This window comes from Rhipicephalus microplus, chromosome 3, assembly GCF_043290135.1.
Source record: "Rhipicephalus microplus isolate Deutch F79 chromosome 3, USDA_Rmic, whole genome shotgun sequence".
Taxonomy (NCBI): Eukaryota; Metazoa; Arthropoda; class Arachnida; order Ixodida; family Ixodidae; genus Rhipicephalus; species Rhipicephalus microplus.
In genome coordinates, this window is record NC_134702.1 from 187,397,443 (window position 1) to 187,528,635 (window position 131,193).

General features: G+C 46.3%; 2 protein-coding genes across 4 annotated transcripts; one reads left to right on the plus strand and one right to left on the minus strand.

Annotated features, from left to right (window-relative positions):
* Nucleotides 1-22,976: 22,976 nt before the first annotated feature.
* Nucleotides 22,977-116,489, plus strand: LOC142761628 (uncharacterized). Of its 3 annotated transcripts, XM_075890635.1 has the most exons (7): nucleotides 23,884-23,984; nucleotides 56,877-56,951; nucleotides 57,614-57,819; nucleotides 61,267-61,402; nucleotides 73,422-73,499; nucleotides 73,584-73,806; nucleotides 109,894-116,489. In XM_075890635.1, exons 1-7 carry the CDS (start codon nucleotides 23,886-23,888, stop codon nucleotides 110,712-110,714), a joined length of 1,638 nt encoding a protein of 545 aa, XP_075746750.1. In that variant the 5' UTR covers nucleotides 23,884-23,885; the 3' UTR covers nucleotides 110,715-116,489. The 3 variants fall into 3 exon arrangements, with proteins under 3 accessions (XP_075746749.1, XP_075746748.1, XP_075746750.1); XM_075890634.1 differs by lacking the exons at nucleotides 23,884-23,984; nucleotides 57,614-57,819 and adding an exon at nucleotides 22,977-23,233; XM_075890633.1 differs by lacking the exon at nucleotides 57,614-57,819 and having other exon boundaries at nucleotides 23,091-23,984.
* On the minus strand, nucleotides 111,350-111,745 carry LOC119168577 (uncharacterized). The gene has a single exon (XM_037419973.2). The coding sequence runs from the start codon at nucleotides 111,743-111,745 to the stop codon at nucleotides 111,350-111,352; it is 396 nt and encodes a 131-aa protein (XP_037275870.2).
* Nucleotides 116,490-131,193: the final 14,704 nt, after the last annotated feature.

The following is a 131,193-nucleotide window of genomic DNA, read 5'->3' on the forward strand; positions in this document are numbered from 1 at the left end:
AATAGTAAAAAAAAATGGCGGGTGGATTGCTCTAAATCGCGCAAAACTTGGTGCAGTGAAGCGTGGGCTCATTGCCACTCGTACTCCTTGTTGACCAACGCGTCTAGCTTTGAAATACACAGCTTCCTCCTCGGTAGTAGGCAGCCAGACTATGCTCCATACTAGAGCAGAGGTTGTAAGCAATGTCTCCATTAATGGGTGTGGCTTAGCTTCTGCCATGCGTGGCTTGACCAGGTAGTGCGATACTAGTCGTTGTACAATGCGATGTTTGCGTCTATATTTTTTTTTCTAGCCTATATTTATTTCTCTCTTTTTAGGTGTCTTTCTTTTTCTGCATTTCTTTCACCATTTTTCTTTTTCTCATTTTTTGTGTGATGTGCTTTACTTTCTCGCTCCACCTTTTCCTCCTCATCATCAGGTTTCTCTTTTTCATGCTTACTTCATCCCACACCCTTGCTACACTATACAAGGCCATGCTATGCTAGCGTGTCTGGATAGCCCAGTGATTAGGATGCTTGCCCTCAGGTCAAGGCACGTGGGTTTAAATCGCACCACATGGCCTTTTTTTTTTCGGCAAGAGTTCTCTCTATCTTGTTATCTTTCTTTCTATCTCAGTGCTTGTTGCTCTCTTGCTTTGTAGCTGTCTCTCCCTCACTCTGGACTCGTTCTCAGGGTTATTGCAGGCCACGCTGTAGTGATGAGTAGCAAAGTATGCCCAAGTTTTGTGGCATATACAAGGGGGTGCCCAAAAGAAACCAAACTAATAGGTGGATAGCAAAATGGCGCATCATCTTTTGCGGTGCTTCTGGTTTGAGGCCTACCTCTTTGTCGCTGCAAGGTGCCTGCTGAGCAGTGTAGTCTGTGGGAAACTCATGCAATCGTTCGACACATGTGTGTTGCCGCTTGTCCAGCGATTGTGTTTTGAATTCTTTTACGAATGAATACACTATATTGCATGCAACAAAGTGAGAAGTGGAAGTGGGCACTAAACACGAAAACAGTGAGAGGTGGGTTTAGAGCTTTATTATGCTTTAAAACAAGCAGTAATGTTTTGCGGAATCACCTCAAATCATTATTTTCGAGCGAAAATGGTGGCCACCTCAAAATCACTTACACTTATGAGTGCATGCTGCCAAATTCAGTATATGTATGTTGACAGCGTAAGTATATGCATACTCTGCCCGATCAAGTATGCCAATGCAGTATCTTTGCATTGCCTATTCTTTGTCAAATTTATTAAATAGCTGAGGGTGTAAAAAGCCCACAGCACGAAACGACCACTCACTGAACCGTATCAAAAGACATAAAATGATTAAAAGTCTCTTTTGAAACAACAAGTTGCATGGTATGGCGTCTCTATTATGTCAGACTTGCAAGCGTGAAGTGCCAATAGGCTGTTATACTCAGACTAGCCTTAATGGCTATGTTACACGAATGTATGTTGAGTGCGGAGATTTCACATGCATTGAAACATTGTTTCAGTGTGTGTGAGAACAATATCTCATGTAAAGGGAGATTGACCCCCGTATTCAGAAACACTCCTTGACTTGAACTTGACATGCCACCGTCTTCGATAAGGCACAAACTCATTTCGAACATGCTGCTTTAAGCGGTGCCAAGGTAGGACAGACGCGTTTTCAGCATGCTGAATTGAAGATGGTGGCAAGTCCGGTTCAAATCGAGGAGCAACTCTGAATATGGGGGTGAGAGTCGTAAAAATAGCCAAAAAACTGCGAGCGCATTCAATTTTTAGAGTAAGAAACAGTCTACGAGTGCCATTCACTATATTGAATCGAGATGGAATCTTTGCAGCGCAAGAGTAAATAAATTTTATGGGTGAGCAACACGAAAACAAATGCACGGATGTTTCGTGATGTGCAGAAAATCTGTATGTGACAAAACGGGAGCGAGAATACCGGTTGCTGCAAAGCATTATGAATGTGTTTGGAGGTGCATGCCGCTTAAATATTAAGATTGCTACTCACAGCATCGCAACTATCTTGTAGTGACTGCATTGGTAATTCAACTAAGTTGCATAGCACTCCAATGCTGTGTATTATGTATTACACAGCAACTTGTGAGAAAAGAGCACCACGAGTGCTAGGTCGATCACGCGGAAAGCAACGGCACTGGCAATAATGCCCGTAGGCTGGCACGACATCTTGAACCAAAAGAGATGCAGACGGTGCCTTAGTTTACAATTCTTTGCGCGGACCTCTATTTTGCTTTCCAGAGCTTTTCTTGTACTGAGTTTTGCCACGGAGAGTGCATAGAGTGAACGTTCTTGAGTCAGTAAGGCGAGTGCCGCCTTCTAAGAAAGTTGAGACTGTTTGCTACAGAGGTTCTGTATTGACAGCTGCTTCGTGTGATCGGTGTTTTTTGCAATAGATGATTTCCTTGAACAGTCTGCAGTGGCGAAATTTGGCCTTTTGCTCAGGGAAGATGCTGCAGAAGCTCTTTAGTTGTTGAGAACAGCTTAAAAAGACAATGCTGTGATGAAAACTGAAGTGTGTGAGTGGTTTTCCTGTTTCAAAAATTGTGACAAAATGTGGAAGGAGTGTGTGCAGTCGTCAATGAAGTTAGACGACGGACCATTGAAGAAATTGTGGAGCTATTGGGAGTAACTTGGAGTTCAGAGCACCGAATCCTGACTGAAGATTTGGCTATGAAAGGGTGGCTGCCGAACTCATGCCACAACTGCGGAGTGCTGAACAAAAACACGTTTGCTTCTAAGTGTGCTATGTTTTGCAAGAAGAGTCTGCAAATCATTCAACCACTATTTTCATGAATTGTCACAGGGAATGTAAGTCGTTGCTTTGCTTACAACCCTAAATCAAAGCAAAAATCAAGCCAGTGGAAGACTTCACCTCGCCTCAAGAAAGGTTGTCAGGTGAAATCAAGCAACTAAACACATGCTGATGTGTTTTTTCTTATGTGCAAAGTATCCTTCATTCAGAATTTTTTCTGCAGGGTTGTTAGTTTACCAAGCATTGCTGTTGGAGGTGCTGAAAAGATTGTACAACAGTGCACAAAAGAAGTGGCTTGATTAGTAGCAGTCGGGTGACTGGTTTTTCTATCACAACAATGAATCTGCTCACACTGCCTTTTCAACAGTTCTGGACCAAAAATGGTATGTCCTTCTTTCACACAAACCTTTCCCTATGTGTTTTTTGTTTGTTTACAAGAGTGAAAAGAGACGTGAAAGTGTTTTGCTTAGGCAAAGAAAACAACGAAGGTGCTGTCAAGCATCACAAAAGACGAATTTGAAGAGTGTTTTGAAAACTGGAACAAAAAATGGCTAAGTGTATTTGTGTAAGTGGAGAACACTTGAAAGGTGACTGAATTTTTCTGCTTGAAAATGTGAATAAACAAGTTCTAAAAAGTTGCTTCCTGTTTTTGGGAACCCTACCCGCCAGGTCGTGGGTAGGGCTCACGAGTCAACCAGTATATAATAACGATAGTTCTAGAGCATGGTCACTAAATTAATTTACACTGAGCTGAGCTAGCAGCTTCACTCTTTAAAAAAATGTTGGAACCCTTTTACTCGTCTAGTGATCCCAATCTTGCACCAAATTGGATTTGCTGTGCCAGAATCTGTGGTTTGGCGACGTCTATCGCCGGCAAATGCTCTGCCGGTGCGTCACATGTGCAGCTGCAAAAATGGACCAAGAATTGTTCTGCTGAGTAAGCAGTGCGCATGCAAGGCACCGACAGCTTTTTTTTATAGCTGCTGTTTTACGGGTGCGTGGATAGTGAAAGTGTCAAATCGAGTTGTGCCAAATAGTGGCCAACATTTTATAGAATTGGATATTGATAAATACGAAAAAGGTGTCAAAAACTGAACAAAGAATTGTAATGATGTCCTTGAGAATGTTATGTGGTGAGTGGCAGCAACTGAAAAATTGCAAGTTGTCAGGCACAATATTGTCGTGAGAGGAAACGAGACAGGAACTCGAAGTGGACGACTGTTTACTAAGCCACAGTAGCCATTCACTTCTTCGCTCTCCTTCTCTACCACCAACACAGCGTGGCATTACCCTTTCCTCAAATAAAAAAAAAAGAAGCAGCATCGCATGAATGCCACCGCTTCGAAAAACAAAGAAAGGTAGTAAAAATGGTGTCCATTAAGAAGAAAAAAAAGGACATGAAAAAAAAAGCGAGAAAGAAATGTACAATTGTCTTGAAGGCAAGTGCCACATCAGAAAGTTCTTGACTTGCAGTCAACGTGACTCGTCAGCCTTCATCCTGGAGGTGTGAACCACATCCGCGCAGCGTGGTCTACGAGAATTGTGCGATGTGTCTGCTGGGACAACTTCGTAGTTAACTTCCCCGAGGCGATGAAGAACTTGGTAGGGTCCGAAGTACCGACATAACAATTTTTCCGAGCGTCCACGTTGACGTATGGGAATCCAAACCCAGACTAGGTCACCAGGTTCATATATTACTGCTCTGTGGTGGGTGTTGTACCATCGAGCATCTTGATTTTGCCGCGATAAAATGCGAAAGCGCGCCAGCTGCCGGGCGTCTTCGGCACGCTGAACGAATACATCTGTGTCCGGGGTAATCATGTCCGACAGAGTTGGTTGCAACATGGTGTCAAGCATTGTGGTGACGTCGCGGCCGTAATCCAGACGAAAAGGAGCAAAGCCGGGGGTTTCCTGCAGAGCCGTATTGTAGGCAAATGTTACATACGGAAGGATTTCATCCCAATTCTTCTAATCCTTGGCGACATACATCAAAAGCATATCTATAATAATTTTGTTAAGGCATTCGGTTAACCCGTTAGTCTCCGGTTGGTACGAAGTTGCTGTTCGGTGCGTTGTGCCGCTCAGCAACAGGATCTCTCGGAGCAACTGTGCCGTAAAAGTAGCACCATGATCTGTGATGAGGACAGCGGGAGCACCTTGGCGGAGAACGACGTTCTTGATAAAAAAGTCAGCCGCATCGGAAGTAATTGCTCGCTGGGCAGCTTGTGTTTCGCAGTATCTGGTCAAGTAGTCGGTGGCAAACACAATCCAGCGGTTACCAGCCGTAGACTTCGAAAATAGGCCAAGTAAATCCATCCCGACCTTTTCAAAAGGTGCGTGAGGGGGTCGCAAAGGCTGAAGCAGACCGGCTGGTTTTGTCATTCGATTTTTGCGGCGCTGGCAGGCTGTGCATGTCTTGACGTTCTGCCGGATAGTTTTCGTAAGTTTCCACCAGTAGTATTTGTCCTTGATCCGTGCCAGAGTAAGTGCGAAGCCAGGATGCCCTGACGATGGCTCGTCGTGACAAGCACGCAAAATATCATTGTGGAGAGCAGCAGGAACGATGAGGAGGTAAACAGTTTTCGTTGAATGAAAGTTGCGTTTGTATGGATGTCTTGGTGCAGACAGAAAAATGACAAATCACGCGCAAACTGGCGAGAGGGGTTGTGGGTGACGTCCCTCAAGGTATTCGATCAGTGGTTGTAGTTCTAAGTCTCCGTGTTGCTGCTCAGTCACGTTTAATGATGTGAGAATAGCAAGGCAGCTGAAGTTTTTATCCTTGTCTTCTGCAGCGGTCTCAACGGGTGCGAAGGAAAGACAGTCAGCGTCGATGTGTTTCTGGCCAGACATGTGAACCATCGTTATAACGAACTCCTGCAACCGAAGGCTCCATCTTGCGAGACAGCCCGAAGTATCTTTCAGATTCGCTAGCTAGCAGAGAGAGTGGTGGTCACTGACGATTCAGAAGGGGCGTCTGTACAAGTAGGGCCTGAATTTCGTTATGGCCCATACAACCGCCAGACATTCTTTTTGAGTCGTCGAGTAGTTCTTCTCCGCAGGTGGCAACGTGCGGCTAGCGTAGGCGATGACGCGTTCCACGTCATCTTGATATTGCACAAGAATATCTCCGAGGCCAAGGTTATTCGCGTCAGTGCCGACTTCTGTGTCTGCTTCGGTGTCGGAAGTGACCAAGGATCGGCGGCGTTTGTAGGCGTTGTTGTAGGTCACGGAAAGCGTCGGATTGTTTGGGACCCCAGACGAAGGCGACGTTGTCTTTGACGAGTTGTTGTAGAGGGTCGGCGATTTTCAAAATATTCAGCACGAAGCGGCAATAATAAGCACAAAGGCCCAGAAAGCGGCGTATATCATGCTTTGTTCTCGGTATCGGGAACAAAGCAACTGCCATAGCCTTCTTAGGATTGGGGCGAACACCACTGCTGCTGATAATATGGCCAAGGAATTCGAGTTCGTCATATCCAAAATAGCACTTTTCCTGTTTCAGAGAGAGGCCGGCAGTGCGAATAGCCAGAAGAACCGCCTCAAGCCGCTCAATGTGCTGTTAAAAAGTCGTAGAAAAAATGACTACATCGTCTAAATACGCTAAACAAGAGTGCCACTTCAGGTCCCATAAAACTGTGTTCATCATTCGTTGGAATGTGGCTAGAGCGGAGCACAGGCCAAAAGGGAGAACTTTAAATTTATAGAAACCATCAGATGTAATAAACGCTGTTTTTTCTTGGCCACGTTCATCTACTTCAATCTGCGAATATCCGCTACGGAGATCCATGAAAGAGAAGTAACGGGCGTGTCGCAGGCGATCCAAGGAGTCATCAATGTGATGAAGAGGATATACATCTTTTTTCGTTATCTTGTTCAGTTTGCGGTAGTTGACGCAGAATTGTACTGAACCATCTTTCTTTTTAACAAGAACAACTGGTGACCCCAAGGACTAGTCGATGGTTGAATTACGTCGTCTTCGAGCATTTATTTCACTTGAAGACGGATGGCATCCTGCTCCTTCTGCAACTCGCAGTAAGCATGTTGGCACAGGGGTTGGACGTTGGGCTCGGTGATAATTCTGTGTTTCATTAGAGGGGTTTGTCGGACTTTCGATGCAGTGGCAAAACAGTCACTAAAGGATGAGAGGAGACTGAGGAGCCTTGCCCTCTCAGAGTCTTTTTACTGGCGATTGACGTTGAGGCGACTTGTCACGTAAGCATCGCAGCTGTTCTCAGTCAAGATCGTCATATTCAAAGGGAAGGCGTCCAAATCATCCAATGCCTCCAAGTAGGCTATGGTTGTGCGTTCGGCAAAATGCCTGTATTCCCCACTGAAGTTCGTAACTAAAAGCGTAGTCTGGCCATACTGGAGTAGAATGAGACTTCGAGCAATGGCGACTTCCCGATCAAGCAATAACGTCAGGTTACTTTAGGCGATGCCCCTAATTGACTGCTCCCATGGACACTCAACAAGCACGAAGATACTGCTGCGAGGTGGCAACGTGACGCAATCATCAACTGCGCGTAAGGTCACGCCACGATGTTTGTTCTTGATGTCGGAATTTGGAGAAACACAGCAAAACTGATGAACAAATCATGTGAATTAATTATCGCTCCATACTCTTGCAGAAAATCCATGCCCAAAATGAATGGCCGTGAACAATTGGGCAGTACAAGGAATGACGCTACAAAAGCTGACGTACAAATCTCAAGCCTGGCAGTGCACCTTCCTATGGGGGATACGAGGTGTCCTCCAGTGGTGATTAGTTGAGGGCCGTCCCACATTGTCAGCACCTTGTGTAGACGAGTGGCCAATGAAGCACTCATCACCGAGTAATCGGCTCCCGTGTCGACAAGCGCAGTCACCGGATAATAGTCGATGGAAACGGTAATGGCAGCGGACATTCTGTTGGCGGTTTCAGAAACAGGCTTTAATGGTATGTCGTAAGGCAGCGGTGGAGGGTATTTGTCAGTTCGCGTGACAGTGGCCTCACCTGCAGAGGTCGCCGTTTTCAGTTTCCCTGGCGTGGGCTTGCACCACTGACACCAGGGGACCCAAAGGCGGGTTGGGCGCGGTGAGTTGATGCGGACAGACGGGGTGATGGTGACCGTGACTCTCGTTGCGGCGGGATAGGAGCGTCATGGCTACCTTCCAAGTAATCCGCAATCTTTTGCGGGCGCTCACCATAGCGTGGACAACGGGCATCTCAGTAGAATCCGCATTGGCCTATTCGTCGGTAGTAACAGTCGCGGTACATGTGTTCCAACTTCGCCACAATAGTAGCACAAAGGACGATTGTCGGGTGCACGCGCCAGACGGTGGACTTCCGCGGGCCGTGACGAAAATCGGCCTGAGAAGGCAGGCGAAGGGCTTAACTTGGAAAGCGTCTGGGGGTCCTAGCAGGTGGATGAGCAAAATATGACGTCGACCACACAGAGACGCGTAGGGTATCCGTGTAGGAAAGGGTGGGAGGTCCGACTTGCTACGATGGTGAGGAATGAACGAACTGCCTGATTTCATTACGAATGACGTCCGCAAGAGCAGCGCTACTGGGAGGGGACGCTGCATAAGATTTCCGAAGTTCTTCGCGTACAACCTGCCGTATGAGTTCTGTGAGGACCTCCCGGTTATCACCTCCTGGTACAAGTGAACACGCAGCGGACATGGCCGTCTGACACTCATGCTGGGGCAACGGCTGCCGAAGCATGCGCTCCATAATTGTGGCTTCACGTATGAACTTCGACACAGTCGTAAAAGGGTTGCACACAAGGCCCGCAAAAAGTTGCTCCTTTACGCCTCACATTAGCAGGCGCACCTTCTTGTCTTCTGGCATGTGGGGGTCAGCCCGTCGAAACAATCGCGACATATCTTCAACAAACATGGCAACGCTCTTATTTGGCATTTGAAACCGCGAAGAAAGTGCCTGCTCCGCTCTCTCTTTTCCTTCGGGATTACTGAACGCCTCGCCAAGCTGCCGAAGAAATTCCTAGCTGCCAACCTGTGAATGAAGTTTTATGGTTGTCATACCACACTCTTGCCGCGTTTATGAGGAAGGTGTACAGGTTCTTCAACTCAACTTACGGAGATTGTCTTAGTCGTTGATGGCAGCGATCCGGTCGAAATGGTCAAGCCACTGGTCAAGCCATGTTTCGACATCCTCACCGGCGTCGCCATGGAATGGGTTCGGTGTGCGAGGAGTGTTGATGAGTACGCTAACGAATGGGTCATACTCGGTTTGGGTTGTGGATGTCGTAAACATTGTCCTCACGAAACTTGCCAAGGGGCCGTACTGTGGTGGTAGTCCTTGAAGGCGGCGGCTGCTTCGATGAATATCAGCAGACCCTGGTGCACTGGCAGTGGTTGCTTCTGGTTCAGGACCAGCAGGCATAAGATGTTGCAGTACAGTACCCAGCACGTCCACCAGTCTGTCGCGAAAGGAAACGAGACAGGAACTCAAAGTGGCCGACTGTTTACTAAGCCACAGCAGTCATTCGCTTCTTCGCTCTCCTCTTCTACCACCAACACAGCGAAGCAATATTATTGAGAATTAACAGAATGATACTGATCGAAAGAATAGGAGCCCAGAATGTTAATGGAAGTAATTGTAATTTAAATGTGAAAAAACTACAGTGGATGAAACGATAACTTGACACCAACAGAAACCAAAGCTGCGAGCTACAAATGGCGGTGGTGCAAGTAAAAGCTGGAAAAAAGTTGCGGTATTTGTAAACGGCTTACGTAATGGCTGCAGTTACATCTGCAATGTATTAATGTAAATAAAAAATATATCTGCGTCAAGTGAACAAGTGTATACGTTTGTTTTAGAGTTGTTTTCTGAAGGTTTATTGCTTGACACTGAATAACTGCATGCGCCTGGAAACTTAATTGTCTCTGGTAGCTTTGCGTGCTTAAAATAAATACATTTTTCTTGCTGTAGGAAGACTGAATTTGTGGCGTTCTGTAACTCGAGAATAGCAAGTAACAATGGCCACTACACTGATCGAGTGAAAGCTCTACTTATTCAAAAAGGTGAAAGTGGAGAACTACGTCACGGGAACGCGCCATTTAGTTAATTTCTCATAGCGTAATGGTCACATTCGTATGGAATTGTACTATGAAGCACCGTTTATTGTGGGCAGTCAAGAAAGCCATACTGCATGTCATATGTGCGTCGGCTAGATTTGGCTGGGGGTTCGGAGGGTGCAAAGCCGTACAGTTACGTACGTCGTGGCGTGTGGGGAGAGCTAGCGCTGTCGTAGCTTTGGTAGTGCAAGTGTATCCTTTGCTTGTGAGGGCCAGTGCCCCTATTGCACCCCCTTGGCAAGGCCCCTGCCCTCTTTGCCTTCCGTACATATTACTCGGCCCTTTCCCAACGGCGCTGCTGAGGCGTCATGCCTAAGGTCCCTAGATGAAACAAGGTAGCGTCACTCATTGATCTCGAGCCGTCCTCCTCACTCTCTCGATTACTCCTCTTTTTCTCTGCCATCCGCGTCTGTAATTGGTGCATTACTTGCACGCGATCTTGCAAATGGCTGGTGGTGTTATTTATTATTATGCAAAAGGTTCAAAACGAGTATGGTGGCTAGAAAACGAGTACGCATGCGCATATGGCTCCAGCCGGATTCTCGCCGTGACCGAAAACAAAATCGTAGCCAGAACATAAACTGAAGAGGAGGAGCGTTTCGGTGTGAGCTAAGTCGACCAAAATTGTTTCGCCATGCTCGTTCAATGCAACATCTGCGTTTTTCAGCAATGCTGCGTTGCCGTAAACAACAGAAAATGGTTTCGCTCTCTTCAACTTACCTCGTGCTTTCCGAGATGAAGCGCACCATGAAGTGCAACTATGAACCATTTCACGCGAATGCTTTCGTGCAACTCCGTCAACGTATGTCGACGCGGATCTGCGAAGCGAGTTCACTTGTCGGTTTTTATTGAAACGCCAGGCGCGCGTCTAATGCGTGTCTAGTGCATGCCGGTTGGTACAAATACATGTGGGTATACACGTATACAGAGCAGCTGTAGGTTGTAATCAACGCACCTTCATAAACATTTCACTCTTGACCAGTTCCCGCTTGAGCCGAAACGCGCTGCTTCGAGACACCTCACCAGTAGAACTCTCACTTTTCAGGAAGTTCCCAGCACCGCATCAGAATCACTTGGCATCACGATTGTCCAAATGGGCACATTAAAAAAAAAACGTCATCGCAGTGCTGCTGGACGAGTGTTCGTACCAGTCTGGTCGTAGTTTTTTTCTTGCGTGTGCACAAGCCTGTTGTAATGAATCGTCACAACGTCACGCCCTGTGGCCACTTACAGGATCCAGCAAGAAGCACGTTCACTGTGTCACAGCACGAACAAAACACAATCGGAGAAGTGGACTAGTTAGAACTGGACGAAATACCGCGGCCGTGGAACTAAAATGTACTACGCGAGACTTTTTTTTTTTTTTTTTTTATTGGCGCTAGTATGCCCTACGGCATCAGTTAAATAAAAAGGAGAAGTTTTGTTTCCTGTATGAAGGCCAGGAGTTGTCGATGCAGTGGACCGTGCGTCCAGCGCGTCAAGTCAGGTGGTCGGCCGGGGTGGTGGTGAAGGCCGCGTAGGTGGCGAGTGCGAGCCTGGTGAAGGCCCGGGCAGGTTCCCAATAGGTGATCAAGCGTTGCCTCTGTGGCTGGGGCAACGCAGAATGGGCACGTCGTTGGGGGAGGCTGTGCACCAGATGTCCATGTAGCCCGGATTGCAGGAGTCAAGGCGGCGCCCACACGAATCCTCCTGAGCGCAACCTCCTCTCGGCGAGTTAAGCCGCCGGGAAGGTCGGATCCACGCGGAGGAATGAGAGCACGCGTGGAGCGCCGGAGGGTTTCTTTGTGCACGAGCAAGCTGTCCTTCGGGGACAAACGAAGTAGAGGCAGCGGGTGTTGAACAGTCGCTGGATGGCAAGCGGCATCTGCTTCCACTTGAGCCGGTGCAGACCGGCGGGTCCACAGAACGCGGACAGGACAGGCACATGAGTGAATCAGTCGGTGTATATCGGAGGCTATATCGATGGAGCTGGTCACTTTTCGCAGCTCTCGAACTGCCTGCGTGGAGTCCGTATATACAAGCAATTTATCGTGTGACAAAGAATCCATTTTGGATATCATAACTGTTAACCCGTCCCGTATAGCAGTGAGCTCCGCTAATACGGATGGGAACGGTGCCTCTGTTACGTAAGAGCAGATATGTTGGATTTCAGGTTGCACGGGGCATACGAGACTGGTGTGCAGAACGCAATTATCGATAGCTGCGTCTACGTATACCGCTAGTGAGTTCTCGGTGGTAGTGACGATGCCCTCCTGCGCCGCTTGTCGGGTGGATTGTCGCAGGCGGGTCAGTGGTCGGTTGTCACTGGCCTGTGCCTTGAGCCATGGTGGAACTTCTGCCACGGGTGCGTCAGGCTGTGGCAGCGTTGAATCATAGTAGTGAGCTAGAGCTGCCGCCGCAGGAACAGCTTGACTCTTTAGGTAGCGAGCGACTCGACGCTGGTGTACAATTTCGTCGATGGTGTTGAGCTGCGCTTCCGCCTGGAGGGTCGTGATAGGTGTCATACGGGGAAGGCATGTAATCGCCCTCATGGAATCTCGGTTGGCGGTTTCGAGCAAGTCCCAGTCTCTCAAAGTCAGTCGTTGAAACTGAGCTTGATAAACGAGCCGAGGTTGTAGGATTGATCGCACCAAGATACGGGCCATTCGAGAACAGGCACCCCCCGTCTTTTGAGAGATGCGACGAATGAGATGGAGGGTATTAGCACTCTTCCGGCGAGCAGAGCGAACCCACGCATTCGCAGAGCCAGATGCGTCCAGTTCGACCCCGAGCACACGTATAGTGGATACAGGGGTGAGGGTATGGCCATTTAGGCTCAAACATATCGGCGTCTGCAGGAGGCGACGGCGACCTCGTCTGTTGGTGATAGACATGAATGCAGTCTTCGTGGCAGATAGTGTCAGTCCTATGCGCGCACACCAGTCCGACGCCTTGTCGAGAGCACTCTGGAGTGCCTCCTGCTGGCGTTGAAGGTCTGGATGTAGTGTCCACATAGTCAAATCATCGGCATACAGGAGGAAGAAGGCATCTGGAATGCGTGCTAGTTGCCACGCGAGGGGCAACAGGGCAATATTGAAGAGTATCGGGGCTAGAACCGAGCCCTGCGGTACACCCCGCTTCATTACAAAGTGTCCGGTTCGTTCCTTGCCTACTCTGATGCAGAAGGTACGGTGTGCCAGAAAAGACTCCACAAAGTCGCAGACGCGAGGCGGAAGTTGAAGCCATTGCATTATGTGATTGATCGCAGAGTGGCTGACGTTGTCGTAGGCCTTATGAACGTCCATGGCGAGAAGGGTTCGAATGCTGCTTGATCTTCTTCCCACAAGCACCATGGACGTCAAATGATCTAGGCCATCTTCCGTGCCCAGGTGCGGTCGAAAGCCAATCTGGGCCGGATGGTACCAGGCGTGCTTTTCCAGCCACCAGGAGATGCGCGACGCCAACATGCGTTCAAGAAGCTTGCACAACGTACACGTTAGAGCAATCGGCCGAAGATTAGAGAGGCTGTTCGGGTGCTTTCCCGGCTTAGGTATTGGCACAACTTCGGCATGCTTCCACGATTCAGGCAGCCCTCCGGTCGTCCAGACTGCGTTAAGCGTGTCCAGCAGCCACTGCAGTGCAGGGCCATCCATGTTCTTGAACACTTCATAGGAGATCCCATCTGGTCCTGGTGCCTTGCGTACTTTTGCCTGGTCAATTGCTGCCTGGAGCTCCGCCATCGTGTATGGCGCTTGCATGCCTTCGATGTCCGACGGACTGGGAGTCACGCCAACCTCCGGAGGCAGGTTACACGGACAGTCGAATTGTGGTGGGGCCAGGTTGTAGGCCGGGAAGAAAGCCTTAACTATTCCTGGAGCGAACTGGCTTGGCGTGCATCCAGAAGACAGACACGCACTGGCCGCTGGGTCCGGCGTACGGGTGCCTAGTTCCATACTCCGGAACGTTCGCCATATTGAGGCGGTTGAAGACGATGGACCGAGTGACGCACACCAGTCCATCCACCGTTCGCGGGCGAGACGCTTCTCGCAGCGACGCGCCGCAGCGGTGAGTCTGTTGAGGTTATCACGAAGCTCAGCGGCTGCCGGATCTCGGTTTAAGGCCAGCTCTGCACGACGGCGTGCTGCCCACAGACGCAGAAGATGTAAATTTGGATGTGGTCGGTTCTCCTCCACCCAGCTTGACTGCGTGGCGGCTTGTACAGCTCTGGTTAACACCTGCAATGGATCAGACGATGTATCAGCAATCGAGTCGTTCAGTTCATTGCGGAATAAGTCCCAGTTGGTTGTGTAGCATCGACGTCGGAGGCGGCGCTGGTTATACGCGGCCAAACCAATTTTCAACGGATGGTGATCACTCCCCCAGCAGTCTGGTTCTAGGTCCCACGAAACGTCACACATGCCCAACCACCACGAGAGATCGGGCGCATAAGGTGGAGCACAGGGATGATCCCACCGACGTGTAGAAGTAGCCGGGGCATTCAGAAGGACAAAGTGCGCGTCTGTAAATGTGTCTAGCACGATGTTGCCTCTAGCACTGGAAGAAGGGTAGCCCCACGACTGATGAGGTGCATTGAAGTCTCCCCCAACTAGTACTGGGCACCCAGGATAGGTTTGACGCAGGTGAGCCAGCCACCCCAAACGCAGTCGAGGAGCGCTGCCACTATACGGACGCACGTAAACTGAAACCACAATCACGTCAGTACGCGGAAGTCTAACGAGCACTGCCACCACTTCTTGCCACTGGTTACACCACTGCAGCAGGGGAACCTGCGTTTGAGGATATGTAGTCACAACATACACTGCAGCCTTGCCTGGAGGTCCCAACGCATTGGTGCAGCGTCGATCAGGGATGGTTGGGGAATCATACGCAGTGAATCCAGGGATGCGTGGAAGCGAATTCGTTTCTTGTAGAAGCAGGCACCAAGCGGGGAGCTTCCCCAGCGCAAGGCGATAGCGAAGCTCACCAACTTTATTTGCAAGTCCCCGGCAGTTCCACTGCAGGACACAGTGGTGGCGCGTTGCTTTCAAAGGAGTGGTCATTGCGGTGGAAGGTTGGCGAGCACCACCTTTGAAAGCTCTTGCAGTTGCCGGGCAACAAAGTGGAGGAGCTCTGCCGGAGTCATCTTGACTGGTGCTGACGCGCTTGCGCAGGATAATTCAGGCACAGAAGCAGCGTACGGCACGTCTGTACCGCGCATCGCAGTTGGTCCAGCGGGTCGAGCGAGATGGGTTCTGCGTTGAGCGAGGCGCTTGACTTCCATTTGGAGCTGCTGTATCTGTTGGTCAAGCTTCGCCAGATCGTCTGTACCCGTAACGCTCAATTTAGGCGTATTCGCAGGCTGCTGAACACGTTTTTTGCCCCGCTTGACGGCGTCGCTGTACGTGGGGACTTCATAGCAAGCATTTTCAGGTTCTACCAACGCTGGTGTGTCCTCTTCGGAGGGGGACAACAGTTCAAACCGGTTGCTAGTCGGAATGTCGGCGTCCCTTTCTTCTTGTGTCACCGAACGCTGGCGGCGCTTGCGTTGGCGACGGGCTTTGAGAGCCTTCTGTTTAACTGGACAATCTTTGGACGTTATTTCATGATCGTCCGTTTGGCAGAGCCCACATTTGTACGTGCGCGTCTCGACGGACTCCATGGAGGTGTCTGCGGGTTGGGGACAAGAGTCTCGCATGTGACCGGTACGAAAACACCGATAGCAGTGTACCACACCGGGCTTGTACACATGAAATTTCAGGATGCATCCATAGTACGTAATGCGGCTTGGTGGCGTTCGAGGCCCTTGGAGAGTGACAAGGCACGTGCGTCCACGGCCCATATAACGAGCTGTTACAATCTTGTGTGTGGAGCAGGTCAAAGCAGTGATAAGGCCCTCCGGCGATTCCCCTGGGTCAACCCCAGAGACCACATACCGACGCAAGTCCGAGCCGGAACTCAAGTACGCTTGCACCTGTACAGTACAATCAGCTGTGACTGGCAGAGTTTGCAGGTGGGTGAGGCGGTCAACGTCTGCTAGCGAACGCACCCATACGGATACGCTGTTGGTGGGATGGTGAATGGAGAAACCTTGAAACGCGGTGGTTTTGAGGCAGGTGTCGAAGGCTGACTGAAGGAGGCGATTTGACAATTTTGATACGTCGAAGCACTCACGAGGTTTTACGACGACTTTGTACTTAGACTCGGTGCCAGGCGAGGCGACAGCTGCCGGAGAGGGGCACTCCCGCTTGCTTACCGGTGTGGCTGAAGCAGACAAATCATCTATTCCCATTTGTGAGTCAGCCACGCGTTTCGCACTGCGTTTCGGAGCGGATGATGGTTGTGATGGCTGCGTCATAAGCTCCGCTGCAGCCATCGTTACTGGTTCACATGAAGAACACGGGAGCGTTGCCGCTGCCAGATGCAACCGGCGAGACGCCGGAACTGTCCTGGCGAGCGTCCCACGCACAATGTTGAAGTGAACGGCACCAAGGGTGGTTAGTCCAGGTCGTCGATGGTGTCCGGAAGAAGAGTGCTTGGGGGCGACCCCACGGCCTCGTCCAGGGCGTCCGGCAGGTCTGTCCTTAGCCGGTGGGGCCAGAGAGCTGGGCGTCGTTGCGTTGAGCCAGGGCGCAGAGAGTGGGGGAACGCCGGTGGGGCGATGGTCGCGCGAGCCGATGCTTCAGCCGATATTCACGGAGCCGTCGAAACGCGTCCGCTCTCGTCGGCAGCTCAGCTGCGTCTCCACTACGCGAGACGACATGGCTAAAGTGAGCTGGAAAATTCTAGCTCACTTTAACATGGCTAGTGGTGTAAAGCATGACCTACTACACTCCTGACCTGTTCAGATAGCGGGGTTCCTATGGGAGCGCGTGTCCCCGCTCTCGTTCAACCGCTCACCATTGGTGGCGCTACCTATAACCTGTTCGTCTGTTTCTTTACGGTTGTTTTGTAGGCGCTGGTATAAGAATGCCTGCATTCTGTAGTGAACTGGCGGCATATATGTGACTATTTCTTCCCATACATTGCTGGTTAAGCAAGGTGTTCAGAGCGCTTGAGTATTTATAGCACACTGGTTGACAAACGTGGGAACCCGTAGATTTACACGATGTAGGGCAGCCTATGCGTGGTAGCGTGCATTTTATTGCAAAAAAATTCTGAATGTCTTTTAGTATTATTATTTCTGAATAATTCTAAATTTTGGATCATAAATACGCACTACGAGTGCTTTGTTGGTCAAAATTTGACCACAAAGAGTGAAGATGACGTCAGCGAGCAGGTGCTGACTAGCGCCACGCCGCTCGTAGGTGACGGCCCTAGCGGCAGAAGGTATGAACTAGAACGTGGGCGCTGGAAGAGGTGCTCTCTGGGCAGGTCAGGAGTGTAGTAGGTCATGGTGTAAAGTATAGAACTGCACAACGTTGCCGGTTGAGTAACGCACATCCCGCTTGCTCTTGTGTTGTGCCGTTTAAGTTCATAAAGGTAACTGTTTAGTCTACGTCTTATTTCGTTCAATTTTGTTTCATTTACATCTATTCACCGTAGCAACGGAACCCAAACATTCGCTTTTGGATGAAAGTTTTAAACCTTCTAGGGGGCGCTTCAGGAACATAGGCGAAGAGGAAAGGGAAAGATGTCGCTACCTTGGAAACTTGTTTCATCTAGGGTAGGGTGGCTAGAAGGGGCCCTATCTAGGGCCGTGTCGCCTGTAGGCAGACAGAAATTAGGTGCCTTCTTCCTTTTCCTCATGAACCACTAACAACAACAACCTTAGTCATGCCACGCCGAGTATGTGCACGTGGTGTCATCTGCTAGCAGAAGCTTGTTGCGGCTAAGGAGAACATGGAGAAACTTGGTTGGATGGACAGATTAAATGGATTGATGTGGTTGTACTCTTTAGATCAGGCGGCGTCTAACGCCACCTTGCCGTAATACTTAGTGAACCAACAACTAGATTTATCTTTTTTTTTCCTTTAATTAGGAAAGTATAGGACTGGTAGTATGCAGTGAATGGTTTAATTTTCACTCGCGCCTTTACTTTAGCCATCAGTCAGATAGCCTCCTTTTAGTTAATTCACCCGCTTAATGTCGATTTTGCGCTCCCTGTCTCTAAACCACAGTGCTTTGAAAAACTGCGCAATCATCCTGAACTATAGAGTGGAGCCCTTTACAGAACATTATCAAGTGTTTGGCAGTTTTCTCCTCCTCCCGGCATGTACTGCATGCAATCATGCCATGTCTACCCCTTCGTATTTGGCCCGATATGTCTTGGTTTGCAATAATGGACCGTCCTGGCCTCAAACAGTTGAAAACTACCCCGAGTATTATCATAGATCCTTTCCTTCGCAATTTTCTGCTTAAAAGTTCGATAGATATCTAGTGCGGACTTCTTAATCATGCCAATTCTCCAAATGTCAGTCTTCGTTTCCTTCGCCTTCTTCTTAACCGATAGTTCTTTTTGCTTTGACCCCCTACTGTTTTCTAACTATTTAACCGTCAATTTCTGGTTCGCTTCCTCTATTTTGTATCGACATTCTTCATGTACAAGTAGCTGAAAACCTTCCTAGCGCAACGCTCCTCCTCAATTTCTCTCAATCGCTTCTCAAACTTTATCTTGCTGCTAGCTTCCCTGCCATCGAATGATGTCCATCCCATATCACCTTGTACTCCCGGCGCTGCCAGCGCCACCAAACCCCAGAAGTCGCTCGGCGCTGCCTGACCGGTCGGCTAACGCCGACGCGGGGAGTTTTGCAACCTGAAAAACAGTTATGCACTGGCTCGGCACTCGGAGTTTGCATAAGTGATCCACAATAAGCGCGAAATCACGCGCTAAAAACAAGACAATCAAGCTTTCCGGAAACCATTATGATCTTCTGCAAAACTGGTACGATAAAACTGAGTCTGTTGAGTTACTTGTACACGAGTTTTAAACAATCGAGCGCATGTGGACTGATATGAGAATCGGTAGTCTATCGCAGAGGCTGCCGACAGAACGAGCTAGCGTACGCTTCGTGGTTTTCATACTTCTCCTCTCTTTGTAGTTCACAAGGAGCCACTTATGATGTAGAGCGGCATAAAGTGCTGCTTTTAAAATTTACAATAATGAATGAGCAGCTAGGCGGATTCGTGCTGTTTCCAATTGCACGTCGTTTTTTTTTTTTTTTTGCGACTGGGTAAGCAGGATTCTGAAACAGGAAATTTTCCGACACTATTTTGACACGCCTGCGTGTTCACTCGTGCACCACGCCGCATCGCAGGTGTGCATACACCGATAAAGGTTCAGCACTGCATTTAATGAGCTACAAGCGAGCAATTACTCTTTCGCCTTTCGCAGGCTACGACGCGTGCGCTCCATATGCAGACGCTCTTTGATGGATTGATGGATGGATAGATGGATGAATGAATGTGGCTGTACCCTTTGGATCGGGCGGTGGCTAGCGCCACCAAGCCGTAATACTTAATGAACCAAAAACTAGATTTGCTTTTTTTTCCTTAAATAGTTAGGTTGAGGATTCGTACTTTGCAGCGAAGGGTTGAATTTTCACTCGTGCCTTGACTTTATTCACCAATCAGATAACCTTCTTCTAGTTAATTCTACCCGCTTAAAGTCTATTTTGCCCTCCCTGTCCCTAAAACCCAGTGCTTTGAAAAACTCTGCGCCGTCATCCTGAACTATAGGGTGAAGCCCTTTACATACCACTATCAAGTGTTTGGCAGTTTCTTCTTCCTCTCCACACGCACTTCATACCGTGTCTACCCCTTCGTATTTGGCCCGATATGTCTTGGTTCGCAATACTCCCGTCCTGACCTCAAACAGTAGAGAACTACCCCGAGTATTATCATAGATCCTTTCCTCGGCAATTTCCTGCTTAAAAATTCGATCGATCTCTAGTGCGGACTTCTTAATCATGCCAATTTTCCACATATCTCAGCTTTCTTCGCCTTCTTCTTAACCTATAATTCTTTTTGGTTTGGCCCCTGCTGTTTTCCAAGTATTTACCGGTCAATTTTCTGGTTTGCTTCCTCCATTTTGTATCGACATTTTTCATGTACAAGTAGCTGAATACTTTCCTAGCCCAACGCTCCTCCCCCATTTCCCTCAATCGCTTCTCAAATTTTATCCTGCTGCTAGCTTCCCTGCCCTCAAATGATGGCCATCCCATATCACCTTGTACTCCCTGATTTGGTGTATTCCCGTGAGCTCCTAAAGCAAGCCTACATATTCCACGTTGCTTAATTTCTAATCTTGCTTGAACTTCTGATTTCATGCGCAAGACCGCATTGCCGAACGTCAGACCAGGAACCATGACCCTTTTCCATATTCCTCTCACAACATCATACCTACTGTAATTCCTCAGTGTCCTGTTTTTCATTACCGCTGCATTCCTGTTACCTTTAGTCGTCACGTATATTTCGTGTTCCCTTAGGTACTGGGCCCCATTGATTATCCATACGCCCAGACATTTGTATTTATCTGTTATCTCTAGCGTGACCTCCTGTATTCTAAGCTCACTACCTTCGTTCTCATTAAAAATCATGACTGCTGATTTTTCCTTTCTGAATTTGAAACCTAACCTATCTCCCTCATTACAGCAGATGTCCACCAATATCTGCTAATCTTTCTTGTTGTCAGCCATTAGCACTATATCATCTGCGTACATCAATACTGATAGTGCCTGTTCAATGAGGTTTCCTCGTTTGACGAAAGAGAGATTGATGCCCAGTTTACTTCTCTCTAATTTGGCCTCTAATCCTTGTAGGTACATCATGAATAATAAGAGTGACAGGGGACACCCCCGCCTAAGCCCCCGTTTTAGCTCTGCAGGCTTGGATACCTGTTTTTCCCACTTTATAATTATACCTTGTTACCTTTATAGATGTTCTTTAAAAGATTAGTGACCACATCTTCCACGCCTAGACTGTCCAGTATTCCCCACAATTCCTCTTGAACCACGCTATCGTACGCTCCCTTGATATCCGAAAATGCTATCCACAGAGGCCTGTGTTCCTTTTCTGCTATTTCGATGCACTGCGTCTGTGAGAACAGATTGTCTTCCAACCTCCTTTGTTTCTGAAACCCATTCTGCAGTTCCTCCAGTACCCCCTCATCTTCTATCTATGCCTGCAGTCTTTCCTTTATAATCTGCATCGCCAGCCTGTAGACCACTGATCACTGTTAAAGGACGGTACTTGTTTATGTCAGCTTTGTCCGCCTTTCCTTTATAGATCATGCTCATCCTGCTAAGTTTCCATCCATCGGGAACTTCTCTATCGTATATTATTTTGCTCACTGCCTCTCTCAAAGCCTGCTTAGACTTCGGACCTAATGTCTTTATCAGCATAATTGGAATGCCATCTGGGCCTGTTGATGTACTACTAGGAACCCTTTTCTCAGACCTTTCCCACTCTTGTTGCGAAAATGGAACCATTGCGCCACTTGATTTGTCCATGTCGATTGTGGTGCATAAAGCTCTTATTTGTTGAAATTTTTCTGTCACCCTTGTTCATATGTATTCAATAGCTTCGCCCCCTTCTAGCCTAGCATCTTGAGCTGTAGTTATAAACCTCTGCTCTAGGCTCGTCTCATTTCTTAGGGAGTTTAGATGGTTCCAAAATTTCGCAGCTGCCTTTCTATCTTTTTTATGTACTTCTGCCAGCCACTGAGCTTCTTTTCTTCTAATCTATTCATTGATCAGAAGGGATGCATTCCTTCTACAGCTCAGACAGATTTCCCTTTTTTTTTTCAACATCATCTGTCGGTTCACTCCGCTGCTTAGCATGTGTGTGTTCCCTAGAGGCTTCCTGATGTTTTGCTATGGCCCTCTTAACTTCCTCATCCCACCAGCTTTTGGGTTTGTGACTGTAGCGCCGCCGCTACTGTCATCCGCCCGAGTAACATAACTTGAGAATTACCGAATATCGCCATTTATTATATCCCCGGCGAAGAGACTTTTGCCGCGCTCGTAAACATAAAGTGGCTACCGTACAAATTTGGTAACCGTTACCGGGTACCAAATCTAAATTTTTATAAACACAGCTCTGCTCAAGCACTTTCGCCACTGTGCACGTTCTGTGATGAACTTTAAACATTAGATCATTTCTTTTTGACCGGCGGGTGGTTTAACACAGTACGAAAAACCATTTTAGAAATACCTTTACGTGGTATTGGTATGGATTTATCTGTGCCTGTCATTTTGCCTTTTGTAGCTTCCATTTCTGGGTTCGCTAATGCGACAGTATGCGAGGCCATCCGGGACTATATTGACGAAACTAATAGGTTGACTAATTAATTTGTTTCATAATGTTTACGAGTCTACAAAATTATATACGTATAAAATCAGATTATTGTTCTATTTTAGGAATAATTTCGTTTCTTCATTTAAATCATTATATGCATTAGATCTTAGCACCACGATTTCCTAGGTCATCGGTAATCTTTCTATTATATCTCTATTATTATCGTTTCTTCATTTAAATCATTATATGCATTAGATCTTAGCACCACGATTTCCTAGGTCATCGGTAATCTTTCTATTATATCTCCATTATTCTTATTATGAACAGTAATTTTTAAAACCACTCAATTCTTGGCCGGTCTACCATAGTGGGTATGCGCCATGGACAATAGGTGAACAAGAACAAGTGGCGCGACCGCATCGTTCATCTAAGGAGCTTAGTTCATTCCACTGCCCCCATATTAACTCTATGACTTCTAGTATACCATATTCTAGTCTTTACTTTCGTGATTTTCCAGCCCAGTTTTTCCTCTAGAGTGCTACGCGGTTGTTGTAGAATTTGTGTTTGCGTGCTGCTGACTTGTGCTTGCCGTACATTCTCAAGGTGGACTTGTGCATCACTCCTGAGCGCAATCTTCCGTTTTCCTTAGAAGTGTGGCAGCTTGGGCTAGTTGGTATAGCATGACGATAGTTATAGCGCGAGAACAAAACTACGACACAGAGTCCTTGTCTCCGTGTCGTCGTTTTGTTCTCGCGTTATGACTATCGTCATTCTGTTTTTTCACCCCACAGACCCATGCATGTGGTGCGAGGCCCTCGGACGTTCCACTGTCCGTTTCGCCGAAGCAATCGAACTTCCCGCGCGAGCGACCCGTCAGTTGATGAGTGGCTATGAAAGAGGAAAAGGAAGAGAAAAGTGAGCCCCGTTATTGTCTGCTTCATGAGCGACACCGCCACAGTAGCTCACAAGGGATGGGGGTGAGGAGGGATAAAAAGGATAGGAGTAAAGATGTGGGAAAGCCGAAGAAGGAGAAGAGAAGAAGAGACGTGTGGTGGTAAGCCACAGCGAGCGAGGACAAACCGAGGGGATAGAAGAGATAGGAAAGATGGAGCACGGTCACTGGAGTCCGAGGACGGGGCGCACCTGCGAGAGCTCCTTTCGGCGTCGGTGGATGGCGTAGAACAAGTCCAGTAAGTCAGAGCTGCACTGTCGTCGGAGGTGGAAGGTCGTCGGCGGCAGGAGATGACGTAGGGCGAGTCCAGTCGGCCAGAGCCACGTTGACGCGGGAGATCGCAAGCGCGCGGAGCGCGCGAGCGCACGACCGGTCAGCCCGAAATCCAGCAAGCGAGTCCTCGAGCGACCCGTCAGGTCGCACGTAGGGTTCACTAGTCAATTGGTTCAGTTAACTCTACACGGCGCCACTGTACCAACTGCGCCGTGGCCGTCCCTTTGGCGTGTACGTTGTTACCATGGTTGTGGCCATCAACCGCCTTAGCTAGAACAATTCTATCACTGTGGACTAAAGTCAGTGTTTATAGTATCTATTACGTTGGCTTGAGTCACTCTAGCTTCGGCACGAAATGGGCGGTTCAGGCGGAAGAAGCCATCCCGCCGCACGGAAAGCGTAGCAAGCGATGTCTCGTTAGCGCTGTTTGCCGAGCCCGGTGTGCTGCCGGGCGACGTGTAAGACTATTCTGAACAATGGGAAAACGGAAAGGGAAAGTTTGTGCTGTGGTCGGGTGCAGGAACTGTGATGGATACATTAGGCTTTGGAAGACGTTGGTGTGCGAAACACACGCGCCGTTGTTGCATCAACACTGCCCGTGCCCGAGGCCGTTTTCCATGCACCGGATTCCTCAAGGCGAGAAAAACAAGGTTACCCGGCAGTGCTGGCTGGATAATCTACAGAGAGCGAACTTCGATCCAAACACAGCGTCAAGAGTAAGTTACCGATTATTCACGTAACAAATAATGCGAGTGGCCTGAGAATAGCGTCGCCTAAGCTTTTGCCGCGGTGCGCTATGTGGGACCAGCGCTGGATTGGTGACGCGCCTAAAACGAGCACCTGGCGGCGAGTCGCGACACAACTCGGCTGCTCGCGCACAGACGACCGTCCGCAGTGTACCACTCTGAGAGCACGCGCGTGTGCCGCTGCCGCGCTTCATTTTGGAACGAATAGCTCGAAAAGCCATTGCGCCATTAATACTGCTATGTGGTTTAGAAAAATAACTTTGTCCAAAGGCAGCTCTCGCATAAAAATCACTAAAAAACGGAGAGAAGCCCTGGAAAGCGGACTGCGTCTATGCATAAAGTATCGAAGAGACAGTGCTGTGCTGTGATGGCAGTACCCTCGTCCTCAATTTCTGGTTGCGTGCTGGGTTTCGGGCGAATGTAAGTACTGGCTGACATGCCCTCATTAATAAGTCCGTGCTGCGATGATACCATGCTGCCAACATTTGCAGTGAAACAAAACGAAAGTAGAGTAAGTGGTAGCTGCATAATTTTTTTTTGGCATCGTTTGTACGCCCTGTCCGCAGTATGCAGGCACGGGTATGTTGATCAAGCAAACCACTATGGCAGCATAGCACGTGTAATGTCACGCTACTATTCTTGAGTGTGCGGAATAGATTAGCGACCGCGGCAACCGCACTTTGATGGGGCGAAATATAAAAAGAACACCCGTGAACCAGATACATGTGTGCATTAGAGAACCCCAAGTGCTCACAATCTTGATATGCACACTACAGCGTACCTCAAAATTGTATCTTGTTTGGCAGATGAAAGCCTAGCAATTATCGATGGTGAATGGACACCTTCATTTTAGGCCGACACATGCCAGCAAAAAAAACGAAACTGTGTTGTTAGGCGAACTAAACGAGTGAAAATTGAAAACATTTGATACTTTTCTAGCAAGCCATATATTCTGATGTTACTTAGCTACGGCAGCCTGTGAGAAAAACTCACTGCATCGGCTGACTCCAGAAAGCTAAGCTTCAAGTTGTTCACTGCTTTGTTCGTAACAAGAACCTTATCTTTTGCACAAATTAAGTTGAACAGAGGCATCTCTGCGTCGGGTGTTCACCGCGCGAGTATCTTTTAGGTGAACGTGGCTCCACACAAGTCTTGTAGACAAGGCAGCTTTTCTTTACAGGCAACTGTTTACAAAGAAAAAAAAGAAGAAAACCTACTTGCCTATCGTATCATTCACTTCACTTGGTGGCATCGGAGCTTGGTGGTGGTGGTCAGATAGATGGACGCATAAGAACTTTGTTAGTCCTGAGGTGCACGACTCAATGCTCAGTGGGTCAGATGAAGAAAAAAAAAGTTTACATCGGCCGTCTGTTGCATAGTACGCTCATTTTATTTCCTGCAAAATGCCATTCAATCTCGACTTTTTGGCCCTGGTTTCCACTGGTGGCTGCCTTCACTACCGAATAAATATAGCAGACACGCGCCGTTCGGTTTAGAAACGAGCCCGACAGCACTAGACAGGATAGCGAGAGCAGAATTTTGCTCGCCTGACGGCTTGGATGCAATACCGTCTCCTCTTTCTGCATCCTCTCATTCCTCTATACGTCCTCCGTCTTTTTATGTATGGTTGCACTAGAATATGCCAAAGTATCGTCAGTGCCCTTTGGTTTCGTTACGGCGATGCGCGTACGCACCACCTCTACCTGCGTCACTCTCGTCTGCGAGAGCAGCTGAGATGTGCGCGCTCTCACTGCCAGGGTGATCGTGGAAACTCCAGCGCTGGTTCCCTATTAGGAGGAGTAGTGTCATAGGTGTCTCTACACGGGTGCCCCCCTCCACCACTGGAAAAAGTTAGGGGGGTGGTGCCACCCCCATTTTCGGCAGTGGTCATTGCCGGCTGCACACTGAGAAACCGTCAACTGAGGTGGAATTTGACTTTTATGCAGCAATCACTGAATTACATAATGAAATAATTTGTCCTACATTTTTGCAGTGGAGGTTTTCTTCCGTATCTGATGACCAGGCTCTGTCGGTACAGGTCGCCCATGTGATGCTTTTCAGTGAAGCAGTGCAGGGAAGGCTGTCTCTGAGTAGGGACTCTGTAATATTGGAAGATTCTGTCATGCTCTATTCTGCTCAGTGTGGGCTCATTTTACATAATTGACATTGTGAATGCGGGCAGAAACTAGTAAACATTTTATCGGCCAATTAAACTCTCTTCTTGTTTCAGGAAATTCATTTTATTTCATCAGAAAGGAATCGCATCACCGCTGCTCTGTAGTCAATTTCCTGTGAATCAGTTAGTGTGCAGAAAGTTTAAGTGTTTTAGTTGGGCAGTGTTGGGGGAGCTTAAAAAGGTTTATACACATTTGTTTCCTGCTTCACCTTGCTTATCATATCCCCTTCAGCAGCGGTGTTTACAATTGTACACATCCAACTTGGGAGGTGTGTCATCCGCTGCGTGTTTCTTCAAATGGCTTGAAACGCAGTGTGCACATTTCTACAGCCTTGCTGAGTCATCAGCCAGCAGTCATTTAACTTTATTGTGCTGTGTATTGCTGCAAAAGATCACTTTCCTGCAGACTATACCACGTTCAATGACCGTTCGATGTGCTGCGTTCCAGGACTGACGTCAAGACTTTTTTTTCGTTGTTCGAAATGAGTACAAACCAAAAAACAAACTGTGCATTCATCTTGGGCCTGCTTTTGATTCTTTTTATGCAGCAGAGATTCAAGCTGACTGACTGCAGGATAAATAGATCTTTATTTACACATTAATTGCGGAAAGTCACTCGACACCATGCATTCCTTCATTTTCTTTCTTGGAATATAATACTAAGTACCTTGAAATCATGCCATGCAAATTTGATGCATGTGCAGACAGTGGATCATAATTCGCGTCCGAAGGTTATTAGTATCTTGCAGCGATTGCGGCAAACTTGGAACAAGGCAAGGAATAATGTACACAAGTACACCAGTAAACTTGGCTTTCAAGCTCGTCCTGCAATTTGATCCACCGTACCAGGGGAATGGTCGTGGTCCACGGTTTTCCGGACTAGAGATATCGATTTCACAGCCGGGCTAGTTGGTCTTGTGTCATCTCTAATTGAAGCAGAATAAAACTCTGAAAGCAAAGAAGCACACTTGGGAACTGCTGTTTTTTCCCTCCCCTTCTCCTTTATAGTAAGAATGAGTTTGTTTATTACATATATGAATCCATCTTGCTAGCTCCTATAAGTAGCTGCTGCCAATATGATCAGCGGACAGCCTTCTCGAATTGTGTTCCGAATGTGACACTTTCACACTGTAATGAAAAATGTTTAGGTATTGTTCAGCATAATAATGCTCTGTTTAGTGTACACAAATCAATTTAACAGTGCGAGATTTCACAGTTTTATGAGATCATGTGACAAGCCCGTGATATTATTACACAACAAAAGCTTTTGATGAATTGCCAGAAACCAATGCTCACAAAAATGCCATATTGAGTTTAGTGAATTCTCTTATTTTTTATGTAGTCGTGCCAGGGGAAGATCCAGCCACCCATTTCAGGGGGGCAGTTGCCTGAATTACCACCGGAAAGGGGGGCGAGGTCATTACTCCTTTGTTTTTACTAGCACAAAAACCCTGTAATTGCATGAATATCGTTAATGTGTGCTCACAGTGGTCCCACTCTTTTGTCCTAACTGGGGATGGCAAATAAACGACAAACACTGAGGAGAGAGTGAGGGGTGCTGACAAGCTCTGGCAGGGCGATCACTCCTACCACCCTCCCTCCGGATCTGCCACCGAGTCGCGCATGAGTCGTCATTGCATGATAGATCATTTATGGATCGTTTCTTGCATTAAGTTGCGAGCAGGTGCTATGTGTATGACCCATAAAATTTTGACAAATCATAAAAAGCTGGAGGTCAAGTGAAAAGAAACAATGCGGGGTAGTATAATGTTATAATCAACCACATTTTTTCAAAGGAAGTCTGTGCTTACATCATTTGCATAGATATTTAGAGGGGCAGGAGGGCCCTCCTAGCAATTTATTTATTTGTGAAACCCTCCGGGTGCATTTGGACGTTGTAGAGGGGAGGAGGTAGAACTATAGTTGAACAGCAAAATAAATACATGATTATGCCAAGACATTATCGTGAAGATAAACATAATGGTAAATATTACAGACAAGGAGTACAATTTATTAAAAGAAAAGTGAACTCAAGCTGCGAAGAATACAGTAAGCTGCCAATAATAGTTCCGCCATTCAGTACAATTCATGATTGCAAATTTATTATTGCATTCTTAAAACAAATCTAGTCGGTGACGGTTACTAATGATGCAAGTAGATTATTTCGATCTATTGAGGTCTTGGTAAGGAATGATTGAGAACATGCTAAGGTGTTGTGACGAGGTACGTTGACCTTATGCACATGATCATGGCGAGCTGAATGGTACGGTGCCGGGTGAATACAAAGTGAGCAAAGGAAAGTATTGTAGTAATAGATTTTATGAAATAATAAAATGCATGATTTATTTCTACAAATATAGAGTATTGGAATATGGAGCATACTCTTCATTTATGAAACACCATCAGTGTGATGATAATTACCTAGGATGAAACAAACAGCACATTTTCGCATCCATTACGTTTCATTAATGTGACTTGATGAGGATTCCAGATGGATGAGGCGTATTCCAGTGCGGGGCGACTGTAGATCATATATAGCAGTCATTTTGATTGCACAGGTGCAAGCAAAAAATTTCTTTTCAAATATTCTTATGAGCAGTTAGCTTTCGATGTTATGTATTGTATGTGCTGTTTCCAAGAGAGTTCGTTGGGAATATGAATGCCTAGATAACGGTAGCTGCTAACAGATTGAAGGGGGCAGTTATTTAGTGCGTAGACAAGGCACATTGTGTTAGAATGAAAAATGCACATCGATTTACATTTATTAATGTTGAGCTCTATGCAACCTGGAGGTGCCACTTAAATATTGCCACAGGCATGGAACGAGGTTTAGCCATGCCAATGCGAGTATGTGCCATGGTGTGAAAAAAAGAAGAGGACGGTTGGTGTGCTCGTGCTCTAACGTTCGGTTCGGCTCGACGTCCAGTGCTGCCCCTGTGAACAGACGTTGTGGTCGTTCTGTAATCACGTGACAATACGTTGTTCAAGTCGGGTTGAAGGGTTGCTATGTCAGAGGCATCATTAATTTTACGATATACAACGCAGTTGTCTGCCAATAAACAAAGTGTTTAGGAAATGTTATTGGGTATATCATTATTATTTATTAAAAATAAAAGAGGAGCTAGAATAGACTTTTGAGAAACACCTAATTCAACGGGAGCTGAATCAGATGTGAAGCCATTGGCAAAAACAAATTGAGAACGGGAAGAAAAAAAATTTTGCATCCAGGCAAGTACTCTCGGGTCAATGTTTAGTGTGCTTAGTTTGACTAGAAGCAATGCATGTTTAACCCTGTCAAACGCTTTTCGAAATTCAAGAAAATACAGTCAATAAAAAAATTGTCTAAGTCATTAGTAAAAAATACAAGCTGAGTCTCCCAGGAAGGTAATTTGTAAAAGCCCTGTTGAGACTTGTAGAAAACATTGTTTTCTTCCAGAAACGAAACAAGGTTAGATAATATAATGTGCTCCAATATTTTACATGGTATCGAGGTTAACGATATGGGCCAGTAGTTATATGGGTCATGAGTATCACCAGACCTGGAATTCTGAATAATTTTTGCTGTTTTCTAGTCAGAAGGTAAAGATAAAGTTGTGTATGATTGTGAAAAAATGCTCTCCAAGACAATTGAGGAATATTCACTGATATTTTTCAGAAATATCGCCATGATTTCAGCGATTCTGCACAAAGACATAAGCTTGAAGCTGTGTATTATTTTTGTTATGCCGGTGGAGTTGAAAATTATCGGATTCATGTGTAAAAAGCTGCAGTGCGGTAGCCATGCTGGTTCGACGTCATGTCGTGTTGGTCAGAAAGCTTTTATAAACGCATTGTTTAAAATAGTAGCACAGTAGTGGGTATGGGATGACCGGTAGATGAACTGAGGGACATTATTTTTGATTTGGTAGGTTTTATTACATTCCAAAAGTTTTTAGAATGATTGATAAGCATTTTCAGAAAATGGAATTAAAAATAAAAACTTAGTATTCTTTAGAGCTAGTGTATAGGTCAAGGCAGCTTCTTTGTAAGCCATCCATGTAGCCTTGCTTTGTAACCACTTAGCTGTATGAAAGAGACATTTTTTTGGTTTGACAGTCGTTTAAAGAAATTAATATACCATGGCGCATTGTTATTCGAGAGAACACACCTCGTCGGAATAAACTGGTTGACAAGATTGTGAATTTTTTCTTTAAACATATTCCAGTTACCATTGAGTGAGCATTTAGCAACATGAAGAAGAAAATTATAAAGGAAAACGTTAAATTCATGGTTGATAGTGGTGAAATTGGCTTTTTTGTAAGGGTTTGAGACTGTAACGGGACGGGAATATTGAAAGGCTAATGGTAAAGTGTAAGACGTCATGATCACTCAGGCTGGGTGAGTGTGCAACCTGGGATATGATATCTGTTGATGACGTTAAAACGAGATATAGAAGGGATGATGCGGTGTTCCTTATCTGTGTCGACGAAGTAACACCTTGAAGTTGGCTAAAGTTAGTTGTGATGAGTGAAGAAAACGATGAAAACGACGGAAGTGCGGGGCAAGGCGCGTGGGATTTTGAGCCAGCTGTGCGCGTGAGGTCAGCCAATCAGCTGATGACTTGTGGTGGCCCATAGAGGTGGCGTACCACGATTGGGCCACGTGTGACCATTACGTGGCGGTAAGCTTTGTGGCTGGGGATGAGCCGAAGCAGCGGCAAACGGGAGACAGCGAACCGAAGCGTCGGACGCAGGCGATCCAGGTTCCAGTCAGGGAACGCGGCCGTCCACGCTACTGCCGTCCAACTACCAGCTGGAGTGACGTTGCCGGCACGAGTACTGCATCTTGGGGCGCGGCCTGGCCTGCTGTTCTTTTCCTTGTCGAGGGAATCGCGGATCTCGGCGAGGCGTCTCCGTAGTCAGACGTTCGGCACAGCAACGTACGTGGCCTGGCTAATGGTCACGGTTGCGTTGAGCATCGCGTCTCGACGCAAGCTGTTCGCTGGACGGGCTGACCATTGACACGCATGGAGCATCGCGTCTCCGATGCGGGTTGACTGCTCCGTAGTCGTACCCACGCCGTCAAATGCCGTCGTCACCAGAGCGTCGCACATCAAGACGCAACCCGCTTCTGATCGACTGTCACCGCCTCCTGCCCTGTACCTCGGCGTTTGTCGGGGCCCGCATCTCATTGTGAGGTTTTGGAACTCTGCGCCTTGAGCTCGCGTTCATTTGTTTTATCGCTTAATCAGACAGTTTTGTTACTTATTCGGCTTCACGGTTTTTCTGGTTCTGTGTTCTATGTTTTTCCTTCGTGTTCTGTCATAAACGTCGTGTGTGTTCTTACCGCGTCGTCTCAAAGTCCATTTCTCCTAACACGGCACGGAAAACAAGCGTGACGAACTTAAGCCCTGATAAAGAATATTTGCATTACAATAAATGGCAAGCATGCCAGGATTAAGGTCTTCTTTTAAATATATTTAAGACCCTCACCTTGTTTGTGTGCCGTGTTTGAGGAATGGACCTGGAAAAGTAACCACCGTTCACTGTAGAACATAGTACGAATTCGGCCGAGGAAAAATAATTGGTTGTAAAGCGGTTAGGTGCAAGCTAATGAGAGGGCCAGGAGTATCGAGGTAGTTGTGTGATCGTGAGGGTAGCGAGGTTTTGGTGCGGGAGGGCTTGACACACTAATGTAATAGCGAAATGGGCACGATGGTAGATCCCGTTTCGGACAAACTAGAAACATCCATGCGCCCTGGCTTTAGCACAGTTGGTGAAACAGGAGCCTTAGGTCGTGTGAAAGATCACGCTAAGCTTGCGGTGAACGTGGCTTGACGGATGACGGCTACGGAAGTCTTAAGAACATTGTAAGTGAACAGCGCTTGACATTGTGAGTTGGCGTTTGGCGTAGGCGCCTTGCAGTTTCGGAAGACGTTAGGCTTGAGGGCTCGAAAGCGCTGCTTAGTTTCATGCTACGCTTCCAGGAGAATATCAAGTAAGCTAGACTTGATAAACTCAGCTTCTGTGAAGACTGAGTGAAGGCAGCCTATACTAGAAGACTGAGTTGCTGTTGTTTAAGAACTCATGAGTGTATACCAGGAAGTTCTAGACTGTTTAGTACATAAGAGAATGAAATCTTGTGCAGTGATTGGTTTTTGTTGCCCGTATGCATGTTTAATTTAAAAAGTTATCATTCTTCTGGACTGTATCATTGTAAAGACAAATCGGCGTTTCCATTAGTGTCATCTCCAGATATTGTTGGAAGTTGCATGTTTTTCTGTCCCCCATCACTTCGTTGTGTGAGAAAAGTTGTTTTGTGGAAACAACTTTCTTGTGTGGGGGGTTATTGTGATGAGTGAAGAAAACGATGACAACGACGGAAGTGCGGGGCAAGGCGCGTGGGATTTTGAGCCAGCTGTGCGCGTGAGGTCAGCCAATCAGCTGATGACCTGTGGTGGCCCATAGAGGTGGCGTACCACGATTGGGCCACGTGCGACCATTACGTGGCGGTAAGCTTTGTGGCTGGCGATGAGCCGAAGCAGCGGCAAACGGGAGACAGCGAACCGAAGCGTCGGACGCAGGCGATCCAGGTTCCAGTCAGGGAACGCGGCCGTCCACGCTACTGCCGTCCAACTACCAGCTGGAGTGACGTTGCCGGCACGAGTACTGCATCTTGGGGCGCAGCCTGGCCTGCTCTTCTCTTCCTTGCCGAGGGCATCGCGGATCTCGGCGAGGCGTCTCCGTGGTCAGACGTTCGGCATAGCAACGTACGTGGCCTGGCTAATGGTCACGGTTGCGCCAAGCATCGCGTCTCGACGCAAGCTGTTCGCTGGACGGGCTGACCATTTACACGCATGGAGCATCGCGTCTCCGATGCGGGTTGACTGCTCTGTAGTTGTACCCACGCCGTCAAATGCCGTCGTCACCAGAGCGTCGCACATCGAGACGCAACCCGCTTCTTATCGACTGTCACCGCCTCCTGCCCTGCACCTCGGCGTTCGTCGGGGCCCGCATCTCATTGTGAGGTTTTGGAACTCTGCGCCTTGAACTCGCGTTCATTTGTTTTATCGCTCGATCAGACAGTTTTGTTACTTATTCGGCTTCACGGTTTTTCTGGTTCTGTGTTCTATGTTTTTCCTTCGTGTTCTGTCATAAACGTCGTGTGTGTTCTTACCGCGTCGTCTCAAAGTCCATTTCTCCTAACACGGCACGGAAAACAAGCGTGACGAACTTAAGCCCTGATAAAGAATATTTTCATTACATCAGTGCATATGCCGATAAAACGTTTCAATTGTGCGAAAGTTGGATTTAATGAAGGACACGTGCCCAACCAGAAAATATTCGTAAAATTTAGGTCTCCCATAAATAGAATTGGTGCATTCGGGAAATAAGGTACATTCGACGCATTTGGGAAATGCAGGTTACACAAATGCAATGAGTATAATTCCTGTACTACGCCTCTGATACCAGACATTCTTAAAAGAAAAACCTGCAGCAAAGCAAGTCAGCAATGATAGTCACATAATAGTAATAATAATAACAGTGCACTAGAAACACCGTTTGGCTAGGAGCAAACAGAATAAATTATACAATACACAAGCCTCAATATGTGCAAGAAAGTGTAGTATTAGTTCTAGAAATGCAAACCTGCAATTACAGCTATCTACATTTAAAAATGCAAATATTAGTGAACGCCTTTGAGATGTTTACATAATTTTATTGAATCATGCAAATATACACTACTCAGCTGGCCATCATCAATATTATTGTATTCATGCACAAAGTTGTGGAGGTAATACATAAAAAGTGGCGCTTGCAATACTAATACATGCATGATACGTGTATATGTAGCTGTCTCAGCATATGCTATGCAGAACTCCGAGTGTACTTTTTCTATAATATTATTAAACACTGGTATTGAAGTTTTATCCATGCATATGAAAAGTCACATCAAGTTTAATGCAAATCAAGTTCTGCTATCTCTCTCCATCTTTTTCTCACACACACACATGCGCGCACACACACACACACATGCACGTACGCACACACAAAGTTTTTCTAATGGGCTAAACGTACTTGGGAAGAGAAGAGTCACAACTTAGCGGTTCTCTTAGTTTTATTTCCAACGGTTTCGGCCGGTCCACCAGTCGAAACCGTTGGAAATAAAACTAAGACAACCGCTAAGTTGTGTCTCCTCTCTCTCTCTCTCTCTCTCTCTCTCTCTCTATATATATATATATATATATATATAATCTCCAGCTGTTCTTATTCTTTGTTCTCCTTGTCTTCCGTTAAACGAGCGCGCGCCAATGCATGCAGTGCTGATCTTGGTTCCTTACAATATATATATATATATATATATATATATATATATATATATATATATATATATATATATATATATATATATATATATATATATATATATATATTGATACGTGTGTGGAACTGTCGCCCTGACACAGCTGAATTGGCGCCCAAATGAAGAAGACAACGTGGTTGTTGTGGGTTGGACTCTCGAGCTTCTCCCGTTGGCCTGCATGACTGTGCGCTCTTCAAGCCGTTAGCAAGACCAGCTCTCGGTGAATAAATCTTCCCCGTAACACCTTTTCGTGGAAGGTGCGGTGTCTTCACACAACCTGGCTCTGGAACTCCGCAATGGACGCCAGCTTTGTCCAGCCGCAATGCCTCAAACCTGCACTCTGGCCTCGCCATCCGCGCCGGCTCCATCACCTGTGATTACCCCCCATCTTCTCGACCCTGGCACGTTTTCCGGGACAGACAGCACGGAAGTCGAAGAATGGCTCGCATTATTCGAGCGCCTCAGCAAGCACTACAGATGGGACGAAACGCTTATGCTGGCAAATGTTCTATTCTACTTGCGGGGTATGGCACGCGCCTGGTATGAGACGCATGAAGAAGAATTAACAAGCTGGGACACATGCAAGCAAAAGCTTCGCGATTTGTTCAGTCGGTCAGTTGCTCGTCAGATGGCAGCCAGGCAGGAACTCGTGCGCGTGTTCAATCATTGATGGAGTCGTACGTCACGTACATCCAAGACGTACTGGCACTGTGCCGGAAGAATGACAAAAAAATGTCCGAGGCGGACAAGATCAGCAACGTGTTGAAAGGCATTGCTGATGATGCTTTCAACATACTAGTGTGCAAGAAATGCATCACTGTCGACTCCATCATATCTGAATACCGACGATTTGAACAAGCTAAGCAGGCGAACAACCCACCACATCACGAGACTACCGAACACTGCTGCGACTTCGTCTTGCGGGGATTCTGCAGTGCCCCGTTCACTTGTGCCTCCTGCCAATATCGCAAGGATTGTTCGCCAGGAGCTGGAAGCCATGGCACCCGCTTTCTATCAGCCACCTGCGCAAGACAACTGGGCAACAGTCTCGCTTATTCAAGCCATCGTACGTCAGGAGTTTGCTAACCTGGGCATCCAGGTTCCCCAGCCCGCCAGACTTATGCCGCAGCCCATGAGTGCTCCCGTCCACAACGCTGACCACCACTCTGCTCCACTTGTCGCTGCGGCAGCTTGATTTCTCGGTTTCCACCACGCTACCAAAATCCATCTGAGTGGCGCATGCACGATGATCGACCCATCTGCTTTTCTTGCTCTCGAGTTGGGCACATCTCCCGCCATTGCCGCAACAGGTGGTATTTCGGGCCAAGCTTTCCTAATGTCGACCGTCGTCAGGACCGTGGACACTATTCGCAACCGGTTTTTCCGGATGACCATACTCAGGAGCCTTCAGCTCACCGTTCATCTCCACGTTCCGAACCGTCCTACTCTGATGTCGTCGCCGAAAGAAACTGGTCTAGCCGCTCGCCGTCATCTCAGGGTCGGCCGTCACGCTCCCCTTGACGCCGCCGCTCTCCGTCACCGGCTTATTCTGGCCATTCCCCGGGAAACTGACGAGTGCAGCTCCTGGAGGTGGCGCTGCGTTGACAACTTGGAACGAAAACCCTCAACCGGCTACAAATTCTAGACACAATTTACTTCGGGTGTTCGTTGACGGCCACACCGTTACTGCTCTAATTGACACTGGTGCCCAAGTATCTGTTATGAGTTCTACACTTCGATCTCGCTTGAAAAAAGTTCTCATACCGGCTATGTTCTCTACTGTTCAAGTTGCCAACGGAAGTCGAACATCGGTGCTTAGTATGTGCACTGCTTGCGTTACCGTTGCTGGCCACCACACTTCCGTTCTCTTTGCAGTTCTCGATGCTTGCCCACACGACGTCATCCTTGGAATTGACTTCTTAACCGCCCACTCTGCCCTCATCAATTGTTCTACCGGTATCTTACGGCTTGAATTGCCTTCGTGCTCTGATTTCACTCCTCCAAGTCGCACTCTGCTACGATCCGTGGGGTCTCTACGGCTACCGCCCCAGGCTACTATGTACATTCCTCTGTCGCCCTTCTCGTCCGTTCCTGATGGAGACTATCTGGTGGCTCCCCTCATTGATTTGACCCTTACGCACCACATCGCACTACCACATACTATAGCGGTTGTTGCTAATAACACGGTGCTACTTCCAGTTCTGAACTTTTCTACGTCGACCCAAGTTCTTCCCCAAGGCATCACTTTAGCCGATCTTTCCACCCTTGATGAATGTTCGATTTGTTCTTTTACCCCTGACACTAAGACCATGGCGGAACCTGTCATCACGTCGCAATATAAGGCGTTCCTCGACAAAATGATATCCAGCGCCCTCTTACCTTCCCAAGTTACAGCGCTCCGGGGTGTTCTATTGTCTTACCTGGATATCTTTGAGGTCGACGACCGTCCTCTGGGCCGCACAAGTGCCGTAACCCACCGCATTGACACTGGCGACGCCAGTCCACTCCACAAACGCCCTTATCGCGTGTCACATGCTGAGCGCCAAGTTATACAGACGGAGGTGGAGAAAATGCTGAGTAAAGACGTCATTGAGCCTTCATAGAGTCCTTGGGCATTCCCTGTGGTCTTAGTTAAAGAAGGACAACACCTGGCGCTTTTGCGTCGACTATCGCCACCTGAATCGGATCACCAAGAAGGACGTTTATCCTTTACCCCGAATCGATGATGCGCTCGGCTGCCTCCACGATGCCAACTATTTCTCGTCCCTTGACCTTCCATCCGAATACTGGCAAATTTCAATCGACGATTGCGACCGCGAGAAGACAGCATTCATCACACCCGACAGCCTTTACCAATTCAGGGTCATGCCTTTTGGGTTGTGCAATTCCCCGGCTACTTTTGAACGTATGATGGACTCTCTTCTTCGTGGTTTCGAATGGTCGACCTGCCTTTGCTATCTGGATGATGTAATCGTTTTCTCATCCTGCTTCGAAAGCCACCTGTCTCGTCTCTTGGCAATTCTTGACGTTTTTGGTTGCGCTGGTCTCCAACTGAATTTGTCGAAATGCTTATTTGGACGCCGGCAGATTAACCTACTCGGCCATTTTGTTGACGCTACTGGTGTTCAACAGGACCCTGACAAAGCCCGTGCAGTCCGAGAATTCCCGGTTCCGCGTTCCACACAAGAAGTACGCAGTTTTATTGGGCTTTGCTCATGCTTCCGTCGCTTTGTCTTCAACTTCGCGGATATTGCTAGGCCCCTCACAGATCTCCTCAAAAAGAATGTGGCCTTTTCTTGGGGAAGGGACCAAGAACATTCCTTCGGGTCTCTAATTACCGTCCTCACATCACCGCCTGTGTTGGCTCACTTTGATCCAGCGGCTCGAACAGAGCTTCGCACCGATGCAAGCTGCCATGGCATTGATGCTAACTCGCTCAGATACAGAATGGCACCAACCGTGTGATAGCCGACGCTAGCCACCTTTTGTCGCAAGCGGAACAAAATTATTCCATCACTGAGCGGGAATGCTTGGCCCTCGTTTGGGCTATTGCGAAATTCTGTTCGTACTTATATGGATGTTCGTTAGCAGTCATCACGGACCATCATGCGTTTTGCTGGCTGTCAACGCTTAAGGACCCTACAGGAAGACTCGGCCGATGGGTACTTCGATTACAGGAGTACACGTTCTCGGTTGTTTACAAATCGGGAAAGCTGCACAGCGATGCTGACTGCTTATCCCGGCACCCGGTTGATCCACCTAGCTCCACTGATTTGGAATCCGATGCCTGCGTTTTAGCCATCACTGACTTTCTAAACGTGGCCGACGAACAGCGCCGGGATCCATCGCTGCTCACCATCATTAACCGCCTTCAATTACGTTATGCTGACCCTTCTCTCAGCAGATACCTGCTTCAAGACAACGTTTTGTACCGCCGCAACTTACACCTCGACGGCGCGGAACTTTTACTCGTCGTACCGCATCACCTGCAAAAAGATGTTCTGCGACAATTCCATAGCGCTACAACTTCTGTACATCTAGGAGTCTCCAGAACTTACGACCACATTCGACAATGAGTATTCTGGAAGGGTCTCTACCACTCTGTTCGCCGTTACGTAGCATCTTGCGACCTCTGCCAGCGCCGAACGAAGCCTACGACTCCCCGTGCTGGTCTTTTTCAACCTATTGAAGTTCCAGCCGAGCCATTTTATCGAGTGGGGTTGGACTTGCTAGGTCCCTTTCCTACTTCTACAACTGGAAATAAATGGATTGCGGTGGCTACAGACTATGCCACTCGGTATGCAATCGCTCGAGTACTACCAACCAGCTGCGCAACCGACGTTGCCGACTTCCCGCTGTACGACATTATTCTCCAGCATGGCGCTCCGTCTCACCTGCTCACAGACCTTGGTCGCTACTTTATATCTCGTGTAGTCGATGATCTACTCCGATCTTGTGCTACCCGTCACAACTTCACCACATCTTACCACCCTCAGACTAACGGCCTTACGGAGCGCCTAAACCGCACATTGACAGACATGCTTTCCATGTACGTATCTACTGACCACACTAATTGGGACATAGCTCTTTCTTTCGTAACCTTCGCCTATAACTCGTCGCGTCATGAAACAGCAGGCTACTCCCCTTTTTATCTACTCTTCGGACGTCATCCTTTACTGCCCTTTGACACACTGCTTTCATCAGACCACCCATCCTCCACTTCGTACGCTCAGGATGCGATCACCCGTGCCCTCACGGCACGTGCGGTAGCGCGCGCTCAGTTATTGTCGTCGCAGACAGCACAGAAGTCCCTTTATGACCGTCGACATAGAGATGTCGTTTTTTCTGTGGGAGCTCTTGTTCTCGTGTGGCTCCCATCTCGACGTGTTGGCCTCTGCGAGAAACTACTGTCGCGATACGCTGGGCCCTACGGAGTCATTCGTCAAGTCACACCTGTGACCTACGAGATTGCCGCTACCACAAACTCATCAGCTGCTGCACCCACAATGCAAGTAGTCCACGTTTTTCGTCCCAAGCCCTACAACGCCGACTCGCTCATTTAACAGGCACCGAGACGGTGCCTTACGGGCCGGGGTGGTTATACGTCTATGGAACTGTCACCCTGACACAGCTGAATTGGCACCCAAATGAAGAAGACGACAACGTGGTTGTTGTGGGTTGGACTCTCGAGCTTGTATCGTTGGCCTGCATGACTGTGCGCTCTTTAAGCCGTTAGAAAGACCAGTTCTCGGTGAATAAATCTTCCCCGTAACAATATATATATATATATATATATATATATATATATATATATATATATATATATATATGGTGGGGGTGATATTCAATGGATCCGGTGGAAAATGCAGTATAAAAAGAGGTCGACAAACGTGCGAAAAAACACTACTTTTACTAACGTTTCGGCAGGTGGGCCTGCCTTCGTCGGAGTGAATCACTCCGAGTGAATCACGCGGAGTGAATCACTCCGACGAAGGCAGGCCCACCTGCCGAAACGTTAGTAAAACTAGAGTTCTTTCGCACGTTTGTCGACCTCTTTTTATACTGTATATATATATATATATATATATATATATATGTGACGCTATGATGTATTGGCGACGTGGCCTGACTCATACGCCATGTTTATTCTATTCTGCACTTCTTCCTTCTCTGCCTCTACCAACCATCACTTCGTACCTCACACCATTCCCCCTCCCCCCGAAAGAAAGCGTAGATTATGAACAATAAAAAGTAAACAAGGAGAGGTTAAAAAGTCCCAAATGTCGAAATTCACAATTGGTTCTATGCTCCAGGGGAGTTCCCTAAACTTTCCAAGACTTCAGGGGAGAGTGCAGCAGTCCGGATAACGCAGGAGTTCTGGTGAGCGAGGCTGGTGGTTGCGTCCTGGATAACACAAGAATGCTTTGGACGTGGAGACTGATGAAATAGCTGGCATTATTGCGAAGAGTGGACGCTGTTTGAAAGCGTTGCAGTAGATCGGTCTTCGGCGTCGCTGTCTTTGCTGCGTGCGTGCTCGTTGTCGTAAACTAATGGGATGGTGTCTGAATCCTTGCGTGGTGGAACTGGTGACTTCTTGTCTTTTTAGGTGTTTCCTGAGGGGTAGGAGCTGTAATCTTAGGCGCAGTCTTGATCTTTTGTGCCAAATGCGTTTCTGGCGCCGATCCCTTATGCGAAGATGCTTCGATTCTTGAATTTGTTTTAAGACGCTTGCTTTGCGTCGTCGTCCTTGTTGGTGTGTCCGTTGTAGTTCCTGGAGTTTGTGGAGTTGCCTTTGCTGAAATTGCTCATCTTTTTGCGAAAGTTGGTCAGATGGGCATCTTTCAGGAACATTTGTATGCTTTTCTTTGCATGGTGATTTGATCAGTAAATAGTCGATACTTGTTAGGGTGTCGCGATTCGTGTCAGGCAATGGAGATAGTGTGCCAGAATTAAAGAAAAAAATCTGCTGAGGCTCTTGCAACGACATTCTTAATGGACGTTCCTGGCACAGGGAAGTGCTTGAAAGTTGATCCTTCCGAGCCTCCTGTGTTGATTGGGCTCTCAGGTGGCTGGGAACTCGACGGCGACACTGCGAAAGGATTGGTTTGGCCAGATTTTACTTGGGGCTGTTTCTCTGTGTCCGCACCTTGGGAGATAAGCTGTTCTGATGCATGAATGAGGACGGTTGGCCCTAGGCTTGGCTGAAGATATTCGGAGTTCCGCAGCTCTATTTCAACCGTAGTGGGCGAGTGAGGTGGGAGGTGAGCGTTGTGAGCGATGGAAGAGCGAAGTGGTGTAAAACCAGGATGCGGGCCAAGTCTGCGAGACGGGGAGTAAGCTGCTCCAATGCGTGGAGACTGATTTTCACTCTTTGAGTCATCTTGGTGTTGTTTGGTATTTTCCCCATGTGTCAGCTGGTCTACCATGAACAAGGCGTCCTTATGACACGAATAGTGACCGTTAGGAGCCTTTGAAGAGCTGCGTCGTAGAAAACCAGGTGGTGGACCATGTATGCGAGACGAAGCATGAAAGGCATCAGTAGGGTGAGCGACGTCTCGTGTCGTATGTTGGTGCCACGACTTTGGAAATGCCGACTTTCGTGCACAAGGGAGCTGCGCTTGACGGTTGGGTTTTTCCCAATATACGCATGGCCTTCTGTAAGTAAACGCATGTGCCACTTCGTCTTGAGGCACTTGTCGATTCGCGCTGGACTTTCGAATGCTTGAGGACTGCTTAGGAAATTTACGATAGTGTGCAGTTGTCTCTAGATGGTTGGCAATGAGTAAGTCTTGGTCATAGCCATTAAAACGGGTAATCATCTCCTCTTTGATTTTTTTGCCATGACTCGTCGTTCTCGAATATGTGAATTAGGTAAAATTTGAATGCCTCACCGGTGACGTAGTCGCTGAAGTTCGTAACCATCTCCCGTTCCGACCATGATGCAGCGGTGGCATGGAGCTCGAACAGGTTGAACCAGACCTGTACGGGTCCATCGTCCGCTGATCCGGTGTACTTAGGGATGTCAAGGTCGTCTGATGCTGCTGTCATGATGCTTGGTGGTCTTGGTGGTCCGCGTTCTTCTGTGGTCCGCGTTCGGTCACTACATCTCGCTGAGGTCTTCGATGATGATGGCCGGGCGATGAAGTGGTTGAGAGGTCTTCATCCTGCCGACTTGTGTGACGCTATGATGTATTGGCGACGTGGCCTGACTCATACGCCATGTTTATTCTATTCTGCACTTCTTTCTTCTCTGCCTCTACCAACGTCACACACACACACACACACACATATATATATATATATATATATATATATATATATATATATATATATATATATATATATATATATATATATATAGGTTGTTCTATGCCAAGTGTCCCAGACGTGGTACTCATAGGTCAGAGATTTCGATAATAAAATTTATGCTTTTTTCGTATACCTCTTGAAGTATTGCAGCTGAACGTTCTTGCTTTAAAAAATTTCCAAGACCATGGGGCCCTGTCAAAGTTCGCATGCTTGTAGTAAACTTTGCTTAATAGAAAAATGCATAGAAAATCTATTTTTGCGTGTTGAGCTTCGAAACAGTGCACATATGCTGCTATGAAGGAACTGCATAGCTGTGCCATTGAACAGCTCTGAAATGAAAGAAAACTGCTAGCCTGCCTAGTATGAATGAATTCATGGGAGCACTTTGCGCGGAACACATGGGGACGCTTGTTCGTGTGTATCCTTTCTTTGTCCCCATGTGTTCTCCCCAAAGTACTTCCATAAGTTTGGAGTTTTTGCGTTTAACTGCCGGCTATTTAAATAATGCATTGCAGTGGTGCGAAAAATGGGGAATGGTTCTAAACGCTGATAAAACCATGCTACTCCCAATAACGCATGAAAAAACACTCCTGCCTTTTATTTACCGGCTTGGTTCTTTGCCACTTAGGCAAGTCGATAGCTATATATACTTGGGTGTTACAATAACCACTTCCTTATCATGGAATAAACTTTGAATATTATTTCCTCCTCTGCATACAGAAAGCTCTGCTTTCTAAAACATAAGCTTCATAATGCCCCAAATAATGTTAAATCACTGCCCTATTATTCTTTAATAAGATGTAAATTAGAATACGCCAGTGCAGTATGGGACCCATACGCTCAAACCACGGCCACTGGATGAAAGAGCGCACGGGTACAGCCTGCCACGTGCTCCAAAACGGACGTGACAGGCCTAGTTCCTGAACCACTGCTGCGGCGCCACCAAGAGGGGGAGTTTTCGCGAGCGCTCATAGAATCACATGCACGGCACGCTTGCGGTAGTTACGATTGCGCGCGTGCATCTTTGTGTGACCCACGAAATCTTCTTTGAATATCTGCCTGGCATGTGCGCACCAAGTACTTACCGACCTTGCTTTTAAATACCTGCAGCCCTTGCAAATTTTCGGTATTGTCTTACTCGATATGAAACATTGCACACCGATAAGTTTTCGCGAAAGTTAGAATTGTGAGCACATTTTACTCGGATCCTACAAGATCACAACTAATAGATCTGGAAAAGCTACACTTTTATAGTGTATCTAAATTAATTATAGTAACTGTGAGTTTGTCGCTTCAAAAAACGTTGCTTCAAATTTGATAACATTTGGAATATTTAACCTCAGCAACTCCAGTTGCCGCTGTTCTTTTAACACAAAATAAGGTAGACTTCTCACTTCCTCCAAACACGTCTATAGTATTCATACAATGCAGTATCAGATGCAACAGCCACGAAATATACTTAGCTTGTGTGCGATTTCATAACAGTGAACTTGAGCCTCTTTGAAATTTTAGTGACTGTAACTTCAATGCTGCGATTGAGGGAACAGTTCTCAAGTTAATAGTATTAAAACTGCGAGACGAAAAGAGCGATGAAATACTGCAAAATGCGAGCACAACTGCTTGTGTTCCTGTGTTTTGAATGTTTTTGTCTCTTTCCGTCTCGACTTTCTTATGATAATGCAACTAATTCAACATTGAACACATAATCGGAACAAGATGCGTGACAATATTTTATTTATTCTCCATTTAGGGCTGATCCTGGCATTCTTAACGTTTTTTTACTTCTTTACAGTTTTGCATAATAAAACGACTTGACAATTGCTTCAGCTAGTGCGCCCAACTTTTGGCTTCTGTGTCTATCGACAATAAAACCATCTATTCGGTCTTTTCATGTTAGATTCTCCACGGGCACGGGCGAATCCCGATAGCACTCCAGCGCGCTTGTCTTCTGGCAGTCTCCGTCATGCGGTTTTTGTCGTCCATTACTGTTTATTTGTTCTACTATGTATTGTCAACAAATTGGCACCTGTGCTCGCTCAAACGAAGGCACGTCACGTGTACTCAACTGCCCTACATCATCCATGGTTTTGCGATGTGTGAACATGATAAAAACGTGGTTATCACTTGACCCAGTCGTGTATATGTATATATATATCATCCGCCTGACTACGTCCACTGCATGCTCCGCCAGTCAACTCGGTCCTGTGCTTGCTGCTGCCAATTTGTACCCGCAAACTTCTTAATCTCATCTGCCCACCTAACCTTCTGTCTCCCCCTAACCCGCTTGCCTTCTCTAGGGATCCAGTTAGTTACCCTTAATGACCAGCGGTTATGTTGTCTACGTGCTACATGCCCGGCCCATGTCCATTTCCTTTTCTTGATTTCAACTATGATATCCTCAACCCCGGTTCGCTCCCCATTTAACTATGCTCTCTTCTTGTCTCTTAAGGTTAAACCTACCATTTTCCTTTCCATTGCTCGGTACATTGTCCTCAATTTGTGCTGCATCCTCTTTGTAAGTCTCAAGGTTTCTGCTCCTTAGCTAAGTACTGGCAAGATGCAGCTGTTATATACGTTTCCATTTATACTTAGTGCACACCCAGGCATCGCGCAAAATGTAGAAGTGCTTGGCAAGGTACAATACAGTGACCAAAGAATGTGACGGTCTCGAATTCGCCTAGACTTGAAGAAGAGTCGACAAAAACTGATATACAAGAAGCCAATCAGTGAGCTAGCACTGAGAGGTAAAGTACAGGAATTCAGAGTCTCGCTGCAGAACAGATACCCTGCTCTCATCGAGGAAAATGGCCTTATAGTTGACACAATGAATTTGACAAGTATCATTACGGAGTGTGCAGTGGAAGTTGGAGGTACTGTAGTTAGACAGGACACTGGCGAGCTGACCCAGGAAACAAAGAATCTCGTTAAAAAGTGTCAAAGCATGAAAGCCTCAAGTACAACAGACAAAATAGAGTTGGTAGAGCTTTAGAAGTTGGTTAATAAGTGTAAGGTATCCGATAGAGGCATAACATGGAGAGAATTGAACACGCTCTGAAAAACGGAAGAAGCGTCAAAGTAGTGAAGAGATGAAGAGAGAACCTAGGGTAGGCAAAAACCAGATGCATGCACTAAGGAACAAGGAAGGCAAAGTAACTACCAACGTCGAAAAGATAGTAAAACCAGCGGAGGAGTTTTACAGAGATCCGTACAGTAGCCAGCACAAGCACGACCTTAATATAAGAACTAGCAGTAACCCAGATTACACCCCACCAGTAATCATAGAAGTCAGAAAAGCCTTGGAGAGCATCCAAAGAGGCAAAGCTGCTGGTGAAGATCAGGTAACATCAGATCTGCTGAAAGATGGAGGACAGATTGTGTTAGAAACACCAGCGACCCTGTTTATGAGGTGTCTCCCGACGAAAAAAGTACTAGAATCTTGGAAGAATGCTAACATCATAATAATACATAAGAAAGGAGATGACAAGGGCTTGAATAATTACAGGCCGATCAGCTTGCTCTCCATAGTATACAAGCTATTTACAAAGGTAATTGCTAACAAAGTAAAGAAAACATTAGAATTCAATCAACCAAAGAAACAAGCAGGATTTCGAACAGGCTACTCAACAATCGACCACATTCATACTATCAATCAGGTAATAAAGAAATGCCCAGGATATAGCCAACCACTATACATAGCCTTCATAGATTACAAGAAGACGTTTGATTCAGTAGAAATATCAGCAGTCATGCAGATACTGTGGAATCAGGGTGTCGACAAAGCACATATAAATATTCTGGAAAAAATCTACAGAGGATCAACTGCCACCATAGTGCTTCATAAACAAAGCAACAGAATACGAATCAAGAAGGGTGTAAGGCAGGGGGATACAATCTCCCCAATGCTATTTACCGCGTGCTTACAGGAGGTTTTTAGAGGCCTAGAATGGGAACATTTAGGCATAAGAGTAACGGAGAGTACCTTAGTAACCTGCACTTCACCGATGACATTGCATTGCTAAGTAACTCGGGAGATGAATCGCAACTCATTATTACGGAGTTAGACAAGGAGAGCAGAAATGTAGGCCACGTGATTCAGGTACATGCATTGTGGATTTTTCTTTCAGCCTCAAAGCAACAAGCTGGTTCTGGGGAAAAAAACAATAAAAATGTCAGGTGCTCGGCACGCACAGGAAAAATCAATTGGCTTTAACTAGATAGCGCCTCGTAGTCTACTAAATATGAGATATGTCATCGCTGCGACAAATGAGATAAAAAAAAAAACTGATTAGAACAACTCTAAATACCAGCTAATTTGCTGCGGCTGCTGCCCCCGAGGTAGCCGGCATCACTCATTTCCCCATCCCCCACGTCCTCGCCCTGTCGGGCTGCAGCAGCCGCAACTGAACTTACGGCTGACATGCGCTCTCCCATAGAGGGCCGTGCGTTGCGGCAGGCCGTACCGTGTGCTTTTTCATCCAGCAGCCGTGCTCAAACTAACATCCACTAACAAACTAATATACACTCATACTAACATAAACTCAAACTAACATACATTCAAACTAACTAACCTGGAAAGAATACAGTGGAAGAATACAGAGGTTCATTTTGAACAAGTTCTCACGAGTCGACTGTCCTTTTGATATAATGAAAGCCAGTAGAATTTCCCTTCTTAGTGCACGTCGAAAACAGATAAGGATTGACCTTCTTTCTTTTCTGCTGAACCACAAACTTGCAATTTACCCATCGCCATACCTCACATCGTTATCAACCAGACCCACAAGGCATCATCACATCAAATCTCTAACACCTTATTTCTGCAGGACAGATGCTTATAAGTACTTAAATTTTCCATGTACGGTCTAAGATTCGAACGAAATAACTAAGGCGTCCTCATAGCATCTATTTCTCCTTCACTCCAAATAGCCTTGTCTTGCAAGTCCAGGTTTCCAATCTTTTATTACAGCGTTTTTTCTTTTATTTTTTCTTGTATGCCTGTCTTTATTGTTCTTATTTATTATTTTTTTGGCTTGAACAGTGAAAATTATTGTGTTTATTATTTTGTATTTATTATGGATTTATTTTTACGGGAATTACACAACATATGAAGTATGGATTTGTAGTTTTCTTTTGTTCGGTACATCTGTTACTACGAAATAATTTTCTATGTCGCTCTTTGTGTTTACTATGAGTGTATGAAACACCCACCCCAAACAATTTTTATGCCACTTATTGTATCATCTATGTTCTCTTGAACAGCCCAACTGCTTGGACCTAAGGGTCTGCAGTGTGTAATAAATAAAATGTATTTTCAAAAACAACGAACTTCTTCAATGTTATGATTTTTTCAGGTAGCTTAAACTCTCCTTAAGCAATGTAAAGTGCATTTAAATACAGAAATGTTTGGGGTTGTAACATGCAGAAAATCATTCCCTAAGAAATTGTGAGAACAGAAAATATGCCATTTATCAAATGTCAGCTGCAAGGGCGACCATGTGCTTTGTGGCAAAATGGTGACACAAAGGAATCAAATGTGCAATCTGGGGGCAAACGTCAAAAATTTTCTTCTCTCAACAAAAAATGCCAGGCTTGTATGAATGCACAGCACAGTCATAGCAAAAGCTAGAGGAGCGGTCTTTCTGTGCTTTTTCTAAACGCTCTTTGGGTAATTGCTACAAGCACACTTGCTGGATACCCACTATGCCATAAATAGTCATAATTTTTGTGTAGGAGGCCAGCATTCCCTATACTACAGTGGCTAGAATACTAGAAGTGTGATCACCGCCAAGTGGCTGCAATGGGAGGTAGTGACGCCGCTTTGCGATGTTTCCGCTTGGTCGCGCGCGCTGTTGTATACACGTCAGGCTCTTAGGCTGCGCACGTTCAACGCTGTAACTCGCCTATCAAACGTGATTCTTTTGCCTGTTTAAGCTGTTCTTCCATGCTGACTTTGCTGTTCGGACAGCCTTCTCGTGTCTACATTATGTCTTTTGCGGAGTGTGTGCCATGAGCAGACGTCAGAGCCACTGTTTTGTGCCCAGATGCTCAACTGGGTACAAATCGTGCAAGCAGAAGCTTTAATTGTTTGGAGTCCTAAAAGACGACTATTTGTTCCAGCAGTGGCAGCGTAATATACCAAGAGCAAATAAGCCTTTGGAAAAGAACGCTGCCGTTTGCGAGCTCTACTTCAATCAGCAGTTCATCTCGCGCAACTTCAAGCACGTTATTAACGGTGAGGTAGTGCGTTTGGGCAGAGCTAGGCTTGTTTTATTGCCGCATGCCGTCCCAACGATCTTTCCAAATGCTCCTTTCTACCTCTCGAAACGTGTGGCGCAAAAAAGAAACCCCCAAGGAGAGATCACACCCACCACTTGTGATTCCTCAGAAAAGACGTCGAAAGGACGACAACCGGGAGCCGCAAGAGGAGCCGCAGGATGAGCCGGAGCCACCCGACCTTCCAGCTGTGCCCGTTTATGACTACAAGCACGTTCCATTTCCTTTAAATCGATGGAGAAGGCACGTATTCAATGAGGAACCGCTAAATGTCACCTACAGCTTGTGCACGCTCGGACATGAGCCTTCTACACGCAGAGAAACTTGTTAAATTTTGTGCTAGTGGAAGTGCCATAACACATGAAGTATTTGTGTGTGGTGTGAAGATTTCGATGAATGGGCCACATGAACCAGCTTCTCTTCTGGAGACTGTTGATGCCATGCCAGTGTGTTCAGGGGCAAGCTTGTTGTGCGAGTTTCCTTTTGCATCATCTGGTAAGAACTTGAAGGTCTGGAATGGGAAGCTCTACCATCACAAGTGTAAAGGTACCTCAAGTCAAGATGAAGGACGCTGCATGAGTTGGAAGTACTTGAGAAAGCTGCTTGTCAATCAGAGATACCAGAAAAAGAAAACAGCAGGCAAACTGACCCATGCAACAAAGCTTAAAGCTAAAGCTCAAACAGTACGCCGCCTTGGAAACAAGGTGAAGACTCTCGACCAGACCATTGCACAGCTAAAACTAGAGAATGAAGAAATTGAAGAAAGCGCGCTCTTCAATTTCTTCAAGCAAAACAGACAAGCTCCCATCCAAACAGAAAAATGCTATTATGCAGTGTTTTGAAGCTGCAAGGTGCAAGTCCCGAAATGGCATGCGCTACAACCCGGAGTGGATGTTGGAGTGTGTCATCATGCACATGAAGAGCCCACGACTTTATGCGCATGTGCGTAAAAAGAAAATTCTTGTGCTACCCAGTCGTACATGCCTCAGAGCATTCATGAAGAAGTACGACACGTGCTTTGGTTTTAATAAATGTGTCTTCTCGGGCATTTCTAAGAAGACTGCTAATATGGGAGACTTTGAACGTCATGGTGGACTATCGTTGACGAAACTAAACTTGCAGAAAACTTTGGTGTTCAGCGGGGAAGTGGAAAAGTTGATAGATTTGTAGACCTTGGTTCTTTCACTCCCGAGGCTGACAAAAGTGTTCCATGTGATCATGGTCTTGTGATAATGTTTCAACCTTTGTCAGGTTCATGGCTTCAAATCTTGGGTGTATTTGCATCTAAAGGCAATGTGAAAGCCGCACTGCTTTCTAAAATCATTTTAGAAGCAGTTATCCTGGCAGAGAATGCTGGCCTCAGGGTAGACTATGTGACATCGGATAGAGCATCTTGGAACCGTGCAATGTGGCATCGATTTGGCATATCTGGTTCGGCATCAGCTATCAAGCCTTCAGCACATCATCCAACTGACGTCACGAGGCGGCTTTTCTTTCTGTCTGACTTTCCGCATTTAGTAAAGTGCACCAGGAACGGCTTCATCAAAAATGGCTATAAAACACCAGATGGGCATGTTGATGTTAGGCCAATCAGGATAGCTCACGACCTGGACAACATTGAAAGCTATGCCGAAGATTACAGAACTGCACTTGAATCCCAACAACTTCGAAAAAATGAAAGTTAATTATGCATTTCATCTCTTCAGCCTTGAGGTTGCATGCAGGCTTTTCTTATACAAAGAAGCAATCTCAAAGTCATGTTCATATAGAGAAGCGACAAAACAATTTGTTCGCTTCATGGAAAAGCTAATTGTTGTGATGACATCCAGAGTGCCTTCAACGGCACTGAGAAAAAATTCTGAACAGGAAAGAGTACTGCAGGGTGTTCTAGCATACTTAGACCGTTGGGAAGCCTACACCGGACCTACGAGGGCAGGCTTTTTGTCTGCTAGCACTGCAGAAGGTCTAAGAGTAACTCTGCAAGGCACTTTGGAACTTTTAACATACCTGTCGAAGGAAGTGCAGTACAAATATTTGTTGACTTCACGCCTCAGCCAAGATCCAATCGAAAAGCTATTTGGGATAATTCGTCAGTTATTTGGATGCAACGATCATCCCACATCGACCCAGTTCCTTACTGCCGCGAATTCCCTTAGCTTTTACAATTTGGTAAAAGCACCAGACACGGGCAACTGTGCAGATGGCACACTTACGTCATTAGTTGGAACTGATAAAGTGGCCAACCATGTCGACAATTTACTGGACACTGGAAACCTGGACGAAGCTTCAAGTGTACTACAGGCATCGACTGTCCTTTCTGACCATGTGTATCCTGTGCAAGTCAGGGACGCAAGACTGGTGTACTATTTGGCTGGCTATGTGGCGCAGAGGAAAGTTATGGCAACGAAATGCCGGGACTGTTTTGAGCTGCAGCTCACATTCCTTGAGAATGCAGATAAGGACCTTGCGTCATCCAAAGCATTCTGTGATGTTGGAGGGCTCTTGTACCCGTCACCTGAGCTATTTTCATTTGTGGAGGCACTGGAAGACACATTTACATTGTGGTTCAGTTATAATAAGCTCCAAAGGGACACTATAGTTGAACTTCTTAATTCATTGCAGACTGTACCATAAGTAGGGTGTGACTCACACAAGCAAAATCTGACGAGCAACATAATCAAGTTTTATGTTCTCACACGGCTTCACTTCTTCACGAAATCTCTAAACAAACAGAGAAGTTCTGCAAGAGAAAGATCAAAGCACCTCAAGCTTCGAAGAAGGATGTGATGTGCATCACACTTTAGTGTGCTAGCTTTGTTCCCTACTATGATGCCCCCAACTTCAAATAAAATTTGTAAGAAAAGTAAAACGCTGTCCGATTTTCTGTGCCGTTGTTAATAAAAAAAATATTTCCACTGTGAATACGCAAGAATAATTAAGTCCTTAAAAACTATCTCATGCAAAATGTTAAGTATTACAATATAAAAGAAATTGATATTAATGTCACAGTAGCATATTGTGCTTCTTGAGCTTGCTTATAACCTTGCGAAATGGCAATCCCCCAAAATGTTAATCGGTTACATTTCTTAGCACCAAGGAACTATCGCTAGCAGTGGAAAGCTTAGCTGGCCGCGATGTTTGCGACTGATGTAAAGCTTCACTTATGATGCTATGGGTATGGTCACACCATACGGTGATGATGTTTGATAATATCTGCCGCGAAGTTCACTTATATATGATGTGCTTACGCCCTGCAATATAGTATAGGTACATAAAATTTACACTACAAACAAAGCCATATCAGCCACAAATCAGCCTTGACATGGCAGCTTCACTGCAGCGAGCTGCCGAGCGAGCTACGTGTAAGCTACAACCAGCGTCGCCTAGACAGCGCCGATCGAGGCATCGGTGGAGAGCGTCAGCGCAGGCGGCGCGGTCTTCACACTTCCCCTGTTCTAGCCACTGTACCTATACATAACGCTTCGGAGAATCGTGGTACCCACTACACACTTGTTGGAAATTTTATGTAATGTTTTTATGCAGTGGCTGACAATAATGAAGGAATATGCGTGAAGTGGGTATGCACCACAATTAGTATGTGATCAAGAACAAGTTTTCTAATGGGCTGGAACATTGGGTGACTCACCCATTATGCAATTGTCATTCTGTGGCACCTGGTTGTTCCTTTATTATTCTAAAATGCTTTATTACTCATATTGATGCAATTACTTTCCCAACATCAAGCCTGCTAAGGCCAGTTTTAAAATGAGATTCAAGCACCGGCGTAGCTCAGTGGTAGAATACTGGGATGGCATGCAACAGACCCGGACTAGAATCCCATTATGTCTTTGGTGTTTTTTATTTACTGAGTTTTTTTTTCTTGTCTCTTGCGATACTGGTTACGGACACCGGCAGCGGCGGACAGCTGCGGCACCGCGCGTGACTCCTGTTTTGATCTTATAAGAGATTTCCCTGTAAAAGTGATTTGATTGGACTTTATTCATTACTAAGCAATGAAGAGATTATTACGTTGTATCATGACGATTTTTACTTGGACAACATCAGTACGAAAAGTACTATCAACATTGCGACAAATCACATAGTTTCTCTGCTTCCACAATTTTAGGGGGAAGCTTCCAGATTGTTGCCCTTAACAATTTTGTTAGTAGATACAATTTTTTTCGAATATTATTAGCGTTAAGGTTTCTTAGAGAGAGCTTGAGTTAGCTGAACATATAAATAGCAAACTATGAAAATTTTTGTTGTCTTTGTATACACCAAGCTGGCAGTTCAACACAAAAATTTTTGAACATTTAAATAGCACAACGAGCAATAATTGATTTCACATGCATGTTCCTATTAGTCACAGTTTATCATGACTGAATGAACTTGAGAGGGCGTCACGATCAAAAAATTTTTTTTGTGGAAAAATGTTTATCTATAACACACAAGGTACACAGTAAAACCTGCGATGTGCGAGCACCACGTCTTGGATACTTTGCTTTGAATGACTCCTAAATATAGCCAAACGAGTGGTTGCTGTATAAGCATGAGAGAAGTGGCACTTTGAGAAAATGTTATTTCTTTAGTCAACGTTTTGGTCAAAGCCTGACCTCTTGATAAAGGTCATGTTCTGACCAAAAGGTTAACTGAACAAACAAAATCTTTTTGAAGTACCACCTTTCATGTGTTTGTGTGTGTGTATGTGTATGTGTGTATATATATGCGCGCACACACACACACACACACACACACACACACACACACACACACACACACACACACACAGTGCTTCAAGAAATGTGTCCATCATTGTTAAAAAAATCAGAAAAAGACGCTATTTGCTTGCTGTCTTCGCAAATGCTTTTTACGTAGTAACGGACATCTGAAGAGGGTTTAAGTGATCATTTGGAACAGTAATTAGACAAATTAATATAATTAACTTTTCAATTAGCAGAGTTAGGCAGTTAAGACAAATAGGAGAATTTAAGTCCTTTATGTAAGGAACCTATTGCAGCTTCGAGATTTTCAAAAAGCAGCTTCTAATACTAATTGTAAAGTAATGAAACTCATCCCAAGTCTGCTGCAAAACCGAAATGCGAAAGAGCACAACTGCCATTTTTTTCAAGGATGTCCAGAATGAGCGAGTGCCGTTATGGCAACCCTTAACCAGCTTTGTTGTGTGGGTGTGTGGGCTGAGTTTGCAATAATAGCATGCATGACGCACATCCGTGAATGAACGGAGAAGAATTGCACTAGGAAGGAAAGGTGGGCTAGTTGGTAATTCATGATTGATCAGCGAACCGGTAGCGCGGGAAGAACACAGACACAAAGCAAAGAGGAGACACACAGCACGAGCGCTCGTGCTATGTGCCGCCTCTGCTTCATGTCTGTGTTCTTCCCGCGCTACCAGTTCACTGATCAATCAAGAACTGCACTTCTGCAATCTCTGTTTTAAACAGTGACGTCATTGTGGTCGTCTGCTTGTTGTGCTCATCTGTACTTTAGTTTCAGTTTCGCCACAAAATTAAGGAGAACTTTATTACTTTTTAATAACTACTAGAGGCCAGTTTTTTAAAATTAGCTGCCAAAATTAGCTCAGAATGCGAATTGCATAACGGGTGGGTCACCCAATGCTCCAGCCCATTAGAAAACTTGTTTTTGATCACCTATTAATTATGGCCCATACCCACTTCATGCATATTCCTTCATCATTGTCAGCCACTGCATAAAGTAGCAGCCTCTGCTAATTTAAAAAAGTTAATCAAATGAACTTTCCTAATCACCATTCTAAATGATGTCTTCGACCCTCCCAAGATGCCTGTTGCTACAAAAAAAGCATCTGTGACGACAGCGAGCAAATAAGGCCTTTTCCTAATTAAAAAAAATACTGGCCATATTTCTTGAAATACCCTGTATATATACTATGTGCCTTATAAATGCAGGCCATCTTGCTGGAAAGGAAAAAATAAACATGTTTTTGTACGCTGGCCTGTCATTTCTCAATGCATAGAAAGCGCGGATCTGCAAAAATACTTTTCTGTCTCCCTCTTTTTGTACATAAGATATTTCTAAGGGTATATCAAGTGTACCTAATCACTTTTCGACCATCTCTAGTAGGTATGTTAAAAAAAAAAAAACATGCAGATATATGTGAATATGAGAAGTAGTTTAGGCATTATATTGTGAAAAAAAATTTTGTTTTGCCTAAAAGTCACTTTAAACTTTGGCCACTCAAGTGAAACTGTGTTGTGCTAAATATTTCATATAATATTACTGGTTTCAGAAATTACTGCAAATCAATTTTTTCCTTAATCTCAAGGCGCTACACATTCATGACTTCGACAGTATATTCCTTTTCGTTTTACTTTACTTCTGTTTCCCTACATGTTTAGCGTTTTTTTGTAAAAAGCACATTTTTTCAGTAATATATCTATATTTCTGCTTTAAAAGTTACTACATTAAACAATTACAATACTGTGGGAGCAAATAAAGCAAGAATACGGCTAAAATATTGTGACAAAGTGGGGATAAATAGCACTTTGACTCATATTGCGGCTTAATTTTCGTAATCTAGTAGTCCAAGGAAAAATATGACTTATATATTGTTGCATGGCATGCTTTCTTGGTAACGCATGCAGAAAGTTTCATGAGAGTAATTTTTATTTTAAGAAAAAAAATAATTGTCCATTTGAGCAACCACAAGGTAGTAGGAAGTCTGCCCTTTCCTCACTTTCACTGCATTGCACATCAGTGTGACGTAGAAGTGGGGGCTTTTTGGCAATAAAGAATGTATGTCATAAAACTGTTTGTGACTTGCTTTAGTAATACCGCTGCATAGAATGTCAAAAAGGGGCAATAGTGCTAACTTATAGAATGGTATACGATCAATTGCTGAACCATTAAAGGGCAGATCATATTCGACGGCTAAATGAAACCCTCACGTAGCGAGGGTCTTGCTCTGCCTTGAGATGGTAGGCCAGGGATCATTGCCAGTTGCCATCTTATGATAGAATCACAAACCATGTGATGCCAAAACAGGTGAAAAGTGTTCCACACTCTCCCCAATGTTAACAGGTGGCATTGGGCTCCCACGTGGACAGAGGGCTGACCGTCACTGTAGCTCAGCGGTCAAGTAGCAGAGGCCTTTGAATACTCACTGTGTGATGTTTGTATTGCTGATCACAAGATACATAGCAAAGTGAATTGATTGTATATGTACTTCCTCACTTTGATACTATACCCACATTTAACATTTAGACAGTACAGAACGCATGTGAGGGGGCCTTCCTCCAACTATAGGTCATGCAATCCTCAGTTGTAGTTGCGAGTTGCAGCAAGGCGATATAACTGAAACTCATTTTGCCCTGTACCCATGGGCTGCAGCTTGCTTTAATGATCTGCCTACTTTTCTGAAGTGTGTATTGGCGGAAGAAGCTTTTTTCAGGTCTTTGATTTTGACAAAAGCTTGCCTCGACACCCACGAAAGAGGATGTTTTATCAAGGCCTATGCACATTCGCTTGAGAACAGTCCTCTTTGTACTACCCAGCTAGGGCCAAGGTTGTGATGGATTCGCTGTTGGCGGTGTCTTGTGTAGCACTGCCTGGGCAGTGCCTGACGTCTATAGGCAAAAGGCGAAGATGAATGGCTATTCGAAATCGTGAAGCGTGACGACCGATTTCATTTTCCCAATGTTCGATTTTGCATTTTATCGGTATATTGGAAGCACACCATAATTAGAACAAAGATAAGATGTTACATTGTGCCCTACAATGGTGGTGCAAAGCTGAGCATGCTCGGATGCTGTAGCAGAAAATTTGTTTTCAACAAGGCAACAAGTGGTGGTTGCATTTTTATCATATTATGTGCAGCCTGCGCTCTCTTGAAGACCGTAAAAAAGTACCAAGCAGGGAGAAACAGCTGATTTGTAGTTTGCTGCACTTTCAAGTGCAATCAATAAAAAGATGCTAGTGCATCGATTTGGACTTGCCTAATTTTTACCTTTCAGTCTTTATTTAGGTATTTGCTGATTTAAGTAAAGTACGGCACTGAATAACGCTGCAACATTATTCAACTAGCTTAGATTCTGAAGGTAAGTATACTTTCAGAATGTTACTGTTGTTTCTTTAGTGGCAGTATACACTTACAATTTCATACATTGTCCATGTGCATGCTTTTTATTTGTTGATTTTTTTTCTATGTTAATGTGCAAACAAAAGTAAACTGCGAAAAAAATATTGTAACAATTGTGTTACTTCTTCAGGTATGTTCTGTTCACTTTGTTGATGGACGTCCAACCGAGGAGAATCCCTATCCAACTCTACATCTTGGAACACTGGTGAGTGCAGTGCAAATTAATTCTACAGTTGTTGGTTGAAAAACAACCTCATGTCAATCTTTGTTTTTGTAGTAATACTGTGTGGATGCGAGGCACGCTTTTCGGATACCGTCATTGTGTTTAGAGCACCTAGACCGCCCCACATGAGAGCTCGCAGACGTATATCACAGCTACATCAGGCAGTCATCTTGTAGCAGCCACCTGTCAGTAACTATTTCTGAAAACGAAATGTCGCTTCTGAAAACAAAGAGTAGCAGCAGATATGGCGCAGTAGCTCCGCACATTGCACCGACGACAGTTCGCATGGGCAGCGGGTTACAGTGTCGGTACATGTGTTTTCTTTTGCTGAATAAAGCCTACAGCTCATAGTGGCACTGGTGTCATTCCCCCTCTCTGTCGCTTGTCAGTGCACAATGAAAAAAATCTCTTATGATGTGTTCTTTCTTTATCGGCGAATGTGTGTTTAATCCTGTCGCTTGTGCACAAGCCACTCGACCTCCCTCAGACCACTTAAAAAAGGCTACATTGAATACGGTGTCTTGCGAGGCATTTGTGCACTTCGCTCTCGTATACCCAGAGCTGTCGGCTTTTCCCTATATAAGTCGCATTAATCATAATTTCTCAACAATGCGGAATATGTTTCGCTTGATCTTTTCTTGTAGAGTGTTCGACATGTGGGAACACCAGATGGTGTGCGGTGTACTGCCCAATCACAGCTGGACAAAAACTTGCAGCTTGGTGCGTCACGTGGCAGCAGGCGATGCCACTCTGTGATTAACGAACATTTTGTGGAGGTTAAAGCAGAAGACAGCCTCCCTTCCAAAAGCCAGCTTGGACCGGGCATCATCACATACGAGCGGCCCTTCAGGTTTGCTGTGAAGCAGTTATTTTTCGAGGAAATGCATGGATACAGCATTTTGACCACTCAAGCATTTTAGCAGTTTAGCCACTTGCCGTTATGTGGTCACAAATGGAATCTTATCAATGCAAGCATTATGATTGTGATCTTTTGAGACTGTACACTGCATATGAAACAACTGACATCATGACACTTGTGTGGGGAATCCTTTATTAGTTATTCATTATGATTATTTTATCATGTAAGTTGAAACAAAGATAAGCATTCACAAGCTACAATATGCTCTGTGTTGTAGCAGAGCTATTTCAATATAGGTTTTAACATGTCACAAATTTAGTGTCTCATGAATGTGTAAATAAAAATACCGTATTTACTCACGTAATGAACTCACTTTTTTTCTCGAAAAATCAGACCAAAGTAGGGGATGCGTTTATTATATGGGGCAAACTTTATGAAGACTTTTTCGGGATAAGCAAGAATTGCGGCAATGAAAAAAAAAAAGAGTTACGTCGCTTAGCTTTTAGCAATTAACATACGTGTACACTGTTTGGATACAGCATCTTTGTTGCACTTAACTCATCTTTGGTGGTTGATGGCGCTATCTTTTGCAAACTGTCCCCGCGTCACCCGCACACGCCATAAAAGCGTTTTGCAGCTATCTTATCTCGCAATTGTTGAACTGCAACAGTGGTATCTGCTGTTATCTCGAGGAGCGCCCAGAAGCGTGCGCTACCATGCTATGACACACTTTGCAAACTTCGTGGCAACCTCGCATGACGACCGCGATGACGCTGTTGACATTGTAGCAACTAACCAGCATTACAGCAAGCTACCCCCAAAGCATCGAAACAAACCGTCGATAACACGATTAATGACAGAATACGGCTGCCGCCTCGCTTCCAAACAAGAAGTTTCTGTACGCCCGGAGAACAAGCGAAGCGAAAATGGAAAGTGCTACCATGTTGCAGAAATCGTCGCGAATTTTTCCGGGCAACAAGGGATGTTTTTTTATTTTTCAGAAACCTGCGTCGCGATAGTGACGAATGACTCCTCGCGAAAGCAAATCCTATTGTTGTTGTCGCTCAAAAATCGCGTGCACATAGTTGGGCCTTAAAGTTTTATATTTATACAGTAAACAACTGTCGGCTGGCGCGTTTAGTTTCGTGACCTTCGCTCGCTGCACATCAGCTGTGATGTCTGACACTAGCACAGTTCATGAACCCCGCTGTGGCGCACGGATAATAAAAAAAAATACAGCGAATGTGCTGCACCCAGATAGAAAGAAGAACAATACGGCGTGCAGCAGCGGGAGAAGGGGGGAAGGGAGCGAGTCAAGATGGCCGAGGGGGTTAATAAAACGTATAAGATCCAACGAGTAAGGAGGTGCCAGGTGTCATTTACCGGGACTGCAGCGAATGGAAGTAGGTGTTGCGTTTATTAGGCTGGAAAAAAAAGTCCAAATTTTGACAACTGAAGTTGGGGGTGCGTTTATTATGAGAGTGCATTCACTACATGAGTAAATATGGTATATTGCAAAATAACAAAAACGCCGACCAAGGTGAAATACACAAAACTTAAAAAGACATTTCGGCTCCCCACACGGGAGCCTTGTTCACAGTCTGTGAACAAGGCTCCCATGTGGAGAGCCGAAACGTCTTTTTAAGTTTTGTGTGTTTCACCTTGGTCGGCGTTTTTGTTATTTTGCACTATGTTTGTCCCCGACCAGACGGGATTCCATCGGACTCTTGACTATATAAATATGGTATATCTGGAAGTGCTCCAGTGAGGACTAATGATAGTAATTTACGTTTATATATTGCAGTATTTGTTCTGTATAAATTGTTTTTATTGGCAGATGTGTGGTGCTTAGCGGTGCGAAACGTCTTTTTAAGTTTTGTGTATTTCACCTTGGTCGGCGTTTTTGTTCTTTTGCACTATGTTTGTCCCCGACCAGACGGGATTCCATCGGACTCTTGACTATATAAATATGGTATATCTGGAAGTGCTCCAGTGAGGACTAATGATAGTAATTTACGTTTCTATATTGCAGTATTTGTTCTGTATAAATTGTTTTTATTGGCAGATGTGCTTAGCGGTGCCAGTGGGACGGTGATCGTGGCTTTTTTGTAATACATTTCCATTTTGTTTCTTTGCTATAATTTTTTTTCTGTAATAGCTAGGTGGCCTCAATGGTAAATGCTACGAGCTTAAATATGCATTCCAGAAAGAGCTTTCATTTGCTAAGGAAAGGGTCTAGCTATTCAATTTGCCCTTACGCTAGCTTGTTTAATATTTTCATTGCAGCTTTCATGTCAGTTATGACTGATGCTACATTATTTAAATATGAAAGTGTATTCTTATGTAGAACACCTGAGGTCAGTTGCCCTGGTGTTCGTGTTTCAACTCAGGGGCAAGATTCATGTGCTGTTTAATTTCATTTAACGTGAGACAACCCCAGATGGCTGAAAGTATATGGAGAAGTACACTTTGGTGTTGTTGCCAGACGCAGTTGCTTTGGGACTTTAATACCCACAAGTTGACCATATAAATTATTACCAGTGCTCTTAAAACATGCTATAATTAGCTAACTGCTCAAGAGGGAAAGTAATTACGAAATAGCCACTGGTCCCACACAGTAACAAATTGGCCTGCACTAATGCATTATCACCCAAATTATCCTTATTAAGTACTTGAGCCCATCTGCAAGGCAGCAAGAAACAAATATTTATGTGACGAGAAAACTTATTCAGCCAGATGTAGTAAATTTCTAAAAAAAAAAACTACCAGGCTTCTTGAACAGCTTGAAAGTTTCACCAGTGAGGACAAATTTCTTACTGTGTAGGACCAGTGGCTATCGTGGATAGCTATTTTACTTTGTTAGCTAACCAGGTGATTAGCTAATGCCGACATGTAACCAAACTTGTTATACAGTGGAATAAGTACCAAAGGGTTCAGAAAATGAGCGTAGACAACCAGTACAACAATGTGGTACTATGGCTGCCCCAAAAAGGTAGGAGTCCCAAGTATGGGTCCCGTAGCTACTTTTTCTCTGAACTGATATTCAAGGATGGTAAAGCTTATGTTTAGCCACACAGCACGTATGTATTAAAGTGTTTTAATATGATGGGAAAAAAGTTGTTCTGGCCCTGTAACTATTTTCGTTCATTAATCACTTCTATCACATTTTAGTTAATCTCATGTTGACTTACACAGATTTTATGGTGAAACATAACAGATGTGTACTTTCTTTTAGAATTTTACTTGTACAATACCCATGTTTGTAAGTTTTTCTCATTTTGCCCACACATGACTGTGGTTTTGCCCTGGATGTAGTAATTCACTTCTGAAACAGACATTCAGAAGTGTAAGTGTCAACAAATTTGAATGAAGTGCATATAAATAATCGGAGACAAAACAAGCTTCTGCACTTATGCCTGTTTTTTTTTTGTTCCTCAGGGTCTACAAACAAGCCATGGTTTCGCCAAAGTGCTCATCGTGTGGCTGCAGTTTCAAAGCTGTCGATAAAACGGACAAGGGCATTCAAGCTCAACTTGAAAGGAACCGAGACCACACCTACTATACAGATTCAAAGGTTCATGTACCGCCTCATTTTTATCTGCAACACAGTGCCAACCCGACTGAATTCACTGTTTGTTCAAATTTGGCATCACATTCCCGCCGGTTTTTCTTATTGGTTTGCCGAAACGTGTGTTTGATGAGCTGGGAAGAGCCTTCAGCCTGATTGTGAAGTCCCCATTTTGCTATCGTATTTGAAGGTCAGTTGCTGTTAACCTTGACGCAACTGAGTGTGAGACTTCACTTTTTAACTTAAACATTCTATTTTGTATCTAGAAATTTTTGTTATCTCTACAGTGCACAAAATTTTCTTCATGGTGTCAGAAAATTTGCTTGCGAGTGCCTCGTTTTCTGGCTGCCCAAAGACGTGATTCAGCACGCTCTTTGTGAAAGCTGTAGTGATTTTTCGTCAACTACTTGCCTAATCGATTTCTTTGATGTATTCATTGAAGCACAGTAGTCTGCTTCACAGAAGCAGGACATCCCACAATACAGCTAAATTTTCCCACGTAATTGCGCTGAATGGCTCCATCATATTTACATCAAAAGCATATGGGGGTGAGCAAGCGATCGTTTTGTCACACCAGACTGTGACTAATGCTAGTGGCAGGGGACGAAATTCTTGCTGACTGTAGATTTACTATCATTGACCTCCTTTGCACTCAGAGTGAAGTTGTCATTGCCTACTTTTCTGAAAAGGTGGCCTCAAATGAATGGTGAGGATTTAGTGGCATTGAGACAATTAGGTATGCTGTGAGTCTATGTGGAGCACTTCATAACGGTGTCGCAAAATGGGTGCCTTTATTGCATTCCAATTCCATTCCGGGGAACAGGGATTTGCTGCCATTTCATTCCTTTTGATTTTTCGAAATGAAAAAAGTTGGCCCATTTCTACTCCAGGAATTGTGGGACAATTCGATTCCGTACCTTCTATTCCTCATGTAGGAATTCTATCTTGATAGTTTTATTGAATTAAGAATGAACGACACCATAAATATAGTGTCATGAGATGCAATAAGAACTGCGAAAATACATAAAACACGTCACGAAGGTCGAGGGTTAGTACCTTAGTGGCATATCTCGTGCAATAGCCCCGCCGCGGTGGTCTAGTGGCTAAGGTACTCGGCTGCTGACCCGCAGGTCGTGGGTTCAAATCCCGGCTGCGGCGGCTGCATTTCTGATGGAGGCGGAAATGTTGTAGGCCCGTGTGCTCAGATTTGGGTGCACGTTAAAGAACCCCAGGTGGTCGAAATTTCCGGAGCCCTCCACTATGGCGTCTCTCATAATCAAATGGTGGTTTTGGGATGTTAAACCCCACATATCAATCATATCTCGTGCAGTAAAAACACCTTACTAATTCCCATATGAGCAGTTCTCCCGAAACATATAGTATTTTATGGTAAGCATGTTTGAATGAATGGTGATATTTTGATTGTTTAAGCTTAAATTTGTTAATGCTAAACTGATGACGTAGCACATTTTCATCTTGACAAAATTAGTGTTCATGAATACTAAGCAGTTTTGCCCCATGTCTCGAGTGGTCATGAATATGAAAAAAACTAAAATTTGGTTAATGGGGAACAAAACGCTCTAAATCTGCTGGTATTAGATGTAACAGTGCACCATCACTCGGGCACCTTGTGCCTTTGTATTCAATACGGAACACAGGGCCGCTCTGCTCGTCAGCACTCATGCTTGCAACAGCGCCTCGCTAGCATGGATGGGGTGAGGAAAACTTCGTGTTCGCCTGTGCGCAGGTATGCAATGTCTTTCTTGTCGCAAAGGTTATTTACGTGTGTCAGGCACTAAACTGCTTGTGAGATAACGATCAGGCTATGCATAGAGTATTCACCCCTTTCATGTGGAGTAACAATGAGAATCACCGTGCAAGGATAATTTGTTTCTCCTTTCAGTATATATTGGAATACTGTATTTGTTTGTGTGCCAACTTATGCTGTAATGTCTCTTTTAAATTGGCAAAATTTTTTTTTTACTTGGCTTTTTTAAATTGGGGACTGTAGCTGAGGTGCCGCCAAGGGCGAAAAAATCACATAAGGCATAAAGTGGAGGGGGGGGGGGGGCATGTTGCCATCGTATTTGTGCTCACCTGGGGTTACACAAAAAACAGAGAGAAACTTCAGAGGAGCACAGTCAATATAAGGACAAACTTAAAAGGCACGTTGCTTTTAAATGTATTGTGCTGGTACGTAATCAGCCAAACAATTTCAAACTGCTGCTTTGTTGTTAAATTCGAGGCTCTTATTTAATAATGTTTGAAGTTTGTAAAATAGCACATAGACGAAAACGTATTATATTTTCGGCAAAAGACATGATTTCATTTCCGTTCTAATCCAGGCAAGAGGAGACTAATTCTATTCCCATTTTATTTCTCCAAGCATTGTCCCCGTTCTATTCCCATTCCATTCCTGGGTCACAAAAATGTGTAGTGATTCTGGAATCACTCCAATAGACTTCTTTCAAGCTCACTAGCACTGTCGACGGGCACGCAAGCGCTTATGGGTAAAGTTTGTACGCCGCAACAGCCGCCGCAATGAGCGCACGGGCCTCATGTTTCAACCATTTACACCGTGCCAGCGCTTCTCAGATCAGGTGAACTCGCCAAGGTGGGATGCATTACTGCGTGATTCACTCACTAACTTCACTGTTTAGGTGCGATGGCCTGTCTGCAATTTTACCTTGTTCCCCTTTTCAGCCAGCTGAGCGACTAAGAAGCATTAGTTATTATCTTTTAGGGTCAGCCCGCCTTTTGCATAAGCAAAAAAAAAAACAGTACAACTTGGTTGTCTAAAAGCTGCAAGCACTGTCCATAAATTCACGAATGCATTAAGAATCACTGTCCTTTTATGAGTAAATTATACGGTTCTGGCATATTCAAAGAGTGCTTTAAAAATAAGCACAATTTTGTAAAACAAAGTACCTTGACTAAACCACTGCGAGCCGCTCGCAGCATGTGCATCTACCAACTTTGCTTGACACTGTAACTGCAGGTTGGATTAAACAGTGATGGAAGTGTTGCTCCAATTGCTCCAAACTGCTCTGAAAGAGAAATGCTGCTCCATGCTGTTCTAAAGTGCAATATTTGCTAGTAACTGCTCCAAACCTGCTCCAAAATAGTGTTGGCAAACTAAAGAGAATGAAGTTGAATCATGGGAACCATCTCGTGAGCTTAAGCGAAACCAAAAGCAAGCTGTATGCTGTCATCCTAGTATGCTACTCAGTGGCGTAAATACAGAAAAATCACGAGGTTGACACATATCAGGCCATGCTGACCAATTCGTATTCTTAGTATTGGTTTTGTATTTTTATTTATATAGGAATTTAATCATGCTTTCAAATAGAATTTTAAAAAAGCTAGCATCGAGTCCGAGCTCGACCAATTGCATTGTTCTATTCAGTCTCTTTTTATTCACCTTTTTACGATTTGCATAGTTCACACAGCTCAGGGGCATTTAATACAGCTATGCAGTAACAGATAAAAAGCCTTTTAAAAAGTTGATTGCGCTATACTTAACTAGCTATTAACTTAATCATGTCATGTACTAAAGCTAAATCTGAAGGGGGACACTTGCAGGGGCTGTCTTCCCAAGCTTGATCACAAGAAAAGTCCGGACTCCTTTGACTCCCCCCCCCCCATGATTTATGCCAGTGATGCTACTATACGGTTGTATACTAGCATACGGCATGTGTAGTAATAAATATGAATATTTATTAGATGTTTAAGTGATCTTTCAGATTTCAGGAGTCGTTGAGAACACGCATCTGCTCCAAATACACCAATAGCACAATCAAATACACCAATAGAACGTTAACAAGGTGTAGTGTTCTTTATGATGTGTCTCCGAGACTTCTCGCGTGGTTTGGTTAGGATCACTGTGCAAGATGACCAGGCCTTTAAAGATAAAATTGCATTTGTATGACTCAAAATACGAGATGCGATGAGATGGGGCTTCATTGAATGAATTTTTATGCTCTCTGAGGCACGTGTTGATACATCAGCCAGTCTGACCAATGTATATATGTGAACGCAAGAGGAATTCTGTTAGCAACTCTTGCACAACAATCCAGTGAACAATTGGCATGCCCCTCATAGTACTTTTCTGTGCCCACTGCAGACCTATCCGACCCTTCGCGCTCTAGGAAGAAATGTTACTAAGCTCAGTCACAGTGCGGACAACACAACTCTGACCTCGTTTCATTTCCTAACTTCCTTTCAGACTGTGCAGAACCTATGCATGGAATAACTGCAATATTCCTAGTTTCTTCAGTGGTGAAGGTCGTTCGATTAATCTTTGTGCGTATGAGCTGTTTACGAACCGACGTACATTCGAACTCTTTTATAAAAGATACTGATAAGAGAGACAAAGGGGTATAAGAGGCACCAGTGTGCCTACAGTAAAATACGGGTTGATAATAAAATGCAATTGAGGTGCCCTGCTTATAAGAGATATGTCATACAGAAGACAAGAATTGCGGCCCGGAGCATGCCTCTTATATAGGGGTTCGACTGTCATACGACATAGACAGGACACCGCGCCTTGTTGCAGCTGGAAACTTTTGCTCAAGTATGGTGCCCAAGTTTTTTTTTTTCTTTGCCGAGCGTAAGCTCATTATTATTCCTCATTTATATGGGTATAGCGCATCACGACAAGGACACAAAAAGAGAGAACACACACACAGCACTAACTTGCAACTTTTTTTTTTTTATACAATACTGCAGGCCACAAATGGGCCCAAGCAGGAGTGGGGGTGTTACAGAACTGTTAGAACAATTATACAATCTTTAGCGAGGTAAAAACAATAAACAGGACAATACAAAATATTTTGAAAACACTGTAAAATATTAATACAAAATTTTACAAGTCAGACATTTGATCAATAGATTTCAGCACATTGTCAGATGAAAGAATTTCATGCGGGAGGTTATTCCAGTCGGTTATAGTGCGGGGAAAAAAAGAATACTTAAAATTGTTAGTGCGCGCTGTGATAGGCGAGAACTTTGCAGAATGGCAATTCCTGGTGGGACGCGATGATAACGGAGTCAGGAAGGCCGATGTTTCGAGTCTGATATTCCCGTGTGATAATTGGAAAAGAAATTTTAGCCTATTCATTTTGCGTCGAGATTCCAAAGTAGGGATTTTATTCATCTGCATTAGTTCTGTCGGGGAGTCATAACGGCGGTATCGGTTGTAAATGAAGCGGACGGCTAATCTTTGGATTTTTTTGAGATTGTCAATGTCTTTTGTAGTATGTGGATCCCAGACTATGCATGCGTATTCAAGGCATGGTCGTACTATTGTGTTATACGCAAGAAGCTTTATGTTCGCAGGCGAATTTTTCAGTTTATGTCTTAGTAAACCTAGTTTTCGTCGCGCTGAGGCGCATACTTTAAGAATGTGGGAGGACCATGTTAGATTACTAGTAATTGTAACGCCAAGATATTTAAAGCTATCAGTTCGCGAGATAGGAAGACCATTGATTGTGTACTGATGTTCATATGGTTGCTTTTTGTTAGTAATACGCATAAATACGGTTTTCTCAGTATTTAGTTTCATGTCCCAACGGTCGCACCAATTGTTTATTGCGTCAAGGCTATCGTTTAGAATTTGCTGATCATTAGAATAATTAATTTTGCTGGATAACAAACAGTCATCTGCATATAATCGTATTTCAACGCCTTCTTTAACACATGATACTACATCGTTAATATAAATCAGGAAAAGTAATGGTCCCAGAACACTTCCTTGGGGGACGCCGGAGTTAACAGGAAGGAAGTCTGAATGAGAGCCATTTATATCTACAAATTGAACGCGGGAATGCAGGTAAGATTTTATCCAGTTTACGATTCTAGATGGAAGACCCAGTAAGTTAAGCTTGAAAGTTAACTTTGAATGGGAAATTCTGTCGAAGGCTTTACTGAAATCTATGAAAACTACGTCGGTTTGGCCTGATTTGTCAATTACAGCAGAGAACGAATGAATAGAAGTAATAAGCTGAGTAGTGGTAGAAAGGCCCTTACGAAACCCATGCTGAAATGGTGACAGAATATTACGCTCATCTAAGAAGTTCAAAATGTAGTTCGTAATAATTTGCTCCATGAGTTTACAACACGACACAGTTAGTGATATGGGCCTATAGTTTGTTACGATGGCATTATCTCCTTTTTTAAACACTGGGACCACCCGGGCGATGAGCCAGTCTTTCGGGACAATGCCTTGCGACAAGGACGAGCGAAACATTTCAACCAGGAAACGTGCGAAACTAATGTTTTATTTGCAATCACACATACTATTTATACAATAGCAGTAGATTGATAAAACCTGGAAAAGATCATGTTAAAATACAGCACAGCTCATGCACGTGTCATCACCGATTGTGACAAATTGCATTCGCCAACGACAAAGAGAAGAGTCTAGATACTTCTTTTCTTTAGCTGACAAAGCTATGGAAGCCACACTCACACATTTTTCTTTCAATTTGTCAATTTCATAGGCTTCAACGATTTCACGCGGCCCTATCAAACCATGATGGTATAAAAGCCATAGCACTTTATGGGCAGTTCATCATTGAATAACTACGAATTCAGTGTTTTGGCTCACATTCCTCACGATAGCATGTTTTGACTACATGTATCGATACACAACAACTCGCATGCCGCTCATCTTCTACGTTTCATGTACAGCCCGTCCACTAACTGCATTATTCATTTCACATTTCATTTGTAGATATATACGCAGGTGCATTCGGACTCTAACAAGCGGTGGCATGTTGTTTTTGTTTTGTGCTCACATGGCGCCAACGAGCAGCAGGCAGAGCAATAGCTGGTTTTCTCGGCGTACCAACTTTTTCCATAGTGCTCTGCACAACCACAAAGCGTTGTGAGATTGCTTGAAAAGTGTCTATTCCTGAGTGGGAAGTCCGCAACACTGCTTCATTAGACAAATAATTAATGGTATCTAAATGACAAACATGCCAAAGAAAGTAAAGGGGAATTCTTATGAGGTAATTGGAACGTAAATGTGAAAAAAGGAAAAGTGGATGAGAAAATAACTTGTCGTGGGCTGAGACCAAACCTGTGACTTTCGAATAATGCGTACGATGCTCTACCAACTGAGCTACCACCATGGCTATCCTCCCATGCACTTTATTGGGTATATATGTGAAAAAAAAAAATATGAGGGAGCGTCAGTAAGCGCCACCAGTAGCCATGACGGCAAGTGTGGAACATTCTTTATCAGCCTGTTTGATTTTGCCTAAGCACATGGTGTTACGTAGCACGTGCTATAACCAGCATCGCCGCTATAACCACATATAACTACCCAACGTTGGCCAACTACACAAGGTAAACCCTCGCTACCAGGAAAAAACCCTCGCTACCAGAAAAAATTGGAAGTAAGCGAGAGATAGATGACAGGACCGATAGAAAATTGGCAGATCCCACGTACAGTGGGAATCAATGATATGCGAAGCACGAATGAGAAATATTGATATTTCACCTTAAAATCAGCACGACGTTACGAGGTGGAGGTAAATGATGCTGTACATGACTTCCGTGTCATGATTATCATGTTTGGATGTGTCGTTTACCCTCGTCATCTATTCATGTCATGTGATACCAAATTTAATATATGTGCAGCTAGTGAAACGACCGCGAGCACCCTATGAGCATGGTATGTTGTCATGTTCTTACACGACACACGTGTCAAGATTACCATGTTTGCACCAGTCATATATTTCGTCATCCATTGACGTCTTGCAACACCAAATTTGGTATATGTGGAGCTAGCAAAGTGGCCGTGCATGCATCATGAAGGGCCCAATATACTCCAATGTAGTGTTAACGGGCGCACACTCTGGGCGAAACGTGAGCTCTCTATAGTCTGACGACAGGCGCCACCAGCATCCGTCAGCTCGGCCCATGGCAACCGGTGTGAAATGTGACATGCTGCATTTCGGCATTTCGCGCTGAAACACGCATGCGTCAAAGCAACACAGCACGGGGTGCTGCTGCAAGTATAAGGCAGGACCGGCGCCTCGCGTGGCAACGCCGGCGTGACTCGACAACATGAACGCCGGCGAGCATGGGCACTGCGTCACATCGAAGTGTATTGGCGCCTTGATTGTGGCATGTAGTCATGTTCTCACATGACACGCATCTCTTGGTTATCATGTTTGCACCAGTCACACACCTTCGTCATCTATTCACTTACTGTAATACCAAATTTGGTATATGTGACGCTAGCATAACGGCTGCAAGCGTATCATGAGCCTGGAATGTAGTCATGTTGTTACAAGACACGCATGTCATGATTTTCATGTTAGGTTCTGTCGCTTGTGTTTGCCATACAGTCATGCCATACCATACCAGTTTTGCAACATGCCATGTGAACGAAACTACCGCAAGAGCTGCAGGACCATGAAATGAATATCATGACATTCATGCCGTACATATCATGATTTTCATGTTATGACTAGTCAAATATGTTCTTCATACAGTCATGTTACGCCATACCAAGTTTTGTATCGATACCATTATTGAAACGGCCAGGAGAGCTAAAAGTCGTAGGCGACTATAGATAGATAGATAGATACATAGACAGACAGACAGACACGCTCAAAGTCGCCGAAGTTCGCTAAGAAATGCTTCGAATTTAAAAGTGAGCAATAAAGACAGAGATGAAAGGAGAGAGAGAGATAAGAAAAGGCGACTGTCGATTTCTTGTGGGTGGGTCAGCCCAGCCGTCTACGTGAAGTCGAGGCCAAAGGGGTGTGTCGCCTCTGCCAGAGTGCCTTAAAGGTCCGATCCCCTGGTGTCGGCTCAGCCCCCAGTATCCCCTTTTCCCTGGACACGGGCAAAGCCATGCACAACTAAGCGTGGGAGAAGGTCTGAACCCCCCTCCCCTCTGTTACAGAGGGTTGCTTGTTGATTGATATGTGGGGTTTAACATCCCAAAACCACCATATGATTATGACAGATGTTGTAGTGGAGGGCTCTGAAAATTTAGACCACCTGGGAGGGTTGCTTGTTGGGTACATACTTAACCACAAAAGAAGCCACAAAACATCGAAATCGGAAAAATCAGAGCGGCAGAGACAGAGAGCAGAGACGGGCACTAATAACTGATGTTATTTCAGAAATAAAACATTCTTCCCAGGTCTATACAATGCATGTGCAGATAACGAACCAAAAAACCAAGCAAGTTAATCTAAGCAAATCACCTCTGTTCTAGAAACAAACACTCTTTCCTGGTGAGATGAACTGAAGCTGCACTAACCCGTCTGTCTGCACCAAGTTTCCAGATATGGAATGCCTCAATAATCTCCTGTTCACGCTGCATCTTAGCCTTACCTAAACTTGTCATCTTATCAAACAGGGGCATACAACCACACAACTTGCAATGCAACAGCAAATTACCACCAGTGCCCGAGGGTAGAAGACTTTCATGCTTCCTCAATTGAATGTTGACTCATCGACCAGATTGTCCAATGGAAAGCTTGTCACAATTTAAAGGAATGCCATACACCACCTATGTGTTACATGCTCAGTATTTCTTCACATGTTTTATGTCACACATTCTGCTTATCGTGCTGAGCTGCACAACCCTCTTGCAAAGACCTGTGACCTGTGAGTTTGCTGGGTGCAGAACAGACTATTTTGACATCGATCCTGGCCGCAGCCTTTTTCATTCTTGGTGAAATGTCATGTATGTACTGCATAACTACAATATTCTTCTGTTCTCGAACACCTCTATCATTTCAGTGTTCTTCAATACACTGTCACTTCTGTGTTTTACATTGAGGCGCTTAAACCCATATTTAGCAACATAGGTTTTTAACAACTTTAGGTAACCTGCCAAGAAAAGTCTGTTTCGCTGCTAAACCATGCTATCTTGAATTTTATGAATTCAGCTCTTAGTAACAGCATTTGTCTGACAAAGATTGGCGACACTTCTCTTTACCAGCTTGGAGTGGGAGGAATTGTAAGGCAAAAGATTCTTTCTAGTCCGACTATACTTCCAGCAAATATGAAGATGAAACATGAGTGTGAGGTCTAGAAAAAATTATAAACATATCTAAAAATGCAGGGTGGACACTCTACCAAATCCTCTAAAAAGCACAGAAAATTGGAAAAACGCGGATTGCCACGTACGGTCGTATAAGGACCCGTGGTGTCCGTCTGCACAGTGTAGGTGTGTTAGAGGTGTGTTATATATACGAAGTCTGTTATAAAAGTGTCCGACCTCTTTTCTTTTTTCTTTTGCGAGCACCTGATGGATTTGAAACAGCCGACATTGAACCTTCATGCGCATGCGTGAAGGTTTTCCCACCTGCCTATAGTGTCAGTCACTGGGACGCAGCGTTTGAGGGAGGTATTGCACCGTGCTCACGTCGTTTTTTTTTTTCTTGCACGAAAAATGGCGGAGCGACTGGATTGGCACTACTGCATTAAATTTTGCCAGAAACTGAGCAACAGGCAAGCGGAAACCATTCCGAATATAAAGACGGCTTTGGTTGACGACGCTATGAGCCGCACATAGATTCAGGAGTGGTACAACTGGTTTAAAGAAAGCCACACATCGGTAGAGAGCAAGCCACACTCCGGTCAACCATCAACATGTCCAAATGACCAGGCCATTGCCAAAGTGAACGCTGTGGTGATGCGGGATCGTCGTGTGACTATCTGGGAATTTGGAGGAGAGGTGGGAATCGGCACCTTCTCTGCACAATCCGTTATGATGGAACTTTGGGCATGAAGAGAGTTGCGGTGAAATTCGTGCCGAAACTGCTCCCGATGGGGCAAACGCAACTTCGTGTTGAAGTCGCACAGGATATGCTGGATTTCACTAGCAGTGACCCTAACTTCATGAGCACCGTTATCACCGGTGACGAGTCTCGGGTGTACGGGTACGACCAGGAAACCAAATCCCAATCGGCGACGCAGATTGTGAGCGAAAAATCATCTTCTGCATGACCAAGAAATTATCACCTAGTGCGTGACTGAACAATCGAAAATGATGTAAATAAAATAAATAATAAAAAAATTCTTGGCCTGAGTTAAGATTGAATCAAGGTCGGTCGCGTGGCAAGCGGGTGTTTCACCGCAGAGCCACACGTCTGCTGGTGAATACAGTGAAAATAACTTACTCTGCATATAAATGCAGTGAAAGCAACTTTCATGCCTTACAAAAACATACATTATTTGCAATAGAAGATGAAATATTGCAGTAATAACGCGGGGTACTAACGTACAGTGCCATTGGGTGTAAGAACATGTGATCATCACAATGAGTTCATTGTTTAAAGCCAGGGACCCACTACGAAATGCACACGTGTTACTGCACTTATTCCCTCAAGGCCACGTAGTGAGTGCATAGCAAGTTTAAAATGATCATCACTAAATGTTTGAAGTACGCATTAGAGACAGGATACCGTTATTGCGCTGAACTCTTAAAGACGAAACTTAAGAATGCCCTATATTTTTTTATGTGTAAATCATTGTTGCATTTTTTAAATTAATAGTGTGCTTTTCGTGTCATATGCACATGCGTCCTGAAGCACACTCTGCAAAGAGGGGTCGCTGCTGTGGTGTCTACATCTCTGCCGTGGTTCTATTATCAGGACCTTCCACCATACATTCTCGCTACACACATTTCACGTCACTGTCATGATTTCTATATTTTTACCCACGTTTGCATGAGGAATATTAAGGCCTTTATACAGCCATCTACTATAATCATTGCTCACATCTCTTGTATATAACCTAGCACTCTTTGGCCATCAAATGGCCCTTGCACCATAAAAAAGCACACATTTTTAAAAAGTTGATTATCTTTTTAATTGCTGTTGAAAATAATGTCTTCAATCATCTGGAGATGCCTGCCACTACACGAAAAGCATGTGCTAAGAGAACAAGCAAATACTGCATTTTCCTGATTTTTTAAGAATGCTGGACACATTTCTTAAAAAGCCCTACATAATTTAATTGCCATAACTTGCCTTTTCATACTCTATTTCAGAAGCTTAGACAGTTGCTCTCTGGAGACGTAATCATCAGGTGCACCTCAAGAAAAAGTCATTGCAGGCGGGCTGATAATGTAAGAGGGCTTTCGCTTTTTTTTTTGTCTCAGTGGTAACCTTTGAAATTTTTACTCGATACAACTCAATGCAATTTATTTCAGGATGGCATCGTAGCAGAGCAAGTACGTGAGGCGGCACCTCGTTTGGTTTGTGATTTTGGACAAGGTGTAGAAATCTCACCCGAGCCAGTGTGTAAACAAAACCATGTGAAGGATATATCGGTTCAAGTGGGACTACTAACTCGCCATGAAGAATCACAGGCAAACGAAAGGAAGATTCTGTCAACAATTGCTACGCAAACAGAGCCTCAAGCTGTTTGTTCAGGTATGTCTCCACATTTGCCATAACAAAGAAATGTCTGAGTTCTGTCACTAGGGCAACGAAATTGATGCTATATCAACAAATGGAAATGTTAGCTGCAGTGAGGCTAGCATCGCACTCTGGTATAATGTGACTTAGCATCAATCCATAGCATGCTGAAGTAAGGCATATGGTAGCAAGCAAAGCTACTTTCGTGCTGTTTGTCGCTTCAGTGCAATGTAATCAGTGAGAATGCAGCAAGTACTACAGTTAGTACGAAGGTGTGAGTAGCGTACTAACATATCTCTTTTATGATAGCATGCATCTGTGGCTGTTTGATCAAAGGCAGTTCCTGCCCAAGCAGCTCATTCCCCCAGTCCTGCCCTCCTTCAAGTGCTTTCATGGGACATAGATGGTTGATGCGATTGATCTCTTCTTGAGTTGCAACATTACACAGCCCCCGCACGCTTTCACTTGGATGTAGAAGGTATGATGTGTGGTACAATATTATTAAATCAGACTTTATACCGTACCTGATGATGGCAGAGAAAATGCACCTTGAGTTTTTGTATGGTTGTTGTGCAATAATGTCAGGGGAAGTGAGCACGTATCATTTTGGTTGTAGCATAACGTAAATTAGAGCCTAAAATCTAACCTGAAGTAAATTGTATTGAAAAAGAAATCATTTCCACGTGAGACGTGCTTTCAGGGCACTTTGTTAGTTGCATTTAATTTTAAACCAGCAAGGATGGACGATATTGTGTGTGCCTGTATTCAATGCTATAATGATGTACAGTACCGTATTTTTGCGCGTATAACCCGCCCTTGCATATAATCCGCACCTCCACTTTCAGCTCACTGAGAAAGAAAAAAAAAATCCTCGTGTATTGCCCTGTCATGATATGCGCGGTAGGTTCATCTGGTGCGCGATGTTTGTGAGTTTGTGCTGTGCCGTACGCCGACGAAGATGACGATGAGACAAGGAAAAGGCGGAATCGTGTCGTCAAAGTCAAGCCAAGCCATGGGGAGAGAAGAAGAAGAAGACGACGACGGGGCGTTCGAGAAGAGGAATCCGAACGAAACAGTGGCAGGCTGAAGCGCTCGTCGGGTCGTGGTCCCGAAGCCTACCTGTGCCTGTGGTCCGCACGAGCCTGGCTCCCTTCTACCGTGTGATCCAGCAGCCGGCGCCGGTCCGTTGTACTCGGATCCGGGCGGATTCCAGACCTGGGCCTACTACTGGCTGTCCGGGACGTGCTTGCCACACATCGACTCTGCCTCACGCTCCGCTCCGACCATGCCTGAGTCATCGCTGATGTCGGCGTAAGACGCAACGCAACGCATCGACTCATCTGCCTTCGACGTCACACGGTGAAGTGTTTCAAACCTTGTGTAGTGCAGTGGGGGACTACGCTAAGCGTCAGACCTTGTCTTTCGAGAACGTATGTCGTGCTCGTACCTAAGGCAGTTCTTCGCTGTTGCCATGTAACACGCCAAGCTTCATTATCGTTTTTTTTTTGTGGCATTAAAGCCTTATAACTCAAGTTGCAAATGTCTTCGTCAGTCTCGACAACGATTATTTAAGTTGCCGTGATTACCCGAACCTTATCCCTCACAATTGGCGTCCGCACGACAGGACGAAGCCGTTTGCACTGGGTTGAAATCTGTAGGGAAGATGAGTGAGCAAGAGCTTATAACGCTAGCGGAACGCATGGGGCTTCAAGGAGCCGAGCTAAAGACGTGGGTAGACGCGCGGTTAGAGCGGGCTCATGAGGAATCTGTGCAAGCGCGTGAAGAGCGTTCCGCGGAAAGGCAGGCGGCGAAGGAACGTTTGGAGATAGAAGAGAGAACTCTTCAACTGCGAATTCGACTAGCTGAGGTTGAAGGTAGCCGAGAGCCAACAGCGCGGGACCGCGAACCTGAGAGGAGTCAAAGCCGCCCGTGCTTGATCAATCCTCACAACCTGATTCCAGTGTTTGACGAGGGGCGTGACGATCTCGATGTGTATCTCAAGAGGTTCGAACGCGTAGCAGTTGGTCAAGAGTGGCCTGAGGAGAAGTGGGCGACAGCGCTTAGTTTATGCCTCAGTGGGGAAGCATTGAAAGTCTTCGGCCGTCTGTCGCCAGAAGACTCAATGGATTACCAGAGTACGAAAATGGCCTTGCTCCAGAGGTTTCGTTTCACAGCCGAAGGCTATCGCGAAAAGTTTCGGCAAAGCAAGCCTGAAGACGGCGAAACTGGTAAACAGTACGCCACGAGATTACAGAGTTACTTCGATAGATGGCTGGAAATGTCGGAAACGGACGAGGACTTTGCATCCGTGCGCAACCTCATTGTAGCTGAGCAGTTTCTGAATAACTGCCACGATCGCCTGGCACTTTTTCTAAGGGAGAGGAAATGCAGGACGGTAAAAGAAATGGCAGAAGCAGCTGATACCTTCTTGGAAGCCCAGCGGCAAACAAACTTGTTGGTATTTCGTACCAAGTCTGCAAACAACATTCCCAAGGAGCAAGAAGGATTTACTTATACCCAGCCTCCTCTTAGATGTTTCGTCTGTGATCGACCCGGCCACAGAGCATCTGATTGCCGCACGAAACCCCAACGAGTCTTCTGTGGGCACTGTCGGAAGCCCGGCCACGATGCAAGAGCATGCCCAAGCAACGGCAGGTCAAAGAAAATGACATCTTGCATCGTGTCTACTGACCAGAAGTCCGAGACGCCCCGATGTGCCGATGATTCATCACAAGATGAATATGTTGCTAGTGCACTCCGAACGCGCACCGCAACAGCTACACGAAACTTGCCGGTGTTACAGGGAGAAGTGTTTGGACATACTGTATCAGTCTTGAGGGATACTGGAAGCAACACCCTGGTCGTGCGACGTTCCCTCGTTCCCGATGATGCGCTGACGGGTACTACCGCCACTATTTTATTGGCCGATGGTAGTTGCATCGAGGTACCGGAAGCAGAAGTACGGATTCTATCGCCCTATTTCACCGGAAATGCGATAGTCAAATGCATGACGTCGCCACTTTACGATGTCATCGTAGGAAATGTTCCCGGCGCCCGTGACGCTAATGACCCCGACTCAACGTGGAAGGAGTCAGCGAGCCTGAAGTCGGAAACTAATCAGGCATTGAATTCTGAAGAGAAATCCAAGGATGGATGCGGGACGAATAGCACAGTCATGGTTGGTGTTTCAAGCAAAGGACATCGCCGGAAGCTCACGACTGCTAAATTTGGAAACTTAGAGGTGACACAGGAGTCATTTCGCCAAAAACAAGAGGAAGACCGGTCGCTGGATGTTTGTAGGGCGAAAGTCGACACCCTCATCCGCGGCAAAGGAGCCACATACCACTCATTTATGTTCGAGAAAGGAATCTTGTACCGCGTTTACCACTTGACTCCGGGTAAATCAGTTCAACAAGCGGTGGTTCCAAAGGCGTTGCGTGTCCATGTGTTGCACTTGGCACATGAATCACCGATATCTGGTCACCAGGGTATCAAGAAGACAAAGGACCGAGTTTTGGAGTCGTTTTATTGGCCCGGTGTACAGGAGGAGGTACGAAGATTCGTAAAATCATGCGACGCATGCCAAAGGACATATCCCAAAGGCAAAGTAGGCAAGGCGCCTCTTGGACGAATGCCTTTGATTGACACGCCATTCGAACGTGTGGCCGTTGATATCATTGGACCTCTGACGCCGATTTCAAAGAAGGGTAATCGGTACATTCTTACCCTTGTGGATTTCGCCACTCGGTACCCGGACGCGGTGGCTTTGCCCGCAATTGATTCGGCAACAGTAGCAGATGGACTACTGGAGATGTTCTCTCGAATAGGATTTCCACGGGAGATCCTCTGTGATCAAGCATCCTGCTTCACGTCAGGCCTGATGGAAGAGGTGAATGCTCTGCTTGCTATTCGACATTTGAGCTCGACGCCTTACCACCCGATATGCAATGGCTTGGTCGAAAGGTTCAACGGCACTTTGAAACAGATGTTGCGCAAGTTGTGCCAAGAGAAGCCGAAGTCATGGGACCGATTTCTTGCACCTCTGTTATTCGCCTATCGAGAAGTACCTCAGGCCAGTATGGGCTTCTCGCCGTTTGAACTGATCTACGGCCGGCACGTCCGAGGACCCCTGGATATACTGAAGGAACTCTGGACAGGGGAAGACCTAGAGGAAGATATCAAGACTACTTACGGATACGTGCTTGATCTGAGAGAACGTCTTGAACGCACCTTGAAGCTGGCTCAAGAGAATCTCTCCCGAGCTCAACACTCGCAAAAGAAGTATTATGACCGAACCTCCAAAACCCGACAGCTCAAAGTTGGTGTCCGGGCTCTTATATTGCTCCCAACCAGGGAAAACAAGCTTCTTATGCACTGGAAGGGGCCATTTCCGGTTACAGGAAAAAAGAATGACCACGACTATTGGTTGGACCTTGGGCACACCACGAAAATGTTTCACATAAACATGCTCAAGCGCTACGAAGAACGTCAACCAGAAGTCACTAGTCAAGCTTCATCGTTCGTTGTAGTCGAAGAAGGAGAATCGGATTCACCCCTCCCTACATTTAAAGTAAATGAAGGGAAAGGTATTGAGTCGGTCAAACTCGGAAGTAATTTAGACGAAGCACAACGCGATGATATGTGCAATCTCTTGGAGGAATTCCGAGACATATTTTCCGAAGTTCCTGGGAAGACGAACCTCCTAGAGTGCCGGCTAGAGCTTACTACAACAAAACCAATCAGCACGTCACAGTATCCGTTGCCGTTTGCAATGAAGGAAATAGTAGAGAAGGAGGTTCAAGATATGCTGAAGTTGGGAGTTATTGAACGATCCCATTCGCCGTATAACTCACCCTTGGTCCTGGTTAAGAAACCGGACAACAGCTTTCGCGCGTGCATTGACTTCCGTCACATTAATGAGGTTCTGGTGTCCGATGCTGAACCCATACCCAGAACTGACATTATGTTTGCTGAAGTCGGCACGAAGTCGGTTTTCTCAAAGTTAGATCTTACAAGGGGCTATTGGCAAGTACCCTTAGAGGAAAGTTCTCGTCCGAAAACAGCTTTTTCAACGCAATCTGGACACTACCATTTTCTCTATATGCCTTTTGGGATTAAGACAGCCTCGGCCATATTCACACGATTGATGAGGACATTACTGCACGGCATTCCAAACACAGTGCATTACATAGACGATGTTCTAATTGCCACAGCTACGTGGGAGGAGCATCTAGTGACATTGAAACAGTTGTTTCAGAGGATCCGAGAAGCAGGCCTACGGATCAAACCTCAAAAGTGTGAGATCGGAATGACTTCTGTCATCTTCCTTGGGCATCACCTCGGCGATGGTACAATCCGCCCAGTAGAAAGCACGATAGCGAAGATCGCTAAAGCCCCAAGACCGGAAACGAAGAAGCAGCTTCGCTCTTTTCTCGGCTTGGCGGGATATTACCGAGACCTCATACCTCACTATGCCCAGAAAGCGAAACCACTGACTGAAATGACAAGAAAGATGGAAAAGAACAAGTTAGCGTGGAATACCGAAAGAGAAGAGGCATTTGAAACCCTCAAACAAGCTCTAGCATCTATGCCAGTAGTCAAGGCTGCTGACATAAAGAAACCCTTCGTATTACGTACAGATGCATCTGATAGGTGTATAGGCGCTGTGCTTATGCAGGAACACGAGGGTCTTCTCCACCCGGTGTCATATGCCAGCCGCCAACTTATGCCCCGGGAAGAGAGATACTCTGCAATTGAAAGAGAGTGTTTAGCGTTAGTTTGGGCGATCGCGAAATTTCATATCTTCCTTTATGGAACCTCCTTCGTCGTTCAGACTGACCATCAACCGCTACGATACCTCTCTCAAGCCAAGCATTTGAACAGCCGGATCTTGCGCTGGAGTCTCGCATTGCAAGAGTACACCTTTCGCGTTGAGCATATCAAAGGATCAGAGAACGTAGGTGCTGATTATATGAGCAGGCTACAGGTGTAGGTGCCAGCTATACAACATTAATGTAATAATGTACCATATGCCTAGGGACTCTCACATACAGACTATTCTCTTGGTGCAACAGTTCTGTACATTTGTTTGTCGTAAGTCTTGTCTCCCGTGCACTTTGGACAGTTTTTTTTTTTTGAAAAAAAAAAACTTTTGAAAGGGGGGACTTTTGTCATGATATGCGCGGTAGGTTCATCTGGTGCGCGATGTTTGTGAGTTTGTGCTGTGCCGTACGCCGACAAAGATGACGATGAGACAAGGAAAAGGCGGAATCGTGTCGTCAAAGTCAAGCCAAGCCATGGGGAGAGAAGAAGAAGAAGACGACGACGGGGCGTTCGAGAAGAGGAATCCGAACGAAACAGTGGCAGGCTGAAGCGCTCGTCGGGTCGTGGTCCCGAAGCCTACCTGTGCCTGTGGTCCGCACGAGCCTGGCTCCCTTCTACCGTGTGATCCAGCAGCCGGCGCCGGTCCGTTGTACTCGGATCCGGGCGGATTCCAGACCTGGGCCTACTACTGGCTGTCCGGGACGTGCTTGCCACACATCGACTCTGCCTCACGCTCCGCTCTGACCATGCCTGAGTCATCGCTGATGTCGGCGTAAGACGCAACGCAACGCATCGACTCATCTGCCTTCGACGTCACACGGTGAAGTGTTTCAAACCTTGTGTAGTGCAGTGGGGGACTACGCTAAGCGTCAGACCTTGTCTTTCGAGAACGTATGTCGTGCTCGTACCTAAGGCAGTTCTTCGCTGTTGCCATGTAACACGCCAAGCTTCATTATCGTTTTTTTTTTTGTGGCATTAAAGCCTTATAACTCAAGTTGCAAATGTCTTCGTCAGTCTCGACAACGATTATTTAAGTTGCCGTGATTACCCGAACCTTATCCCTCACATGCCCACACGTTTGATATACAGGAAAGGCTGTACAAAAGCTACTGCTCAAGCAACATAACACATATGTAGACAGAAAAAGCTTTATTTAGCAAGCAGAATACGCTGTCTGCAAGGCCATTCACAATTCACTCACTGTCGCTGCTCTCGCTAGAGCTATCACTTGAGCCGCAGTCCTCACTGTTATGCACTAGGTCATCTTCGGTTCCATTCATGTTGTTTGTGATGCAGCATTTCTTGAAAATTTTTCGCACCATCTCACCTAGAATGGCCTTCCATGCCTTGACAATCCACTTGCAGAATAGGGCAATATCAGGCCTTCGGATTCGTCTTGTCGGCGTCAAGTCATAGCAGCCTTTGGCCATCCACTCGGCGTAATAGCGCTTGACATGCGCTTTGAAGGGCTTGTTAAGCGACACATCTAGAGGCCGCAACATTGACGTCATTCCACCGGGTATAACAACTGTCGGTGCCGTTGCGTGAAAGGCGGTTCTTCACTTCCTCAGTTGTGTGGCTGCGGAACGAGTCAAGAATGAGCATGGACCTCTTTGCGAGCATCGCACCGGGCCTCTTCTCCCATACCGTCTTGATCCAGTCCACGAACAAGTCACTGTTCATCCACGCGTTCTCGTGTGCACGCACCACCACACCTGCAGGCAAATGAATCTTTGGTAGAGTTTTCCTTTTCAAGATGACGTACCGTCGCAGTTGCGTGCCGTCGGCGAGGGCACAAAGCAAGACTGTGATGCGCAGTTTCGTGTTCCCACCGGTCAGCATGCTCACCGAACTGCTGCCCGTCTTCTCTTTCATTGTGTCAAATGGCATTTCAAAATAAAGAGTAGTTTCATCCACATTGCCGATTTGCGAGAAAATGTGGTGTGACAGTTAGATTTTACACTGAACAATCAAATTGTCTCTCCATAAAATGTTTTTCTAAACGCTTCAACGATGCAAGCAAACGAAACCAAAATCGGCCGCAAGCTGCCGGGCTACTTGCGGAGCGACACGAATTTGCAGAAAGTGCCTTCGTAGCCTTTGCTACACTGTAAAGGGGCTTCACAGCACAACACGCATTGCTGTGAAGCAGCACTATAGAAAAAAAACCCCGCGTATTATCTCCATCTCCACTTTGCCACTGAAATTTTTGGGTTTTTGGTGCGGGTTATACACGCGAAAATACGGTATGCTATAGCACGACATATCATCAGAAAAACCTGTGAATTTGTACCAGGCGACATTTCCAATGCAGCAATCAGATCCTCAACACTGGTGGGCTCCATTCCAGCTACTGCTCTATAGTCAGATGCAACTTCGGAAGCCAGGGGAGGCCCTGCCCAAACAACCAAAGCGTGGAAGCCAACCACCACAGTGACTAAATAATAGTTGCACTCTTACCCTCGGCAGCCTTCTCTGCAGACAGTCTTGAGTACACGTCCATTGGTGCATCCATTTTCGAGGAGGAAATGCCACTGACCTCAGAAGTTGTCACTTTCTATAGTTGCCACAGTTGGCGTAGGTAGTTGTTGGCCTGCTGGTTGAAATGTGTATGGTGTCACGCCAGTTATTTTCAAGTGATCATTTATAAGAGAAACTGAACTCTACTTAATCGTCTGGGCAGGTTGTCACCCTATCTGACCAGGAGTTGCCTTTTTGCACTTGGTTCGTATAGACCCCTGCATTAATATTGCGGTCTGCCCTATCATATATAAGGGCCCACAGGATTCGCTGCACGGTGCCCAGCTGGTAATGGCGGAGTTGTTTAAAGGCCAACTCTGGTGATCTTTCGAGGTCAGTGGATCTAAAAAAAAAAACTCCCAGGGTTCATTTACACGTTTCTGTCACTTATGCCAAATCAAGGCAGGACATGTGTGTAAAATTGTTTACAAATTAATATCGTTGGTTGACTCAAATTGCTGTCCTCATTGTAACTTATTGTGTGCAATGTAATTTAGCATGATGTAATGATACTGACAGAGGCGAGGTGCTGCTGCGGTAACTGCTGTTCACAAGGTAACAATCGTGTGTCTTTGGTCAGCTCTTTGTTGGTATTACGTGTCAATTTCAGTTCCTAGTACATAGATGTGTGATGGGTGGCAAGTGGTGTTGCATTGTAGGCTACAGATGGTTCCCTATGTAAATACTTTAACAGTCACTGAATAGTCTCAGTTGGCAATTACCCTTTGTCTTGATGTTAAAATGCTTTAGGTAACGATGTGTGTTTACCACAGAGAAATCCCATACCAATTGAAGAGTGCTCATGCATGAACCTTACCATAATGAAACACTTTCTGTTAAGTGACCGAGTCTATTTGCATTTGGCAAGCTTTGTGTTATGAGAAATGCGGCTCGTACTTGCATTATACTAAATTTCATGGATCCTGTCAACTGGATGTCAAATGCCGCTTTTTACATACTTATGCATTTATGACAATAACTAAACCTTTAGTGTGGTATTGCGGCGTGGTGAGCCGCTATCACGGAAGAGAGGAACTCGTACACATGACTGCCGCCATGGGCTACCGACGACTGCCGGTGTTTATTGTACGGTGGACTTATATACACGACAAACAGGTACATAGATCACAGCGCCATCTCTGGTGGCGTCGCAGAACCAATACGAATACACAACATATTCCCTCTCTTATTTTTTTTTTAAGTTGATTAGTAATTGTTAGTACGTGTTAGTGGAGAGGCATTTCATCTATATACAATAAGCATGGAATATTTACACAACTGTACACTCAAAATGCCAAAAACTTTACACCAAAACATACACTCAATTGCAGCAAGCACACGCGTTCATGTCACTGGATCCACTCTAAACGTAATCCATAAATCTTCGAGGCGGTCGTCTTGTCCTCGCGGGTAGCTCTCGACGAGAAGGCGGTTGTGGAGAGGGTGGAGAAGAGACAGCCTGTTGTGTCTCTTGCGATGCTACACAAGGGCTGCACAGAACACTAGGCACTGCACTGAGGGGGGTACCGAGTGGCACTGCTGATTGCCCACTGTCACAAGGCACAGGTGATGGGCTTGACGGCTGTGCTGGGTGAGCGTGAACACCTGGCGTTTGGATGACTGGGTGAGGCTGGGCGGCCTGTGCAGGAACTTTGCTCAACTTGGAGGAGTTCCATGTTCGCCCATCGTCTAGGCAGAAAGAGGCTGGCCCTCGTTGCCCCACCACCTTCCGAGAACGACTGAACGAGAGGTCTCCTTTAAAAGAGACTGCCGGCTTCTTCACACGGACAATGTCTCCAACTGCTATGTTTGGTTTCTTGGCTGCACGGCGGAAGTCTGTGTACATCTTGCTGTATTTTTGCTTCTGTGCGACTCTCTTCCGAAGCTGGCCAAGTTCTTTGGCAGGGTCTGTGAAGAATGATGGGGATGGGTGCCCAATGATGTCCAGTCGTGTTCGGGGCAGTCGTCCATGTAGGAGCAAGGCTGGTGCTACTCCCGTGGTTGCGTGAGGTGTGCACCGGTAAACACCCAAGTACTCCAGTGCCGCTTGTCGAAGAGGGCTATGTTCTAACGCAGCAACCTGTATAAAGTCCTTAAAAACACGATTAAACCTTTCGACAAGTCTGTTGGCTTGAGGGTAATACACCGAAGAATGTGTCAGTCGGATACCACGCTCATCCAAGAATTGCAAAAATTCTCGTGAAGAAAATTGGGGCCCGTTGTCAGTGACTATCTCGTCAGGGTATCCCTTTAGAGAAAAAATTGACAGCAAGAAGTTGGTGATCGTTCTTGTAGATACCTCGTTGGAGAATTGTACTTCGGGCCACTTAGAAAAATAGTCAACCAGTGTAATGGCGAACCTACAATATTGAGGAGCTCTTTCCAGAGGGCCAACAATGTCTATGGCGACTTTTTGCCAAGGGCCCTCTGGAAATGGAACAGGTTTCAGTGGAGCAGGTGCCGTTTTCGCACTCTTGTCGGCCTTCTGACAGACGCTGCAGTTTTGTATTGCGACTTCTGTTTGCCGGTCCATACCCGGCCACCAAAACCGTTCTCGAAGTCGCGCTTTTGTCCTGACGATGCCGGGATGAGCTTCATGCGCTGTGGAAATTACCTGATGCGCAAGGGACTGTGGAACTACAAGTCGCTTCCCACGAAGAAGTAAGTTGTTTACCACTGACAACTCGTTGCGTAGCATGAAGTACGGCAGCAGATGGCTTGGGACGAGCTTGTGCGGAGGCCATGACGAAGTAACGTATTCCTTGACTTTTGTCAGTGGCATCGTCACTGGTGGACTGCTCGAACTGGTCCTTAGCGATGCACAGAGGCTCGACTAGGAACACAACTTCTGTAGAGTCGTCTTTAGGTTGGGGTGTGCATTCCGGCTTACCTTCCGCTGGAAGACGTGACAGCGCGTCTGCTACCTTGTTCTCCGAGCCCTTGCGGTATTCGACGGTGTAGTTGTAGCGTAGAAGTCGCTCAGCCCACCTTGCAATGCGAAAGGGACGTCGCCCTGTTCCCTTGTTAGACAGAAACGCTACCAATGCCTGGTGATCCGTCTGAAGAGTGAAAGGCCGTCCCCACAAATAAACATGCCACTTTTCGCATGCCCACACGCAAGCCAATGCTTCACGCTCGCTGGCGGAGTACTTTCTTTCTGCATTGGTTAGAGTGCGCGAAGCAAACGCAATGATCAGGGTTTTCTGACCGTCCACTTGCTGCAAAACGGCACCTAGCCCGTATGCAGAAGCATCAGTTGCGACAGTCATTGGAAGAGCTGGGTCAAACATGTGCAACACCTTGTGGGAGGCCAGAAGAGTCTTCACTCTCTCAAAACTTGCTTGGGCGGCTGTGTCCCACTCAAAAGGTATGTCTTTGCGCAGCAGTCGACGCATAGGCTCGACTTCCTCGGCTAGCCTAGGAATGAACTTTGCGTAGTATTCGACAAGTCCTAAGGATGAACGGAGTGTGCCGGGTTCTGCTGGTGTGGGGGCGTGGACGATTGCATCGACTTTGGCTTGAAGGGGTGCTATGCCTTCCGCACTGACACGATGTCCAAGGAAAGAGAGTTCTGTTGCATTGAAAACACATTTTTCGTTAAGTTTCAGACCTGCTTTCGCAATGCGATGCAGAACTTCTTCCAGGTTCTTCGCATGTTCTTTCTTCCCGAAGACGATGATGTCGTCTTTGTAACAGAGAACACCATGACAGCCTTGCAGGATTCTTGTCATGAGCTGCTGAAAGGCTGCTGGGGCCGACGCCAATCCAAAGCAGACCCTTTTAAACCGAAAAAGACCCTCGTGCGTAACAAACGCTGTGAGATCCCTGCTGTCCGGGTGCAGCAGGACTTGGTGTACGCAGAGGCGAGGTCTAGCTTTGAGAAGTGGCGGGCTCCGTTTAAGGCATGCAGCAGTTCCTCAGTGTGAGGCAGCGGGAAGTTGTTGACCACAATGGCTTTGTTTGGCTCCCTTAGGTCAACACAAAGACGGATGCTTCCATCTTCCTTCTGGACTGCGACGATGGGAGAAACCTATTCGGAGGCATTGATCCTTTCGATGATGTCGGCAGAGAGCAGGGTCTGTAGTTGGTCGCTTACTGGTTGGCGTACTGAGAATGGGAGGCGCCTCAACTTTTGGGCGACTGGGGAGACTGCCTGTTTCATCTTCACCTTGTGCTGAAAACCTCTGACAAGGCCCAAACCTGGGGTAAACAGGTGAGAAAACCTGGCCCACAGCAATGCAGGCATGCCAAACTTTGGCTCACTCTGCGGTTGCTCTACGATAGCGCCTTGCGGTGGAATGCGCCCTTGTGCGTCTGAGCTCGTTGCAGGCAACGTTGAGGTTGCGGAGGCGGACGTTTGCTGAACGACCGTGTGCAGGCAATGTAGCTCCTTCCCTGAAATTTGAAAATTCAGGGCTTGCACAGCATCTAATCCCAAAAGGGAGGTCCCACTGCGCGTTATGTAAAGCGGTACGACGGCTGTTCGTGCCGTGTACGACAGCGTTGCTTCGTACAGGCCAAGCACAGGGATCTTCTGGCGTGAAAAGTCAAACAGAGTAATGCTGGGGGTCCTGAGTTGTACTTTATCTTGAAAAAGGTTTCGAAAGTGACCTTCCCCAATTATTGACACTGCAGAGCCTGTGTCGATGAGAAACGAGACTTTGCGCGTGAGCGGCTTCGGGTTAATCACCGACACGTCGACGTCAACATACAGGCCTCTGCGTTTGTTTGTGCAGATGGTCAAAATACTGTGACCGCTCTCAGCGTCATCGTCGCAGAGGAGTTCGCGGACTGGTGCAGGCCTTCGTGGTTGGCCACGACGCGAGCTCCGACAAACACTCTGGAAGTGTCCGCGGCGTCCGTCCGCAACCATAACAGGTGCGGCCGCAGGCGGGACAGCGCGACCGTTCGCATCCTGTTGCGCCGCAGTTATCGCAGTTATCACGAGATACGGTGTGCAGGGGGTCGGCAGCGGCAGTTTCCGGCTTGGGCTTGTAGTTTTGGCGAGTGCGCGACGAGCTACGACGATGCTGACTAGGGGGGCGAGACCCGTTGAAGCGAAATCGGGGGCTATCATGCCTAGCCGGGTTGCGTCCGCGTTGGTGCTGCGTGATGCGGTGAATCGGGTTCGCGAAGGCTTCAGCTTTCTTGGCGAGTTTATTCGCGAAGTTTGGCAATTTCTACCGCTCGGTCGAATGTCAATGCGTCGCCTTCGAGGAGCAGTCGTTCTCTGAGTTGCGGGCAAGTTACTTTGGCAACGAACTGTTCGCACAAGTTATCATCCACGGTAGCGGCGAAATTACACGGGGCTGCCAGTTCCTGGAGCGCCAAAGCAAATTCGGCACCGACTCACTGGAAAGCTGTCGACGTTCAGGAAAATGATGACGTTCCACTCGGACGTTGACGGTGGCGGTGAAGTAGTGTGTATAAAATATCATCATCAAACGCCGGAAGAAGAAGAAAGAAGACTGCTGCCTGGAGCGAGCGCGCGCTACTTCACTTCTTCCAATAAACCGTATTCGTTCGAAGCAGTCCCTGGTCTCGATCGTCTTAATAATGGTGCCGTGAACCAGGATACTACCTCCTCGCCGGCAAGAAAGGTCAACCTGCCACAGAGCAGCAGAGAAGAAGACGGCGGAGGAGCAGAGGATCGACCTGGATCGAGCGACGAGACCACGGTGGACAGTACGAGCATCAGAACGAACGATTGACAAGTAAGGAGTCATTGTTAACCACCTCAATATGAGCAAAGAAGTGATAACGAAGAAAAGGAAAGCGCTTCGCTCCCAGATCACGCGACTGATTAACGCAGCCGAGCAGCAAATTAATGATGGAGCCAACCGGGAGCAGCTGCTTACAGCGCAGGCGCAGATTAAAGCAATAAGCGACAGTCTCAAGAGCGCAAGCGAGCAAATGGAAAAGTTTCTAACAGAAGACAATGCCGAAGCTGAATTCGAAAGCGTCATAGAGTACGACATGAAATTAACGGCTATCTTATCTGCAATAGAAACCAGACTTCGACAGCCTGAACAATCGGATTCAAGAGATAGGACAAGGCAGGTGATGCCCTCAAGTACAGGACAAGAAGCAACGGAACTAGTTAAGCTACCAAAGCTTGAAATGATAAAGTTTGGGGGGAAAACTTTGGAGTGGAACCGCTTTTGGTCTCAGTACGAGTCAGCAGTTCACCTGAGACCGAACATGAGCAAGGGACAGAAGTTCAATTACTTGTTAGCATCACTAACCGGAAAAGCTGCGGCTGCTATTGAAGGACTTCAGTACTCGGCAGAGGAAAATTATGATAACGCAATCAAAATACTGCAAAAAACGTTCGGAAATCGAGAACATTCCATTGAAATGCACATGAATGAGCTATTGAGTTTGGAGAAAGTGAGGTCTGTTCAAGATACCGATGACTTAAATAGGCTAGTACAGAGAGTGCAAGTTAACATATTGGCACTCAAGTCACTAAAAGTGGAAACCGAGAGCTATGCGCCGATGTTATTACCGGTATTGAAAAGAGCAATTCCACCAGAATTATCAGTGCAGTTCAAGTCAAAAGAGGCTATGAGAAGCAGCTCAGCTTCAGAAAACAGCGAGCAAAACAACGCAACGGGAAAGGCGTGCGAGGAAAAGCTGGACAGGCTTATGTTATTCTTAAGAGAGCAAGCGGCTTTTCGTGAAGAAACACAACGTGAACAAGAGAGGATAACTGCAAAACCAAGAGAGAACCGCGGACAGATGCGCACAACTTCAAGCTTCTATAGCTCAGCGGACAGAATATGCTTATTCTGCAAGCAGAAATCCCACGCAACCGAAAACTGTCGTAGGAGCATTCCAATGAATGAAAAGAAAGCTATGCTTACCGAAAATAGAGCATGCTTCAGATGCACGCGACCAAACCACACTGCACGTATTTGCAAGGCCCAAGTAAAATGCAAGCAATGCAAGGGACGACATGCCACGTCAGTGTGTAGAACGGTGATGCAGAAAACAAGGGCAGAGCTGGTCTCAACAGCGCAAGCCGAAGCGACGACATCTACGCTACAAGCAACCGAAAATATCAAGCATAAGTTTGTGCTTTTGCAGACGGCTGTAGCGTGCGTAGAAGGAGAAACATGTGGCCGACATTGCCGTTTGTTATTAGACAGTGGAAGTCAACGTTCATTTATTGAAGCGGGATTAGCAAAAGAAATAGGTGCGAAGGTGTTGCGACAGGAAAGGCTGACGATTGGTTCATTTGGAGGAGACGAAAAGGTCAAACTAATGAACGTGGTGCAAGTGACTGTAGGATCACGAGAAACAAGCATGACAATAGTGATTGAAGCGATACCAAGTCGACATTATCTCGCACAGTTGTATACCCACTCCAACTAAGAAACTCAGCGAGAAAATGAAACAGCTCAATATGCAAGTGGCTGATCACAGGACCAAGACGACTGCAACAAATTCTGTAGAACTACTGATCGGCTCAGACTATTATTAGGAATTTTTTACTGGTAGAACTCAAAGAATCGAGGACAGACTGATGGCTGTAGAAACTATACTGAGATGGGTACTGCAAGGGCCGTCAGAGCAAAGCAAGACAAAACTAACACATAATCAAGCAGTCATGGTTCTGAAGGTCGAAGCTGCGGAGACAGAACTCCAGCAAGAGCTACAGAAGTTCTGGAGCCTGGAGTCAATGGGGATCACAAGAAATAGTTTGGATACCACCGGAAATGAAGTGGTCGAAGAATTCGAGCGCAAGATTGTACAACAAAACGGTCGCTATCAAGTCAGCTTACCATGGAAACAGGACGTTAACTTGGAAAGCAACAAGGAAAATGCGATAAAAAGACTACAGCAACTGACTAAAAGGCTGCAAAAAAATGAAGGCATGCTGTATCGCTACGACAAAGCTATATCAGAGTACATGGCATTAGGAGTCGCAGAGGAGGTCCAAGAGCCATCAGAACAGCCAAATGCACTTTGCTACTACATGCCACATCATGCGATCATTAGAGAGGACCGAGCCACAACAAAGATTCGAGTAGTGTTTGACGCCTCATCACATTCTAGAAAAGGCATGTCTCTAAACGAGAACCTAGAGGCAGGACCCAATTTGAATGAGGACATGCAATCGCTGCTCATTAATTTCCGAAAAGAAAAGGTGGCGTTAGTTGGAGATGTTGAAAAAGCATTTCTACAAATCTCTATACATGAAGAGGATAGAGATGCAATGAGATTTCTCTGGTGGAAGCATGACGCTGAAGGAAGGTTAATGAATGAAATGCAAACATGGCGCATGACAAGAGTAACGTTCGGAACAACAGCAAGCACGTTTATACTGGCAGCTACAATTAAACACCATTTGAAACAAGTGGAAGACCAGTTTCCTGATACGACAAGGACACTGCAGAAAGCGATCTACGTGGATGATGTCATTTTGGGAGCAGCAACGCTTGATGAAGCAGTTAAGTTGTACAAAGAGGCAAAGCAAGTGTTCAGAGAGGCAGCGATGAATTTGAGAAAATGGACGTCCAATGAAGAGCGATTAAACAAAATAATTGATGAAAACGAAAGAGACGATTCTCACATAGATATTCGATCTAGAGGATTTACAATGCTTCTGGGCTTGATATGGAAACACTCAAAGGACATGATTTGCTTCCTTATTGAAAAGTGGAATTTATTAACAGATACAACGCACTTGACAAAAAGGGCTGTGTTACAAACCACAGCGAAGATATTTGACCCACTCGGTTTTTTGTCGCCATTCACAGTACGTGCGAAAATAGGACTGCAGAGACTGTGGAAAATGAACGTAACGTGGGACGACCAGCTCCCTAAAGATGAATGCGACGAATAGAAGAACCTTACGTCTGAAGCGGAGGTTTTTCGAGTTCTAGAAATCCCACGATGCTACGCAAGCAAGAATCAACCAGTACAAGCATACAAGCTGCATGTATTTGCCGACGCAAGTCCATTAGCATACGGAGCGGCAGCATACTTGATAGCAGTATACCACGATGGAAGCAAAGAATCAAGGTTAGTAGCAGCAAAAAGCCGCGTAGCTCCAATTAAAGAGCTGACATTGGCGCGACTTGAACTGATGGCAGCGGTGGTAGCATCAATATTATGCGACTACATCAAAGGTCACTTCAACGAAAGCTTTCAGGAAATACACTGCTGGACGGACTCGATGATTGTGCTGCACTGGATCAAGGGAACAAGCAAAAGAGATCAGTTTGTTGCCAACAGAATCGCAGAAATTAGAGAAAAAACACTTCAAGCAAGCTGGTCATTCGTTCAAAGTGACGACAACCCTGCTGACCTACTTACACGAGGAATAAGCGCAAAGGCATTGATAACGTCAAAGTTATGGTGGAATGGTCCCGAATGGATATCATCACTGGAAAAGAACTTAGTAAGCATAATTGGCACAAATACAGACGTGGAAGACCAGCATAAAACACAATGTCACCAATGCATGGGAAGATCCGAAATTGCGCCAATCTTGGAAATCGAAAGGTATTCATCATACGGACGGCTTATAAGAGTGACAGCATGGGTGTTCAGATTCATAAACAACACAAGAAAGGAAAATCACAAAGGGCCGTTGACAGGAAAAGAGGTAACAAATGCAGAGAAATACTGGATAAGACAGACCCAAATATTACTGAGACAAAGGGTGAGGCCTATTCAAACGATCGATCATTTGAAATTAATGGACACGAAGTCTACCTTGATGACGATGGAATCATCAGACAGAAAGGACGACTGCAGTGCAGCCAAGAATTCAACAAGCACGTAATAGTAATTCCAAAGGATGAACATTTCACGGAACTGCTAATACGTCACGTGCATAAAATGGTATCACACGGAGGAGTTCAAGTGACGCTAGCGCAACTTCGAACTAAGTTCTGGATATTGCAGGGTAGACAAGCAGTGAAAAGAGTTCTAAACAAATGTGTCGTCTGCAAGAGGCATAACTCCAGACCGGCGACTCAAGACATACCTCCACTTCCGGCAGACAGAGTCACTGAAGCAGAGCCATTCAAAGTTACGGGAGTTGACTTCACAGGACCTCTTTACGCAAAGGACAAGTACCAGATTGTGAAGCAATATGTACTGATATTCACCTGTGCGGTAACAAGAGGAGTACACTTGGAAGTTACCAACGATTTGTCATCGTCGAGTTTTTTACAAGCATTTCAACGATTTACAGCTCGAAGGGGAATACCAGCCGTAATATACTCGGACAACGCCAAAACATTTATAAAAGCTGGAAAGGAAATCAACAGAATGCTCGAAACAATTAACAACGAGGTCTTAAAGAATTACTGCAGTGGCCAACAAATTAAATGGAAAACAATAGCCGAGTGCGCGCCATGGTGGGGAGGATTTTACGAGCGCCTCATAAGAAGCTTGAAGACGTCAATGCAAAAAATAATATCGAAAAGCACAGCTTCGGTAGAGGAGCTACGCACTATTGTAGCAGAAGTTGAAGGAACACTCAACAATCGACCATTGACTTACGTATACGGAGAACCTGATGAGCCAATGCCACTAACGCCGGCAGACATCATAGGTGGACGGCGACAGCTTCAAGACGGACAAACAAGACTATACAACGGTGACATTGAAGACGCATGGCGACGCAGATGCAAACTCGTGCGCGCTTGGTGGAAAAGATGGCATCAAAAATATATCAAGGAAATAGGAGCTACGGTCAAAGCCAAGACACGGCAAGCAAAACCACTCTCACCGGGTGACATCGTGTTGGTTGAGGACAAGGCTCCAAGAACATTTTGGAAAATGTGCCGGATTGAAAAGCTCTACCCTGGGCAAGACGGAATCGCAAGAGCTTGTCTCCTTCGCACAGGCAAAAAAGAGCTTCTAAGAAGATCGGTGAACCACATATACCCAATGGAAGGTTGTTTCAAATAGCCCGCCAGAGCTTATCACATTTCATCTTGGGCGGGCGGGAGCCTATAAAATATCATCATCAAACGCCGGAAGAAGAAGAAAGAAGACTGCTGCCTGGAGCGAGCGTGCGCTACTTCACTTCTTCCAATAAACCGTATTCGTTCGAAGCAGTCCCTGGTCTCGATCGTCTTAATAGTGTGCCAGTGTGTCGACGGCAACGTCGTATGGGTCCGGAGGGCTTGCGGCAGCGGTGTGCGCGGACGTCTGTTTTTTCGTCGATTCGCTGACTGTGGCTTCAGTTGAAAGTGGCGGCTGGGGTGGATGCCGGCAAGGCGTCGAAAATACGTTGGCCCTCAGGGCCCAGGCAGTGAAGCAGGAGCGCGCGACAGCGTGTTGCTGGCCACTCGTCGGCGCCGGACGCGAGCACGAAGTTCTGGAACAACTGGAACCAGCGGTGCCAAGGAATCGCTGGCGTGCCCGGAGTCTCGAGGAACGGCGGCGGGGGAGATATACCGGTGGCCGTCCTCGTCGCCAATGTGGTATTGCGGCGTGGTGAGCCGCTATCACGGAAGAGAGGAACTCGTACACATGACTGCCGCCATGGGCTACCGACGACTGCCGGTGTTTATTGTACGGTGGACTTATATACACGACAAACAGGTACATAGATCACAGCGCTATCTCTGGTGGCGTCGCAGAACCAATACGAATACACAACATTTAGGTTGTCTGCAAACTTCTTAACATGAGGATTTAACCCAATTGCAGCAGTCACACCCTTGAGTATTTTCGACAAGTGGTGCCATCATGGTGGCATATTGTACAAATAGGCAAGCACATGAATGAAAAAGTATGTTCCACTTCATTGAAGAGGAATGGCTATTCTAGTTGGCTTCCGAATCTGTCCGAAACAGAGCCATCATTGTTGGACAGCTCCAAGAAGCTTGTGCTTATGACACAGGGAGCCGTGAGCATTGTACGGCTTCTGCCGTGTGGTCATTATGCTGCTGAATGCCACCTCTTTGCAATTTTCGCAGCTCTCATATTCCGTGCAGGGGTGACTAGCATGCTTAGCATGATTTCCTGTCTTTACTGTCTAGTACCTCTCGCAAAGATAGTTCTGCTAAATAGACGTTATGCAAAATTAGCAGCGCCATCTAGTAGGTGCTGTGGCCATCACCGGCACCATTTTGGTTATGTCAAGCGGAGCAGACGACACCGTGCATGGACACACTAAGTACATGCTTGTGTGTCTCCATCGTGCACGCAGAAGCGGAACACGTGTCAGTATTGCATTCATGGTGACCAAGAGGTCGCAACGCTACTGTTGTTCCCTTTTGCAATCAAGGCTGAGTGATCGATAGTGAAGGAGGGAAGGTCAAACCCTTCGCTGACATTCGGATCGAATTCGAGAAGCATTTGGCTTTTCTAGAACATGTGTAGCCAGATTAACCACCTCGTGCTTATCGATGCATAGGCGAAATTCTTTTTCTATCTAATAAATGTGGGCAGTAGCATGTTCAGCTTACACCAAAATCATGTTTGTGCTCACCTTTGTTTAATGTGCTCTTTTTTACCCAAGAAGAGTGCAATTGGCACAACAGCATTTCGTTTTGTTTTTTTTGACATTTCGATTTCACGTGACACAATTACGAGAACTCAACTCCAAGTGAGCTTTATTTAGTTGCCCCTTAGAGTGAAACGCATGGTGCTTCTTCACGATTGAAGCTGTGTCACGAATATTTCGATTATTTTTTATGCTTTCAATGAGGAAAAAAAAACGACAGGCAAAATACTAAAGTGATAGTGATTGCACTCCTGCGCAGATGAAGTGGGCAAAGTTATTGGCTTCGTCTGGGAAATTCTTGTCCGCCGCTGTCAACTTAGCAGCGCTGCTTATGCCATTTATGATGTTGCTTTGCCCCTTTTGCATTACGTGAACATTAACACATAACACATCATCAAAGTTATGTTCTCATTTGTCCGCTGAAAGCATTGTGCGTTACTGGCACAGAGCTAAGCACCAAACATGACTAGTGCCACCGAGCGCTACAAGCTTGTTCGTCAGTACACTTCTTTGTAATAAGGAAGTGTATATATGAAAAGATCACAGAGTTCAATATCCATACGATGTTTTGTACAATCCCTACATGTTTATATTCGCTTTATTTGTCGTGTTCTAAAGAACGTGTTCAAATGGAACTGCGATTTGGCATCTCACTTGACAGACACCACAGCTTGAGGCTTCCAATGTGTTCATGTCGCACAGAGTCGAAGGATTAGAATGCTTACGTATTGTCAGTGTCAAATGAAAGGTGAACAGCAGGAAGCATTTGCAACGGTTTGGGGCACGGCATTCAGCCATCACTATCAAAAGGCGCGTGTATGCGCAGTGTTGTTAAACTGGACGCACATGTGTGTTAGTGGTGATGACTGGAGTGGGCACACTACACCGCTCATAGGCTTAGCGCCGTTCACGTTTCATTTTACGCCGATAGTATCTCATATCCCCGGTGTTCGTAGCTACCAACAACAGTGAGGGTATGACTTCGTCAACTGGCGAGATGACACCGATATGCAGAGGCTGGCTGAAGCATCTTCACAGGTGTGCAGCAGAACTTTCGAATCACAAGGTTCTATATTAAAGATCTGAAACACGAACTTCAACATGAAGGCACAACAACAACACATGTAATTTCATGAGAACGCAGCTACTTCTTGACCAAACCAAGATGGCGGCTCAAAGCACCTGGCTCACCATTGCCAGATGTCTGATCAATTTCGCATAAGGTCTATTGTGTGTCATTTTTCAATGCTTTTTTTTCGTATTTCAGATTATTTTCTAATTTTCTTAGCTTTGCTACTACCAGGCCTATTAGAAGAGCCCCTCAGGAACGTAGAAGTGCCATTGCTTCAACATGATGAAAAAATAATTTTATTTGACTCTTGAGACCTGGCATCGATTTGGAAGCACAATCCTGAATTTCTGTGCTTTCCCTCACAGTGTGAACTCATTATTTGGCTTCTTGTGTACCAGTTTCTGCTGTTTCTTTCTCAAGCCTGGGCAAATGCAAAGCTTTGTAATCATATGGTCACAGCACCATGTCTTCCCAAGCACTTCCTCACCTGGCACGTTGCTAGGGTGTGCTTCATTCTTAGCTTTGCCATCGGGGCTATTCAATGTCCAATTCAGTCTCCCATTTGCAGTAAAGAGTATTCAACATCCTTAAAGTGTAGTGTTCCATGGTACGGATCACCTGATTCCATGAAGAACTGATGCCATTCTACTTTCTGAGCTCTAACCAAAGAATCCGACCTTAATGTTGGCATGATGAACAATGATTTGGCATGTATCAGCAAGGAGTGTGCATTAAACATTGTTAGAGGAGGAGGCATGGCCATAAGGCAGGACACTGGCAGCCCCTTCCAGGAGACAAAAACATTAAGAAAAATTTATAGCAGGAAAGTCGCCTCACCCAACAAAGGAAACAGCTGGCACACCTCTCGAAGTTAGTGAGTAGTAGGGGTGATGTAGGTTCATAAGATGGCATATTATTGTGAGAATTATACATGCTCCTAAGAATAAACGGAGCCTAAAATCAGTGAAAACTAAAGTGGGCATAAGCACAAATCAGATATGTGCACCTAGAGACGAGAATATCAATGTCACTACTGACATAGATAAGATGGTTGAAGTAGCTGAAAAATTCTACATAGTAAAAAAGAAAAAAGCCTTTGGCACATTGGCAAAGCTCCTGGTTAAAATCAGCATAAACGTACATCAGATTTTGAAAGACGGTAGACATATTTTGCTGGAAAAAATGTGACCACCCTGTAAATGAAGTGTCTATTCGTGGTGAGGCTATCAGAATCTCAGGGAGAATCCTAACATCTTAATACATAGCAACAGAGGCATCAATCACTTGAAAAGTTATAGGCTGGTCAGCTTACTGTCTATTCACTACGAGCTATTTACAGAAGTATTTGCTAATATAGAATCAGCAGCTCTTCAAAATTTTAACAGCCAGAAGATGTCCAACAGTCTCATATGCGAACTGCATTATGTGATCAGTAGTGAGGCACTGGAATGGTAAAATAATATGTCTAATTAGGAGAGCCAGTGAACAGGAACCGAACCTAGAGACTGAAATAACGAGAACATTAAGAAAGAAAGCGTAAAGCTGAAGGCTCGTTTCCTTTGTTAGGCAAAATATTAATGGGAGCTAACAGACAATAATGCCAGGGAAAGTATAGGGTGTGTAATTAGAATTATTTGTAATATAAATCTGAAGAAAGGAAAGGAGTCAAGAAGATAACTTGCCATAGGCAGGGACGGAACCTGCAACCTTCGAATAATGCATCCGATGCTCTATCAACTGAGCTACCATGGCAGCCATTCCCCCGTCCTCTTTGTGGGGTACATACGTGCGTTAAACATGAGAGTGTCAATCAGCGCCACCTGTTGCCCTAGTGGCAAGTGTGGAACACTTTTTTTGCCTTGTTGGCATCACGTACGTGATGCATTAGTTATTTTATTTTTATTTATTTATTTATTTACATAATACTGTAGACCTTAATTGGGTCCATGCAGGAGGGCAGCACATAAATACATACATTCACAGAAACCACGACAAAATAGGACAAATTTAAAAGACCAAAATAAAAAGAATAACAATAGCATTAGAACAAAACAAAACCAATAATAGAGAACATAATGCGCACGCATAAACATTAGATAATACTCATACTGGATCGAAGACAGCAGTAACACTTTTTAAATAAAGAACAGTAACAGTGAAACTAAGGAACGAAGGGTTAATCAATGTGACATTGTTGATAACTATAAATAGATATACGTTCAATAGAATCTGAATTTATTATTTGCGATACCTCCAGGTTATTCCAATCGTTTACAGTTCGTGGGAAGAAGGAAAACTTAAATAGGTTAGTTCTGGTGCTGTATGGCGTTAGAGAAAGATCATGACGATGTCTTGTTCTACGTGCTGTAAGTGGGGACACAAGCCTGTGGGCTAAGAGAGAAGCAATTGTTTTTAAGTTGGAAAAGAAATTTTAACCGGTGTATTTTTCTTCGAAGTTGTAGAGTCTGAGTATTATGATGTATCATTAGGGCTGTGGGAGAGTCATGTATTCTATATCTAGAGAAAATAAACCTAACTGCTCGGCGTTGTATCATCTCTAATGCATTAATGTTAGTTTTTGTGTAGAGGTCCCATACAATGCAAGCATATTCGAGTTTTGGTCAGATCAGTGATGTGTAAGCCGAAATTCTAGTGTCACAAGGAGCATGTTTTAGTTTGTGCCTGAGGATACAAAGTTTCTTGAAAGAAGAATGACAGATGTTGGAAATATGGGTGTTCCAGCTGCGGGCAGTAATGTTTAGAACACGAGAAGTTCTTTAGAATCAGGAGAAGCCTGAACAAAGGAAAGTCAAGAATTTATAGACTTGTTTTGACAATCGCGCATTTTGATCCTTGTGTTCTTACTCTCATTCCATATGAACAGTTCGCTGTTGATACGCAGTTTATCTTTAAGTAGGCTAACTTTCTGGCCTTGCTCTCTATCAGTTTTAGCGCTATCCAACAAAAGTTTGTTTCCTTAGGGTGTTTCAAGAGTAATCGTTTTGGACTGATATGCAAGTACCTTTTAGTTTATGAGCATTTTTTTAGGATTAGCTGCTTTTCGGGAACATCTTGAATATAAATTATGACTGATCTCATACTACCCGCCTTAATGAATTTTGCTGACAGACCTGCAATCAACAGCAAGCTTCCTGAAAAAAACTTCTTCAAAAACCTTACCTTTAAGAATACTTTCAGTTTCGCCGCCATTCTCTGGTATACCAGAGAATAACGGCGAAACGTGAATACCAAAGACGACTAAATTGGATCATCTGCTCTTATTCTCCAGGTCAGTCAACTTCGCTTCGAAAGATTTTACAGTACGTTCAAGGTCATCGACACGCGAGACTCTTCTTTCTAGTTCCATTAGTTGGTTTCCCCAACTATCGATAACTTTTTCCATGTTACTCTGCTGTTGTCCTTTTTTTGGCCAGACAGCAGCTCCTTTAACATGGACTCGATAGAAGCGCCACCATTGTTAGTGGGACCGGGATTTAACTCGACATCACCGCCCAATAACAATAAACATGAACAATAAACATCATAAGCAATAGAAGCACAACGTTTGGGGCACGGCAAGACCAAAAAACCGCGGCAATCACTCCTAGTCGTGCTAGAACAGTTACTAACCTGCACGAGGTAGCAGAACGGTTTAAGCCACATGTTTGCTGATGGTCTGCCGTGCCCACAAAAGGCGTTGGTCTGCTGGTGGTGTCTTTTTAACCGATGCATCAACGTCACGTGAACCACAGGTGGCGCCAGTCGTGGCGCGGCCCAAAATAGCGAAGATGAGACGTTGAACCAGCAATGACGCGGCATCGGTGACGTAGTTGGGGCCCATGTACACGTGTTGAAGTCCAGCAGATATGGCTGGTCGATTGCTTTAGGCTTCAGTTGTTGCGATATCGTTGATCCGGAGAGACCATGAACAAGCACCTGCATGAGGTAGCAGAACGGTTTAACCCACATGTTTTCTGATGGTCCACCGTGCCCACAAGGTGGCAGCTCACCGATGATTCCTCGCACACCACCTCAAGGCACCAAGTATGCCAAAATGAGACCCTTGCTATGAAATAAGTATAGTGCAAGGCTCGTTTTCTTTTCTCGGCACAATATTAATGGGAACTAACAGGCAATGCCAGGGAAAGTATAGGGCATGTTATGAGAAGTAATTGTAATGTAAATTTGAAGAAAGACAAGTGGTCAAAAAGATAACTTGCCGTGGGAAGGGACCGAAACTACGTAATGTATGTATTACGTATTACGAAACTACGTAATGTTTTATGTATTAACCCACTCCCCTCTTTGATGACTTTTAGGCCCTGAGGGTATTATATATAAATAAATAAGTAAATATAAATATAAATATAAATAAATAAACACATAATGAATGAACCTTTAACTGTGCTCTGATTTTTTGCAAGAAAAAGTGTGTTCATCACGCACGCATATGTGGTAGCCAGCTTGCACATCATTTTCCTTACTTTCAACCAGTCAAAGTGAACATCACTGGAAAAGCGCTACCTAACTTCCTGCAGCAGACACTGTTGACATGCGGCGCTACAGTCGGAGTGGAGACCCCCTGTGGAAACAAATCGAAATATGAAATGCTTTGCTCTCACTGATTTCATTGGTGCCATAGCCCATTAAGATTCATAAAAATCAAGGGTGATCAAGACCTGTAGAAAGCAATTGGCCTATCAAAGTGACTTGCATGATTCGGGGATCAGGGTCTCTTTTAAGGTGAAGAAGAGAGCAAAGGAGGTCAGAGAACAAGCTGCTTTGAAATGCATCTCAGTAGAAATCAAGACGAAGTGGCCATGGGCAGGGCATTTAACGGAGAGCAAGCTTGACGATAAGGAGAGCGTGGGTGAAGCTAAGTGGGTAAGAAGGAAGCCTAGTGTAGCGAGCAGGGTCAAATAAAGAAAGATAATAGGGATGTGGAGAATAAGAAGTTGCACTGAGAGGAGGGAATCCAAGGCAAAGCTATGGCAGAAGTGAAGCAAGTAGACTGCAGAGTAGGAGAGAGCAGGAGCACATTTGATTGTGTTCAAGAAGGGAGTCAAACACGCAAGCACTGGGGCTGGAAAATCAAGGTATCCTACTTTGTGTCTTGCTTCCCTGAAACCAGCACCCATACTTTGCGAAAATCGCAACTAGGCCCCACCAACGAACAGCTCGTCAAATTACGACAGCACCTAGCATCCACTGTATAAATTAATAGTACAAACAAATTTATAACATCGTCACACTCTTCAGTTTCTAGCCTTGAAAAACAATGCTTCTCAATATTGACGCTGAGCTCTAATAATTCTGTATTTCTTGATGCATTGGAAATATTTCTGCATTCTCTCAGCTCGCCTATTGGCTGCTTGCTTGCTCGTACTCCCGTGACCTTTCATTCCTTGAGCACCACCATTGTATGGTAGAACGCTTACGAAATAGCCCCCCTGGCTCCCAAAGGTTGTCATGGTGTCCTAAAGTAGTGCAGCTCTACACGCTTGTACTACAGGCGTAGCCTTCAAGGAAGTGAACCAACAGCCAATATTGAGAGATCTTTCTTCATGGCCAGGATATTTTCTGTTTTACAGTATCTTGCATTATGTTTGGAGAATCTGGCCAACGGAACGGCACTACACATTCCAACGGAAGTAGGCACTACACTCACTAAAACCACTTTTATTTGTGGTGAAAACGTCATATTGGTTCCTTTCCATGCAAGTAAGAGTTACCACACTGTTTATGATTGCTGACCATCTGAAAGCTTCTGGCAATCCTGTACAGAATGGTCTGTAATGTTGCTGCAGCTCTGATAAACAAAGAATAAAAGCTTTTTACAGTTTCACTTATTTTTTATATTCTATCTTATTAGGCATATCAGCAGCACACTGGTTTGTCCTTCTAGTTCTGCGTTTTTTTGGTGATACAAATTTAGACATGACGTGACGGATTTCGCACGTTTTCTTTTTCTTGCTGGAGAATCATCAACATAAAGGCGAATGAATAATGGCCCGTTTTTAAAACCTTTTCTCGCACGACAGAATGTTCTACAAATCCGCATTTTTATTACAAACAGCTATATTCAGGTTAAAAGCTGTCACATTGTTGCCCCATCGTGTGGGGCAACTTTGTGACAACGCTGTTTTTGGCTGAACATTATTGAGGAAAAAAGACTGGCACAATATTACCCCATCAAAAGTTTGAGTTACCTACAATTGGTTTCTTCTCTTGAGTATGAAATTGGGTCTTCGCAGACCGGCTATCTCAAATTCTTTTGGGCCGTCTCCATAGAGCTGACCATGTGCCCGTCAGGTTTGACTACGGTCACTCTTCCCGTGTAAAGTTGTAGTTCAAAGTTTACTACGACGAAGCCATCCTTTTTGAAGGTTCTTTCTCCGAAACCCGCACTATGGACCCTCGAGACGTTGCTAGTATTTAGTATCATGGAAGTGGTACGAGTGTCCATTTCTGATAGGTTGTCAAGACTTCCGGAGAGTACCTCGGAATCACTTGTATCGCCTTCTGACCACCTTATGTTGTCGCCGTGCTGACCATCTAAAGACAATTCACTGTCACTACTTTCTTCTGTGCTGTTATCGTCGAGAGCAGACCTCTTCCGGGGTTGTCTAGCTCTGATACCGGAGGAAGAACTGCTCTTCTTGGGGTAACTTCGCGAAAGTTAGCGTGACACAAAGTTACCCCGTGAAGTATCAATATTTCAGTTTCCTGTCTATAACCTTAAACAAACATGACTTGATTAAATTTATTATACAGTTTATTTTAGCCCACATAATAAGAAGCACAAGTAGATACCACTTATCGCGGTTCTTCTCATGGGAACGGGTTGAGCACAGAAAGTTTATGGTGCTTCAAGAGTACGTGTGTCAAAACACCATTCAACATGTCCGCGTCTAGAGTGGCTACACAGCATGGGAACCTCGGCCGGCTGCTGCTAGGTCACTTGGCATGTCAAGTGAGCTTTTTCAGCAGCCTATTGCTTTTTGGTGGCACCTAGTCGTGGCACGAGATTTAAAATACAGAAGCCCCAGTGGGTGTCACAATGTAACACCATTTTACAGTATATGAATCTTTTTCCTGGCCCTTCAACTTTCGCATTGAGATCGTGCTGTAGTTTACCCTTACATGGTGTGCTAAAATAAAGAAACGAATTCTGTGAGCATTGCTTTCATTCTCTGTGTATTGCATCCCATATGCTGCTGCATCACACTGGCACAGCTGTTCCAATCTATGAAATTCCTGGCAAGTGAGAGTATTCATGTTTGTATTGTCCTTCGTATACATAGAGCTTGTCTTTTTAGAATGAGTAACCAGTGTCAAATTAAGTAATAAGAGCATAGTCACTGAATTATAATATGAAAAAAAATGTAATTAAGGAATTCGAAGCATTCAAGCTTGATTGGTACCAGGGGTAAAAAAAACTATGGTTCGGTGTACTGTGTAGTTTGTGCCAGCCTCAACTGTGCCTTGTGTTGTTGATGTGTCCATACATAATTATCAACCAAAAATATCATGCTTTGAGTATTGCTTGAAAGCACGGCAACTGCCTTTTCATGAAAATCATTTGCCATTTTACACCTGTATTGCAGCCTAATGCATTGTCAACTTAGGATGGCAATGATAATCTGGTAATGTCTAAATGATTACATTGGATTGGTTGTATTGTACTATATAAAATCGACTAGTCTTTTTTCACACTTTCAGTTGACTGAAATTGAGAAAATGAGAGATTTCATTGCAATGTTAAAATTTCTCTCAAGAAAAAGAACTTATGCTTTTGTTACAAATCACTGGTTTAGACTTAGGTACTCAATAATGTGTACTTTTATATTTCTCTATTTGTCTATGCTGAGGGAAACAGTTTTTCAGATAAGTGGCTGCAATGCTCGGTAGAACTTTGATTTGACACTGCAAGATATAAATAATGATCTCTAAACTACTCTGCTACATAATGCCACAAAGGCAGGTAAAGAGTGTTCTACACTCGCCGTTATGGCTACTGGTGGCGCTATCTCTCCCACATTTAATGCACATATATACCCTATATAGTGAATGGGTGGGTAGTCACCGTGGCAGCTCAGGTGGTAGAGCATCGGATGCGTTATTCGAAGGTCGCAGGTTCGGTTCTTGCCCACAGAGAGTCAATTTTCGTCCACTTTTCTTTCTTTACATTTACATTACAATTACGTCATATAATATCGTGCCTATACTTTCCTTGGCATGTTTGTCTATTGGATCTCATTAACATTGTGTCTAGCAAAGAAAGCGAGCCCTTAGATGTACACATCTTTCCTTTTGTGACTGTAACATAATCAGTTGAATGTGTGACATTAATATGCTTTCATTGTGCAAGATATTGACAATTATGTGAGAGTGCTTGCTATGTAAGAATGTACCACTATGTAATGCATTTATCACATTGTTTTCCCCGTCATCGTTATGCTTTCATTGACGCAGTATAGAAACACAGCGGCTACTGTGTAAACTGTGGCAGTAGTATAACGAAACAGTTCTTTTTGCACTGAACATCACTTTCCTTGTAGTTGAGAGAACCAATACCGTGAGGCCGTTTGTAACTCTCATGATCTTTTTCCTTTCATTATATGTTTCACTTTGATTCATTTAAACTTCTTTCACTTATATTTTATTTTGTATGCTTAAGGTATTGGAATGTAAAGTGACCCGTCTGCTGTGCAGTGTTCCATGTATAAAAAAGCGCAATAAACTGTTTAATGGGTTAGAATTTGTTTGAGCACATTCAGAGCCATTTGAGTGTTTAGGCACGGCCACAGGATGAAAGAGCGCACGAGTACGGTCCGCCGCGTGCTCCAAAACCGGCGTGACAGGTCTAGTTCCCAAACCACCGCTGCGGCGCACTTGGGGTAGTTACGATTAAGCGCGTGTATCTTTGCATGACCCGCGAAATATTCTTTTAATATCCATCTGGCGTGTGCGCACCAGGTACTTACCGGCCTTGCTTTTAGATACCTGCAGCCCTTGAAAATTTTTGGTACGGTCTTACCCGAGACGAAATGTACCTTGCACACTGATCAGTTTTCACGAAAGAAAGAATTGTGAGCACATTTTACTTGGATCCTACAAGATCACAACTAACAGATCTGGAAGAGTTACACTTTTCTAATGCATCTAAATTAATTATATTAACCGTGCGTATGTCTCTTCAGAAAATGTTGCTTCAAATTTGATAACTTCATTTAGAATATTTAACCTCAGCAACTGCAATTGTCACTATTCTTTTAACACTAACTAAGGTAGACTTTTCACTTCTTCCAAACACATCTTAGTATTCATACAATGCAGTATCAGATACAACAGCCACAAAATATGTTTGCATGGGTGCAATCTCATAACATTGGACTCGAGCATTTCTGAAATTTCAGTGACTGTAATTCAAATGCTGGCAATCAAGCGAGCAGTTATGAAGTGAATAATATGAAAACTGTGAGACGAAAAAAAAAGAGCGATGAAATGCTGCAAAATGGGAACACAACTGCTTGCGTTCCTGCACTTTTGAGTGTTTTCGTCTCTTTCCGTCCCGACGCTCTTACGATAATGCAATTAATTAAACAGTGAACACATAATAAGGTGTGTGAAAATATTTTCTTTATTCTCAATTTAGGGTTGATCCTGGCATTTTTATTTTTTTACTTCTTTACAATTTTGCATAGTCAAACGACTTGACAATTGCTCCATATTGCGTGCCCAACTGTTAGCTTCTGTGTCTATTGACAATAAAACCAGCCATTCGGTCTTTTCATGTTAGCCTCTCTACGGGCACTGGAGACCCCGATAGCACTCCAATGCGCTTGTCTTCTGGCAGTCTCCGTCATGTGGTTCTGTCAACCATTACTGTTTATTTGTTCTACTATGTATCGTCGGCAAATTGGCACCTGTGCTCGCTCAAACGAGGGCACGTCACGTGCACTCGTCTGCCCTACAGCAGCAGGGGCAGGGGTTTCGCGATGTGTAAACATGATAAAAACATGGTTGTCACTTGACCGGCCCTGTGTGTGTGTGTGTGTGTGTGTGTGTGTGTGTGTGTGTGTGTGTGTGTGTGTGTATATATATATATATATATATCATCATTATCATCAGCCTGTCTACGTCCACTGCAGGACAAAGGCCTCTCCCATGTTCCGCCAGTTAACCCGGTCCTGTGCTTGCTGTTGCCAATTTATACCCGCAAACTTCTTAATCTCATCTGCCCACCTAACCTTCTGTCTCCCCCTACCCCGCTTCCCTTCTCTGGGAATCCAGTCGGTGACCCTTAATGACCAGCGGTTATCCTGTCTACGTGCTACATGCCCGGCCCATGTCTATTTCCTCTTCTTTATTGCAGCTATGATATCCTTAACTCCCGTTTGTCCCCTAATCCACTCTGCTCTCTTCTTGTCTCTTAAGGTTACACCTACCATTTTTCTTTCCATTGCTCGCTGCGCCGTCCTCAATTTAAGTTGAACCCTCTTTGTGAATCTCCAGGTTTCTGCTCCGTAACTAAGTACCGGCAAGATACAGCTGTTATATACCTTCCTCTTGAGGGACAGTGGCAATCTACTTGTCATAATTTGAGAGTGCCTGCCGAAGGTGCTCCACCCCATTCTTATTATTCTAGTTACTTCAATCTCGTGGTTAGGCTCTGCGGTTATTACCTGCCCTAAGTAGACATAGTCTTTTACAACTTCAAGTGCACTATTACCTATCGCAAAGCGCTGCTCCTTTCCGAGGTTGTTGTACATTACTTTCGTTTTCTGCAGATTAATTTTAAGACCCACCTTTCTGCTCTCCTTGTCTAACTCCGTAATCATGAGTTGCAATTCGTCCCCTGAGTTACTCAGCAATGCAATGTCGTCGGCGAAGCGCAGGTTACTGAGGTACTCTCCATTAACTCTTATCCCTAACTGTTCCCATTCTAGGCTTCTGAAAACGTCCTGTAAGCATGCAGTGAATAGCATTGGGGAGATTGTGTCCCCCTGCCTTACACCCTTCTTTATTGGTATTCTGTTGCTTTTTTTATGAAGCACTATGGTAGCAGTTGATCCCCTGTAGATTTCTTCCAGAATGTTTATATATATTTCATCTACGCCCTGATTCCGTAGTGTCTGCATGACGGCTGATATTTCTACTGAATCAAACGCCTTCTCGTAATCTATGAAGGCTATGTATAGTGGTTGGTTATACTCTGAGCATTTCTCTATTACCTGATTGATAGTATGAATGTGGTCAATTGTTGAGTAGCCTGTTCTAAATCCTGCTTGTTCCTTTGGTTGATTGAATTCTAATGTTTTCTTTACTCTGCTAGCAATTACCTTTGTAAATAGCTTGTATACTACAGACAGCAAGCTGATCGGCCTGTAATTCTTCAAGTCCTTGTCATCTCTTTTCTTATGTATTAAGATGATGTTAGCGTTCTTCCAAGACTCTGGTACTTTTCCCGTCAGGAGACACCTCGTAAATAGAGTGGCTAGTTTTTCTAACACAATCTGTCCTCCATCTTTCAGCAGATCTGATGTTACTTGATCCTCACCAGCAGCTTTGCCTCTGTGCATGCTCTCCAAAGCTTTTCTGACTTCTTCTATCATTACCGGTGGGGTGTCGTCTGGGTTACTGCTAGTTCTTATAGTATTAAGGTCGTGGTTGTCTCGGCTACTGTACAGATCTCTGTAAAACTCCTCCGCTATTTTAACTATCCTATCCATATTGGTAGTTAATTTGCCTTCTTTGTCCCTTAGTGCATACATCCGCCTTTTGCCTATCCCAAGTTTCCTCTTCACTGCTTTGACGCTTCCTCCGTTTTTCAGAGCGTGCTCAATTCTCTCCATGTTATACCTTCTTACATCGCATACTTTACGTCTATTAATCAGCTTCGAAAGCTCTGCCAGTTCTATTTTGTCTGTTGTACTTGACACTTTCATGATTTGACGCTTCTTAATTAGGTTCTTCGTTTCCTGGGAAAGCTTGCCGGTGTCCTGTCTAGCTACCCTGCCTCCAACTTCCACTGCACACTCCGTGATGATACTCGTCAGATTATCATTCATTGTATCTACGCTAAGGTTGGTTTCCTCGCTAAGAGCAGAGTACCTGTTCTGCAGTGACACTCTGAATTCCTGTACTTTCCCTCTCAGTGCTAGCTCATTGATTTGCTTCTTGCGTATCAGTTTCTGTCGTTCCTTCTTCAAGTCTAGGCGGATTCGAGCCCGTACCATTCTATGGTCACTGCATCTTACCTTGCCAACCACTTCCACATCCTGCACGACTCCTGGGTGTGCAGTCATTATAAAGTCTATTTCGTTCTTATTTACGCCATTAGGGCTCCTCCATGTCCACTTGCGGTTTTCTCGTTTTCGGTAGAAGGTATTCAACATACGCAGATTATTGCGTTCTGCGAATTCTACTAGTAGCTCTCCTCTGGCGTTTCTAGTGCCGATGCCATAATCTCCTACTGCCTGGTCTCCAGCCTGCTTTTTCTCTACCTTTGCATTAAAGTCTCCCATCAGTTAGTGTACTGTGTTTTTACCCTACTCATTGCCAATTCCACGTCTTCATAGAAGCTTTCAACTGAAGCGTCATCATGGCTGGATGTAGGCACGCAAGCCTGTACCACCTTGATCTTGTATCTCTTATTCAGTTTAATTACGATACCTACCACCCTTTCATTAATGCTATAGTAATCCTCTATGTTGCCAGCTATGTTTCTGTGAATTAGGAACCCTACTCCCAGTTCTCTTCTGTCTGCCAAGCCCCGATAGCAAATGACGTGCCCATTCTGTAGCACAGTATAGGCCTCATCTGTCCTCCTAACCTCACTCAGCCCTATTATATCCCATTTAATGCCTTCTAGCTCCTCGAATAATACAGCTAGACTTCCCTCACTAGATAACGTTCTAACGTTAAACGTTGCTAAGTTCAAGTTCCAATGGTGGCCTGTCCGTATCCAGAGATTCCTAGCACCCTCTGCTGCTTTGCAGATCTGACCGCCGCCGTGGTCAGTTGCTCCGCAGCTGGTGGGGACTGAGGGCCGTGAGTTAATTGACGAATGCCTACGGGAGGGGGTGGCCAGATACTGCACCAGGGTGGCCAATCCTTCTCTGGTGAGATCATCGGTGCGTACCGGCTTTAAGGCGGAACATGGGAGAGGCCTTTGTCCTGCAGTGGACGTAGACAGGCTGATGATGATGATATATATATATATATATATATATATATATATATATATATATATATATATATATATATATATATATATATATATATATATATATACACACGCACACACACACATTACTGTGTACCAGATAACATGAAAAATATTGAAATTATGTTTCTTTGATACGGTTTCAGAATATAAAAACTGTGAATGTCTATTGTAAAGTGTCCAAAAATAATTGTCAAGCATTCCGGCTGAGCAAACGCGAAAGTGCTGAATAAACGTCACAAAATCAAAATATGTTAGTTTAAGACATCTTCATAAATAGAACAATGACTTTGTCACGCATATCATTGTGTCATATCATTCAGCTACATGAATTGTAGATTTTTCTGTCAGCCTCAAAACAAGAAGCTGGTTCTAAAGAAAACAAAAAAGAATGTCAGGTGCTCGGCACGCGCAGGAAAAATCAATTAGCTTTTTAACTAGATTCCTCCTCATAGTCTACTAAATATGCGATATGTCATCGCTGTGATAAATGAGATTAAAAAAAAAACACTGATTAGGACAACTGAGTGTGTCACTGTTGTGACAAACACCACCTAATTTGCTGCGGCTGCGGCCCTGAGGGAGCCGCCGCCATTCGATTCCCCGTCCCTCCCGTACCCGCCCCGTCGCGCTGCAGCGGTCGCAACTGAGCTTATGGCTGATACGCGCTCTTCCATAGAAAGCCGCCCCACGTGGCAGGTTGTACCGCGCGCTTTTTCATCCAGCGGCCGTGGTTTAGCTAGAGCTTATGAACAGCATACAAATCAAATTTTATTTTTTGGCACCCATCATGTGCACCTAGAGTGTAGTTTTCAGAAATAAGCTGTGTTTGTGCACTGTGATTGTGAAAGTACCATTAGTTTTGATCATCTACTTCAATTAGAAGCTGGGCAACCATTGTGTGTTGCGGGCTATAGCAGTTCAGTTCCATGTAGTGAATGACCACTAAGCATTTGTGCTATCTTATTTGGTTTGCAGGACCGGTGTCTTTATCATTCCAGGAGCACTCCTCTTCATCGGCACCTCTACGAGATCGACTGCATTCCTGCCAGCAGTGCTCCTATGTGACCCTAAACAGGTCAACTATGAGCAGGCACCTTTGTAAAGACAAGGGCAAGCCTCCATTTCAGTGCCATTTGTGTCCAGCTGCATTCATTTGCAAATCCAAGCTTGTATCGCACATGCGAACCCACACCGGAGAGCGGCCCTTCTCCTGTGCATATTGTAGTGCATCTTTTCCACTGAAGAGCACCCTCGATGGTCACATACGCACTCACACAAAAGAGCGTCCCTTTTCCTGTGTACAGTGCAAGGCATCATTTACGCTGAAACGCATCCTTGTAGCTCATATGCAAACTCATACAGCAGACCGTCCTTTTTCCTGTGAACTGTGTGATGCGTCTTTTAGGCAAAAATCTAGTTTTTATGTACATATGCACTCTCACACGGGAGTGCCTCCCTTCTCTTGTGTCTACTGCAATGCATCATTCACCCAGAAGTTTAACCTCGTGAAACACATCCGCATTCACACAGGAGAGCGTCCCTTTTCATGTGTGCTCTGCAATGCATCATTTACTGCTAAATACTACCTTGTTCAGCACATGCGAGCTCACACAGGAGAGCGGCCCTTTAGCTGTGTCCACTGCAATGCATCGTTTTTACAGAAAGGCACCCTTCAAAAACATATGCGTTGTCACGTAGGAGAGCGTCCCCACTCCTGTGTCCACTGCAATGCGTCTTTTTCACAAAAATACCACCTCACAATGCACGTGTCCCGTCATCATGGAAACAAGTCTTAAATGTAAGGAGTGTATGGGAGCGACCTTTCTCCCGTGTGCAATGCATTGCACCCCTTGTTCTAGTAGTTATGGCATTCGGCTGCTAAACCAAAGGTAGCGATATTGAATGCCGGCTTCAGTGGCTGCACTTTCGATGGAAAGAGAAATGTTTGAGGCCCATGTACTTATGTGCACGTTAAAGAAACCTAGGTCGTCGAAATTTTCAGAACCCTCCACTATCAGGTCTCTCATAATCATATTGTGGGTTTGGGACCTTAAACGCCAGATGTAATTAAAGTGTTTTGTCACGCGCTAACCCTAAATCGCACCCCACACACCGCTACGTCTTGCCACTCTTCCCAACCAGCCCGAACTCCCCCTTCCCCACACACGCAACCCCCACCACTTCAGTCCCTATGATGATGATGACGCTGTCACGTAGTGCCCTCTCTCGGCCAAGTCCCGATGATGATGACGCCGTCACGTAACGCCCTCTCTCGGCCACCCTCACAGGTCTCCCCCCCTCAAAATGTGAAGCCACCACTACACATTGCCTGCAGCGTCATGGTACAGTGTCAGCTGATCTGCATGTCTCACACCGTGGCGATGACCCGTTTTGGGGTCCACTAGAACAAAGTCATTCTGTCCTACACGTCTCACTGCCCGAAAGGGACCGGAGCGCCGGGGAGATCACCCTCCTGTATTGTCAGTGGCCGCCTGTGCTGGTCGTAGCGAGTCTTCTGGACGCGCCACATGTGGTTTTGGTGTGTCCTGGAGAAGTCAAGCACCTCCTGCAGACACTTGGAGACCTCAGTAGCAAATGCACGATATGCTGTCGCAGGAGGCTCCGCGTCGTCTTTGGCCTCAGCCTGTGTCCATGGGGTTCTCAGCTCCCGGCCATAACAGAAGAAAGCAGGCGTGTAGCCCGTGACAACGCTTTCAGCCGTGCGCATGGCCAGGGCAATTTCAGGGATGTGCTGGTCCCAGTCTTTGTGGTTGGAACAATAAGCTCTAAGGCACTGCTTGATAATGGCATTGTGGTGCTCCACCATTTGCCCGGCAGGGCGGTATGGAACAGTGTGTCGGTCTTGTATGCCCCAATGGTCGAGGAGGACCTTCCACAACCTGCTTACAAACGGCTTTCCATTATCACTTGAAATGGAGACAGGTGTGCCATGTCTGCAAAAAACCTGGATCATGCAGGCCACCACACTCTTGCTGTTTGCTGCCCGTAAGGAAAAAGTTCAATGAACTTGGTGAACTTGTCAATCACCACGAGAAGGTACTTGTGGCGTCGAGGCGTCATAGGCAAGGGCCCAATTATGTGCACGCTGAGCTGTTCCATGGGGGCAGTGGCCCATTGACTGCTCATCAGTTCTTCTGGCTTCTGCCGGTGGGCTTTGGTGCGCTGACAAACCTGGCAGCATCGCACATACTTGGATATGTCCGAGCGCATACCAAGCCACACGGAATTCTGAGAGATGCGTTTGAGGGTCTTAAAAAAACCAGAGTGGCCGCTAATCAGGTGGTCATGGGACAGTCGCAGGACCAAGTTGCAGAGATGGTTTGGTAGCCAAGGTACTTTCTTGTTCCCTCGGTGCTGTACAAGTAACCCACTCTCTTCCATCTCGGTCATCTCTGCCAGGTCTTTGATCAAAGGTTTATCACTGTCAGTGGGTGGAAGCTTCCCTTCCTTCATCACAGTTCGTAGTTTTGACAGTATGGGGTCCTGCTCTTGTTCCTGGGCAAGGAGCCCTGCATCATTCAAGACAGTAGTGTCGTCCACTTCAGATGCTACAGCAGCTGCCTCAAAGCTGATTTGTGGGCTGGGCGCTGGAACAGCCATAGGGAACAGCATCTCGTGTAGACTCGGGCTTGGAACTTCCTGGTGCTGAAGGGGAGCTCTGCTCAAGGCGTCGGCTGGCACATTTGCAAGACCCTGCCTGTGCTCGATCCTGCAGTTGAAACCTTGCAGCCGCAAAACCCAACGCTTTACACGTGGTGAGGCCTGGTCTGTGGTGAACATCCAGGACAGTGAGGAGTGATCACAGTGTACCTCAAACTCGGTGAACTCAAGGTATGGTCGGAACTTGTCCACTGCCCACACCACAGCCAGACACTCCCATTCTTGCACTGTATAGCGCTGCTCTGCCTCAGTGAGGACCCTGCTAATGAAGCTTATTGGACGCAGTTGAGCATCACTCTCGGCTGCCTGCAGAAGCACCGCTGCAATGCCGACTCCACTGGCGTCTGTTTCCACCACGAATGGTCTGTTGAGGTCCGGCAAGTTTACAACAACATCGTTGGCCAGGGTCTGCTTAAGTGCTCTAAAGGCTTCCTCTTGCTGCAGCTCCCACCGCCAACATTGGTTTTTCTTAAGGAGTTCTGTGAGTGATAGAAAACTAAGGTATGAACCCTCTGTAATAGCCTGCTAGTCCCAGGAAGGCCTGCAGCTGTTTGAGTGTTGTTGGTTGAGGATAGTCCAGCACCGCTCGCACTTTTTCCTTGTCCGGCCTACACTGCCCGGGCGATATTTCATGGCCAAGGAACTTCAGGTATTGACAGCACACGTGCACCTTCTCTGGGTGAATGGTCAGCTGTGCCGAACTTATCCGCTTCAACACCTCCCGAATATGCTCAAGATGATCCTCTAGGGTCTCTGAATACACCAGGACATCATCGAGAAACGCCATGGCAAACTGGTGATTAATTCCCTCCAGTAGTCGGTCCATCAGGGTCTGAAACGTGGCAGGACCTCCGGCAACTCCAAAAGGCATTCTCATGAACTTGAAGGTTCCCCGATGGCAAATGAACGCTGTCTTTGGAATATCCTGCTCTTGAACAGGGATTTGAAAAAAACCCTGTGAAAGATCAAAACTTGAGAACCACCTGGCTCGTCCCAGCTGTGCCAGCAACCAATCAGTCCTCGGCATGGGGTAGACTGGCACCTTAGTGCGTGCATTCAGCTGGCGGTAATCCACAGCCATGCGGTAGCCACTATACTTCTTCTCAACCAGGTCTGGAGCACTGGCATGCTGACTTTGGCTAGGGCGGATGAGGTTCTGTGCCAGCAGATCTTGAATGCAGTTGTCCGTGATGGCCTGCTTCTTGGCATTCACTGGTCGCAGTTTGCATCGAACAGGTGGGTTGTCTCCCGTGTCTATGCGATGTTCTGCCAGGGTTGTGCAGCCCGAAGTTCTGGTGAAGATTTCGCTAAACTCTTCTAAAATGTGTTTCATGCGTGGGTCTAGGTCCGACGAGTGGCCGGGAATGATCACATTGCAGGCTGCAGTCGCCTCTGGCACACTGGCACACACACTGGCATCCCCCTCAGCAAAAATGCAGCGCAGACTGTCTCCAAAATCATCCACTGCCTCTGGCTGTTCCTTAACGGCCTTGACAAAGGGCACAATTCCTTGTGGTTTTGTGCCGACAGTCCACCCACCAAGTGACACGTGCAGAGAGATGCCACTCACCGTCAGGAAATCCCTACCAAGGACGACGTCACGGCACAGGTCAGGAACGCACAAATACTGCTGTCTGCGGCAACCGGCAGCCCACTCGATCTGCCAGTTCAGAGACATGGTTGACTGCGACCAGCCAGATGCCTAACGCAGCACGCGTACGTCTGCCTTGGGTTTGGCTCCAGAAGCTTGGGCCGCCGCCGCGGCGTGCAATCCGAAGAAGCTTACATTTGAGCCTGTATCTAGCAGGGCCTTAAACGTCGACGACCCGATACGGACGTCCATAAGGGACTCTTTGCCACCGGCTGTGGTCGCTACTTGGTGCACACTGCCGTAGGTGCCCGCCGGGGCAGCAGCTACCGCCACTGGTTTCCCGGGCACTGTGCTTGCAGGTGACCCGATCGCTGGCACCGGAAGCAAGCGGGTGGCCCCATTCGTCAACCCGTGGCACAGTTACGAGATATGTGGCCGAATCCACCACAGCAATGGCACTGCACACGCATTGCTCCACTCGCGGGCTCCTGCCGCGGCATCGGCCCCGGCCTGTAGGGTGAGAACGCAGGCGCTGTGTCGCACGAGTACTGTCGGTCCCGGCAGTACAATGGGTCTAGCGCAGCTGGATGCAGTGGCCAGTGATAAGTCGGCGGTGCCGGTGGGGCAGCAGCAAACAAAGCGAACGACGCCGTCGCCATAGTGTTCGGCTGTGGCAGTGAGTGATGGTCGGGGGCCTGGCTAGGGCGGAACGCCAGATCTCTGGCTACTTGGTTGCTCGGAAGTGGCGGTGGTCTGTACTGGCGGCGACGCCAAGCCCGCTCCATTAGGCCGTCGGCTGCCTTCACCAACTCGGCGAGGTCGTTGTAGGCATGCCCCTCCGCCAAATCTTGCAACTGAGGGTGCATCTGCCTCAGTACGCGCTGCACCTTCTCGGCTTCAGAGACCTCTTCCCCGATGCGGTCGTAAAACATAGCGATCGCATATAAACTCTTTCAAATTTTCTTCCGGGTGCTGCGTGCGCTGTTCGAGCTCCGCCTTCAGGCAACGCTTTGCGTCAATCGACGAGAACTCGGAGCGGAAGGCGGCAGTGAATTGCTCCCACGAGTCGAACCCGCGCACGAACCGCCACCACAACTTCGCGCCACCCTCGAGGGCAGCCGGTACCACGTGTGTCAGTCGCTTATCGGCGGCGACCCCTGTCACGAGACAGAAGTTTTCCAAACGTTCAAGAAACTCCTCCGGCGACTGCAAGTCTCTAGCACCGGAGTAGCGGGGGAGGTGCGCAGCGGCGAGCCGAGGCGCAGAGTCGTCGGTGGCCCGAGGGACCGCGCCAGTGTTAGCGATCCCAGTCCATGCTCCCACGTGCGAAGCCGTGGGCAGCGGCGTCGCCATCACTCGATTGCGCATGACCGCCGCGATTCGTTCGCGCTCCATGGCGGAGCCGTCGGTGCCCAGCAACAGCTCTTCAACGAGACCTTGGAGCCTAGGCATGTCGTCCGCTGCTGTTGTCGGGCCTGAAGCCATCCCGAACGAAGCCCCCACTTGTCACCCGCTAACCCTAAATCGCACCCCACACACCGCTACGTCTTGCCACTCTTCCCAACCAGCCCGAACTCCCCCTTCCCCACACACACAACCCCCACCACTCCAGTCCCTATGATGATGATGACACCGTCACGTAGTGCCCTCTCTCGGCCAAGTCCTGATGATGATGATGACGCCATCACGTAACGCCCTCTCTCTGCCACCCTCACAGTTTATTAATGCACTTTTATCCAGAAATGCCATCTTTGGGAACCCTTGCACTCACACACGGGAGGGCATCCCTTTTCCTGTGTCCTCTGCTATGCATTGTTTTCACAGAAATGCAGCCTTGCTAGACATGAGTGCTTTCACACAGAGTAGCGTCCCTACTCTTGTGTCCCCTTCAATGCACTGTTTTCGCAAAAGCACCACATCTCTGGAAAAGAAGCTGAAAATGTGAAACAATAAAACTTCCTCTCATGCTAGCGGGTGTTGTATCCCAGATGTTTTAGCGCTTACCCTGTGCACTGTCTTCTTCTCGGCCATAGTTACTTCTTTTTCTTCCTGTTCACGCTAAAAAGTATCACGTCTGTAAATGTGAGGGGCGTACGGGCTTCTTTTTAAGGGGGCAGACTCATCTTAGACATTTTTATATTTATTTCTTCGATTACCTTGATCAAACTGCACAGGCTTATGCAGTTTTTTTCTGCTGATTTTGAATATGTAATTACTATTCTTGTAACTCATGTTGTTGAGATAACTTAGGTTTGCTCCCTATTGTTTAAGGCCACAATAAAAAGTGCTTAATTAAAAAGTTTGTTTAAGGTATGTTTGCATAGTAATGACTTGTGGTTGAAAGTATGCAAGAGATTTTTTTGTATCTTGGTTTTTTACAGTAAAATGAGCTTTCCATTTTTAAAAGCAGTTGGGATTGTGTTACAGTTTTGAAGAGTAATTAGTTAACAAGGTTTGTGCTCTAAATTCTGTTCCCATACTTGCATTCTGTACATGTAAACATTTCCATTGCAAAAAGATTTATTATTGTACCTGCCTTAGCTGCAGAAATATTGAGGACTCAAATGTAGACAGTTGTAAGTTTATTATATATATATATATATATATATATATATATATATATATATTGACCCGTGTCTACATGTGGACAAAAACGATGATGGGGGGATTTAGCGGACACCAGGTAGTGGGCCTCTGGCTTGACGGGGGAACTTAGCGGACACCAGGTAGTGGGCCTCTGGCTTGACACGAGAACGAAGAAGATCTTGTGAATCAGCCGTTGAGAACACGCTGCTTTTGCTGCCTCAAGGCGTACTTGTGCTTTGTTCGCGTTGTACTGCGACACTGGTGGAGGTGCTGGCCCGCGACCCCGCCTGATGCTCCACACTCCCACGGGGAGCCGTTCATCCAGCCCAGAAGCACTTGTCGACACTCCCGTGCATCGCTTCAGTCGTCGCTTGCGAGGCCTCCTTCCAGAGTTCACTCTGTCACAGGAACACTCTACAAAGCACCGCTCAGATCTACCAATGGCCACCGCCAATCCACAACAGTTACTACGAGACAGTAGTTTGCCAACCCCATCTCAGGTAACCTTTTTTTCACCACTGGTGCCTGATCGCTTTGGTGGTGGAGCACATGAAGACGTTGAAGAATGGCTTGATCACTATGAACGTGTCGCTAACACCAACCAGTGGTCCCTTGAACAAAGGCTTTCCCGCGCCTATTTTTATCTCGACGACAGCGCTAAAACTTGGTACGAGAACAGAGAAGGCAGTTTGTCATCATGGAGCGACCTTAAAAGAGGAATGATTGACACATTTGCCGATGCCGACCGGCACGAACGTGCGCAGCATTTACTCGAGCTACGGGTTCAGAAACCCAATGAAACGGTCGCAATGTTCGCTGAGGACATGACCCGTCTCTTCCGTAAAGCTGACCCGCACATGACCGACGACAAAAAGTTGCGCTACCTCATGCGCGGCGTTAAAGAGCAATTGTTCGCCGGACTTTTGCGGAACCCGCCAACCACCGTGTCAGACTTCATCAAAGAAGCTACGGCTATCGAACGGGCGCTTCACCTACGATGCCGACAATACGATCGCTTGTCCAGCGGCGCCCACATGCAAGTCGCCGCTACGGCATCTGAAAATCAAAGCTCGTTGCGCGATTTGATAAGAGAGATTGTTCGCGAAGAGCTGCTGAAGTTCCGGAATCTGGTCACGGAACCACCCACGGCGTCTGTCGCTGAAGTCGTCCGCGAAGAAATACGCCAAGCGTTTTCAACAGCTGATCCTACTGACGATCAGCGACCTATGAGCTACGCAGCCGCGCTTCGCCGCCCGCCGCCCGTTGCGCCGTCGTACCGCCAGCCATCGGCAGCCGTTCCTTGGTCGCCACAAGAACAGACACCGCGACGACCTGCCGTCGTACCGCCGTACGAAATGCCGCCGTACCAAGAGCCGTCTCCCAACGGGACACGGCATTTGCCACATTACGAGCCGTTGCGGCGTCCACAGCTTCGTAAAACAGACGCCTGGCGCACTGTAGATAGGCGCCCGCTTTGTTTTACCTGCGGAGGTGTGGGCCACATTTCCCGCCATTGCTGGCACCGCGTAGATATGTTTCGACCTCTTCGGCAATGGTCTGACGATCGACGCGCCAACGACGGCTACGCACCACGCCGGGACACTCATTCTCAAGGACTCCCCTTGTCTCAGTCCCATTTTGACAACCGCCGTGCCAATAATGATGACAGTGTGCCCGATTACCAGCCAGGTTTGGGACGTCGACCACGCTCTCCGTCTCCGGCATATTCGCCTTCGTCGCGCCACCGAACTACAGCCGACGTCAGTGGGAGGAGGTCACCAAGTCCACGCCGGGGAAACTGAAGGCAGCGACCTCCGGGGGTGAGGTTGCAGGCCGTCAAGGCGACGAAAAAAAGCCCCCGTTACTTGTACCACAGGACGCCGTAAAGCCGAGAAGTTGTAACACCGACGAAACTGTGACCACAGATCTTACCGTTTCGGTAGACGGACAGCAAGTAACAGCCTTAGTTGACACCGGCGCCGACTTTTCTATCATAAGTGAAAACCTTGCCGTACGCCTAAAAAAAGTGAAGACTACGTGGACGGGACCTCACCTGAGGACAGCAGGCGGCCAGCTGTTGATGCCTGTCGGAAGGTGTACAGCAAGACTCGACATCGGTGGCTCTGCTTTCGTGGCGACGTTCGTCATCCTCACCTCGTGTTGCAAGGACTTGATCATAGGGATAGACTTCTTAAGAGAATATGGTGCCGTCATCAACATCCCGGACCGTTCAATTACATTCCGCAACAGCTCTGGTTTAGTTGACTGTTCAGACGCAATACGCAACACTTTACGTATAATTGATGATGATGTGGTCGTCCCGCCCCGGTCATGCACTCTTGTTTCAGTACAAGGCGACGAAGCGTTTGATGGCGAAGGCATTGCTGACCAAATTGGCTCGCTACTATTTAGTCATGGCATTTTGGTCGCACGAGGTATCGTCCGTCTCACTCGTGGACGCACGAATTTACTTCTGACGAACTTTAGTGCTGAGCGCCGGCACCTTCCGAAGGGCACAGCTATCGCTTCGTACGACAATATTGTAGAAATCCAAGGCAGTTTATGTTTGTCGGTATTGGACGAAGAGCCTAATCCAGAACCAGACCCCATTCACGATGTTGGCACCACTCTGTCAAAGGACGAGCGACAGAGACTTCTTCAGCTGCTAGCCGAATTCCGCGACTGCTTTTCAACGACATCACGAGTTGGTCGAACACCTTTGACAAAGCACCGAATAATCACCGAGGACACGGTGAGACCTGTCCACCAGAACCCTTATCGTGTAGCTTCAAAGGAACGCGAAGCCATACAACAACAAGTCGCGAAAATGCTTGAAGATGACGTCATTCAACCGTCACAGAGCCCCTGGGCATCGCCTGTAGTGCTAGTAAAGAAAAAGGACGGCACCCTGCGTTTTTGCGTGGACTACAGGAAGCTGAATCGGGTGACCAAGAAAGATGTGTACCCGCTCCCACGTATTGATGACTCCCTTGACAGACTTCGGCACGCTCGCTACTTTTCTTCCATGGACTTGAGGAGTGGTTACTGGCAGATCGAGGTAGACCCAAGAGACCGAGAGAAAACCGCTTTTGTGACCCCAGATGGTTTATACGAATTTAAAGTCTTGCCTTTCGGTTTGTGCTCCGCGCCCGCAACTTTTCAAAGGCTTATGGACACGGTACTTTCAGGATTGAAGTGGAAGACGTGCCTAGTCTATCTGGACGACGTTATAGTGTTTTCGACCACTTTTGACGAGCATCTCAAAAGGCTGGAAGTTGTTTTACGTGCCATACGGTTCGCGGGCCTAACATTGAAACCAGAAAAGTGCCATTTCTGTTTTCACGAACTTCAGTTTCTCGGTCACGTCGTCAGCAACGCAGGCGTCCGTCCCGATCCTGGAAAAATTGCCGCCGTCGCACAGCTCCCAGTACCCTCCAATAAGAAGGCTGTCAGACGCTTCCTAGGCCTTTGTGCCTATTATCGCCGGTTTATCGCAGACTTCGCCCGCATCGCGTCGCCACTAACTCGTCTCACAAGAGATGATGTTGCCTTTGAGTGGAAAGAAGAACAGGAGGCTGCCTTTAATGACCTGCGTCAACGTCTCCAAACGCCCCCTGTGCTCGCCCACTTCGACGAAGAAGCCCCGACGATGCTTCACACAGACGCTAGCAATGTAGGTCTTGGGGCTGTGCTTGTGCAACGGCAAGAGGACACAGAAAGAGTGATCGCCTACGCAAGCCGAACGCTAACACGCGCAGAGGCTAACTATTCAACAACAGAGAAAGAATGTCTCGCCGTAGTATGGGCAGTAATGAAATTTCGCCCGTACTTGTATGGCCGACACTTCAAAGTTATGAGTGACCATCACTCCCTTTGCTGGTTAACTAATCTAAAAGATCCCACCGGCCGATTAGCGCGTTGGAGCCTAAAACTACAAGAGTTTGACATGACGGTCGTGCACAAGTCAGGCAAGCGACATATGGACGCTGACTGTCTGTCCCGTTCACCTATTGAGTCGGCAACTCTACCCGAGGAGGAGGAAACGGCATTTCTCGGTGTCCTCAACACGACCGCCATTGCGCAGCAACAACGTGACGACACTGAGTTGCTTGGCTTAATTAACTACTTGGAAGGCAGATCTCAGAAGGCGCCAAGAGTTTTCGCAAGAGTATTGTCATCGTTTTGTTTACGGGGCGGAGTACTTTACAAAAGAAACTTTTCATCGACAGGATCCGCCTATCTGCTCGTCATACCAGCAGCCCTTCGTACCGAAATACTCAAAGCATGCCACAACGAGGTGACCTCTGGCCATTTAGGTTACATGAGAACGTTGGCCAGAGTACAGCAAAGGTATTACTGGCCGAGACTAACCACAGCCGTGAAGCACCACGTTCGTACCTGTCTCGACTGCCAGCGACGCAAGTCACCACCGACTAAACCAGCTGGCCTACTGCAACCCGTGCAGGTCCCAACAGCTCCATTCTACCAGATAGGCATGGACATTTTGGGCCCACTTCCTATGTCCACTGCAGGAAACCGCTGGGTTATCGTCGCGACGGATTATCTGACCCGTTATGCCGAGACAAAAGCTATTCAGAGAGGTACAGCAGCGGAGGTGGCCAGGTTTTTCATCGAAAATATTGTACTGAGGCATGGTGCACCAACCGTCGTAATCACAGACAGAGGAACCGCATTTACGGCAGCTTTTTTAGATCACGTCCTGATGCTGAGTGGAACAACGCATCGCAAGACTACTGCCTACCACCCACAAACAAACGGGCTGACGGAGCGTCTAAACAAAACCATTGAAGACATGCTTTCGATGTACGTAGACATAGAACACAAAAATTGGGACGAAATCTTACCATACATAACGTTTGCGTACAACACGGCCAAGCAAGAAACGACCCGCATGACCCCGTTCAGCCTCGTTCATGGACGAGAAGTACGAACTATGTTAGATGCGATGCTGCTGCACGAAAGTGACGACATCGACCCAGACGCCAACACGTTTACGGAACGCGCGGAAGAAGCAAGACAACTGGCACGTTTACGGATCCGCCAGCAGCAAGAGTACGATGCAGGCCGCTACAATGCTCACCGCAGACCAGTTGTCTATCATACTGGCGACAAAGTATGGATTTGGACACCCGTACGGAAACGAGGACTATCAGAAAAGCTCTTAAGAAGATACTTTGGGCCATACCGAGTGCTGCGACAACTGAGTGACGTCACTTACGAAGTTGTTCCCGACAATTCGTGTAGTACCAATCGTCGCCAGCACCATCCTGAACTCGTTCACGTAGTGCGCATGAAGCCTTACGTGAGCGAGTGATGGCGTGAGACTTATATTTTAACAAAAACTGCATTATTGACTTCGCATCGGGTCGATGCTCTTTGAGAGGGAGGCAAATGACCCGTGTCTACATGTGGACAAAAACGATGATGGGGGGATTTAGCGGACACCAGGTAGTGGGCCTCTGGCTTGACGGGGGAACTTAGCGGACACCAGGTAGTGGGCCTCTGGCTTGACACGAGAACGAAGAAGATTTTGTGAATCAGCCGTTGAGAACACGCTGCTTTTGCTGCCTCAAGGCGTACTTGTGCTTTGTTCGCGTTGTACTGCGACAATATATATATATAATGCCACGTTTCATTTCCTAAGTTTTTGTTATCGTCCCAAAACACCACACCATTCTCAGCGCGAACCACGCCTGCAGTTTTCGAGAAGGTTCCGGACTGTAGTAGATCATTTCGATAAGATCACGCCCACTGTGCGAACGGTACAGATTGTTCTGGAACCTACGCCGCCGCCAGCGATAACGCTAGAACATTCGACGGCAAGAGTATAAATGCCGACGCGCTTCGCCCCTTGTCAGTTGTTGATCGAAGGCCGACGCTCTGTTCGCCGCTATCAGTCCGAGACAGCTATCTGTGCGAGACTGCTGCTGTAATTGGACTTTCCGTTTACCGGGCACAGGTTCGCCCAAATCAACAGTTAAATCCCAACACGAAGTCTCCTGTCTTCGGTCACGTCACGACCCCGTGACATCTGGTGGAGGTGCTGCTTCGTTCATGTACCGGACGCCCCCGTCAAGCCGTGAACCCAGCCCACGTCGCGGAGAAGACACCGACGCCAACCAGGAGCAGCGAACAAGCCGCCGACAGCAAGGGCTACCACTGGAGTACGGGATTCTAGAAGACAAGGCGCGGAAGACCAAGGCCATGACCGCGACTGCAGCGACAATGACAACCGCCGCATCCAAGCCCACGATGGTCATGCATCAACCCAGGGAACCACCAATTTTCCATGGGTCATCGTTCGAAGACCCGGCGTCCTGGCTAGAAACATACGACCGTGTGGCCGCCCTCAACCACTGGGACAACGAAGAAAAGCTCCGTCGTGTGTACTTCTACCTGGAAGACACCGCAAGGACCTGGCTAGAGAATCGTGAGTCCATGCTCCGAACGTGGGATGTCTTCTGCGGCGCATTTCTGCAAACGTTCGCGAGCGTCGCTCGCAAAGAAAGGGCCGCTGCTCAACTAGAGACCTGGGTTCAGCTACCAAATGAGAAGGTTGGAATTTTCACAGAGGAGATGACCCGCCTATTTCGTCACGCTGACCCAGACATGCCTGAGGAGAAGAAAGTTCGTTTCCTTATGCGAGGGGTCAAACAGGAGCTTTTCGCGGGACTAATGAGGAATCCACCGAACACCGTTTAAGAATTTGTATCCGAGGCGACCACCATCGAAAAAACCCTTGACATGCGCACCAGACAGTATAATCGTCGCCTGACTCCAGAATGCGCTGCTGCTCAAACCAGTGACTCCGAAAACCTGCGTGAAACGATCCGAGCGATCGTGCGGGAAGAGTTGCGCAAACTGTTGCCTTCGGCGCACCCTCGAGTGGATTCGATCGCCGACATTGTGCGAGAAGAAGTTCGGCAATCACTTCGAATTCCCCAAACACCGCTGCCCGAGCCAGAAACTATGAGCTACGCCGCTGAAGTGCGCCACAACGCTCCTCCCGTCCACGCCAAAACGCCGCCCTGTCGCACTTCCGTCGCCGGACACCACCGCCGCCACCACCCCCACCGACGACCTACCGTTCACTAGCGGGCCACCGACATTTGGCGCACCTTTGACCACCGCCCATTGTGCTACCACTGCTGCGAGGCTGGGCACACTTACCGCCGTTGCCAGTACCGGCAGATGGGACTGCGTGGCTTTGCCGTTGATGCACCACGTCCGCAGCCACTGTGCTACCACTGCGGCGAGGTCGGGCACACTTACCGCCGTTGCCAGTACCGACAGATGGGACTGCGTGGCTTCGCCGTTGATACACCACGTCCGCAGCCAGGGAAACGGCCACGTGACATCGCCGACTACCTGACAGGAACTCAATGGACACCCCGAAGTCCTTCCCGTTCGCCGTCGCCCAGCCGCCGCATGTCACCGCACCCCCGGCAGTAGTCCGGCCCACCGCAGGGCCGGTCTCCTAGCCCGTATCCGGGAGACTAAGGGCAGCAACCGGTGGAGGTGCGGTTGCTGTGCGACGAACTACCGAAGATCCTCCGACGACGACGACGCCGCGACGGAGCTTTCCGAACACAATGCCAACCAGGCAAAGCCCTGACGGCGAAAGCTCACTTACCGGAGGTGGCCTGACGACGCAACATGGAAGCAGCGGATCAAGCCGACGCAGCCGTGACCCGACGCCACGCCCTAAATGTAATGCGAGACGGCGAACTAGCGACATCGACGTTCTTATTGACGGCCACAGTGTGACCGCCTCGTCGATACTGGAGCCGACTATTCTGTCATCAGTGGGTCGTTCGCCGCGAAGTTAAAGAAAGTTAGGACAGCTTGGAAAGGCCCTGAAATCCGCACAGCCGGAGGTCATCTTGTAACACCTGCAGGAATCTGCACAGCGAGAGTCACCATTCACGGCCGTATTTATCCTACAGACTTCGTAGTCCTACAGCGTTGCTCGAGAGATGTCATCCTTGGCATGGACTTCTTATGCCTCCATGGTGCTGTCATCAACCTAAAAACAAAGTCGATAACGTTATCCACAGAAAAAGCACTACCATAGCGCACGTCGTCAGGACACCATGCCTTGAATGTGCTGGAAGAACAAGTCACCATTCCGCCTCGCTCAAGCGTCATTATTTCAGTCGGCGCTCCTAAATCACCTGACTTGGAAGGCGTCGTTGAAGGCAGTCAGCATCTGTTGGTCACCCGAAATATTTGCGTCGCAAGAGAAATAGCAGAGCTGCGGGGAGGCAAAGCAACGGTTATGCTCACGAATTTCAGCAATGAGTACAAACATGTGAACAAAGGAACAACGGTCGCATACATCGAAGAAATTGTCGAAGCCACCAGTGCTTTCGCCCTCGCCGATTCTGCGGAACCTGCTCAGAGGAACCAAGCCCCTCCCATAGCTTTCGATGTCAATCCCAGACTACCGAACGATAAGCAAGAACAGCTCAAGGCCCTGCTCCTGCAATACGAAGATTGCTTTTCGTCGTCATCGAAAATTCGGCAGACCCCAATCACGAAACATCGCATCATAACCGAAGAAAATGCCAGACCACTCCGTCAGAGTCCGTACCGGGTTTCGACGCGAGAACGTGAGGCCATGAAGAGACAAGTTGATGAAATGCTGCGGGATGACATTATCCAGCCGTCCAAGAGTCCATGGGCATCCCCCGTGGTGTTAGTGAAGAAAAAGGATGGGACCCTATGTTTCTGCGTCGATTATCGCCGCCTGAACAAAATCACAAGAAAGGACGTGTATCCTCTCCCACGAATAGACGACGCACTTGATCGGCTCCATAACGCCAAGTACTTTTCGTCAATGGACCTCAAGACTGGCTATTGCAAAATCGAAGTCGACGAAAGAGACCGAGAGAAGACAGCGTTTATAACACCGGACGGCCTCTTCGAGTTTAAGGTGATGCCCTTCGGCCTTTGCTCAGCGCCTGCTACTTTTCAACGCATTATGGATACAGTACTGGCAGGATTGAAGTGGCAAACTTGCCTTGTGTACTTGGACGACGTCGCCGTGTTTTCTTCGAGTTTCGACGAGCATTTTCGGCGCCTTGAAGCTGTACTTCAAGCCATCAAGACGTCCGGACTCTCACTGAAGCCAGAAAAGTGCAGATTTGCGTATGAGGAGCTCTTGTCTCTGGGACACGTTATCAGCAAGTCTGGAGTTCGTCCCGATCCACGGAAAACAGCCGCCATCGCCGACTTCCCGCCGCCCACTGACAAGAAGGCCGTGCGCCGATTTCTGGGCCTGTGCGCATATTATAGGCGGTTCGTGAAAAACTTCGCCCGCATCGCCGATCCTCTCACTAACCTTACCAAGGCCGACGTGGAGTTCAAGTGGGAAACGCCACAGGAACACGCTTTCCAGGAGCTTAAACATCGCCTCCAGACGCCTCCGTTACTTGCCCACTTCGACGAATTCGCCGAGACAGAAATACATACTGACGCAAGCAGCGTAGGTCTTGGCGCCGTACTTGTGCAGAGGGCTGATGGACTTGAAAGGGTTATTAGTTACGCCAGCCGATCGCTATCCAAAGCAGAAGCAAATTATTCCACAACAGAAAAGGAGTGCCTCGCCATCATCTGGGCTACGTCGAAATTTCGCCCCTACCTCTACGGCAGGCCCTTCAAAGTTGTGAGCGACCACCACGCCTTGTGTTGGCTAGCCACCTTGAAGGACCCTTCAGGTCGCCTCGCACGATGGAGCCTGAAACTTCAAGAGTATGACATTACTGTCATTTACAAGTCCGGCAAAAAACACTCTGACGCCGACTGTCTCTCTCGTGCGCCTGTCGACCAACCGCTACCCGACGACCCGGATGACGAGTACTTGTTGGGAACGATAACTACCGACGACTTCGCTGAATGACAGCGGGCCGACCTGGAACTTAAGGCCCTAATAGAATACCTCGAAGGCAGGACCACCGAAGTCCCGAAGGTATTCAAGCGTGCACTTGCGTCGTTCTTTCTACGAAACGGTCTTCTACAAAAGAAAAACTTTTCACCGCTTCGAGCTAAGTACCTCCTTGTGGTGCCTTCAGCTCTGCGACCAGAACTCCTGCAGGCCCTTCACGACGATCCGACGGTAGGGCACCTCGGTGTTTCTCGCACGCTCGCGAAGATACAAGGTACTACTGGACACGTCTTACCACCGATGTCACTCGTTATGTGAGGACATGCCGGGACTGTCAGCGACGCAAGACACCGCCGACAAGGCCAGCGGGACTTCTGCAGCCAATTGATCCACCTTGCCGACCTTTCCAGCAGATTGGTATGGACCTACTGGGGCCGTTCCCGACGTCGACTTTCGGAAACAAGTGGATCGTGGTAGCTACCGACTACCTCACCCGCTACGCCGAGACAAAAGCCCTGCCAAAAGGCAGTGCATCCGAGGTAGCTAAGTTCTTCGTCGAAAATATCGTCCTACGTCACGGCGCCCCGGTGGTCCTTATCACCGACAGAGGAACGGCATTCACTGCCGACTTAACTCAAGCGATCTTGGCATATAGCCAAACAAACCACCGCCGGACGACAGCGTACCACCCACAGACCAACGGCCTCACCGAGCGGCTTAACAAGACGATCGCCGACATGCTGTCAATGTACGTCGATGTCGAACACAAGACGTGGGACGCCATTCTTCCGTATGTGACCTTCGCATACAACACGGCGGTGCAGGAGACGACGCAGATATCGCCATACAAATTGGTCTACGGAAGGAGCCTGGCAACGACGCTCGATGCCATGTTACCCAACGTCACCGACGAAGAAAACCTCGATGTGAGCGAGTACCTTCAAAGCGCCGAAGAAGCCCGACAACTTGCGCGGCTCCGTATCAAGAATCAACAGACGACCGACAGCCACCGTTACAACCTTCGACGATGCTTTGTGGAATACCAGCCCGGTGAACGTGTTTGGGTGTGGACGCCGATACGCCGACGTGGACTAAGTGAAAAGCTTCTGCGATGGTACTTCAGACCGTACAGGGTGGTTCGACGTCTCGGCCCACTTGATTACGAGGTTGTCCTCGACGGCATCACGAACTCTCAACGACGCCGATCGCGACCTGAAGTTGTACATGTCGCGCGCCTCAAGCCGTTTCTGAAACAAACTGAAACATTGTTTTTTTTATTATAGTTGTATCGTAATTTATTCATTGTACTTTCTAGCATTATTATTGTACCTTCATCTTTAGTTAAAGCATCGGGACGACACCTTTTTTTCAGAGGGGTGCGATGCCACGTTCCATTTCCCAAGTTTTTGTTATCGTCCCAAAACACCACACCATTCTCAGCGCGAACCGCGCCTGCAGTTTTCGAGAAGGTTCCGGACTGTAGTAGATCATTTCGATAAGATCACGCCCACTGTGCGAACGGTACAGATTGTTCTGGAACCTACGCCGCCGCCAGCGATAACGCTAGAACATTCGACGGCAAGAGTATAAATGCCGACGCGCTTCGCCGCTTGTCAGTTGTTGATCGAAGGCCGACGCTCCGTTCGCCGCTATCAGTCCGAGACTGCTATCTGTGCGAGACTGCTGCTGTAATTGGACTTTCCGTTTACCGGGCACAGGTTCGCCCAAATAAACAGTTAAATCCCAACACGAAGTCTCCTGTCTTCGGTCACGTCACGACCCCGTGACAATATTGTTTATTTGAAGATACTGCAGGCTTTTCACAGCCCATGCAGGAGTGGAGACAAAAAATTTATATACTAAGCATCGAAAAAATACATAACGGAATAGCAAGAAAGAAGATACAATGTCACACAGCTCATAATTCAAAATGAACACACTGTAATATGTTCATAAATGATTGAATGGTGTTACAGCACACAATATTGTTGTCTATTTCAGTGGTGGATAGCTGACGGAAAAAGGGAATGTTTGTGAGCGTTAACATGACTGAAAAGTTGGTGGATAGTTTTAGAATGGTTCTGTCGTGACGAGTGTTTGGGCGGGTCGAGCAGGTAATGAGATCGTGATATGCGGAATTGACCATGATATAATTGGTAAAGAAATTTCAGTCACAAAATAATTCTGCGTTGAGAAAGAGGTTTTAAGTTTGCCCTTGCGAGCAAGCCTGCAGAACTGGATTGCCTCGAGAAGTCTGAATATACAAATCTAACTGCCAATCTTTGTATTCTTTCTATTTTATCAATGAGGTGCTTTTGATGTGGACTCCAGATAAGATTGGCGTACTCTAAACATGGTATAATTAGTGTTTTGTATGCATTAAGTTTAAGGTGTGATGATGCAGCGCGCAATTTTCTTTTCAGAAAGGATAGCTTCCTCTCTGCTTTACGACATGTGGTTAAAACATGTGGTTCCCAGTTGAGGTTTGATGAGAAAGTAACGCCTTAGTATTTTACTTGGTCGCTTTTGTAGATAGTTGTGTTTCCTATAGGATATGTAAAGTTAAGGGGGTCGGTCTTATTTGTGAATGAAAGTAGGTGAGTTTTGGTTGTGTTTAATTTCATTGCCCAAGTATCGCACCAGGAATAGATCATTTGCAATGAATTGTTCAGTCTAACTTGATCGTTTTAATTGTGTAAGACTGTGTACACAACACAGTCGTCTGCAAATAGTTGCATTTGAACTGGATTATTAACAAAAAATTGAATGTCGTTAATAAACATTAAAAACAAAAGTGGGGCAAGTACCAATCCCTGAGGTACTCCAGAGTAAACATCAAGCAGTTGCGATAGATGGTTGTCAATTGTTACTCTCTGTTTTCATTTGTTAGATAAATTTGATAACACACAATTTACAAAACTTACCACTTCCTTGTGTGTGATAATTTGTGGGTGGAAAAATGCTTGCAGAAGCCAAACATGTCAATTTTTAAAAATGAATTTATTTGTCACTTTTCGGTCCCAAAGAACAATCCACCCTTAAAAAGGTAGGTGTGGCAGGGATGCAGAGTTTGTTGAGTTTAGTTTAAATGGCTAGTAAACAGTCGCGAGGTTCAAAATTATTATGAAGAGAAATATGCGTGCTTTTGTGTTGTGTATCAACGTAACAGGGTTTATTACACATAGTTATATAGAGAGAGCAGTGACGGAGACACTGAGCATAGCTTTACTCCGGCTCCCCAGTCCAAGCCCGACTGAGTCCCCATCTGCCGGAACGCGCGACATACTCCCAAGGTGGCAGTGCCATTTACCCGAGCACCTTACAACTGCCTACACAGCACTCCTCTCTCCTAAAGTTTATAGGTATCGTAGGGGCTTGCGAATAGCTCTGGTTGAATGTCTTGCTGAAAGCACTGTTGCAGCCTCTACGTTGCCCGAGACGCTGGCTACACAGCTCGCCTCGGTGGGTGCTGTCTCCGCAGGACTTGGTGCCGGAGCGTCCAAGTGCATTTTCACTTGGTCGTTGTGGCGACGAACCTTTCCTTGGGGAGTTGAATTGGTTACCATGGAAGATCCCTTCCTTTCTTCAACTTCGCCCAACCCACTTGGAACCTCTGCCGAAATTTCGAACTGTCACCTTGTCTCCTTTCTTGAATATTGGTCCATTTTTCTTCTTTTTGGCATGCTCCTTGGGCTTGGTTTGTGACTGTTTTGGCATCATCTCTTCTTCCCCTCTTCTGGGTATGCAAAGGTCCATCTTTGCTTTCATTGAATATGCTAGCATCAGCTCGGAGGGTGATGTTCCATTTGGGGGGGGGGGGGGGTGCTCTGCGGTACATAAGCAGCGGTCTTGCAAGCCGGAGCTTGAGATCTCCGCCAGTGGTCTTTTTGAGACCGTCCTTCACTGTTCTGATAGCATGCTCAGCTAAGCCATTTGATGCTGGGGGGAAGGAAGCTGTTCGCAGGTGCTTAATGCCATTTTCCAAAACAAAGTCCTGGAAAGCTTTGCCAGTAAAAGGTGTTCCGTTGTCGGTAACAATGCTCCTTGGTAGTCTAAACCTTGCAAAAATGTCCCTCAAGTGCTCTACTGTTTGTTCAGCTGTGGCACTTGACACGATGGCAACTTCAAGCCACTTTGACTTGGCACCCACTACTATGAGGAGCATTCTTCCTTCAAATGGGCCTGCGTAATCTAAGTGTATCTGCTCCTAGCACTCTCTTGGCTCAGGCCATGGCACTGGTTCTGCCCTGGCCGATAGTGGAGAGTTCTGTAGACAATGTGCTCATTGCGGGGCGCATCATTCTATTTCATCTTCCATTCCTGGCCACCAGACCAACGACCTTGCCATGCCTTTCATGACGACGATCCCTTGGTGCGCCTCATGAAGCAGTTCCAAGGTATGCTTCCGAGCAGAGGTGGCACCACAACTCGATTTCCCCAGTACAGCAGATTGTTGTGCACACTCAGCTCGTCCCGTCCCGTCTTTGCCAGAATGCTTGGAAAGCTTTGT

What these genes read in the sequence shown, in the direction of transcription:
- LOC142761628 (XM_075890635.1), top strand. Translation starts at nt 23,886, where the DNA reads ATGCACCGGATTCCTCAAGGCGAGAAAAACAAGGTTACCCGGCAGTGC. An exon ending in CTCTACATCTTGGAACACTG is followed by an intron (nt 56,952 to 57,613) that starts GTGAGTGCAGTG and finishes CTTTTCTTGTAG; the next exon opens with AGTGTTCGACATGTGGGAAC. An exon ending in GCCTCAAGCTGTTTGTTCAG is followed by an intron (nt 73,807 to 109,893) that starts GTATGTCTCCAC and finishes TTTGGTTTGCAG; the next exon opens with GACCGGTGTCTTTATCATTC.
- LOC119168577 (XM_037419973.2), bottom strand. Translation starts at nt 111,745, where the DNA reads ATGGTGGAGCACCACAATGCCATTATCAAGCAGTGCCTTAGAGCTTAT.